The following is a 131,146-nucleotide window of genomic DNA, read 5'->3' on the forward strand; positions in this document are numbered from 1 at the left end:
TAACTATTTCCAATAATATTTTTTAGAGGTTTGAGAGTCACAATATCTAGCATTGTTCGATCACTTTGCAGAAGTTTTCCTGAGATAGTTAAGGGCACACATTTGTAATTGGAGATCCTTGGGCACAAGAATCTGTTGTGAGAGTTTTGTCTATTGTTGTAATGTATATGTATGTATTTCAATCAATCTTAGCAATGAATTTAATTCGGATTAAAATTGCTTAATACTAAACATTTTAGTTGTTTTATTAGAAAAATCTTCAAATTTCCCTCTCTCTTCCTGAGATTAAATAAAAAACACTAAAGTTAGAGGTATTTTTAAAAGTACCGGTTTTAATTCTGAAAATAAAAATTCACCAGACTGTATTAATAAAATAATTTTAATTATCTTGAGACTCTCCACCATGAAAAATAAAATTGTTTAATCCAGGACGCAGCCAAAGGTCAAATCAGTTAAACAAATTATACATTACACCATTATATTAGTGTGGAGTTAATAATATCCATTTCATTCCCATTTCTATATATAAATCTTCAATCTCTCACAAATTAAAGAAAGTCAGCTAATTTTATTTTTATCTTACCAAGATCCATTCAGAAATAGCTATATATAATTTACTTCTTTAGGATTCACCTCACTTACTACAAAAACTTAAAATGCTCCAAGAATTTTTGGTTCTTTGTATACCTGTATTTAAGGTTTTCTGTATGGTTTGAATTAAAGATTGGGTGCTTTTAGCTTGTCAATAGACTATTTATTTTGAAGATTGTGTTTATCAATCAAGATGAAATTCTAAATAATAGAACACAATTCTTAAAAATTGTAATCTTTATTCAGCATTGAAGGTTCTTTGAGAAAAAGAAACCATCTCAGCTTTTAAAAATTTGATTTATTTAGACACCAATCAACACAATCCAATATGCTGAAATTGTTGGAGCAAAAACTTAAGTTTGGAGTCATGATTTTAATATTTTCCTTCAAGAGTAAATGAATTAAATATACTTTGTACTGACAAATCTAACCTATAGACCTACAACTAAAAATGGCCCTTTTGTCAAAATATTGTGACAAATTTGATCCAATGAGATGGGGTTATTTTTTACAAGTCCAACCAACCGAGACAGTGTGATCAACAAAACACGGGAATAAGCTCAAATGTTCAACCAGAGAGTAGTGACTCCAGTTATAATCTATTCATCTCAATGCATTTAACCTACCGTCAATTAAGATTTCCATCACTTATCCTTTCTTTTGGCAAGTCAATAAATACACCAATAAATTTTGGAATGATAACCAACTCTAACTGAATTTTAAATCCTTTACCTACGACCATTGTTCAAACTAGCTGTTTAAGTTCAGTTCTTGGAATTAAAAATATTCACTTAACAGCATTGTTTTACCTAACAACACGAGTAACGGACCAATGAGATTCATGGACAGAGAAAAAATAAGTAAACTTGTAATGCTTCGATCTTCAACGGCTGTTGAGACCAATTGAATTGTTAATGAGAGGTGCAGTGGCAATAAGAGGTTACAAAAGAAAACATAACTCCTCTCAGAAGTTATGAGTAGTGATTGTTAGTAATAAAAATAAAAAAACGGTCGTAGGTAAAGTAGTGTATGCAACTCGCTTTCACAGAAGTTTTTAAGGCACTCGCCGACTCACCAAGTCTCGTACCTTAAAATTTCCACTTGTTTTGTTAACAACTATCTTTACGTGATCTTGCATAAACTATTATAATCAAAACTCTCTTCCCTTCCTGTAATGTCTCATCCATTGCCTTACTGGTAAAGTTCTGGACACAAACGTAAAGATGACTGTTGTCCCTCAATAGTCAATACATAACCAGGAATCAATACTTCTTAAGTTTGTGATGTTCCCTTGTTTTGGCAAGGAAAATTTAAAGGTTGTTATAAAAAATAGTAGGCCCTAGACCCTGTTATGGTTGCTGTTATCAACTAGTACAAAGTTGATCTGGAGAATAGTTTTGTTACAGTACCAGACCATTTTATCAGTATATGCAAGTGTCGTTCTAAAGCAGCAATTTACCAAATATTCATCACTAAGCATTTTTATAAATGTGCTTAATACTTCATGCTCATTTTAAAACTAACCCTTGAAAATCAATTAAAATCTTATACTGACAATTTTCTAAAAGCTAATCCATAACTGGTTAAGAATCAAATATTTTAAAAGTGTATCACACTGTCTTTAAATGCAATTCACATATCTCTATGTCTTGTATGGACATCCCTGCTGTCGTGGAAATGCTAGGTTATACTATCAATTACCTCATTGATCTCCTTTTAATCCATCAAAAAAGTTATAATTTTAAGCTGTTGGTATTAGTGAAGGAGCATTGAATTGTTCAGAACACAGTGCCATTCAAAGTGTGACTCATAAACAATAATTAAAAAAAGGTATAAAATAAATTAATAAACCCAAGCAAACAAAAATATATATCATGCTCACAGCAGAAATACTCATTTCATTGGTCATGTAACAAATACCAATAATCAATTATTTAAAAAGTTTAAACTTACTCAAGTTTTTGGGAATGCATTTTTTGTGTGTGAAGTGGAAAACGTTGGCCATTAGCAAGAAGTTACTTCATAAAAAAAGTTTTTTATGTAATGTCCTGATTCAGTGAAATTAACACTTAAAATTAAGATTTCACTAAATTAGCAATAATAGCGCTTTGTGTCAAATAACTGTAAAAAGATAATTAATTTAGCCCCTAAGCACACTTTTTGGGTACAGTCACATTCCTTTACATGGAACCTAAATGAATTGTCATTTACTTTCACAGCTTGCAATTCTTTAATAAAAAGACATCTTGTAGAAACATTTACAAAAACTACTTGTGCAATTGAAAATTAATATTTTTACATTTGAACTGTTTCAATTAAAAACTTGTAACGTGAGTTTTCTTAAGGTTAAACAGTTTTCCTGTTTAATTGATTGTTTGTGTTTTGCTATTGAGCCTTTCAAAGTATATATCACCATGACAATTTTATGAATAAGTGTATCATGAATAAGTACTTTTACGCAATCAATGAATTAGTTTGTTTAGAAGTGGGTAACTACAGTAGAACCTCTTTAATCCGAACCCCTGTAATCCGAACGTCCACTAATCCGAACGCCTCATTGCTGTACTCTATACACAGAACAGTAGTTTTTTATTGAATACTGTATTTATTGATATACGCACCGTAATTATTTCAATTGTAATCTACAGTACTCTTTATTCCCTATGTTTACTACTGTATTAAATAAACACTGTATTTTACTTTATAAAGCATTTTTCCCTAGCTATTGTTATGTAAAAACAACAATATGTTCTATAATCCGAACTATTCAATAGTCCGAACTACCCCCGGTCCCAATTAGTTCGGATTAAAGAGGTTCTACTGTAGCTGCAATAATTCAATCGTTATATTTTTCAGTGTTGGTATTCATAAATTATTCTCCCTTTCAAAACTTTTAAGTACAGTGATTTAAAAAAACCAATCAGCTATTAATTGAAGACTGTTGTTGACCTTAAGATTACCTTACCCAGATCTTAAATGTAAATTCGACCTTAGGCTTTGCCTGAGCAATAATCTTGATTTTATTTATCTTTGGCTTTGGAAACTACTACTGTCAACATGGCAAAGCAAGTGTGGCGTGTCTTATATTGGTCATAAGATGAGAATAGGGAAAATAATAGTTATCAGATTGTAAAAGAAACTGCTAAGGGTTTGATTTTGACTTTACAGAATCAGAGAGAGCGAGTTCCATTCAAACTTGACTAGCCTTAAGATGTATTTTTATAGTTATGAAAGTACAGTTCCAATATAATTAGAAAAAAATGGTTTTATCAGGCAAAAAAGCAACTTGAACTTCCATTCAGTACATCGAGACATTTTCATCGTTTAATATCTTTAGATCTTAAAAAAAGAAACAGGAAATTTAAATAACATCACTCTTTATGATTATATCACACCATACAATGTTAATCTGTACAATCGATTTGACATACAATAGACCTGGGTGTTAACATACAAGCTAATACAACGCAAACAGATCAATGGACTATTGCTTAAACGTGAAGATGAGGTAGAATAGTCGGGCACCTAAACCGGAACAGAGATTCTAACTCGGGAACAACATGTATAACAATTACAGGAAACATTCAGATGCCCCATACAAAAGATAGTCCATTTATACAGATCAACTAAACTCACATATAAAATATTTTATACGGTTCGCTTCATAAAAAGTCATCGATAGTACACTCACACTCACACATATCACTCATACCCTTAAATGCTTGTGGAACATTACAAACAAATTATCAGGCTTGGGATTGAAGAATTATAAGATGTATGTGACAGACACAGCTTTATCTTTGGTAAGGGAGTAAGTGTAAACAAACAAACAAACATTGCACATTTACTGTCCTCAGCCTGATTAGCTCCACTCGGATGTCTGTGTTTCCCAGAGTTAAAATGTTTCCCTTTGGCATTTAAAAGTGTCTATCGATAGGAAATTATGTATGGTGTAACTTAGACCGGTATAGAAAATGATATCGTGTCTTACACGAAAAAATTTGTACATAAAAGTTGTACGGTGAGAGTAGCGATCACATCGTCATCAGATAAACTAAATAAATGATAACAAGATCAAATATAATAACAAAATCACATATGAGAATCATTAATCTCCTACTTTAATGTGATGGTAACAACTCAAGGGGAATTGATAACAAAGAATATGATAAAATTTAAACAAAATATGCATAACTAAAACTAGGCGATATTCTAAATAAATATTGTCACACCTAAAACAGAACTTTAAATATAACACTAAATAAAATTATCTCGCACATATTCCTGTAAACAATTACTATTACATAATTGTGAGTGTAACATGAATTCCTTTACAGATTCTGAAGAAGACCGACTGCTTTGAATCCAACAGCCAATTCGTCATGATCTTTTAAAAAAATGTTTATTCGGTTTAGTTTTTAATCAAGTCAGATATAAAATCGAAACACTTTACTTCAATTCAAATCATTAACTCCCCAAATAACAATGTGAAGTAGAACTGACTTTTAGAAACTGATAACAAAATGTGTGTTGAAAGCTATCCAAAGCAGCCAGTCCGACAAGCTAACATCAAGATAGAAATATTGCACTCTTACCACTTTCTAACTCAGCAGAAACTGCACTACACAAATATGTAATCAACAAGTGTTATGTTATGACTAGATGAGGCCTATCTGCAGAAGTAACTTCTCCATACATACAAACTCTACTGTTTCAAACAATATTACTATGTTCTTCAACAACTGGTTGTACTATGTCACCATCGTTAAAAAGTTTTATGCGAAGGGAAATTATCAAGTGCATGAAACTGCGACAACTTTGTACTCAGAAAAGAATATACAAAGTCTGTCACATGACTCGTATGTCAGAGATGATACGGGTTTTATCAGGAACTTAGGGTTATTCAACTTAAAGGCTATGAACACGTAAGGTATTAACTATCGTACGACTAAAGAATGTTATTGCCCTCACTGAGCTAACGACTGTCGACTGTCCCTACAGCGTACAGCCTCCTAACAATAATTAACTGCAACCAACAACCAGTCACTGCTTTATATGAGCAATCTACAAATGGGACGAGACAATCTATAATCCTACAAATGAACAGAAAGTATGTATGCAAACTATACAGGTCTAACAACACCTTCACAAACAACTATACATAATCCAACATATATCTACAAATAATTTCAACTTAAAAACCATACACTTCGGCTTATAAAGCTCTTTTATATATAAATATATATATTTAAAAATTGGAATATAACTAAATCAATTACCATAAAAACCATAAACGCTACAAATTAAAACAAATTACATTCCCAGTAACTGGAAAACACTGACATAATCTAGTTTTAAAATATCAGACATGCAGGGACACATGGTTAATTTTATTATGAATAGTAGGGTTTAAAAATGTGAAAAATCAATAAAGCAATGGAAGACAAGTTGTACAATGTAAGGTATTTACAAGTATAACCAGAAAAACAGACTCTTCAAAATACACAGTTGATTTACGAGTCATGTGAGATGGTTTGAACCTCAAATACTTCGGACCGGCCCCCGAGTCTAATGAAAACCAACAAGTTCACACTTTGAACATGAATTTCCTTCTGAAGGAAAGGAAATTCAAACAATCATTCAGTCATTAAATGATTGTTAAAGTGGTAAAAATTCAAAGCTTGTACAACCAGCTTTGAGAATGAATTATGTTGGCCTATTATTTGTAGGAAAATATATAACAAAACGTTATTAAATAATTCAGTATTCACTACTTTATACAATGGATGAAAAACTCTTTCAAAAGTTATTCTCTTCATAATACTATTATACATTTAATTTATATATAATTGGGCTACGATTCGATAATTCGAAAAACTTTTGTACTCTGTGATGATGTGGCAATGGCTATGTAGATGTGCAAAGTCAACACATTTGAGTAAAAATAACAAATATAAATGGTACAATAATATAACTTAAGACCGAGAGCAGAAAAATTATCGATCATAGGTATAAGGCTAGATGTTAACAATAAATTTAAAATTGTTAAACAATCGTAACATAAACATTTCTGATGCATATATTTGCCTAAGAGCAACTTAGTGAAGCCAAAGTCCCATATTACTCAGACCTTTCTCCATTAACACTCTATTATTTATCTTTTTGTAGTAATGAGTTTTTTTATAAAGATTGATATTATTATAAGTTCTACCCTACCTATGTTTAGAACATGGAAACACATTTTTCATACGTGTAATGATGACTAAACAAGAGAATGATTACTACTCAAATAGAGATTTAGCAGGTGGCATATAAAATAACCTATATTTGACATACTTTTCATAAGTTTCTTTTAACGACATGAATAGTATATATTTTGGAATTTATAGCTAAATTAATTTTATAGAATATGAAAAGAAGGATAGTTAAATTACAGAAACAAAGTGTTTGATATAAAGGGATTAAATATTACTGTGCTAATATTTTTATTTAAAGAGGCACACATTACTTTGAACTTTAATTTCCTGAATTAATGTGAAGTCATCGATAGAGAAATAAGTTTAATAATGCATAGGACTTTAGCTTCACTATATGCCTGATGTAAACTTGTTTAAAGAAATCCACTCACATCACATAACAAGAAAATCAATTACTAAACAATTAAACAAGATATAACAAAATATTAAGCAGTCTTAGTAATGACAGGGTCTTGTTGAAACTACAGGCAGGCGAATCAGAAACCTCCGAATCCAATATCCATTCTTTCATTTTTTATTCTATCAAAAACGTGACTTTGCAAGTAACTGGATTGTGGATAACCGGAATTGGAATAGGGGGAGGGATATGGGAAATTGGGACTAGGTACATGGATGTTGTGTGAAGGGGAGTAAGGGAAACCCGCAGGGGGGCCTCCTGGATATGGGCTGGAATACTGATTATAGGGGTAGGGCAGCCCAGAACCCGACATGTTGACTCCACTCATGTTAGGCAGAGGTTCCATGGGTGAACCTATCCTGCAAGTGCGGTCGACCAACCCACTGCCAAACGAGTCTATCACATGATGGGACCCCATCGGATGGGGTGGACCCATCAGGTTAGGGTAGGAGGAAGTGACAGTGTGGCTAGAGTTGTAGTTTGAGGCCAAGCTTGTGACAGAGAAGGAGCCAGGAGTCTCATTGCTACTCGTCGCGCTGCTGTTGGCTAGTGACGTCACTGAGAAGTTCATACTGGGAGAGGGAGAAGTGTACGTGTTAGAGGTTGTAGGAACTGCAGACGGGTATTGTGGACTGTAATGAGATACTCTGGGATAGTCTGATAGGTAGGCAGAATCGTCACTGTATTGCCCAGTGCCCGATGAGGAGGCACTCTCCATGGGTTCCCCACTCACGACTGTGTGAGGGGCATCTCCATCACCTATGTTCGGAATCTGGTCCACTAGTGACTCCAGCCCTGATAAGCTCTTTGATGCTACATCCTGGTTTAACGTGGGTTTCGGGGCGAATCCAGAGGATGGCCTCTGAGGGTATCTTACGGCGCCGCTAGTTTCTGAATCTCCAGAATACTCGTCATAGTTCTGGTAGTTCATTTCTGGGGATTTCTTTTTAGATGGTGCAGGACTCGGAAAGTGACAATCCATGTGGTTATCCGGATTGTCATCTTTGACGTCCAAGGAACTTTTACTGTTATCTTCTTGCATAGCGGTGGAGGGTTCAAATTCTGGTGGACCTCCTAAACTGGATGAATTCGGTGACCTCGATGCGATGTTCTGCTCAGAAGATATTGCAGCACTGATTTCAGAGGACAGATCGGAGTGAGAGTATGACGGAGGCTGAGGAGACTGGTTGTACCCGTGACTTTGCATGGGAGATTGATGGAAGTTGTGATTTGACAATGGCGACTGTGAAGCATTCTGGTTGTACGTATGTGACTGATTATTGTACATTTGTGAAAACCCCTGCTGACACAAGTTAATAGGAGACTGAATTGGGGGAGAAAAACAATTTGGAGTGGGGGTAACTGCCTGGGAGGTCGTCACTGCTGGAGTTGTGGTGTTGCTTTGCGTCTGTTGCTGCTGCGGCTGTTGTGGTTGTTGCTGCTGTTGTTGAGAAGCTGTAGGAGTCGATGGTTGTGTTTGTTGTTGTGGCTGCTGCTGCTGTTGTTGTTGTTGCTGCTGCTGCTGCTGCTGCTGTTGCTGTTGTTGTTGCTGCTGCTGCTGCTGCTCTGTATTTGTATTAGCAACCATTTCAGGTTTAATTTTCTTAGGGCGACCTCTTTTCTTCTTGGGAATAACATTTCCATCTTTATCGAGAACCTCCTTGGGAGGTTTTTCTTTTTTCTCTGGTGGCGCTTCTCCCTCTACCTTTATCTTCTTTGGTCGACCTCGTTTCTTCTTTGGTGGTCCAGCCGGCTGATCTTCACTGTTCTCTTTCTTGATCACAGTGTCGGTCAAATCCGTTAACCCATCACCCATGTGTCCGTTATACCCTCTATACTTACACAGCTGTCCATCTTTTCCTTCTTCCTTCACTTCAGGCTCAAAAAAGTTTTTGAGTTTGGAATAAGTAAACACAATTTCTTTCTCATCCAACTCTGGCACTAGTCCATTCAAATAATCACGAAACTTTTTCAATGCAGCGTAGAAAGGTACTTTGTCAGCTGCTCGAGGAAGTTGGGCGCAGCGAGCACTTGATGACGGCATCACCCACATGTACTGCAGCAAAGAATGTCAAATTAAACTGATGAATTGTGTGCATAAACCTTACAGCCTACAACCCCATGGACACAGTTTGGACAATGATCCTTCATGGAGCTACTGTAATACCTAGTTCTAAGGTTCGGTCACAAGGTATTTTGTTATTTACTTCTAAGAAAAGTTACCCTTTTACACTCACCCCTTAGCCAAGAAATTCACGGTAAAGATTTATTAAGAAACTACCGGTAAAATTTTGACTTCTTTATATAGGCCTAGTAGACTTCCTAATAGCCACAAGTGGATTAACTATGTTGTGGATTAACCTAAACTGCAAAAAATAAAACTAAACATATATTAAGCAAGTTAAATGACCAACATGTTTAGCGTGAGGAGGCCTATAATCTCGCGGGCAGACTATAGAGTGGCCGTTGTTTACTTCACGGACCAAGGCTGAGTCACCGATTACAACCAATGTGTAGAAAAGTTACATTTTGACATTACTAGGCCTATACATCGGCCCTACAATATTTTTTGTTTTATAAATAGACTTGTGTGAAACAAAATTAAAAGTTATTTACACTGCATTAAAACTGTATTAAAGCTTGACTATGCATTTAAAGTCAATGTTAGTAATATCCTGGGAATTTTAGGTTAGGTTTACATTATCCAAGATTTCAATTAATCACTCAGCCACTGATTATAGTGGATGATCGGGAGTCTACTGTAATTATTTTAATCATCAAAGTTCAACAAGATTATTATTTTAATCATCAAAGTTCAACAAGATTGGTGGTTTCACTTAGAGCACATTGCACTAATGAGTAACAAAATGGTAACATTTTTCCATCATTCTGTACAGAATGTGTTAATTCTGCATGGGTTAATTTTTACCTCATATTGAAAAGTATTGTCAATTAATCTAATCATTCTCGTAATTGGCTTCCTATCGTACGTGAAACTCACTGTAAAAATGCTCGGCCTAACACATGAAATTTGAGAATGTACTGGAAAATGTGAGTTTCATTACTTATAATGAAATATACTAGCTATTACAAAGTAATACAAATCTAGAGAAAATTTTCTTGTGTCAAAAATGATCATGATTCCTGATTGTCATAATAAAATATGAATCAATAGCATAAAAACTTGAATTTTTTACGTAAAAATATAATTTAACATCGTCTGTTACCAAAATATGCTTTATCTAGTTCTTGATGTATAGTTCTAAATAAGAGATAGGCCCCTAACTAGGATGGATATTGTAATATAACTTTAATGTTGCTTTGATATTCATTTAGGTAACTTATTAAGCATTGAATTTGAGACGTTTTTATACATTTGTAACTATATATTTTTTTGTTTTGTAGATAGGTGAACCTACTGCTCAGGATGGGCTACAAAACCACCAGGTCAGTGTTATGATTATCTCATTGTATGTACATAATAACTAGGGGTCTGCGGTACAGAAAATTTAAGGCCGGTTTGTTTCGGTACGGTACAATATTCTGTACCTCGGTTCTCGGTACAAAATCGGTACGGTATGCGGCTACCAGTAATTTTGCGGTTTTTTCCTATGAATCATATTAAAACCATTATTTTAAATTTTAATACATTGACATTATTATGAAAATGGATAGTAACCTACATTTATGGTATTCTAACAACAATTGCTGTCCTACACATTATTAAAACCTTTTACTTCTAACAGGAGTGTGTCAAGAAATCAACTAAGTTAAGATGAACCTTCACCTATTTTACACCCAAGTTAAGTCCTTGCCTTGATAATAGGGGTCTGCGGGTGAAACTTTTTTATGTTCGTGTCGGGCCAAAAATCGTTAGGTAATTAACGGATTTATTTTGTTTGAACTTCTATCTGTGTTTATAAGGTTACTTGATAATAAAATATGAAAAGAAACTGAATTTTTGTATATTATTTCATTATCATATCTTATTTACAGCTTGGGAATTGCCTCAACTGCAAGTAAGAAGTAAGTAATTTTTTTTATCAAGACATTCTTTCCCATGTTTCTAACTGTTGAAATAACTAAAAAGTAGGGGTGTGCGAGTACTCGAATCTTCGAGCTTTTTGGTCGAGCTTTTCATTATTCGGCTCTGCTCGAGGCATTTTGAAAAAGCTCGAAGTTCGAGCCGAGCTTTTAATACTAAGTCAAAACTAAAAAAACACTTAATTTGGATCGTAATTGAAAACAATGTTATCACAATTCTACGTTGTTCATGCATTCGAGGTTTGATAAGCACGAACACGAACCTCAGCTCAGTCAAGACGCAATGATTATCGATCGTAATTTTGAGGAGATACAGTAGTAAAGAGACAATCTACCACCTATCCTATCGCGTTGTCTTTCTAACACAGCTATTCGTATCGTAATACACAACGCAGTGCGAGTGCGTGATTGGCTCGTCGCTATGACGACACATGGTTGCCGTGGCAACCTACAGTGCGCACTGAGCACTGCGCCTTGTGTGGGAGGGGAGATTATACCAACAAACTATTTCAGGAATTCTATTTTGGGACCGATGGAAGATAAGGAAGAAACTAAAAGTGGTCACGTGTGCAAATGTAGTGGGCGACACAATAAGGCTGTAAACGAGTATCGTCATGCCGTTGTTCCTTGTTTGTTTACTTTTTCAGATTCCTTATCAAACGCCCCTATCTGCTATCTCTCTTTCTCTCTCTCTCTCTCTCTCTCTCTCTAACAGTGTACTGATTAAACAGATTGTGGTTGACGACTTTTCTACTTATAAGATTCCCTGCGGTTATTTTAGTTCAATCAAACCCATAACCTTTCTAATGTTTATCAAAATAATTAATTAATCTGTTTTGTATTTTATTCCCTTTAAACCAACCCCTATTTACCATCTATATTTTATAGAATAAAATGTTTGTTTATAAAGTTTGACTGGTCACACAATTTTGTACCTATTTTATTTTGTTTAAAAGTAGGGGTGTGCGGATATCTGAAAAATCGGGTAACCGGGCCCAAATTCGATATCCGACACTATCCGTTATATATCCGGCTTTTCGGATAGACAATATATTTTGACGTTTTGGACAAAAAACTAAATCTCCATAGCCACCATTAGTTTCCCAGGACAAAATTACAGCAATACGTTTCCAACGACCTAACAGCAAACGGCAAAGAAGCCTTGTATGATGCAATACTGATAACTAGTTTAGTCGTTATCGGCTGTTTTGCTTTACGATTAGATTCGTCTGGAACGAACAGACATAAAGCAGAAAAGAACTACCATGGTCAAATGAAAGTCAACTCGTGCTTGTCTCCCTCCTGATACTAGGGGCGCTGCGTAATAGTTTTTTTACAGTACTGTTTCAAATTCAAAGTAGAAAAATCTAGCCTACTACTGTGAAGTTACGTAAACAATAGATTTAATGTTTCCCAAAAAAAAGTCAGAATAGAAACAATAGAAAGGCAACACAATAGAAGGGTGGGAGGGGTTGGGCAATGACCTTGAAAGGAGCGCGGGTATAGTGAGTCAAGTATGACCGGAGGGGGAAGGGGTGGGTAAGACCTTGAAGCTATATATAGACTTGCACTACTTCCCTAAACCTAAAGGACTGGCCGGCAAGTGGTATTCCAATCACAGGACAAGATACGTTGTGTTTTAGGTATTCATTGCCCGGGTTGACTTTGGATTGTCTTACTGTGTAGAAACTTTGAATAATAAAAAATAAAGTTAGAACTAACCACGATTATTTAGCATTGATTGTGTACATATTAAATGATTAAACTATAGGGACCATGGATATATACAAACTTTTGTCGTGATTTTAATTTCAACATCAAAATACAATATTGCACAATCGTGATATTTTAGGTCATCGACCTTTATTATGCATCCGGTATTGCTGTTTCGGAAGAGAAGCACGTTGATAAATTATAAATTGATATTCCCGTAGTTAAAAAGAATTATTTTATAAATCTATAAAACAAAATCATAAAATCTTACATAAAGATAACAATAACGGAAATTGTAAAAAAGGTATAAAGATAACACGTTATTCTTTCTCTTTGTTCTTCTATTTCTTGGGTTTCCCTTCATCACGCATTCAACAAGTTGCCATGGTTACTAATCACCCATGTCGTTATCAGCTTTTGTGACATAACGCACAGCAGGGGGGTAAAACTTGACGAAAATCGGTTAATTTTTACCTATTATTTAATTACCAATGAATGTACTACTTTATTGGTATTTGGTACTGTATTAATAATCGGTCAAAATGGGCGATTTTTGTCAAATTTTACACCAAATTTATTGAAATTTCAAGGTGAATATTAATAAAACAATTATTACCAAATATTTGTATTAATTTAAAAGATTGATTTGTGGTATTGGGTTCCCCACTGAGTGCAGCCGAGCGGCACTAATGAGGGTCGGACCTTCTTGGGGGTGAACAATAGACGGCTTATCAGACCCTCCCCTCCCCCGTGGTCTGGAGAAAGCTTGTAAACAAACTATTGCACAAGCGACTTGACATTTGGCTGCTCCAACTATAATTTTGTCAAATGAACTGTGATGTTTCAAAATCAAAAACAATAATTTGGGACCATACTGCTTAACAATAATGGACTGCAATTATTGTTAAACATACAATCCATTTTTAACAAACTAAGATTATACGATTCAAATAGAATTGTAAAAATTATCTTGGTATTATACTTGGGGTAATGAAGTTATGTAGGCTAGTGTAATTCTCAGTTCATCAAGGTTCTACTGAATAATGTTTGGCAGTGAATAAGTGTAGAATGCAATTTATAAATTCAGGGATACACACCTTTTACACAGTTATAAAGTCGTTAATTAATAGAAATAGTTAATTCTGGAAAATTAAAAATAGTGATCGCATTCATAAACCTGTTGTCAAAACAGCAACACGGGTGTAAGGGTTTATTGTTTTAGATGCAAGGGTGTTTCAAGGACAAAGTACAGTGTTGGGCCTCCCGGCTTAGGGGGGGAGGGGGGCGGTGAGACTGTGTGAAGGGGAGGAAACTGGTTTTGGCTATTTATTGATTAGTTCCCTGACCCTTCTAGATAACAAAATTGAGTGACAGTATTAAATCATCGTGTACTTTATTTCATTTCTTGTTTACTTTGTGTGTTATTCTATTAATTTTAGTGTTTTGGTCTATTTCCTCTATGTCAATTATATCTTTTTTAATATATAAGTTTACTTTTTACTTGTCTCTCCACCTTTTTGGATCCAAACCAACCATGTTCTTTTTTTGATTAATACGATTCATAAAACAAAAATATTTTGTGCATGGAAAACAAAAAGAATAATCACGTGTTTTAAAATTTATTTTGTATTTATTTATACAAAATAGAATTAAATATTCATAGTAGTTACAATATACATTATGTAATCGAGTTGCTAGTTGTTTTGTCGTCATTCAATGTCGCGATGCTGTTCTGTTCAAGAATCAAGAATATTTATTTGCCATTAAATAACAGAACGTTACTGTTATGAAAGACAATCTGATTGTCTCAGTCTGCACTGCATATCTCGTCAGGCCTTCAATCAATATCCTTTTATTTCTTGCATCTTAATTTAGTTCAGTTCAGTTCTTATCGTGATTATCTACTATTTGATGTCTTGACAATTCTCAACGTTTTTAAACATATTAAAATAACATTGTGTTTATTTAAAAATTGACAGAACATTATTATTATTATGCACTTTTTTAAGAAAAAAAAAGTTTAATAACTTAGATAAGGTGACGCTAGGAAAAGCTCGGCTCGAAAAAGCTCGAGCTCGAAAATTTTTTAAAAAGCTCGGCTCGGCTCGGCTCGAGGTTGAAAATCACTATTCGCACACCCCTACTAAAAAGCTAAATTGCAATAAATGTATTGTGAATAAATGTTTTAAAATGTGTTGGTACACCTGCGAGTGTACAGCTTTTGATCTTCTTCACATTATCCGCTCTCTGTAGAAACTTGGCTCTCCTTGTATGTAACTTCTAATGTACGTTCTTAAAATACAATAAATCTTAAAATGAGTGAAGTCAAGTATTTTATTTATTAAAGACCTCTTCCACAAATTAGAACAGGCTGTACCGAACCGAATTTGTACCACGTAAAATGTTGTACCGAAACGATGACAGTAATTAAGCTAGAACCGTATTTAACCGACTTATTTGATGCACCACAGACCCCTGATAATAACTAAAATTACTCCAGTTACCGTACATAACTAACAAACATAAACTTACAGTGTTGGTTCCATCCACTAGCTCAGGCTGCCTTCCAAAGCTGAAGTCTTTCTTTCCCGAAAATACCTCAAAAATCAGCTTGCCATTAAACACAGCTATTTTTGGTTTGAACTTTCTCAGCTTTTCAAGTAGAATCTGGCTACCTGGAATTTTACAATCTTGATTTATAAAACTATCCAGCTTAATTGACTTAACTGTAATGATTAAACTTAGTCATATTGTGGTTTTATCACAGGAGAAAGCCATATATTACTCATCCTTGGACACAAGTTTAGTTAGCCTAAATAATGATTTAGGCTAAATATAACAAAATTTCTATATACAGTAGAACCTCACTAACTCGGCAGTCTGTGTAATTCGACACTAACTGGAAGATGGTAAATATGCTATGATGGTTTCAATTCAATTATAAGTAATTTGACTTCAATGGATGGCCAAAATGCATTTAAGGCGGGAAGAGGGTCAGTGTCTCAGCCGGGAATTTAAAAGACTTGGAAATTCCAAGTCAGGGAATTTATCCAAAATGTTCAACTTTAACTTATAACAAATTAATCTATTTTAAGAATATCCTGTACTACATTGTCAACTTATATAAATAATAAATTTAAACATGTTATATACTAGTCCTGGTGTCTTATTTTCTGATATCCATTTAATTTGTATTGTTCTGAGTGGCTCGACAACCCTCAAACTCTAGAACTATGGGTCTACAAAATGTCAAGTGTACATAAAATGTTTTATGTGCTAACCAAAACTATAGTTGGTACATACAGGGAGCGGCAAAATGATCTGACGGTTTTCTTTGCCGCCCTGTTGAGCGAGTGAGTGGCGGAGGGTGGTGGGAATAGGGGCGTTACAAAGCCTACGTGCGAACATTTTTAGTAGCCATGGACCTAGGGACAGCTGAGCACCACGCATTTGTAGTGGAAGTGTTTTTTAAAGTGACAATTCCTGTGTGGCTGTTCAGCTGCAGTTCCGTAGACGTTTCAATGTGGGCCCAAGGGGAAAAGTCCCAACTCGAAACACCATTTTGCTGTGGGTGGGTAACTTCAGAGCTACTAGTTCAAAATTGAAAAAAGTCCAACAGGTCCAAGGTTAGCCTGGACGCCAGAGAACATCGAGAGAGTGAGAGAAGCTGTGGAAGCAAGCCCTCAGCGGCCTGCACGTAAATGAGCTGCAGCTCTGCACATGTCTGGTCGCTCGGTATGAGTATTACGGCACGACCCGCACTTTCATTCGTACAAAATGGCAATAGTGCAGCAGTTGAAGCACAGTGGTTACATAAAGCGCATCTCATTTTCAGAACAAGTGATTTAATTTCTTACACGTGACAAAATAATCATTATGAGCGACGAATCGCACTTTCAACCACACCACACAGTCTTCCTCACTCTCTTGACGTTCTCTGGCGTCTGGACTGACCTTGGATGGCCTGTTGTTTTAGTTTCAATGCTGAACTAGTAGCTCTAAAGCTACCCACCCACAGCAAAATGGTGTTTCGAGTTGGGACTTTTCTTCTTTGACCCACATTGAAATGCCTACTGAACAACTACACAAGAATTGTCACTTTTAAAAAACACTTCCACTACAAATCCATGACGCTCAGCTGTCCCTAGGTTCATGGCTACTAAAAATGTTCGCTTGTAGGCTTTGTAACGCCCCTATTCCCACCACCCTCCACCACTCACTCGCTCAACAGGACGGCAAAGAAAACCATCAGATCATTTTGCCCCTCCCTGTATAATTAGTTGTTCGAGTCATTGTTGATTCTGTAATAATTTTAACAGTTTGTTCCTGAAGGCACTGGTCCTGGCGTTACTTATCACCCAATCATAGCCTACTAAAGTTGCCATGGTTACAGATCACTCAATCACGTGCAGCTAAGTGTTATGTTGTCATCAGTTTTTGTGACACAGCAGACAGATATGTAAGGAGCAGACGGTTTTCAGCGCAAGCGTGACGTCACCTGGGAGCTTGCAATCAATATTTCTTTGTTCTGCTTCTTGTTTATTTAATTTTTGTCAAATGAAATGTAATATTTCAAAAACAATAATGTGGGAGCTACTGTATACCAATAATAGACCAAAATAGTTTAATATACAATGCATTTATTTTAATACACTAGAATTATGAAATGCATTTTTTTTATGCATAATTTTTAATATTTTCAACACAAAGCTTTCTCCAGACTGACTACATATTTTTTACTTGCCTTCTTTGATTTCCTTTCTGGTGAGATCTGCGCTACCTTTGGTGGCTCTCTCAACCATGTTAGTGAATCCAATGCCGACCTTCAGTAACTTGTAGTCGTCATCTGCTGTCATCGGCTCTGGGGTCAGCCCTGAGAGGTACAGACACTTCCCTGGAATCAGCATTTGTTGTCAAAAAGCAGCAAAACAGCTATTACCAATCGATGCATTCAATGCTAAAGTAGTTATTATTTACACAATCAATAACGTCAATAATAATAATAATTTGTCGGATGGAAGTCCTAAAACCAAAGAAGAGGTCCAAAGTCATTAGCTGTTAGAGCTGCAACACTGTGTATGCAAACTGTAAAAACCTTGTTTGTACCTTCACTGAGTAGGAAAAGTTCATTTGACAAGACAGGAGGGAGAAGATACACAATCAGTCTTTTTTTTACAAACAAGAGGTCTTTGAAGACTTTGTTGGGAGATCCCTTTCCTCAGACAGCATAATGGGGAAGATATCACAAAATCGTGGCATCTAGAGCTGGAATGCCATGGCTAATTTTTTCTTTTCATACTGCTTTTAAAAAATTAGCGACAGTTTTCTGGATTAACCCAAAAGAATTAATGAACAGTGCCAGTGAAAACTAAATAGCTTTATCCCTTGTGATAGCTTCTTATGACTTCATGCTATGTTGCAATGAGCATAAATTTTAACCTGACCACTTTGGATTATATTACATTTTTTATGTTCCATTGTTTTCGTATAAATATTTTAACATTGTCAAAATCGGGCATTTTTCTTACTGGGGAAACTTTGAGTAATTAAAAGATTTGGTTCTAGCTAAAAGAGAAGAGAGTAGGCTCATTTTTCCTTAAGAGCAAGAATATAACTACAGCATATTCTACATAACTACAACGCAACCCAATTAGTAGACAACCCAAAGTTTCCTCACAAGATAAAAACTGTTTTTTTTTTTTTATTATTTACAAATGTACAACTAAACAGTATACCTTATCACATAACAATTTGTTGTGATAGTATTTGTTAGCACAAAAAATTCTTATGATGATTCTTATGATGTGGTGTTTATCAATTAACAAATAATTGAGGAGTAATTATTCAATATTTCTAGAACAGCTGTTTGGAGCACACACATGTTAGAGGCTACATAGCAAACAAACATCTGATGGTAACCAGTTCTGTAAATTGACTATCAAAATAATTAGTGATTTATGTTAAAAAATTATCACATAGTCTAAATGGGGTTTCTCATTCCATACTTATTTTCCGACCTCATTTACGCTCTTGCTGTTACACTTGGGTTCATATAAAATAACCTTCTCCTTTGGTCCAAGATATGAAATTAGGTCCTAGATTAAAATGAGGTTAGGTTGAAGTGGCACCTTCCAGATGGCACCTTCTCAGAAATAATAATATTGTTTTAGGCTACTTTGAGATCATTAGTTTCCTGGTTTATTAAGAGTACTGTTAAGTGTACAGCTTGTTTGCGCGTGCTCCCTCCTCGGCCAGGAGGGGCCTCCACCACAGCCCGGCGCTTGGCGATCTGCTACTAGTCGCCCTAAAAATATTGTCTATACTACTTCTAGTTCTACTCCCAGCGGATGAGTAACACCAACACACGGCGCCTGTTGGTCTTATAATTTCCCTCGCTTCACTGTGAATGGTTTTCCCTTTTATAAGGGCGGTTGCCATGATATTAATCTAAGTTAGCCTAACACTTTTTTAACCAACGGCTTAACGGTCACTCAATAATTATTACTCAACCGCACAACTTAACTCCACAACACAGTCCAATAAACTGACAGTCGATAGAATACAATACTCTTCCGGTCACAAAATATTGTCATAAAATACTTAACGACATTAAGAGACCAACTTTCCTTTTATTAACTTAAGGATATAAAATAAATAACTGCCTGCCATTAACCTTTTTACAAAGTGTTTGGAAAACCCGTCTGATATTTTAATGTGTTATTTATTGTACATGATATGAAAATAAGCAAAAAGTTTCCATAATTATATGTACTAAGCCTTATGTTTTTTTGTTTATAGGTATATCTGTATGTCTTTTTACATAAAATACTATAGGCTATCCTAAGATATCACCTATAAACTCAGTTAATTGGTTACACCTAATTAGTCAAACTTTACAAATAAATTGGAATATACTATGATTTTACCGTTTGGTGTACATTATAAGTAAAAACATAGTTATATCAAAATTAATTACTCTACTACAGTACCAAAACAATTATATGTCTGAAAAAAATGTGATTTGATCCTACCAACTACAAAGTATACAAGTAAGCCTAAGATTACAAGTTAACTTATATAGGTTTGATTACCTAACAGATGAATTGATGTAGCCAATTTTGACTACATGTAAATCAAGGTAATTTTGGTTAAATCTGCCGACCATTGGATTAATATTTTAATACTATTGGAACATTATAGACACTTAAATGTGTTCTAAAGTATGGTAAATGCATGGAAATTGCATAAGGTACTTACAGAAATGGTTTCCTGGGCCAGCATAATGATGACCTTTGTATGCTGCAAAGAGTCCCGGATTGATTCCAATCTGAAAGAACCAAATACTTTTAAAACCTAAAAGGCATATTCTAGAAATATTTCAAAATAAGAAAAGTGTTACAAGTGTAAAATAATTACAAGTGCTAAACTGCTTATTTACCAAGATTTACACTAGTTAAGTAGCATGAAACAGTGATGCCCTGTTGTAGAGGGCTCTAATTATCAAACACTGGCCCCCATCTTATGACTTAATTCACATGCACACAATTCCAAAACTACAACATAATACCCTGGGCTAAACACTATTCTCAATTTGTCTGATTGGATTTTTACTAAAATATTTCCGTACCAAGACATATTTGATCCCCATTTAAATGACATTAGATTTAATGAGTACTTAGGTTTGCTGCTACGGGGAAGGTAAAAAGTGTATTTTGACCAAATGTATAGTATAGGATAAAATAAATAAATTTGAAAAATTTAATCAACATAAATAAACAAGCAAACTAATACAGTTTTCTTAAGAATTACATGGGAATTTTAAATTTAGAGTTTTTTTTCAATTTTCTCCGTAACCTTTAATTTTATAACAACCCTTCAATATAACTTACAGTACAACCCCGCTAATCCGTCCCCTACATGACCGGGACCATGGTCACAAAAATGAAAAGGTCGTATTATCCAAGGGGCATATCAAATGTTCTTTGATTAACTGACATTTATTGATCATGGGCGATAATATTTTTTTATATAATGTTCTCATGACCCTAAGAGACGTTTAATATTTTCCAGGATCACGGCAGATGATGATGATCCTTCTGTGTTCTCAGAAAACATTCAACAGTTTGCGATGATCGTGTGAGACGACGATGATATTGCTTTTAACGCAGGAGATGTTCAAGAGTATGCCGCGATCGCAGATAACAACAATAGTTTTCGTGATTGCGGGAAACAATAATGATGTTTCCTTTACAGCAGGAGATGATTAGAATTTTGCCAGGATCGCAGATAGTCCCCAAACAATTAAGTTTCTATGATTGCTCTAGGTGATGATGATTATGTCCCCACGAGTTCAGATGTTTAATGTTTTTCCACGATCACAGGAGACAATGATAATGTCAACACGATCGCGGGGGATGTTCAGGTTTTTGCCACTATCACTGAGGAGTGAGGATGGAAATGATTTTTCCGTGGCCGTGGGATTTGTCTAGGGGTCCCCTATCTTGGGAGACGATGATAATAGTCCTGTGACCGTGAGAGACGTTTGATAAATGTTTCCGTGAGAGGGTGATTATCTCCATGGCAAATAGTCACAAAAATACTGCGATAACATTGTCACTCATAGGTGATTTTTTTATTATTTTAAAACCCCAAAACATCCCGTTCCCATGACCCGATATCCCTGTGTTGCAAACTAATTCAAGTTCATCTTATCCTACACCGTCAAGCCTAATTCCATCCGAATCGGACCAAAACTACCTGAGTTATCGCGTTCATAGACAAATACGTATTTAAATCTATATATGCATATAAAACAATTTGAGTTTGAACAATTTGAATTTGAGAGTGTTTTAGCCTCTGGGGACATCAAAATGAAAAAGTAGATTGGTCCCGGGCCTAGGTCTTACTGTGCCACCTTCCGTAAAAGCTACTTCCCGATAGGGAAATTGGCTATTATTGATAATTTAAACCAGAGTCCCGCTAATCCCAACTCATTGGGACCCAGCCCTGTTCATATTACCAAACAGCAGATAAGCCTAAAAAGCAGAAATGTTTCAACAAAAATAAAACAATGTATTTTTATGGCTGTAAAATAACCATTTATTGATCCAGTGATCCTGAAAACACCGCGATTGTCTCAATTAAATTACTTTTTATTTCCGTCAATGCCCCTATATTTTAAAGGGAAATTGCAGATAAGTAATTTTGAAGCTTTTTATTGCATGACGGTTTCAGCTGCTACCGTTCCAAACACGGGGTAAAATTTGTTAAGTGCCCTATACTTCTGATCTTTTTAAGAAATTTTAATACTTTTCAGAAACCTATGTTGCTCTACGTCTTTATAAGATGTAGTACTTAAAGACATTACAAAATTGACTAAATAATGCTAAAAAAAAAGAAAGTGAAAATGAAGTTAACACTTACAAATCTGTTTTATAATAAAACTAGCCGCTATACCCGTGCCTTGCAAAGGGGTCAGTATGCAAAAGAGAATTTGGTTCAGGTGAAAATATAATCAGGCAAATGGAAATTCGCTTAGTCTGCAGGTTTGCTGTGGCTGGGGTATTTTATAACTGTTTCCACAAAAATATATCTAAAAAATAATTCTTATAAAACTCAAGATAAAAGCCAAGGTTGATACGGCGACGGTTATAGAATTTAAATTAATTCACCAATGAATAATTTCTTTTATCAATGACTTATTCCATATGAAATATAATTTTAGTATTAAATTTGTTTTATTCACATGGGTGTAATTGTGAGATCAAGTGCATTTGACAGTTCTCCTTGTTTAAATTTAAAGGTTATTAGTTTGTTCTTTGTTGCCATAGATGCCAATCAATATTTATTTTTAAAACTCTCACCTCTGAACTTTGAAAGCCCACGGAGCAGGAGAGTCCTTGGATCTATATAGTTCTATATGTATTATCGGAGCTGTAGCTTTATTTTGTCCAATTTGAGCCCAGTCGGTTCAGTAGTTTTTGTGTTTCACTTTAGCTCATACAAACACACAGACAGACCCCCTTCTTTATAATAGTTTAAGGTTCTTCAGTCATTGAGATGAAAACACACTAAGTTTTTGCATTGTTACAACGCAGAACCCAACACCGTATAACAAATAGGCTACTAATTAGCTATCATTGATATAACCCAGATAGAATTGTATTCATCAATTTGTTCATCTATTGTTGTTGTCGACGGTCACGTGTTCTGCAGTGGCCGTTGCGAGCCCCAAAACCTAAATTCCCCGCAATTCCCTGACCATCTAACCACGCTGCGACTTAGTCCCGATTATACTAGCTCTACGACTATTACAACTTAGGCGCGAGCTCCCAAGCCTGGTTTTTAATCCGCGTACTAAAGATATGGGGCATCTATAAAGTTAGGCACGTCTAACACTGGGCGCATTTCTACAGTATTAGGCGGTATTTATGGATTCGTAATATATGTTTATTCTTATGTCATGTTGGATTATCTGTGGTCCCCCCCCCCCCTCATTAACCCTGGCTCTGCTGTAAATGTGTGTTCTTGATGAATGATTTTACCACTGCCAAAATACAAAACCCAAAGGGTTTAGCCAAATAAGTAAGTTAATTTAATTCAAAAACAGCAAAACAATTTGAAAATGTAATGTTTTAGGGAGAGGAAGGAAAATGCTTGTATGCACATAGGTGGCCAGCCTGTAGTGTGAGACTCGTGAATTGATCAGACTACGCTCTAAAAAACCTTTCTGTTGGACACAGATCTGGGATTGTTTGTCACTTTTCTTCAAGTCAGGCCAACACGTGGCCCTCAAGGCTTGCAGCATTTCCGGCATTCAGTTCAGTGTTTTTTTTTTTTTTTTTTTTGTAATAGAAACACCCGCAATAAAACATTCAGCTATGTAACAATTATGTTGAGACAATTTATCATAATATGTTTCCCTAGAAAGAAAACGGATAGCCTAACGTCTAGAGTGAGTCATATAGTACGGACGTTTCAATTGTTTTATCTAGATGCACTTAATACACTCTTGAGTTCCTCATGAATTCATCAAGCTGCATATGATCCAAACCCAAAAGATAGAAGCTTATAGAGACGTAGAAGGCCAGTAAAAAACCAACTTGATCAGCATTGCACATGTTATTAAATGTACAGCAAGTAAATAAAATATGTCTAATAACACTCTTGAAACATATATTTAGACATACTGTACATGTACTGTGGAAAGACTCTTTTAAGCAAATTTGCTTATTGGGTCTGATGATGATTGGAGTATCCAATCGAAACCGATCACCACTAACCATCTTTTTTATGTATTTACCGTCTTGTGAGATAACACTAACAGTATGGGTAAATATATGTTTCAAGAGTGTTATTAGACATATTTTTATTTACTTGCTGTGGATTTTTCACTGTCAACTAAAGATCATAGTGTTGAGTTTCAGTTAAATAATCAACCCTTTGAGGTTGATTTTTTTTGTTTTGTTTTTTTTTCAGTATAGGTTGCCATTTTTAAGCAGTCAGGAAAATAGGGGGCGGCGACCTATACTCACCATTCAACCGCAAAGGGTTAAGTAGATACGATGATCTAAACATGTTTTGTCTAAAATACTCAGATTGTACACATGGTCTACAAAACTATGCACAACCATGGTGTAATGTATTAAGAAATTTAAACTTAATGCAGTGATATATCTTAAACATTTTAACCAAATCAAATGGAGGTGTTTGTTATGTACTTACAATAACAATGTCCAGATTTGTAGTCAGATGATCTGGCAATGTTCTTTTAGATACTTCCTCTTCAGGCATACCGTTGAATCTATCATGCTTCTTACGTTCCTTGAATACTTTCACATTTGGATCTTTAAGCGGCTTCATCGATAAAGGATTCATCATACCGTCAGGGTATACCATTCTGAAAAAGTAGCAGGACATGTCAAATAAATAAAAAATATTACTTTTTAACATAATATTCTATGTTTAACCTTTGTCATTCTTTATGTCATCAATGGATAACGATGATAGAGTTACGTACAGTAGACCCTCTCTTAACCGAACCTAATGGGATCTGACTTATTGTCGGGTCAAAAAGTATAGATACTCGAGTTTGAGCTTTTATTGCAACGTAACCAGTAGACGTAGAAAAATACAAGTTACATCATAATTTTACGAATTTATTTCTTCGTTTATGTGTGTTGGTTTCAAATTTTGTATGCAGTTTCAACTCAGCCTTTCAGTGGGTTGAATGAAATAAGTACAGGTTTTTCGGCACTTTACCAACAACGGGCGACTTAAACATTTTATAAAAAAAAAAACTACTGATCTAATCGTCATGAAATTTTTATAGCTTTTGTAAAGGCATTTGATTTCAGGGACGGAACAAGTTAAAAACTCCAATGAAAGCTTAAAATAAATCTCTTAAAAAAAAACAAATGAAAGGTTATGTTGCACGTTAGCTAAGTGGTCTTAAAAAAACATAACATGATGAAGTGCTATTCATTTGGAATTATATAATCATTGTTTTGAAGTTGTAATTGCATTATTTATAAAATAAACTACACCTATCTTCTTTTTTTCATTGATTAAAATGTCACAAATAAACACAGAACACGTGTAAGTAAAATAATTTCACTGGAATAAATTATAGTTGTAGACAAGAACCATTTTGTTGCGAGACTGGATTTTTATTTATAGCCTCTCACTGGGGGCTCGAGTCACAAAAACTATCTTGACCTTGGAGTCGTTAACCCCAATCCCCTGCCCTCCCTACAAGTTGCATTGTTTACTCTAGCGATCCGCACAGATAACAAATCAGATGTGCTCACGCTAGCACAATGATGACAAACTGGCAATATGCAATATTTTTAGAGATGAATACAAAATAATTTATTCTTAGTCCCATCCTGTGGAGATAAGCGTATGGTTCCCATCGCTGAGAGTGGGAGCGGAAATGCTGAGATTCCTAGAAGGCGGCGGTTAAACCAAATTGCTCTCAAAGCAAGGTCGGTTAAAACAAACTATATTATATTATATTTTACCATCGAGGGTGGATAATCCAATTATCGGTTAATGCGAGGTAGGTTAAGAGGGGGTCTACTGTAGATAGGAATCATTATTTCTTTATTTACACTACAATTGAGAATGGTATTGGCGTCAGTCACCTTGATTACCATCGATTAGACAAATTGTTAACTAAAATTTGTATTTGAATGTTTTCACCACTTAACCGCTTTTACCTACGACCGTTTTTTAAAGTAGCCGTTTTAGTACAGTTCTTAGAATTGAAAAATATCTCATAACAGCATTGTTTACTTTCATAACAGCATAGTTTTACTCATAACAACATGGGTAACGGACCAATGAGGTTCAAGGATTGAGAGAGGAGAAGCAAAATTGTAATGATTCATAATTCAACTAATCAGCTGTTCAGGCCAATTTAATTGTTGATTGGTGCAATCAGTATTTGATACAATGTTTCATTGCATCACTGTCAGTGGTAATTAGAGGTTATAAACAAAAACATAACCTCTCTTAGAAGTTATGAGTAGTGATTTTTAGTAATTAAAACACCGTCGTAGGTAAAGTAGTGTACGCAACTCGCTTAAATAGTGTTAACAACACTCATAGAAGTTCTTAAATTTCCTACTCGTGTCGTTAACACTATCTTTACGCAATCGTTGCGTAAACTAATAAACTATTTTTTTTGGAAAATCTGGCCTTAAAATTGTGGTTACTAAATATAATAACTTTTGTTGTTTCACCAGTTTTTTCAACCATTATATTCAGTAACAAAATCCCTACCATAATACAATAATTAGTCGTACTCTTCACAAATTATATTATTTTTATTTTAGAAAACAAGTAGCATATCTAGGCTGTTTTTGTTTTTTAAACCTAAATAACTATTACAACATGTTAATTAATTACAATAGGTAATAAAAATATAATTACCCTCCATGCATTTGTTGAAGCTGTTGATCTTCAGGTTTAATCTTTTTCTTCCTCCCACGCTTCTTTGGTACTTGCTGCATTACCAGAGGAGGGCACTGCATGGACTGCATCGCCATTCTATCTTCCTCAACGAAGCTGTAAGGATCCTCCTGCATCTCATACTTGATGATGCTGCCTCCTTGCATGACGTGGGGATGGTGATGCATGTGAGGGTGAGCGTGAGGATGAGAATGCGGGTGAGCATGTGGCACGTGTGGATGTCCATGAGGATGTGCGTGTGGATGGTGATGGGAGTGTGGATGTTGATGGGCCAGAGGATGTTGAGGATGTTGAGCCATAGGATGTTGAGGGATCGGTTGTTGAGGATGGTGAGGATGAGGGGGCAAGTTCTGCTGATGGTGGGGAAGTGGTTGATGAGGTTGTTGATGAGCCATCTGCGGATGTTGATGCTGCGCCATCTGTTGATGTAAAGAGTTACCCATCATCTTGCTCACTTCGTTATGACCTCTCATATCCAGATCTCCACTGGTTTCATAACCGTCATCAAGCGGTTCTTGTTTCATTGACACCGAAGAATCTGAATAATGTGGGGGCTCCTGTTTCATCATCGGAGGACCATCGCTGTAATGCTGAGGCTCTTGTTTCATAATGGGTGATACTATCGGCGTTCCATCCGAGTAGTGCTGTGGTTCCTGCTGTTTCATTATAGGTGTTCCGATTCGAGGTCCTTCCGAGTAATGAGCTTCTTGATAATGTTGCTGTTCTTGTTGCTTCATCATTGGTGTTCCATCTGGAAAATGACTTTCTTGGGGTTTCATCATCTGTGTTCCATCCGGGAAGTGTTGGGGTTCCGGTTGCTTCATGACTGGTGTTCCAATTGGTGTCCCGTCAGAATAATGCTGCTCTTGATGCTTCATCAGTGGTGACCCGGCAGAGTAATGGGGCTCTTGCTGTTTTATGATGCTCCCATCGGAGTAATGTTGTGGATCTTGTTGTTTCATGACTGGTGTTCCGATGGACGCACCGTCTGAATAATGAGGCTCTTGCTTCATTATGGGAGTCCCATCAGAATAGTGTTGTGGTTCTTGTTTCATTAATGGTGCGTTTTCTGAGTACCCAGGCCTAAAATCAAGAAAGTGGGTTCAAATTAGTAAAATGAAAGTTTCTGCCGGATTTTCTCTGCTTTTTTAACTATGTGCCACTGCCAGTGACATGAAAGTCTCTGGGAGTTAGGTACTTCTTTATCATAAACAAACGTTTTTGTCAGCTTACATTACAAATTGTAACATTTTTGTATGTAACCAGTTAACCTTCAATAATTATAACCTCAATAGCAGGAGTTAATAATAAAAAAATAAAAAATGTGTACATGTTAATGAATAAAAATAACAATCAGAGTAGCTTGTTAAATAGTGAATACGGCCATAGAAGATTAAAAAATAACTGCCAAGGCTTCCATAAATGATAAGGTAGTTTTGATATACATTAAAACTTGTGGCCAATTAACAGCAAATTTATATGGCTAAAATTAGGCTATGTTAGTAATGACACTTAACAATTAAGTCAGGTTACTGCACACCGACAAAGTAAGTAGACCTAATTGCTTTATTAGTAGGAATTGTTATGGTACGAGAGGGTTAAAACATTATGACCTTATCACTAATATAATAGAACACTGGTCAGACCTTAATAATTTTTTTTTATATTAAGTTGAAACGGGTGCATGCAACTACTACATTGGCATTACAACATTACTGTCATATATTTACTTTTAACTGGTTCCATTCCTATAGGTAATTGCGTAGTGATGGTCTAAAACCAGTTGACTTACAAATTATAAGGCCTACTTAAAACACAAGCTAGGCAGCACAAAAATAATCTAATAGCCAGAATAGCCTACATATTTACTTGACCTAAAATTTAGTAGGCTACAGTAAACCCATGAAATTGTTGCAGTTCGGTTTTGAAGTATCTAGGTAACACCAAATAATTATTGGTGCTTATTATCATAGATAAAACATACTCCCTTGGTAGATTTGTCTACTAAGGGACAAACAGCTGAAGCCAATTTGTATTGCAAATTCTGTACGACCAACTGTAGGGATCGTGTTTTGTTTACAGTTTATTTCTTGTTATTTTAGTCATTTAAAACCGCATTTAACCAAATAATTATATAATCATAAACAATAACTGGTCTCCTAGTTATATAACCAAATAAGCACAAATCATGAAAATAACTCTAAAATAATAGAAGGAAAATTTTGTCTACCCAGCGATCAGTGTGGACGTAGGCCTACAAGTGTTGCTTAGTCTATGTTATTATCAAAAGGATAAGGATGCTGTGTTAAAATTTATATTTAACTAACATTTAGTCACCTGGATAGATATTATACCAGTGTATATTTAAGTATTGTACCAATCATTAGTTCCTTACCATGTTTTAAGTACACATCACTACCTAGCTAATGAGGTGATGTAGATGTAGATGTACCGGTACCTATGCTTGGTAAAACTAAAGATAAATTGTTCATTGCCAATATCTAAATTGTCTAAGGCAATCCTTAATATTACATGAAAAAGAGAACTGGACTTTGTTGTATTACAGTTCTCTAAATTTCCTCTAGAATGCAGGACAATTCATTTTTTGGACTTAAGTCTGTTTACAAAGTGAATATTACAAATGGGACCTCTTGTAGTTATGGCGAAATAACATTGAGCGACAAGAGGTACCTTTTCTCAGACCGTTTAGAAGCTAACAAAATGATTTATTTTGACCTTATACGTCTTCAATTCGATATTTTAACCGATACTGTCATGTTCTTTGATAAATGAGGTATAACAATCGATAAAAAACCGAAGTTTGATATTTTCAACCTTAATTACGGTACTTATATTGGCCGTACTGAAAATTGTACATCGCCGACAAGAGGTCCCTTTTCCACATCACATTTATTACTGTATCTACTATATCAGTGGTTCCCAAACTATGGTTCGCGGGAAGAGACCAAACATGTATGTTTTTTATTGGGACTCGTAATGTTTCAATACCGTAAAGGATTTGCTGAGCACCAGAATAGTACTGAGTGGATAAGAAGGGAGAGGTCTGTAGGCCTACATTAAAAGATTTTCAAAATATTAAGGTACTTAGTTATATATTTATAGATATATTTAGATATATTTCTTAGATATATTTATTTAGTTGTTTTAAGACTAGGAATTTCAAATATTGATTTTTTTGTTTAAGTGTTTGGGTAGGCCTACCTACTTCGGAAATGTTTAATCCCAATTTTTACGTGAGAATTTGAATAGTTTGGGGACTTTTGTGCCTGATATTATTCTAATACTGCGATTAAGCAAAATGTCTTCAAAATTTTTACAGCCAAAAATTTACAATATTGTCACAATATGCAAAGGGCTAAACCTAGCCCCGAATCTAAGACGTGTATGAAGATTATCATTATATTACTACAAACGCGCAAGACAATTACGACGGCACTGTAATTGTTGGGATGATAATGTGTTAGCTATGATGACAGATTCTTCAATTATCATTAACGTATCTTTTGTAAATACTAGATAGATACCTATAGATTTTGTTTATTTTGAACCTGGCCCAAAGTAGTCTACATTTATAATAGTACCATATTTTAAAACTCACCGATCCCTACTTTGCTGGAACCCAAGGAAAATGTAACATGATTACAGATAGTCTCTTTTAAATGATATCTTTCATTTCTAAATAGGCCTAATTTAAAATGTCTCAAACAATAGTGTTTTGGACTAGATATTGAATTTTCGATAACATCAGTCCTCACAACTTTCATTCAGTTGTGTGTTTCTCAATATACAGGACAGTACAAATAAATTAATGAGAAGAAATAACTATAGCCTGTTACAAATGTTTAGGGTTGGTCGCGAGAATAAATCCCAAGGTTGTGGTAGGTCTCCAAAACCAAACAGTTTGGGAACCATTGTACTATAGGCCTACAATAATTTTGTAAATTAGATAAATAAATTAAACTCAACACTGACTGGCTATTACTACAGTATGCCAAAGGCAATGAATGGATCAGGGGATGAAAGGAATGAAATACAGACATCACATACAAACTAACCACCGCTCACAACAAAATCATTCCAAGGTCATTGCCATTTACACACTACCTAGTTCACTATTTTAAATTGTCCCTCGATTTTGAGTAGCCTAGCCTATTTGAGATATTAAATGGGAAAAGGGCAACTCTTTTGCTATTCAGCCCAGACTAATTTTGCAGCACATTGTCACTGATACCTAAATTATCACTATGCCTAGATGCATTTTTTGAGTATCACTACTTTAGTGATACAATAAAAACTTATCCATGGGTAAATTGGAATAAGTAAATTGAGTGCCAATTTAGGTTAATTATTCTGATATAGGCATATAGGGTATGATATATTGATGATTATATTGATAAGAAACCATGAATGGTAGCCTAGGCCAAACTTACCTTTTGAAATTCAAACTAGGGGTTTCCTTAACTAGTAATATCCTGTTTTGGTCTAAAACCGACAATTTTAGGGTAAAAATATTTCCAAAAGAGGACTAAAGTAATTTTCCTCTTTATGGAAGTAAATGTTAGGCTATGCATACAACGTGATGGGTCTGTAAAAACATGTTTTAATGTTATGTGAACCACTAGTTGAGAAGACCTATTAAGTAACTACCGGTGCCTGAAATTAAACAATCTATTACGCATATGGACCACAAAATAACTTTAGAAGCTGATTCGGCTTATTTTAAAAGAATCTATTCTTAAGATTTAGGGGGTCACTGAGAGAATTGTAGAGAATTTTTACATCAGTTTAACTGACATAGGTACCCTAACATAACAAAATTATGTCCTACAACTGTAGGCCTAACATTATCAAAATTTCATGGATGGCTAAATGTAATCCTCTAGGGAATTCACTTGATCATTATTGTTCAGAGCTTGATCACGAGGGGTCAAGTAGTCTAAGGTGGTGTCTCCCTAATCAGGTTATATGGCCAAAAAACTAGAGGGAATTTTGTTGAATTTTGTCTTGATTATTAGTTCTGATAAGCAACTCGTAGACAGTTCATTTATCAAGGGAGGCAGGGTTGGGGGTTTGAGAACACATCTCAAAACTAGACAGTGGGTGGCTCCTACGCAAGTTGACAGGAAATTGTTTTTTGATTGTTGCATTTTGGATCTGATATTTTGCAATTTTACTTAGCCTATTGGCCTATTTAAATTATTTCGGCTATGCGCAAAAATTGATAGATGTTTCTGGAAATTGTCAGTAATATTATGTTTAAAAAGTTAGGTATATATGCTAAAGTGCTTTACAATAGGCTAATAATAAATTAGGCCTACTGTTGGATGACCATTATCTCTAATCTAAAAATTATTATCCAAAGGTACCGGAAATTTTGAAGTAGCCAACTGATATCAAGTTACCGGTACTGTAGAATTCTGGAATTCAAAATCAATAGAAATGTGGAATTAACTTACTGAAGATGTCGCTTTGCATTCTGGTCACAAGCTGACACATTCATAGGTACCTTTTAAACATATATACCTATATTACTTTGCATCTAGGCTAGCTATTTCATTGTATATATTTGATCTTTGTTATATCAAAGATTCAAAAACTATAGGCCATTATCCGATAAAGATGGAGATTTTGTAGGATATTAAAAATTGTAGTCATTCCACATCATTAGTATTTGTAAATGTGCCGGTACCTAATAACTTATTCGATTAGGCCTATTTGAAACCCTACATTGTTGTTCTTGGAATCAGATAGGCTACACTGGTAACAGCAATTCTAAAACCACTAGGTAGGTCTAGTAAAAGTTTCTATGCGTCCAAATATACCTGTGTGCTTCTTGAATGTCAACATTTAACATGGTCACTGCTGAAAATGGTTAGCCCTGAGCTATTAAGATGTTAAAAAAAAAGTTACACACAACAAATTGGTCGACCGCTATGAGTGCAACGATGCAGGAGTTGCAGACATTCTCAGTTAACATATATAGATAGGCCTAAATAATATTATTCTAAGTTACAAGTGTACAGTTTAAGTGTTTTCTAAGCTTAGTTTTATATGATATAAGTTATCTATACCTTAACCAACTCACTAATTTAAAACTACCGTACCGGTACTTTACTCAAATATTTATCACACCTCAACATCTATTTAACTTACATAAACTTCTAGAATATGCTTGGTGCATTTCAATAGCTAGGCCTACTTCAATTAATTTACAAAATGTTACTGTTTTTAAGTATTAGGTACCGGTACCTAAATAACTACATACCGTAGCCTAGAAAGAAACTGGTGCAATCAAACTGATAACTACTGCATGCACTTTGGTATGTTCACTCAACTTATTAACATAAAATAAATAAATAACGTCTTTATTTATCCAGCGTACATCAGATACAAAGTTCTGTTTTACATGCAAACTTTTGTCAGGGCTGAGCTACCGTATCAATTTGTTAGACAAAACATAATAAGCCAACTTATGTTGATAACTTGATTTAAAATTGTTCTTTGTTTTTGTAAAATCTAAATTTTTACATTCAACCGTCTTATTTATTACTTTTAGTTTAGCGCAACTAGCCATAGGTCTAAATCTAGAACAATTCACTTTTAGTAACATATTAAGATTGATAAACATAAAAAAAAATTAATAACATTTATAATTTAAACTTCATGACACTTAACCTTATTAAAAGTGCAAGATTTTTGATTTTTTGTTGGATTGAGAGGCATTTGACATAATCTACCCTGTCAAACATACACAGTAGGCCTAGGTAATAATTTATCTGTTATGATTGATTGAGGGGGGGGGGCTTATTGAACTATGGGAACTATGGCTAAAGTTGAATAGGCTAGGTCTAAGATTACTTAGGCTTGTGCTTTTGGCAAGGCCAACAGTAGGCCTACCTAAGTTATAATGGAGGCTACCCTTCATGGATATAGTAAAACTGTAAATTCAGTATCCGATTCAATGACTTGACTTATTTAGGTCTTAATGTGCAAATGATTTGAGTAAGCTTAGCTTAAGGAAATATTTGTTTTGCTGTTTGAAAACAAATTATAAGCCTAGGTGAACTTAAGTAAAATAACCAAATTACCTACCTTCATTGGATAGATTAAAAGAATTTAGTTAATTTACTCAATTTACCTTTTGTGTGTACCTACACTTATCGTAAATTTAATGTCACCGTAAATAAACAAATAAATGCACTTTTGACCATTTAAATATTAATCCCTAGGTCTAGGCCTAAGTAATCTTATCTACTATGACCTATGACTTCACCAGCCTAAGTTAAAGTTTGTGTTTAGGCTAAGTTTAATGTTTTCAAAACAGAAAGGATTAAGTAAATGAGAAGTATTACGAAATAAAACTATAGTGAAATCATAAATAAATAATAGGCGAATAATAGAAATGGCATGAAAAGGGTGTATGGAGAGAACCATTGATCCATTACATGATCAATGTTTGTTTACAAAATGTCACAATGGCTGATTGTATAACTAATGGGAGTTTGTTGATAATAATCAAACTAAATAACGAAAATTATACTAAACAACATGCAAAAAGAATAGTAAACATACACATAAAACTTCATTATGAGATGAGACAGCAGCAGTAGTTCACTATACGAGCTTCAGCTTAGTTTTGTCCAATTTATTCTTTTTGGGGAAGTTTGCCAGACGACAGTGTTTCACTCGTTTAAGAAGTCCCACCAAAAATATAGGAAACGACAAGCGTAACAGAAGTTTTGAACGATGATTAGAGTTAAAGCTAACTTTTATAGCACAATAAATCAATACAGGTCAAAGTTTGGGCCACTCACATTTTGAGGCCAGGCCCTTCAGGTGCTTCCATTGTAGCTCCAAGAAGCGTGGCAGCTTCTCTGAACAGAGTAGCGACCTGCATTTATAACAACAACACTCAACAACTTAGAACTACATTCACCAACTACTTAACTAATGCCTAGAACTTGAGTTCACTTTCAGATAATTTATAATATACATAGTAAACTTATACTAGACATTAAAAAACCTCACTCTACTGGAAAAATCAAGCTACTTGTGATTGGTTGCCAAGAATACGTTTCAGAAAAATCAATAAGGACAACCACAGCTCTCTAGATAAAAAGTAACAGCATAAACAAAACTTTACCGTAAAAACTCCAGCGATTTTTACGATACTCCAAAACTTGATTATAATACATAGGTGTTTAGGTTAATTGTATAGGATATCACAGAACTTCAAAGCTCTCTAACCGAAGTAAGAGCCCATAATTTACAACCCCCTCCGCTGGCGGATTAGTCAAAACTACAAAAGAAAAATTACTCTCAACAAACTTTGAAACTTTGCCTATTAAACGTTTATTACTGCACTTCCCCTTTAAGAGAAAGTTATTGCTTTAGAACGAGAAATTAAATTGAGATAAAGGGAGTCTTATTTTCAACGAATATTTTGTAAATTTATTATGTTACATTTATTTATTTTAGAAGGTAACTGTAAGCACTTTTTTTATTTGTAAAATGTATGTGCCCACTTGTAGCGTTTTTATTTTATACAAAAGTCTGTTTAAAAGCACTCAAAAAACTATTTCTGAATTTTGTTTATTCATGATAATATTTTTGTTATTTGATATATATGTTTTAGTTCTTTTTTCATCTAAATTATAAAAGTTTGTTATTGTTTTAAATTAGTTGCGAAATGTGGGGAGAAAGATTCAGTTATTATTTATTAATAACTAATCAAGTACTGGTTGTTAGTGTTCATTATTTTATGACCTATATAAAATATTATGAACTGAAAATAATATATGTAAAAAATAAACTAAATTCGAAACTATATTTTTTAACATTGCATATTTTACTAAACACCGATTGTTATGTGTTTAATGCCCTTGGATTTTAACCCTTTAAAAATATATAGTTATACATAACTAACAATTAATTTTTTCGAGTACAAATTAATTTCTTACAATCACAATCGGTTCGATATAAAAATTGTACATACATGTACGAATACATTTGTAATAATCAGTTAGGATAAATGTTTATTTCACAAGAAACTAATCAGTCAAAAAGACAAACAATGTTCAACTACTTTAAATTGGGGGGGAGGGTTTGAATATTAATGTTTATAAATTTAACTAATGTCAATAGTTAAGTGCGTAATTTACGCACTACTAAACATTTCTGAAAGTTTAAATTGTTTTTTATATATGTGGTATACTGTTTTCTATGGTTATATTTGTTACTCTTAGCATAAATAAAATCACAAACGATATTGTAATGGCTTTGGCTTTTCAGCTGACTAGCAAAAAGGCTGTTCAATACTTTCAACTACACTACTCAAGTAAAGTGTAAACATAGAAGCTTCTCGACCATGCAACAATATTGACTTGAGCGGGTGTGTATGTTTCTTTTCCTTTGTAATAGTAATAAAATTATTATTATTTAGTTATTTTGGTGGAATTTGCATATTTCCCTAAAAGTATTTCGGCGAGCTGCATTTTGACCTCGTCAGCCATTTATGACATAAACAGATCCCCTACTACGAACTGCACTCAATCCCAATACGTTGTTTACCTATGCCTGCATAATACAATACTACTGCAATTATAGTTTCTATACTATATGATATGCATAACAGATAAGACTAAATGGCCTTGGTGACATATGATGCAAATGTTTACTGTAATTTACTGTTTTCAATGCTTTCATCCTTCAATTTATCGTGTCGTCAATGATACTTAATTGAAATAATAACAAGGATAATAGTAACAGTGAAAAGTTATGATTACTAAACGGATGTATTGGCTGCTTTCAGTGCATTGATTGTTCAATATGGATATTCTGAGAAAATTTTTCACCCCTACTATTTCCAATTTGAGGAGGGGAGGGAGAGAAACCAGCAAAATTGTTACACTCAACGTTTTTACTTTAGTTTCAAAAGAGTTTTATTTTTAAGATAATAATATATTTATAACTACTTCTCCCAGGGGCATATATTTATCACCCTATATGTATTTTTCTAGGGAATATGGCACTCTCAATATCTGAGCTATACCATTGACTCTAGTGTTATATAGTCAATGGCTATACCATACATTATTTTTCTCCACTACTACTCTTCCTAACAACTCTAATCCAAAAGTGGTTTTTGTATTTTTGTGTTAGTTATAAATATGATAAAATTGAAAATCTGAAATCTTGGTTGAACATTTTCAATCTCAGACATTTCAAAATCCCTCGCAAATATTAAAATTAATGTTGATGATATTGGTTGTGTGGATTCTAAAAGTGAAAATAAATTTTAAAAAGTTCCATTACTTGTTGCCAAGCCAAGGTTATAGCTATATCTAAAAGCTCTATTGATTTAAGTGTTTTTTGTTTTCTTTTGTGGGTGTTTTTTTTTTTTGTCGCAAGTAGTGTTGTTTAGCACCTGACGTCCCATAGGATAACATGGCAGACAGGTGACATCAGCGTACATTTAAATTTAAATGTAAGAACATAAATTTATTAAAAGATTGAAAATAAAACATATAGAATTTAAAACCAAAAAAATAAATTGAAAATATATTTCTGTACATTTAACGTGGAGTCAATATTTTCATAGCCCAGTAATCAAGCTTTTGTATTCTTAAGATGAACACAAAAATACCATCAGCTGCATCCAAACAAAACAGCTGTTATAACACTACTTGCGACGTTGCCACTTCAAAAGCCGCGGTCTGGAGTTGAAGGTGGCCGTAGCTTGGCTCTCAGAGTAATGTGCCAACGGTGGTAATGGTGGTCAAAGGTTGTTCGCACTAGCGTTACACATTATATTTTACTACAGTTACTATGAAGCATATACTATAAATAATTAGTCTTTTAAACACTGTTTTTAGTTTAGGTTACATCCAAACATTGAACGAAATGGGAAACAAACGCTGCACCAGCTGATTGTAGTCGTAGTATCTTTAAGTGTTGCCAACCTATTTCCAAGCGTACACGGATTACACGCATAATAAAAGCACGCTGTTTTGTGTTGTTCGGTTGGAATAGTGGTGTGCGGCAAAAAAAGTGAGGGGCAAAAGTAAGTAAACACAGCAATTATAGCAGCTTTCTGTACTATAATCAGTGCAAGGAAGCCCAATTTGTCGGGTGACTATAGGAAAAATTAATTTTGCCCCAATTTTACAATTGGGTCATATGAATGAAAATGTTCCATACAGGGGGGTGCAATAGATAACACATATTTGCAAGGTCGGGGGGGGGGGGCGTAAATTTCTGAAAATATGGTGTTTTAAATCTTATATTTAAAATAATTTTTTTGCTATTTGATAACTCATAGAAGCTACCATATAAAAAGAGTATATTGTGCATCAAGAAGGGTTAGCCATCGGTTTTTATGTCAACGTTAAAAATTAATAAGGTTATAAAAAGTTAAGTATAGTTTAGTCTAGTATGTAGCCTACCATATAGTTTATATGGTTAAACCCATGAGCTAAACAAAATATAAAAGGAACATCAATTTACAGTTTATTAAAGTATTAAACAGCAAAATAGCCAAGAAAATGTATGTTTTGTTTTCTGAATCGTGTTGTTAAAGAATAAGAATGGTAAATGGTAAATATGTAGGTTAACTACCTATTTGATTTAAATATTTTGTAATGATTACAATATTATGAAACATACTTTTAAACATTGTCAATTAATAAAAGTAATCACAGAACATTTCAGGTATTTAATTGATTTCCTTTTTTAGCCAGGGGGTGCACTTGCACCCCCCTGTGGGCACCCATGGATCAAATCCACATTGACGAGATCACCATTTCACACTTTGACCATTCTCTTGAATGGCAGTTGAAAGATACACTGCAGTCTATCCTATAGGTGTTTGGTCAAGACAGTATAAATCAGTCATACACACACCCTAGCCATTCTATGCCAAATTTAATCAACATATATCATATCCATAAGCAAGCAAACTACAGCAGTTTTCTTATTCTCGACAAGAATAACATGGGGGTTTTAAATGTTCAGTTCTTATAAAATTTCCATGTCCACAAAGGCCAAAAACACTATTTGTCAAATTTTTATAAATGTATATATATTATATGTGTATCGGTGAACGCGAGAACTCGAGTAATTTTGGTACAATTTTGATGAATTGGGCTTGAAGGTGAAGGGCAAGATACAATTGAATAAGTTTGCGAACCAGCAAGATTGGGTTATGGGAAAGGGGTACTTTGGGGTTTAGAAATGATCAAAAATTGTTTTTTAAATTTTTACCCTTAAAACATGAAAATGTCAAATTTTCATCAAGACCATGTAGAGCTCAAAAACAAATAATTTTGTTTATTGAAGTGTTGTACAATTAAAGGTTGCAGAGAAAATTAAAATACAACTGTACATTTAAAATTCCTATGTTATTCTTATGGAGAAAAAGAAAACTGTTGCAGTTTGCTTGTTTATGGATATGTTGATCCGATTTGAAAATGTATTTATTTCATCCTTTACTATTACTGTTTGGTCAAAATGACTATTTTAAACCTCCCTGTAGCAGCAACCTAAGTAATTGTTAAATCTAATTTTATATAAATGGGGAATAAATATATGTCTTGTTTATGGACATTTTTCATAAAACCAATCAGAACGATTGGAATTTGCTTAGTCTGCAGGTTTGCTATGGCAGGGGTATTTAAAACCGGGTTTGTGGTACTGTATTGTGTTTGTAACGTGAACACCTTCAAAATTAGCTATAACTTTACATTTAAAATTGTTGAAACGTTCCCCACTGGCTGTTCCCCTTGGTAAAATGCTGCTCAATTAATATGTGTAGTACATAACTATAAAGGAATAACAGCTATTAAGATATAATCCTTACATTAATGTTCCACAGTTGTACATTATTGTATGAAAATTGTATTAAGTGGCATCCTTAGTTTTTGGACACTTATAATTTGTCATGCAACCTTTCTAAAATAATTTATTGATCATGGAAATAAGAGCTAAAACCCTGTCCTACATTGGACCCTGGAAATATGAACTTAAACATACATCTTGTCATAAAAAATATGATGGATGTTTTTGGACACAGTTCTAGTAAAAACAGCTTTAAAAAGTCACCAAATGGCTTATATGGCAAGTTTTATGGGGGAGGTCCCCCCTTCCTGGTGTGGAGCACCCCCTGTTAGCCCCCCTTGACCAGGTCCTAGAGCCGCCGCAATAATGCATTTAAGCAACCCACACACTACACGTGGATGGTAGGCCGTGCCATTTTATATATTGGCATGCCGTGCACACTTGATCTTCAGTGTAGCCTGCAACGTGACAAATTACATCGTCTGTTTGTACAAATTAAATGCAGAACACACACATATGGCATATTTTAAGGACATACTTAATTAATTATTACAAAATATTAAATAGACAGCACTGAACCGTCGTAGGTTAGTCCAAACCTTGCAACTCTGCCAAACAGATATACACTGGCAGGGCTCTTGGTTCACAGGACTATGGTGGAGGATGTATGTTCTATAGTATTATAGTATTACTGATACATGAATGCGTCTCGGCTCACGCACAACATACGGCGCACAATCCATTCTGTTATAATATCATTGATTGTCGTGCCAAGGACAAAATGCGTTGATTCACTAATAAGAAAGAACTATTATGGGGTCAAACCCTGTCAAAAGCTGTTGAACCAACACATGGCACGTGACTGCCTACACACTTGCATGTTTTGTCCGTTTTTGTGCAATGCACGTGTAGTGTGTGGGCCGCTTTAAACTGATCCATAATGAAGTAAAGAAATTACGGCTGCCAATTTATGAGCTTGTTTCATCTCTTAACAGCAACTCTGTAAATTTGTGATTTGGGTTGTGTTAAAATATAATATGTGTATTCCGTATGAATAAAATTTGAATGTCAAACAACTGTTGCAAACTGGTTGAAACTATTTGCAGGGACAACAACAGTTCATCAAGTGACAAAGAAAACACAGCTATAAAGGGACTTTTGGTAATAATAAGTATAATGGCATCATATGTATAGATTTTTAGCTGTGTTCAAAAACAAATCAAGCAATAATAATTCATATGACTTAATGTTAAACATTACCAGGTGCATATATAAACACAACAATTAATTGAAAAGAATTGGTTTATTTAGAAAAAAAATTGTTTATAAAATAGTTTAACAATGATACGTAACCAAAAATAAACTTAGGACGTTTCGTACAAAATAAAACTTAAATAAATAAGTATTTCTATGAGAAAAGAAAAAACATACAAATTTGAAATACCAATTTATTGATCAAATATCATAATTTTTTTAAAAACAATAAATGGTAAGTTATATTACAGTCTTTTATATTTTTCTTCCAAATAACAATGTTCTTTTTTACCCAATTCTTTGGACACTCTTTACCTATAATTACACCATAGTTACTTCCCTTAAAATATCAGTATTTGATTTCAGTTTTTACTCCCCAAGAAATGGCATGGGCATATTAAACTTGGTGTCTCTTTATATGCACCAGAAGACAACCTATTATACCGACCACTTCTTTGACTGTTTCCCACTTTTTAATAGTTTCTCTAAACCTATTGTAAGTATAAGATAATATCCTATATTATAGTATATGAACAGGTTTGTAAAAAGTGGTGACTTATGGTCATTTTTGTTCCAAACAGTTGTAAAGCAGTTTAAACTAAAAGTATAAAAGTTCCTTGAATATATTAGATGGCCTAGTCCTGGTCCAAAGTTAAAAATAGATTTTGAACCCATTAGTACCACTTTCAGAGAATAAATAATGAATATCAGAATTAAAGGTATAGCTCTATTGTTTCCATTTTAACTAATCATTATTGTGAGTGTAAATTGTTGGTTTGAAAATGTGATGTGATGAACAGTACACATATATGAAATTATGTGTTGCTGTAACACATTCATTGATTTTTCTTTGTAAACAAAAAAAATTGTAATATTGTTATATGCTTCAATGTCAACCAATATTTTAAAATTGTTGATCAATTATTTTAAAACAAGGAAAAGACAGGCTTAAAACACCAATAAACTTACAAAAACAATTTCTATTAGTTAAAAACTGTAACTGAGCCACACTCTCAGCACTGATATTCCTTTCAAAAGTGGTCAAGAATATATTGGAAAACCAGCTTCTCTGGCAACCCTGGTGTTTGCAAACAAAGGAACTTTTAAACTTTATCTTGAAGCGATTAGATGATTATGATTTAACGAATTGAGTTAAAACCTTTACACTAATCATAAAACTTAAAAAGCAAACAAAAGAGTTAAATTTTAAATTCAATATCTTAAAGAGAAAATATTTGTTCAAGCTGACTAGTATAAAACAAATACTACTTTGATTCCATGTTTGTTTCTAAATTTCATGAAACTTATTATTTACTAAGTAAAGCATGAAGTCAGCAACATTCCTAAATAGTTATTTAAAAAAGTCCCTGTCACATGAACTGTCAAACTTAGTTAGTGACAAAAAAATGCACAAGATTGTCAATTATAATTCGTTGGTGATCTGAGCAAAACTGAGATGTTGCGATAACATCTAAAATTTGTTGTAACTAAAATTCTATTTATTTGATAACGATGCATTTTACAATTTGTATAAAAACAAAGTTGACAAAATATTTTGATTTTTATAGTCATTTTTATGTTCTAGCAGTTAAGATTCTGATTCCAAGCATTAACAAAATCCATTAACACTTAAAGTGCCGTTGACATGTTTGAACATGAAAATTGCATTTATTTCAATGTTAAGCAAAGGCGGGAATTCCCGTCATCATCACCCAACGTGTTAAAAGAGCATCAAGCAAAACAATTAGGAAACCTCATATGGAAACATCCGTGGTGTCAGGTGAAAATTTTCCAGCGTGGAGACTATCAACAAGGTCACTGAAAAATATGGGTCTGTTACCTATATATAGGTTGTCTGGAAAAATAAGCAGAGTGGGGACGGACACTGTTCTCACCCCACTACACCACTGGGAAACATGTTTTAAAGTTCTAAAAAAAATCTATGGAACTTTGAAATATAATGGAAAGTATCTGCTAAACAAAGATGTCCTAATTTCTTCTTAGGAAGGATATTTGCTTCACAACTTGAACAAAGGAAATTACTTTTAAAATTCTGTTAGTGAATGTTCAAATTTAATTAATATTCAATTTTATCATTTCCCAGAATAGGGAATTTGGATATCCAAAATTTACGAAGTCTACTGTTCCATGCAATATGAGACTTGTTTTTAAAATGTTTCCAATAATTTCTCAAAGAAACAATACATATGGACATTAAAGTATCATTGTAAATTATTTTACGCCACACTACATTATTTTGACGAACTTCCCACGCAAGGATTTAGTCCAGAAAACAGCTTTTTGCGGTCAGATTATTCAAATGGGGTTTCATTGCGTACTACTGTACTGCAATGAGTTTTACCGGACACCAATCAGCTGATTATACTGTATTTAGGTGGCAATCAATGGTTATAAACAAAAACATAACCTCTCTTAGAGGTTATGACTAGTGATTTTTAGTCCTTGAGTTGGTGGAAATATATAAGGATTTGTACAGATTTAGTAGCATGGCGTAAACTATCGTACGTAACTCGTCCAAAATGTATGTACCGGACTCGTATGGTAATCCCATAATCGACTTTGTCTCGCACGGGAACGACCACACTCGTCCAGTACACACTTATTTTCAGGACTAGTAACGTAATATACTATTTCGCCATACTACACTGTTTTAATAGACTTTCCACGCATAAAATTAGTCCGTACAGCTGTTTGCCTGCTTAATCGAATGTGGTTTCATTACGTACTACTGTACTTTAATGAGTTTTTACCGGACACCAGCTTATTATAATTGACAATAAGTCATCAAATCAATAATCAAAAACATAACCTCTCTTAGAAGTTATGAGATGTGACTGTTAAGTCCATTAGTCGGTGGAAATATATAACAGATTTGTGCAGTTATTTATTGTTAGGCTAGTTTAGAGTAGTACGGTGAAAAATATTGTACGTCACTTTTCCAAAATGTATTTACCGTATTTGTGAGGTGGTATTCAAGTGGCACTCGACTTTGTATCTAGTGGGAACAACCATACTTGTCCGGTAAACACCTATTTTCCGGACTAGTAACGTAATATACTATTCTTTTACTTTAATATAATTTGTAATTTGTTTGGCAAAATAAATTATTTCCCACACTGCTTGAAATTAAATTTACTACTAAAATGAATTATTTTTGACAAGCAGTGGCGGATTCAGAGGGGGGGCGAAATGCGCGACCGCCCCCTCTCGAGCATACATATACATATATTTTTACTGCATGTAATACAGTAGTGCATACACATTGCGTAAAATAATTTGTCACACTAACTTTGGACAAAGAAATGGTATAAAACTGCCATTTTGGAGACAACTGGTATTGAGTCATAGACAAGCACACAATATATCATTTTAGGGTAAGATTTTTATGGCTTTAAGATTTTTCACTAAACATGATTTTGGTTCTACAAAATCAATCACCTACTATACTACTTATACTAAATTCAAGTACCGTACAAGCAAATTGAATCTAAATACTTTAATGAACTCGACTTTTGATAATTGAGTGAAAATTTAAAAACGTACGTTTTCAGGAAAAGCACTTTGCAAATTTTTTTCCCCTTTTTGAAAACTTTTATTATTATTTTTATTTTATTAACATTTGAAGTTTCATAAAACGTCCATGGTAACGCATTATATTTGGTATTTTTTTTTAAAGAGCATCTTTAGTGGAAAAACACAAAATCCTGTCACGACCATAACAGACGTTTAAATGAATATTAAAAATAGTTAATATTATTTTTATAACTATGTTTTGCTATAAACTAATTTACTTTTATGACCACTATACAACAAAAAGGTCACTGAGCTTTTGGTATATTTGGTCTTTCTAGAAAAAAATAAAAAAACTCAAAAAATTGAAAAAAAACCAATAAAATCTTTTTAAGTTTGTATAACTCCGAAAAAAACTTACCTGAGACCCGAAAAATCGTTATGTTTGTATAGAGGCGTGCTTCTTTTGTGTATCAAACATTGAAATATGACAATATTTTAATTTTTGAAATTTTTATGATAGAAATCATAAACGTGATGGTCAGGGACAAGCGGTACGGTCGTGAATTTTCTGAAATAATCTAAATCTTTCTAAACAATCATCAATTATACTGTTAATTATAATAAAAATAAGTGTTTCAATTGAACTAAACTGTTCAAATTACAATTATATTAAAGTTATTGTCACGACCAAACACACTATAATCCATAAGGCTGGATTGGTCGTGATAAAACCCGCGATGGTCGTGAAACTTTGGTCGTGAAATTACGTGTTATTTGGCTCTGTTCTGGCGGTAGCCCTGCACCTCATGTTTGAGGATACAAAGTGGACTTCTAGGTTAATCTAGCAATTGAAATATCTTATAAACAAAAATTAACACCATGTCTACTTCATCGAATGACTACGTAAGGTCATGGACACACCAAAATTACAAAAAACACAATCTTTCCTTTATTAATCTTGTAATTCCTCCTTTCTACTCGAAACGACCACACTAAAATCCTGACGTACACCCCAAACTAGTCTCTAAAACCAACTGACTCCATCGACGCCAGGCTTGCCACTGTCGTGCTCCAAAGTTGAAAATTTTTCCCAAATGGTCGTGACGCCAAATCGAGGGACAGACTTATTTTGTCATGGTAGTCAGTTTGCAATGACAATAAAATTATAATATGCTCCTTTTTTGTAAGTTTAATAACCATTGATGACATAAAAATATGGCTTTATATATTTCGGCATGAATAATTAGTCTAAAAACAGCGTGAAAGTTGGAAAATGTACCCTAGGGACACGTCATGGTCGTGAATTTCGAGACTGTAAAAATACGTAAAAAATGCCTAGAACCTATTTAAAACGAAATAAATGTGTGTAACATGTTGCCCCCGTCCCAAAAAATATTAAAACACATAATAATAAACTACAAATCCAGTATCTACGAAGTAAAAGGCCAGGGACATGAAAACGTACGTTTTTAAATTTTCACTCAATTATGTGGTATTTTTAGCTTGAATGTAAGGTAACATTACGTTTAAAAACTAGTCCCCCAAATACTTGCACCAACGAAAAATAGGCACTACAATTCAACTTTGTATCCAGTAAAACAAACACTCCAATCAACTGAATAAATAATTTTTGGACTATGTAAAATGTTTATCGATTTAAAGTCAATGCGATTTTAGAGCTGGTTTATCTTTCATTAAGCATGTTTCCAGCTACAGAAATTGTAAGATAGTATATTCAATATAATAATCAACACCTAACTACTTGGCAATCAGAAATCTACTTAGTAGACTAAACTGGACTGGTCAATGTGTTGAGCTTAAGACAGTTGCATACAAAGTTCACAGCACTCACAGTTAAATCACTTAGCCATCACAGTCATGGTTGAGATATATAAATTTCTACAAAAATTGTCAGTAAGAGATTGAATAGGTAAGGTTAAACCATATTCAACTATATATACATAATTACTTAGATGGCTTACATACTGGCGTTGGTAATACAATGTGATGTTTAGTGTTTTAGCTTTATCAGACAGAATAATCAAGTCAGAGCTTTTCCATAAATGACTAGCCCATTATTGATTGCAGCAAACCTGCTTACGGGACAGAATTTCTAGTCATCTAACTTTATTTTTATTGGAACACATAACTAATAAGGAAAATTATAATTGCTTTCATAGGCTGAATCAGTGCTTTAGATACTTGAAGATAATGAAAATATAAGCATGTATTAATTTGGAACCAAGCATTAAAAGATTACTGTGAAAAGCAATCCACCTAATCTTATCAGTATTAATAGCAGACCACAAGGATATTATTAGAAAGATAATACAATAAGCTTGACTCTGAAATGTGCATAGAGCAAATGCATTGTATATATTTGTCTTTTTTAAGCAAAATCGAATGATAACAATTTTTCAAAATTCTATTGCCATTAATAAACCACATTAAGTACAACAAGATTATTTCTCAAAAATATTTAAATAAGGAATAAATCTCAAACGTTTAAGGAAATATTTTAGTAAAAATTCAATCAAGTGTGTGGAAATTCATTTAGTCAGTAGGTTTGCTACGGCAGGGGTAGAAATTTTTGAGATACAAAAATCTTGGGAAAATTATAAGGATACTAATTAAATTATGTGTAAACATTTAATAGGATTGTGCTGTCGTTCCAATAATACTAAGTTATGATGGTTCCAACTCTTGTGATTGTTTTGTGTGTTTTAAATAACAATTGTCTCTCCATATAAGATAGATTCTGGAAACTAAATGATAATTAAAGCTGATTACATGGTTCATGAACTAATATGCGTTGTCTTTCCTTTGACTTGTTAACAGCATGACGCTGCAGTAAGAAATTCACACTGCATTAAACAAACTGTTCTTATTCAAACACTATGTAAGCCACCTAGTAATAAACACAAATGTGGTAAGATAAGTCTTATTGCATTTACTATTAAATCATTAACAAATTGAATGTTTCTAAATATAACAGATAACTTAGTAAAAAGAAGAGTACAACAATAAAACATGAAACTATTGTTAAAACAGGAACTGTTATGGATATTGGTACAGTACCTCCTTAGTTGCGCCCCCTCCCATTTGCTAAGTAGATGTTACAAAACTGAATTGCCAGTTGTTTTACGTTGATCAAGTTTATGCAACTTTCATAATCAAATTCCAAATTGATTGATAGTTGGTAACATGTGTTTTCTGCAGACTGTTTGAATAAATTTAGCAGATAGAGGGATTACTAACTAACTAAAATGATTCATTAGTTTTTTTTATTTGTTTCATCAGTGAAATAAATAGATTTGTTATGCCATCATTTGAATTAAAGTCTGGTGTTTTAATTTGTATATAATTTGATAAAAACGTAAAACTTTCATTTCACTATGTGTGGTACCTCACTCAGATTCCTTGATTGAAAATTAATCATAACTTTATCTACAGCTGTTTACATTGAGATACCTTATAGGGACCGACATATAACCTTTTATGATGTCACAAAAATTCAACAAACAACAAATTAACGGTACAGGACTTGAAACTGAAAATTGCAAGGTAGTCAGTGAAAATATCAAGAGTAGATCATCAACGTGTAATGGTTAAAAAACGTTAAGCTTGAAATTAGAAAGGAGAGCAAGTAAAATGTTATGGATAGGTGCATTGTCTATAAAGGTCTTGAGGAAAAGTGATCACATAGAACTCAAACTTATTGTACTTTAAAATAACCCAAGGTATGGGTGTAGCATAGGTAACTTGCTACTTGTAGCATGATGTATAGCAAGTACAAAAGACATATTTTACCACACCAAGTATCAGTCATCAGCTAAGCTGTTAAATATTAACAAACTGCACTATATGAATACATAACAAATATAAACTCTGCAATATTATTAACATTGTGTGTTGTTATCACATTTATACAACCTACAATAGTACAAAGTCCCAAAAGAAGATTCACAAAATTACACCTTTTGAAATATAACTTTAAAGTTTGTCTTTGGCAAGTTCAATATCTCTCAAAGTATCTGAAGGTTCATTAAATGATTCCTCCCAACAAAGCTTCCGAGTGTATTTTCTATTGAAAACCACACAAGCTAGAGTAGTGATCAATAAAAATACAGAACTCAGAATGTAAATCAAATGAAACTTTTTAAAAATAACAATAGATTTTGACATGTCAGTAACATCATTATCACTAAACTGATTCAAAGTCAAACTGATACATGTGAAAATGTTCATCGGCACTCGAAACCAGTTGGCGATGCTCGCACGGTGTTCTTCAGGAATCACTCTACTTTTGAGATAGCTGATGACAGGAACATAAAGGCCGACACTAAACTCATACAAAATAAAGCAAACAAAGCAGACCTGAGTAAGAATTAATCTAGAGTCTGTGCTGATTTGTGTAGAATACAAAGAGTAAGTGATCACCAGAGATACTATACAGAGGTTAGCAAATGAGAAACTAGAAGTAAGCACTAAAATGTACTGAGGCTGGCGTGTATCTGAAAGCGACATACTGTACACTTTAGATCCGATCATGAAAGCTAGCATAAAACTAGCAAATACTATTCCCAAGGGAGGATTCAAATCAGAAATAATGGGTGTCCATGAAAAAATAAATGTATACATGACAGATTCAAACAGGGACTGAATCAAGCCTAAAACTAAAAGAATAGGGTCTTTCACGAATATATGATACAACGGAGCGATACAACTTTGGTGACTGCAATTGTTGGCGTACGAATGTTCCTTCCAATTCTTGGCTATGAGATAGCTGGAGGTAAACAGAAATGGGATGGCTAACAAAAATGGGGACACAGGGCCAAAACCAAGAGTTTCAGCACAAATCTGTGACAGAATGCCTGCTACGATGGCGAGAAATCCGGTAACGGAACCTGCCTTACTAAAAGTGTTATTGAGCCACTCAGGGGGCAGATTGTGATGGTTGATGTGCTCGTTGATGTACCAAGCTTCAAATGTAGAGAAGAGAATGGAAGTGGAAATCCCACCGAAAACTCGACCCAACAAAAGAATGTAAAAGTTTGAGAAAATTTTAGTTAGGTTACAGATACTATAAAAAAATCCAAATGACATGCACAGTTTTTTTCTGCCATATTTGTCTGCAATATGACCGATGAGAGCTCCAAAAATAGAGCTGGATCCAAATCCTGCTATGTAAAGAAAAGCAATCTCCTCTTCTTTATAGCCATAATCGCTATACAGCTTGTAGACATAGGGTCCTTGAAGCCAGTCAGAAAATGTCGCTAAGTAATATACAGTCAGATAACTTTTCTGAAGTCTTTCAAATTGCAAACTTTTTGGAGAGGAATGTGTCTTCTTATTCCTATTGAAAAGTAGTGCAGCAGTCAATCCAAGGCCACACAATACAACTATAAATATCATTTTGGTTAACCGCTACCGTATCTCCTGGGGGTAAAGCTCACTAAGAGTTAATATTAAGGCAGTTTCTGGCACTAAGTTGTACAGGAACAAACAATACTTATCTAAATTACATACAAAGCCTCATTAGAGATATCATCGTTTGGTGAGTTACGTGGCACATTACTTAACTGTTTGTCACATCATAAAAAGGAATGATACTGTCTAAAGTTTCTTCATAGACACTCATATGTACATTCATTTTCCTCACTGACATAACACTCGTTTTCTTGTCAAACATTCTGGAAAAACAGTAGAATTCAGTTTTTATAGTGTATAAACAATATGAACACAAAAAAAAACACACACCCTTATATTTAGAAAATGGCGTATAAGAGTTCATATTTATAAATAATAAATAGGTTATTCAGTTAGGTGGTTTGCCAAAGTATTAGGATATGTAAACACTGACCTTAAATGTGAAAAATTGTTTTATATGGGTCTTAGACAAAAAGAAATTGTGTATTTGTGTGGTATCCCAAGTTTCAAGAACAAATAATTGTTAATTATGTAGGTTTACCTTATGATTGCCAGGTTCTTGAAGAAGCATATATAAATAATAATGTATGAATAAATAGCGTATGTTTCTGGATTTTTCATTTACCTGATTTTCTAAAAATGAAATCTCAAGAAGTAACATAATTTAAAGCTAGATAACAGTGTAACATTTATTTTACTTTAACATTTAATCCGCGATTATTGCCACGGACCAAGGTATACAATTTAATCTTAGGCCTACACATAGACCGGCTGTCACTTGGTTAACTTATTGGTTAGGTACTTTTAGTAGGCTAATATTAATTTATGCTTTCCAAATCTATCGTATTACAGTGCAGAACTTTTTTTTGAAATTAAAGAAACAAGATGCAGTATTTTTAGGATAAATACAAAATAACTTATTCTTGGTAACATGCTACCGGTATGGAGTTTAAGGTATAGATCCCATTGCTGAGCGTGGGAGCAGAAATGCCAAGATTCCTAGAAAGCAGCAGTTAAACTGAACTTCTCTCAAAACAAAGTCGGTTAAAACAAACTGTAATATTTTACGAGCGAGGTTGGATAGTACGATTATCAGTTAATGCGAGGTTGGTTAAGAGGGGGTCTACTGTATGTAATTTGAAACAGGTGATGATCGAGTGCTTAAAATAACCGAGTACAATAGCTGAAGTTATTAGATTATTTTATAAATTCTAAATAACTAGAATTGGGCTTGTTCAATTCCCCAATTAAAATGCTAAGAGACGTAAATTAAAACATACTTATTTATAACTACACCGAGGCACTTAAGATTTTGAATCCCGTCTCAGTCAGGTCTTATGTGCAACTCATGAGGAGTTAAAACCCTATCTTGGCTGAGCTTGGTGAGAGAGATCCATCTAAATAAACGGCGGAGACCTCTGGCCTCTGGAGCAAGTTGATGAGAAGGAAGGATTCTCTTTCTACGCGTTGCATCTTAAATCAGGCATTTTGCTATTATTTTTTTTTTGCATATCCTAGCTAAGGTGGATGTATGTGTGTCCACTGAACATTTCTTTTAAAATAGGTAATTTGAGGTTTAAGTTTATATTAATAGGGGAAATCAGTTGGAATAGGAATAATTAAATCACTGAATCTTTGGATTTTGTTATTAAGTTATTGTTAATATTACATTAGGCCAACTTAAGTCTTAAATCACGAAGAAAATGTAGAATTTGGCTTTTGCCGTTAAGTACCTAATAAATAAATAAGATTAAGGTCAACTTTAATTTTATTTTATCTTTAGTTTCTCATACATGCTTGAACGTTGATTCCAGTTGTCCCAAAGCCTACCCTCAGACATGCGTAAATTATAAAAATTCTGATCGTGTATGGACATAGCCTATTTTGGTCAAGTGACGAGTACCGTATATTGAACTCACGTTTGAAGCCTCAGCGGTGTACATCGTTAAGCACAAAACAGTGATCGTAAACTTCTACAGACCACCCTCAGGTAATGTTTATTTATTTCTGGATAAACTGCATGATGTCTTCTCAACTATGCATGGTGTGAAACTTGACTTCTTTTGCACAGGTGATTTTAACATAGACTTTCTGTCTGACAGCATTGAAGTCCGGGAACTTAAAAACCTAATATCTAGTTTTGGTCTTCACACTGCAATTAATGAAATCACTAGGCCTAATGTCGCAGCTGGAAGTGTAAACAAAGGTACCTGCTTGGACAATATTGTGACCTCAGTACACCCAGATAGATGGGAAGCCTCAGTTATACACACTCCTGTCTCAGATCATAATGCGGCCTTTCTGTCAATGAACATCGAGTCATATTCTAAATCTAATCCAATTTCTTTACCGAGAAAAGTTACTAGGAAATTAAATCCTCAGAATTCCTTAAAATTCTTATCCAACCTTAGTCAGTTGAATTGGTTTGAATTATATGACCATAGCCTAGACTTAAATGCTAAATTCAAAGTGTTTTTTGACAAACTGTTGTGGGCCTTAAATGGTTCGATTCCCTTGAAAACTACTGTCGGTTTTAACAACAAACCTAACAAAAGGTGGTATCATCAAGGACTTGTAAATATGAAAAATGAGCTGGACCGGCTATATTTTTTGTTTTGTAATGCAGGGACTGCTGAAGTTAAAACTAAGTACAACTCATTAAAGTTGCAGTACCGCAAAGAAATCAAGAAAGCCAAACTTGACCATAACAACAGTTTACTGCTAAACTCTAGTAATATTTCTAAAACATCCTGGTCAATCATTAATGAAATAAGCAACTGTAATAGTAAGCCTTTGTCTATTCCTGACTGCCTAACTGCTGATGGACTGAACTCCTACTTTGTCGACTGTGTTGAAAACCTGAGAAGTAATGTTCCCACCTCTTCAAATGGTCCTGAGCAATATCTTAGAAATTTGACCTCTTGCAACGCTCTTCCGACTATTGAGGACAACAATGCTTTTAGGATTGGACTATTTACTGTAGAAGAGGTGTATGCAGCCATCAACAGTCTTAACAATAGCTCTTGTTTAGATATTTACGGAATTAATGTCCCCATCTTGAAGTTAGCTTCTAGTTACATAAGTGAAGTTTTGACTTACCTATTTAATCTTTGTATAACACAAGGCTGCTACCCAAACAAGTTCAAGATTTCTAAGGTTATACCAGTCCATAAAAAAGGGCCTAAAAATGTCATTGCTAACTATAGGCCTATATCTATTATCCCTGCAGTGTCGAAGGTCTTGGAACATCTCGTACATCGTAGATTTTCTCAGTATCTTGAGGATAGTAACCTTTTAGCAAGTAGTCAGTTTGGCTTTAGGCCCAAACACAGCACTGTCCAAGCAACCCAGGCACTGATATCAAATTGCTTTCAAAGTTTAGAGGCCAAAAGTGGTATAGTGTTCAGATCGTACGACATGTCTAAGGCCTTTGACACAGTGGCTCATGATCTCCTTGTGAATAAGCTTTCTTGCTATAACCTTGATGATGTTTTGGTTAGGTTTTTTCAATCTTATCTTAGTGACAGATGGCAAAAAGTCTATCTAAATGGCACTTATTCTAGTCCTGTTCGAGTGCCCCACGGAGTGCCCCAAGGCTCTATATTGGGCCCTACCCTGTTTATACTGTATATAAATGACTTACCTTGTAATATTAATGACTTATCTGTAAAAAGCTTTCTTTTTGCTGATGACTTGGCCTTGTGTGTACGGGGTAACTCTTTGAATGATGTTACAGACACATTGGACACAAAATCTGCTGTTATTAACGACTGGTGTAATGCAAACAAGTTATGTCTTAATGCTGATAAGACTCAGGACCTGACTATTAGTCTAAGCAGTAATGGTAATGATGTAAACACTCTGAAGTTTTTGGGTTTTCATTTGCAGTCAAACTTGAAGTGGTTTTCACATGTAGATTTTGTAGCATCTAAAATTGTAAAAGGCATATTTATGATAAGAGCACTTAGGTCCACTGTTTCAGATGATGTCCTTATTTGTATATATTATGGCCACATTCATAGCTATTTGTCCTATGGTACCTCACTGTGGGCCAACAGTTTTTATGCTAACAGGCTGCTTTTTACTTTACAAAAGAAGGCGGTGAGGTTAATTTGTAGTGTGAATAGAAGAACACATTGTAAGCCCCTTTTCGTGAGTCTTAACATTCTCTCATTTCCATCCTTGTATGTTTTGGCAAGTTTGTTGTATGTAAAAGAAAACATTTCTCACTTTGAAAAGATATCTGATGTTCACAACTATTGTACTAGATCTAAAGATAATCTGTCTACACTAAGGCATAAGTATACAGCCACTCAAAATAGTTTTGAGTACCAAGGTGTTAAAATGTACAATTTCTTGCCTGCATCCATCAAAAACCTGTGTGTTTCAAAATTTAAACATGTTTTAAAAACTACTCTAACCCAGGCTTGCCTGTATAAACATGAAGAGTACTTTGGTTTAGAGTTTTAGTTTTAGTTGCCATCTTGATTGTTTTCTTTTTCTTTTGACGATTGTCATGAACTTTGTACTCAGTTTTAACGACAATAAAGCATTTCATTTCATTTCATTTCATTTCATTTCATTTATTGATTGTGTGGTTTTCAAACCTACTTCACCTTGACGATATAATTCTGCACTCAACCTTGAATTCTATTTCATCTTAATAGGCTCATAAAGAGAACTCCTCGGTGTGTTGTGATCTTAAAAGAATTAATTGATTGAATTGAACATTTTACAACAATACCACAAACGACAATAGGCCTACCTTCGTTCAAATAAAAAATACCACAAAAACCAGGTGCTTCCAGATAAACTTGTTGGTTTATTAAGTGCTCTACTACTGAATTAAAATTGTTGCAAAATTAAACTATTGCCCATACCATAAGCCTACCATGAATTCACATGTTTATATTTGTGTATTCCTAATTTACTCTTCGATGTCAGCATTATCAAATTGATGGTTCCTAAATTTTAATTTATTCAAATATAGCATAGGTACTGAGAGTATAACTACCAAGAAAACTTAGCCTAGTGTAAAATCCTCCTTTCTTATTTGGAATTAAGTTACTTACTGACAACGGCAGAGTAAATGGTAATTTCCATGTTCTTTATCATATTAAAATTTAGGAGGGTCAATAACTTTTTTGTTATTTCAAGATAAGAGACCAAAATAAGAAGTTATCGGAAATATAGGTTAAGCTTACAAAAGTGTTAATCATTACTAAAAAAAGCAATTAGCTTAGTAAATAAATATTCTTACATTACTAGCTGAGCAGTTCTAGAGATCCAAAATAATCATTTCAACCTCAAGCCTCAAGAAAATGAGAATATATGTTATTTTAGGTGACAAAACTGCTGTACGGTAAATAAATAAACAATCACATGGAAAGTAGTGCAGGCAGAAGTGCTAGTGCACTCAAACACAGCAGACGGCAGTTTGGCAGACAAAGACAGCCGAGTGACAGGAGAAAAGAAAACACATGAGAGTCAGTGTTGCCACAGCAAAACTGACTACTGTAACGCGATAATACTCCACTAAGAGGTGGCGGACTAAAAAGTCCATATTTACCTAAACTCTGATTTTTACTTTTCTTTGAATTTGTTCTGTGTTTTACTATTTCTTTAACTAACTCAGTGTAGATGCTGGAGCAAACGAGTGCATTCATATTTCATACTTACTTCGTTTTATACTTATTTTCTAAAGCTAAAAGTTAAGTTGTTTTATGTTTGACGGAAGCATTTGTTGATCCATTTTTTATATAAGTCGTGGTCCTTTATATACGTATGGAAATAAATTGCTCGTACAGTGTATGAAAAATCTAGTAATGATGAGATCTTTCAGTTACTGTATTGGGAAACAGTCCTATGAATTGTCCGAAATACGTGACTCTCAATCTCCGAACTCAATATAGAATAGTTATCCAAGTTAAATCCATTGGGCTTGCATTGTTCTCAAAAAGGACGTAAGTGTGGCATAAGAGTATATTTCTGTAATTTATTTGCCATGAATATTCCAGATTCCAACAAAAAGAAATTCATTGGTACAGTCCGTAAGCAGAATGAAAAAGTGCACAAATACATATCATCAATCGGCAGGAAGATCTAAATCAGACTACTTTAACTACATCTTTAACTACTCCTTGTTCAGATTGGTGTACAGTAGTTTGTGGTATTTTGGCCGGATGGAACAACACATAGCTTATTCAATACATTTATGGGGTGATTGTCCAGATTTTTACCAAGCAAATAAACGGTATCAGCATTCTGACACATACTTTCTCCCATAAGTGTGTCAACAACTTTTATCATGTGTAAGCGGTGAGAGTAAATACACGGAAATGGGATTTGTACAATTTTGTTCATAATTTAAAGTACTATAACATACTAAATTGTTTAGGCCTATTCAAATTTAACATAAAAATTTTTGGAGGGAAAATCAGATTTTTCCGTTATTTTATGGGGTTTTTATGGGAAAATAACATAATTTACAATAACTTTTGAACCATAATTTTTACAGAACAGGGATTTGTACCATTTTGTTCAGAATTTATAGGGCTACAACATACTAAATTTTTATCAAAATCGTCCGGGCCATTTTTGAGACAATCCGATTTTTCCGGTTTTTGATGGGGTTTTATGGGAAAATCCCCATTAAAAATCAAAATTTCAAAAAAATTTAAAAACACCTGGAGATACCATGGATTAGAACCTACATACCAAATTTCATTGAAATCGGACCACAGGTCCGAATATATCTACTCAAAACTCAAACTCGAAAATTTTGACGAAAACAATACTTTATCCATATACTATGTATAGGGGGAGTAAGTAAAAAGCAATAAGAATGGCCCTTTGCTTGGAATATAGTTTTTAAACGGTTTAAAAGAAAACAAACATAAACATGGCGAAACCTCAAACCAATATTCACAGGGCATCGCTATAATACCCTACCTAAAAAGACACACATATTATGCAGTTTTAAGTTCAACATAGATTAACTTCAATTTGAGCAATGACCATAATCGTATTGGGATGTAGTTCTGCCTGCACTCACCCTTGCATTCTTTTTCATCTTAATAGGTCCATAAAGAGCACTCCTCTGTGCGTTTGTGATCTTAAAAGAATTAATTGATGGAATTGAACAATTTACAACAATACCACAAACAACATTACCTTCGTTCGAATAAAAAATTCCACAAAAACCAGGTGCTAACATTAAACTTGTTGGTTTAATGTATATTAAGTGCTCTACTACTCAATTAATTGTTAAATTTAAATTCACGTGCCTGTAACATTTCCTCTTTAAAATAATTCATGATTTAATTCGGGTAGTAGGCATTTGCTTTGTATAACTGAAGTTTCCACCGAGACTTCTTCCTTTTAGATCTATGGCCTAGCTAGTCATTTGTTTATGTTCCTTTGAAGTAGTTCTTCATGCTTGAGTGTGTATAGTTAGGTGGTATATTGAAGAATCTTCAAAAATTTGTGCAGCGATAACATACAGGGTCCTTTAATGCAAAGAAATTGGGCAGGCCAGGAACGACCTAGGGTTAATCTAGGAGCTTGAATTATTTAGTTTTGTTGTCGAAAATTGACTTCAACAGATTCTCTTCGACTTCTGTCTTAAAATGTTTAGGGTAATTTGGTACTATACGGAGGCCACCCTTATACAGCGCGCTGCGCCTGTTGTTAGGTTGGGTTATCATAAATAGAAAGTATCTGGTATCGTTAAATTTATAACGAAGCGAGGAAAGTACATATATTTATGATAACCCAGCCCAACATAGCCCCCTCAGCGCGCTGTAAAATAAGTGACCTCCGTATAGTACCAAAGTACCAAGTAATGTTTTATTCAATTTACATGTTTCGTTTGAACAAGTTTAGCTGATAGCCCCTAGTTAGCTAGTTAATATAAAATTTCAATTTCATTCAAATTGTCATGTTCAGGTTGTAATTTACCATACTTTCAGAAACAGCCACAATTAACGAGTTTGAAGGTATACCTTGATACGTAACTATCTAAATTAGATCTTGTATAATCCTGAGATCTGCAACTAACATACAGTCTTATTCTATAACGATGAGTATGGCCTTTCAGATTAAAAAAAGTATTTTCGTGTCCTATTGTCTTTAAACTCTCAAGTTAAAACGCCCACTTACTACTTACTACTAATCATTTATGTGACTCTACTGACACTATATATGGTTGAATCAAAACTCGCATTTTTTACTTTAAGAATGTAGATTTGTGATACTTACTTTTTAGTTTTTTTACAATTTAATAATTATTTTGTAGTTACAGTTCGCGACTCGCGAGCTAATTAGATTGCGATTGTAAAGGTCTCTAACCTACGGCCATGACTATGAAGCTGAGTTGTTAATAGTTTGTGATCAATGTAATGTGTTCAGTCAGACACTCGGTCGGCGAAAGGATAAATCGAATTGTGGTAGAGAAGGACTTAGTGACAATTGTATGAGTGATGGTTCGAGATGGGAATCGATTGCTGTGACAGTACTGCCTGGCATTGGATCGTAGCAAGTGGCAAGCGCTCACTACGGGCTCTTCGCCGCTTAGGTACGTACCTCCGACTCTCTCCTCTCTCTCACACACTCTTACTCTCTCTCCCTCTCACACCCCCTCTGTCACTCTTGTAGACTTGACACTTAACAATCTCATTTACAAACTACAGTATATGATTATTTAAATGTGAGGCCTAATTAAATGTGTGTTAAATGTGTGTTATTGATTGATAGAATCAGTTTGGTTTTGTAGTACAGTAGTGGGTTATAAATCAGTTACTCTATTTATAGATAAACATAACCGGAAATGGTTTGAAAGCTGAGTAGTATAGTGTGTGTTCCTTACGACATTATAAAATACAACTTCGATAATTTTCTTATTTGAATTGATTATCTAGCCGCCAAAAATTGAGGTTGTAGACCATAAATCTGTAAAATATAAATATTCAATAATATATCTAAAACTGATGACTTATACAAAATGCCCCAACTTTTGTTTTTATAGTTTAGTCGGAGTTCGTCATACAAATTTGATTTTGTCTGAAATTAAAGCTTAAATTATAAAATTATTACTATCATAGTATACTAGAGATACTTTTTCAAATTGATAAATCCTGTGGTAAAGTAAGTAAGAAATTAAATACTACATATTATTCGACGAAATCTTTTTTAAACCCCTCTCATTGGAAGTTTTATTTATTGGTGTATATAAATAGCCTATATTAAATTTAAAATAAAATTGTGTATAATTTATCCCTAAAAATGATAATATTCCGGTGATTTTATAGTCAAATTAACATGTTTTCACTTTAAAATAAAGTCAACAAGTTACACCTTTTATGTGCAAACAGTTACTTGAAATAAAAATTAATAAAATAATAAGGATATGTTTATTTTTGTACAAATGTAGATGCAAGAAAAAGTCCACCACGACAAGAAATGTAAACACATATAAACTGTTTTAAAATAGTGTGGTATGTTTTGCCTGTAATCATGTTGGTCGTAATCTATTTCAATCCCTAAAGTTAAATAGGCCTACAGTATATATACTGTATTTGTCTATTCATATTTATGTACAAATAATGTTGATTAGATGTGAGTTTATAGTAAATAAGTTGATGTGTTTATACATATATTTTTTATCTTAGTTGAGGAACTTAAATTTTATTGATCTTATTTTACTAATTTACAACACAACAACACACTTGATTGCAACTAACGCTACGACGTTTCGAGAGCTATCATATTCGTTTGTCCGTACCACAACTTTGCAGCATCTTGTTAACAATTTGTTAGTAAATTTATTATGTTTGTTGTTGTTCGAAGTTTTTTATAAAGAGAATTTTTAGACTTGTTGGAAGCAAGTAATACTAATTAAAACGCATTTCATTACGATCACTGCAACATAAACATCCTCCACAGCGGGGATCCTTTGTATATCTAATATTTTCTAGTACAAAGAATCCTTTGACATGACGCACATGGTTCTATTAACATTTGAAAATCATAAACATCATGACACCGAGTGGCATTTAACATTTAAAGTAGTCTGTGTTGAAATTTTTCCAACTTCATGTTACAGTATTGGGCGATTCTGTACTGTTTATTTGATTGATTTTTCATTCCAACAATCATGGCCATTACATGATTGCTACATGCATTACAATCTTATGTAACTTATACAAACATTAGCTGAACGGTATTTTTTTGTATCGTAAAAACCGCTGCAAAACTGATTCAACCCCAAATTAAAATTGTCCTAATTATTCCGATCTCCGTCTTGTGTTGGGCCCAATGGCGTTAAATGTTTGTGAACCACTTTTGAGTAAGTATGAAGTCTTCATGGGGTCGCTAAACCAAAACACGTAATTCGTTTGAACCACTATTGCTACCCCCAATGAAGATCAAGAAATCTGATGATCAAATATTTCAATATTTTACTTTCCATCAAGATATTAATTAATCTTAAAGGTATGAAAAATCTTCTTTGAAATCAGATAGTTTTGTGAGTCTCACATTTTATCGTCATTTATCAGACTTGGCGGGTGTGTTTACTGTTTACCTACAAAGGATGCAGAGTTTTAAGGCTGATACCCACTTGGCCTCTCTTATTTTATTTTTTGTGTATTGAAATATCAGTAACACGTGCAAAATAGTATTTAGTTTATAAGGAGTCGTGTTATTAATTAAAGTAGTAATAAGGTTCACTTCACACCAACCATAAGGAACTGAAAGAAAACATGGAAGTTTTTCTCATGGGTAAGAACATGGAAACTCAACACTGAAAAGCCTTTTCACGCGGTTTTGGTGGCGCCTTTTTCTACACTGTTTGCTTACTGCGGTAGCTTAATTTATGTTTACCTTAATCGGGTCGTACAGTAAAAGAAAATTACAATAGCATAACAAAAATGATATATTTCCTAAGTTTGAGCCTATCGCTCGTTCAATTTTTAAAATATTTAAAGTTTGTTTGAGACATGTTTACTTTTAAAATAATAGTTCATATAATTTCAGCAATAATTTGGGTACGTAAATACTGTATCATACACGCTCTCGACAAAGATAAAAAATAATCAATGCTAAGTGTGTTATTGCAGTGTGCATTTTTCAATATATTTTGCATAACGGCACGATATAGATATAATCATAATGTACCAGGACATTGGTGTTCTGCAAATATAAATTTTGTGGTTTAATTTTTAAATGTCGATGAAAGCCAAAATGTCAATAGTTTATCTAGATTTGTCTAATTTCAACCCGCAATGTTGTTAATACATGTTCTGGATGCGTGGCTACTTTAAACGTTTCAGGTACTTAAACTTCAGAGATGCCAAAACTTTTAAAGTTATTCTTTTCCCTGCCTCTGAAATAACAGATTTAATTAGGAAGGGAACAGTCACGAAGGTTAACCCGCTACCTCCATTGTTGGATGAACGAAAAACGCGTTTTTTGTTGGTTTGTAATCCCAAATCCCGGATTCGATTGATAAAATGTGACAAAATAATTAATCAACAAATGATGTAGGGCCTACACTTAAATAAATGAAAATGTATTTTCGTGGTTTCTGTCTGAGTCAGTAACATTTTCTATATAGGAATCACAAACGAAGCTATGGGAAAGCGACACAAACCCACAACCCCAATGTTTTTTTTTTATAAGATTTTAGTGGATTTAATTCATAAGCATAATTTTGTTTTCCCATTACAGTGTTACATGAAACCTTTCAATAGTTTATGACTAATGTTCAAAGTTTCAAAGTGACATTGTACACAATCTCAACGGCCATATAATCACTAACTACTAAAGTGTATTATAGCTGGAGCGCAATACTGAAGTATTTTCAACCAAAGAGCATGCAACTGTTTCTTGACATAATGACGTAAATGGCACTCTCAGTGACTTTACAGTGAATGGAACTACGAATCTGCACAGGATGAAGAGTAGATACTCTATTGTGATATCTAGATAATAAATGTATTTTTATGCTTGTACTCTGGGAGTTATTATACATCGATGGTACGAACTAAAATATCTACCAAAATAATAAGACAATTAATCATGTCACAGGGCTTTAGAACATGTTATGTGTTACAAATATAAGTACCAGATGAAGTAATAATTATTAAATGTTCAAAGATTTGTCTTATCAAAACTCCAAAATATTGTCATATGCTTATAACTTGCTCAATATTTGTGGTACAGTACTGTAAAAAGTTGTTAAATCTATCGTTAGATTTGGACGGTGGGTTGAAAGGTTGTGAAAACGTGCTCAAGTTTAATTAATCCTACAAATATATGTACAGATGTAACCTTTGAAGTTTTTAAAATAGTATTTTAACATTATCAAGCATAATTTGTTACATTATTTTAATTGTATACTGTAACTGTTGGAATTGAACAACATTCGATTTCCAAAAAAGTTGTTTTACACTTCCCTTCTATTAGTGTTGGTGTTATAATCCAAATTAGTTTTGATTTTTCCCTATACCTATACACGTTTTCGACTTAGCTTGATAGTCATGTGAATTTGAAAATGGCCATTTAACTCTTGTACAAAAATGTCTTTTGTTGGGAATTCCCCTATAGGGAAGTAGCTATTACCGTCGGTGGCACGGTAATAGGTCCGGGACAGATTTTCTTTTTCATTTTGATGTCCCCAGAGATAAAAAACGCCAACCGTTCAAAATGTTATATACAGTATATAGCTTTATATATGTGTCCGCGAACGCTAAAACTTGGAGTTTTAGTCAGATTTTGATAAAACTTACCTTGAAGGTGTAAGGCGGGATGGTAAAAATTGGGTTTTCTCATTGTTATCCCTCAAAAAAAAAAATCCAATTTCTCTCTAGACCAAAATAAAGAGCTTAAAAAACAATTAATTATTATATTAAAGAGTGTTTGTACGGTTATTGGTTACTTAGAATTAAAAAAAAAAAAAAAAAAAAAAAAACTGTAAATTTAAAATGCTCATGTTATTCTTATGAAGAATATTGTAAAATGTTGTATTTTGTTTGTTTATAGGTGTATTTTGATCAAACTTGGCAAATTTATTTATTTTATTCCAAGCTATTGATATTTAAAAAAAACACACTTATTAGTCTCCCTGTAGCAGCAAACCTAGGTACTCGTTAAGACTGGTGTTATTTGAATAGATTTAATTTAAAATCAATTCAGGCAAATAGAAATTCGCTTAGTATGCAGGTTTGCTGCGGCCGGGTTATATTTCATATTTAACTGTTGTTGTATTTATATTTGCATTACGTAACGCTATCGAGGAAAGCAAGATTTGTTTGATAAGTTATATATCAATTACATATATGGGGGGTTTTATGGGGTAAAAATAGGTTTGTCCCATGTTTGACCCTACAAACATAAAATTTCACAATTTCTTTCCAAACCATTTCGTAGAGCTTAAAAACAAATAATTTAGTATATTGAAGCGTTATTATGCGCCTAATGGTTACGGAGAAAATTCCAAAAAAAATTTAAAGTAAAATTCCCATGTTATTCTTATGGAGAATAAGTCAACTGTTGTAGTTTGCTTGTCTATGAACATATTTTGATCAAATGTAGAAAATACTTTCATTTCTTACAAAACTACAGTATTAAAATGTTATAACAAGAAACGATTTTTTACCCTCCCTGTTGCAGCAAACCTAAGTACTCGTTAAACTAATTCTATTTAAATAGGGAATAAATGTGATATTTTTAAGGATAAATTTTAGTGTAAATCCAATCAAGCAAAAGGAAGTTCGCTAAGTCAGCAGGTTTGCTGTGGCGGGGTATTTTATACATATTTACCGTCTTGTAAATGTTTAAACAGTATAAGTGAAGATACTTCGAAAGGTTTTTTTATATTATTATGTACGTACGATGGTGCCAAAACTTACAATGCTGATCCAAAAATTACATTCAAAAAGTCAAAATAGAATTTCTGGTAAAAACATTATGAGAGACTTCAAAAACAACGGGTAATCACAAATGGTTGCAAAGTTTGACACATCAAGACCGTGTATTTAGTAAAAGTAACTATAGCAAAACAGAACATACGAAACAAAATATGCATGACCTACAAGTTTCCCTTGTAACATCTTTAATTTTCCACAGGAAAGTTGAGATACAATGAACACTGTGTCAGTTGACGTAAAAGACGTAGGAAAGTTGGCGTGTCGGCCAGCCCCCTGTTACGGCGCTCTACTTTAATAAATTTATTCGATTTTTAGTACCAGCCAAAGCATTATTGCGTTTGCAGTGTTAATTTTGTTATCGCTCACGCTTTGGGTGCCTACCATCTCGCAACCCTTTAAATGAATCACGCGAAAGGAAGAGCTAACGTCCCGTACGTTGTGGATGTGTAGGTATGATGCGTAACATTTCGATCACTATTCAACTGACCAAAGGAAACCGATCATCTTTGTGTCCTCGAGTTCGAAAAATATCTTCCAAGCCGAAGGTTGGTGATTTAAGTTCCTTAAGAAGTATTTATGATCGTTTATCTTTAGGAAGAAATATTAGAGTGTGCTTACCTGTCTTCACTAGACGTTTTACATCCTATAAAAATGGGACCATAGCGGCCATAGATTTTAAAACTGGATTTTAAAATCTTGTTTTCGTAAGATTTTTATATGGACTTGTAGTATACAATTATTTAGATGATTTAAAATTTCCGTAAATAGGTTACAAGTTACAGAAAAATCACTTTATTTTATACTTCAGCCCTTGAAAATGAATTTACTGTTTCCGGACATTTTTCTGTTGGACTTTAAGTGTCTATTAAAACATAATTTTACAGGTGATTTTGGATTATTGACACACTTTTCTCGATTATATATACTTCAATTTACGAGCCTAGATATTTTTAGATTCTTTGACTAATTTTTAAAAGGCATTATAATAACGTAAAAGGAGAAGATTTTGATGACATAAACCTCTAAAGTTGACTAACAACTCCATAAACTTAATAGTCCATTCACAAAACATTTTCGATAGCTGTTTGAGATAAAAATATTCAGAATGAGCATTGATTTTATAAACTCTCTAGAACTGTGTGTAACTGTTTATTAACCTCAGCTGAGTGAACTGGCGTTTAAGTGGTCAAAGTTATGAGGTCCTCATTAATATTATGAATGACCAAAGAGAAACGCAAACTAAAACATTAACGTAATATAAGAAAAATGTAATCAGAATCAGCGCTCTCAAATGAAACAGGAGATTTCACAACGGACTAGACATCCACTTACAGTCTCCTAAGTCAATGATTTATATTGATCAACAATATGGTGAAATAATTTATGTGATTACATTCTGACAGATCGAATAAACATAATCATAAATAAATCATAAATCTTTATTGGTCATTAAATAACAGGTGTTACAATAGACCTCGTTAACAAAAAAAGGTGCCAAAAAGGGCCATAGATTCTAGATAGTATAACATGGTCATGGTCTCACTACTATTAAATATAATAAAGACAACAAGAAAATAAATAGTTAAAAATCATTTTAAAAACACAGAACTATATACAGAAACAAAAAGTGAGGTACTTAAACAAAGTGTTTGAAAGACTAGGTAACAGTTGACTAGGGACTAAGTAAGAACTAGATAACAATTTTACCATTAAAATTGTGTTCTGCAAAAAAATCATCCAAACTGTAAAAAGGATGGTCAGCAAGCCAAACCATCAACTTTTGATTTAGCCGAGTATCAGGTCACAGTTTCCTGATGATTTGATATAACTCTCTTGAAAGAATTGATTTTAACACATACCACCAGACTTCAATATTAGCTGTTGTTTTAACGCAGTGCCAAATATAGCAAAAATCGTAAATCTATCATGCTTTGATTTTTCTAGAACAGACTGAATATTATAAATGATGTGCGTGTCTACCGCCAATACTATATTCCAATAGCATCGATCCAGACGGAAGCTTAAGTGCAAGTTGCAGAAATACGTCTTACATTTTAAGTCCAATATATACCAGCCCTGTCTTAAAACCTGGTGATATATAATATTATAATACAAACAATTTATGGAAGTGTTTTAGATTAACAAGACTATCACAGTTGGATTTCAAATAACCTTGATTGTTAGTGTACGGTCATCCACAGTTAAACTTGACAATAATGGTAACTCTAATTACACACTTTTATACAGGTTAATTATACATTGCAAAGCTAGTTTGTTTTGACGATACATGAATAATAAGTTGTAGTTTGCATTAATTTTGCACTAATTGTAGTTGCTGGTGGGGTTTTGATTTTTATAATACCCCTATTTGGGGGTGAATGAGGAAATAAAAAATCACGTTAAAAAGTGTGTGACATCAACCCTGGTCACGTGTACTGAAGGTTATTTGAAAATTTACAGCCATGAAAAAAATAAAAGTGGTGGAATGGAAAGTTCCAGTTAAATTAACGTCTAACATTTCTTGCCATAACATTTTGAAAATTCGTCGTATCAAAGTCATATTTGAGGCATTAATTTACTTTTTTACAGCTCTTTAAAATGATGTGCTACTTGATAGGTGATGTAATGTAAAAATTCAAAGGTACCCCCCCCCCCAACCCCTATTTGGTGGTGGGGGGTGAATTTCAAAATACCACCAAAAAGTACTTTACATTACCACAGTTACAAATATTGAACCTCGTTTGAGTATATGCAGCCGTTCAAAAATTAACTAGGGGGGAGTATTATGGGACACCCGGTATATATTACTTTACAAGTTAATAAAACAGATTTATAACTAAAACAAGTATGCAGGGTTAAAACATGTTAAAGTTGATACTGTACCGTTTACTGGTGTTCCGAAGCTCCGTTCATTGAGATTCCATCAATGAAAATTAACGACTATCCTTGGTAACAAAGCCATAAGAAACACCTCACTCCATTCTACACTCGTATTTACTCATATTCAGGGTACAAAATACAGTGTTTTGTCCCTGTCTCTACATAATAATAATGTAAACAAGTTTTTGATTAACATTTTACGTCGCATACAAGACTACTTTACAAATAAAAAAAATTCTTCCAACACTTTTCGATATAAATAAACTTATAATATAAAAATTTACAGCATATCAGAATTGTGGAATGGTCTCCCATTGGACATATGATGACCGGTGTAACATATATCACACCATATTTACCGGCTTGTAGATGTTAACGTTTACGTATAGGCCTACATGTAGACATCTCAAAACGTATTGACAGAGGTATATTATTATATTCGTATAAGTCGGAAATGTTTTAAACAAGATATAAGGTAGTGAATGTGATACAAAAACAAAGAAAGCTATAATTATGCCTTCGGTGTGTACTGCATAGCTTTTGTTTAGGATTTCAGAGTATTTTGACTAGTTTCCAACAATCCTGCTTTTGAAAATACTCGGAACATAACCCAACATTCATGTTGCGTTTATATAAAAGGCTCAGAGATAAATTTCCTCTAATACTAGGAACGTGCGGAAACGTAGAAGGTCGAATATAACAGGATTTAGCGTCGGTGCGCATATAGTTGTCGTGCCTTGTCGGATGTCCCAAGAAAAACATTGAGACCTGGACACGCTATCGGAACCGGGTCAAAGGGCGCTGCGCAGGTCTCGGACCAGTCCTTCATATTATATTCAGATTAAAAAGAATAATTTATTCATAGCACTGAAGTTGGTTTAACGAAATACTTAACATTTTCCAGACACAAGAGTAGGAAGGTGGTTACTAGCATTTTGAAACTTTAGAAAACTCGATTTAAATAAAAAAAATTCAGGGGGGAAATAAAAATATGTTCCAACTTTTGAAACTTGTTTACCCGAAATTAAATAACGTTTATTCTACAAAGTACTAAATTAAGTAGACCTGACGCACCTTGTAATTTTTATTGTTTATCACTCTCTTATCCTCCTTTGGATGTACAAATACGTAAAATGAAAAGTTTACAGAAAGCATTAAAATCACGGGTTAGTAGGCAAATTCTCGATTATTGTGATATAATAAATTTTTAGGTCCGTGATAATATAGTAAAAGACACTTTTCGATCCATCTAAACTTATCTGTACACATTATTTACAAGACGGCAAATACAACAAACGATGTTACAATGGGTATTGATTACGACAGTTATTGTCAGGTCTGGGATGGTAAAAAAATTATGTTTACATTATGGGTGTGGATATATTGATAAGTGTAGTTGGCCGTATTATATTGTGTTCGTATTACACAGAACCGACACTTAAAGCACCAATTAAGAATGTTCTTTAGGCCTCGTCGTAGGGATATACTGTATAGGAGTCAGTTATTCAAAGTGAAATTAATTCCCCCCACAACTGCAGTTTTAATACATTGCCATTTTACAATTTCAGGATTCAGTAAAATCAGTACATCGTTCATGTCAAATTCGTGTTCACAAAAATGTATTTTCTCTAAAGATTCCATAAACAAACAAATTCTTTCACACTTAAAGCCCTTGTTGGGTTTTTAAGCTATCATTTTTTCTTATTTCAGAACAAGACTTTTTAACTCAGTTCAAAATAATAATATGTATTTGCGATAGTACATTCGCTCATCTCCCATACCTCCGGTCCTTCCGAGCCGGTCCGTTTTTCTATTTTCTATTTTAAGTAAATTAGCCCAAATGTAAATAGTCATCGTAAGTATCTTTGCAATAGTAAGTGCTATACTACTACTATACTCGTATACTACTACAAGGGCTATACTACTACTATACTACTACAAGGGCTATAGCCTACTACTCCGCCCTTCCATCGTAAAATATAACGTGTCAAGTAAATCTATTTTCTGATATGTTAGGTGTTGAGCTTCTATAACATATTGTTGAGGTCACGAATGCGAGGTTTCATGTCAACAATAAGATTTATTGGTAAATCTATTTCTATATTCGTATAAGTGTAAATACCCTTTATCGTATATATAATCTTTTGTTTCCTGAAAATGTTCGCAATTCGCCCAACCTATCGAGCACAACAAAAAACTCTGACCTATTTCAGGATACGTTTGTGGTTGTGGAAATATGGGCCTGGAAACGGACAGGATATGAAAGTGCTTAAACAAAATTGCTGTTCCGTATTGAGTTCAAATTCGAGTTTCTAAAATCAATTACTGAGGAAATCATCAGGTTTAATCTAAAAAATTGTTATGTATATGGCAATTAGTTTTAATTTTAATGCATACGGTTATTGAAAGACACGTTTTTAATGGTTTCGTAAACAGCTAAATAAAATATAATAAAAATTACTTTCATTTAGTCACTTGAAGTTTAACGGCCTACCTACGAAAATCAAACTTTGTGATGACAAAGGTCTAAAATGGTTACTGTGCAAAGGGTTATTTATCTTATTATGGTTATTTATCTCCTTTTTGTTTGTTGTTTAGAACATCTTATTATTCATATCTGAGTTTAGTATGAGTTTGTTTAAAGATGTTGGCAAATGACAATGTTCCGTTCTGTATTAAGAATACGCAACCATTATGTTAAATCTATTTCTCTACGGGACAGCAACACTACGTTAAAGTGGTTTTGTTTCCATCCATGGTACCCGCGGCTTAGACCTGTTAGTTGATTTATAACCCACATATTCTTCTGGAGTCAGTATTAATTCTAAACTATATCCATACCTAATAAATTTCTTTATTTAAATTACATCGATTTGATCCACCATTCACAGTCATCAATCGATATTTTGTGGCAACCTACTTGAAGCACATGCATTTCTTGCCTTATTTTATGTTTTAGTATTAAAATATTTTGTATGTTATTTTATTTATCTAGTTCTATATTTTGAAAAATTTTGTAGCAATCTTGTCGGAATGGACGTAATTATTCGAGCATTGACAACGGTTGAAAACAAGAATACGGTTAGTTTGGGCTGTGTAAAATACCAAGACCAAGTTATATCTTTAACTAATTTACCACGAGAATGTATAAAAGCAAACGTGTTACACATTTAGAAATATTTGTATACAACAAGACCTTCAAAGTAAACGCTTAGCAGCTATAGCGTGAAAGAAAGCAAAAGTTATGTTTATGACAAGTTGATAGCAAGGATAGTTGAACTCTGAAGGATAACTGTGACACTTAGTAAGTTCCGGTCCTAAACTAAGTTTCCCTAACTCAGTGTTACATTAAGCTAAATGATGATGCTCTTTTATTGATTCCAAACCAACACGCCATCCTCGTATTTCAACTTCAACACTAATGAGACTTGTGGCATACTTTGTGTTGTTTACTTTTACTGAAGATGCCAGTTGATTCTTCAGAGATGGACTTGACTGATGTGCTCTAGAGGACATTAATTTCGTCAATCGCCAACGTCATTGTTTCATGATAACATTGGTGTTGAATACTGGAAGTATAATAATCATATTGTTATCAAATTATACACCGATTTTGAAATGTGTTCATGGTTACGCTTAAACGTACACTGGTGTAAATTTAATAATCATCTCTTATTTTACGGGTTTAAATTACCTTACTCTTTGGTTATACTGTAATACAGCTAGAGGACAAGTAATTACGAATATATAGTTCTACTAAGATAAAGTTGTTGTCCTCTACACAAACTGGGCAAAGCTAACCTTAAAATTGTCTTCTGCTGATCCATAAAAATGACAAATCTAAGAAAATGTTTAATTAACTTATGGTGGTGGCCGTGACCTGGTGTTCATATTAAGCCGACAATACACCTTTCTATACAATTAACATAACCCCTCCGCAGAAAACAAGTCGACTAAGGGAATTTGCTTATTGAGATTTTTCCTGAAATATTTCCTTGTTGTAAGATTAATTCCCTATTTAAGTTCAAAGTTACCGCAGATTTACTATGGTTATCTAATTACTGATTTATGATACAGTATACTGTTTACTATTATAAGTCAGTGAACCTACTATTATACACACTCAAACTTCGGAGTATATTACATTCTACGAAAAAAAAACCCTTTTTAATCGTTCCTCTGCTTATTTGGTACACTCTCTGGTCCCCTGAAAATAGAGAGTAACATAGGAAAATGTAGACATTGTTAGAAAAGTTAACCTTTTATTTTACAATTTTAAAGTTTGATATCATTTTTATTCGTACATTGTAACAGTATAAAACTAAAATATCTATTTATTTTATCTAAATATCACTTACTCTTATTATACTTAGTTAAAAAATTCTTTCTATCTAAATATATTCATTTCAATTATTATTATGGATGCTATAAAGTTTTTTTAAGGAGGAGGGGTTGCCATGTGTCGTTAGCTTCCAAAGACTGAGTATCTTTTATTTGCTCACAATTCCACATAGATTAAAACATTTTAGGGATACATCACATAAATAACTTTTATATGCAGAAAGGCTTTGATTTTTTAAATATTCAATATTCCAAACGATTAGCTCTTATTTTGATAAGGTGCACATAAAGGTATCTAGGCAAGTTTACAGTAAACAATAATAGTGATCATAAAAACATACAACCCTGTAACCTTTCGGTATCTGAATAACCTATATTCAGGATACAAAAAAATTGAACAAACGCGTAGCGTGATCCATCAAAACTTTATACAAAAATAGTGCGTATCTCGCATTTTAGTTTAAAATACTCTTAACCTACAGACTCAGTGATGTATTACATTGCAAGATATTTGTAAGTTGAGCGAAGCTATGCAGTCCTTCGAACCTCCCATTGTTACTAAACACGCGACCGCAAATCTTCCACCGTCTCACTCAATCCCTATCCGTCCAAAATATTATAGCTAATTGTTTAACTCAACAAACAAATTACGATTGATTGCAGTTGTTGTTTGCTTTAGTTTTTCGACTTAAAGATATTAACTGGATTTGTTTTTACAGCTGGCTTGTAAAACGTTTTTGTTGAATTTTCATTTTAGCTTTTGGTACATCTTTAGTTATTTGGGGATGGGCAGAAATATATTTTGTATCTGACGAAATTAGCCAATATCGAGGTGACAGTTTCAATCAAACCTATACCGGCATTGTTGTTGAAAATGAAACAAAGATGCAAAATACATGATTTGAAAATTCGTATACTGTAACCCTACATGTATAAGATTATGATTGTATCGTTTAACAGTTGGAATGAGTAAGCCTACTTAAGTTTGGTATTTTAAATTGTTTTTAACCCTATTGAAGTTGTGTTGAAATCAAATTAGCTCATTATAGCTTTAGGTACACTATACGATCCAAAATTGAATATATATATGTAAATAGTAACCACACATTTATATTACAATGGTTTATTTTGTTTACTTTAATATTTTTGTATATGTGCTCAATCCACGACTGTCGTCAGGGGTACAGTGCAATGACAATAAGCAAGTGATAACAGTTTGCTGCAGATAGTTTATTTATTTATTTATTCACGCCAAATCACTATTTTTACAATCAATTACATGCATAACAATATGTGAATTTATAGTACAGGTAAAATTATACTAAAAAACCAGTAGAAAACATAAAAATTAGTCCATTCATGAAACTTGCAGGAAACGTAGTAATTACCATTAGGTTTTGAAATCTGAAGAGTCCCTAGTGATTGTGGGGGTGGAAGTACCATTTTATGGGGGTTAAAGTTTACGGGGGTAGTGATTTTGAGAAAATTTTTATTTATGGGATCCAAGCAAGTGAGGTGTCGTTTTCTATGTTTCTTAGGATGCAGAATCGAAAAAGAACAAAATAAAAGCAATACAACCAACAGTTTATTAGAAAAAGACTAATTTATTAATGAAAAACTAAATTTGACAAATTAATTAAGGTAAAATAATCCAGTTAATATAAATTATTACAAAACTGATCATGAGTCTGTGTCACATGTTAAAGTTGTGAGGAAAATTAACCAAGAAACTGGTAGTTTCGCCTCTTTAACCACCACGTGTCATATTGTTCATCAGCTACTGATGCATCATCACCATCCATGGAATGGTGAGGGTCTCTAACTCGTTCTTCTCCATCGTTGTCTTGACTTAACACTGACGGCTAAGTATGGGTAGCAAAAATATTTCAGTTCTGGCGGTGATCCTGCAACTTAGGGTGAAGATAATATATAAGACCAAGAACGTAAAACCACTCGGACCCCAATTTTAAGGACCTTGGTCGCCCGTAATGACGTCATCAATATGGCGCTCTTAAGAGGATGCTGGGTCGCTATGAATTAATAAATGCCTGAACCGATTTTAATGAAATTTGGCATACAAGTGCCTGAATACAATATCTAATCCCAGTTTGTCAATGGTCGAGTTTGATTAGGCCATTTCAAAATGGCGGCCGTTAATCACTAAAATAATTAAAAATTGTTTAGTGTTTAGTTTTATCAACTCTCTCCAGAAATCTGCAGCAATTTTTCATTTTCCTTGCAATGACAGGTTGTGATGCCGTTTTTGAATTTTATGGAATAGATAAAATACCCCCACCGCAGCAAACCTGCAGATTAAGTGAGTTTCCATTTGCCTGATTTGATTTTCAATTAAATCTATTTCAATAACCTAAAGTTTAATTAGTGTTAACTAGGTTTGCTGCTACGGGGAGGGTAATAAAATGTGTTATTAATTAAAGTATGAATAGGTTAAAATAAATAAATTGTCCAAGTTTTATCAAAATATAACCATAAACCAGCAAAATATCCAATCATGGTAGTCAAAATGGCTTAGAGAGAAATTCGAAAATTTTACGTTTAGAGGGGCAAACATGACAATACCCAATTTTTATCCCATAAATCCCCCAGAAAACCCTGTTCTCATGGTTTGATCATGCTGGTTCGCAAACTCGTTGGAGTAAACGTAGGTTTACACGTTTTTACCAAATTTCGTCAACCTTAGGTCATTTTTGCTTGAGTTATCGTGCTAACGTTCTTTAAAAAGTGCAGTACACGTCTACAGTCATTAACGCTGATAAAGTTTGATGTTAGGTCATATAGAAAAGTACAAAACATCTTTAGATTGATTTGACTGAGTTCGCAATCCTGCATGATCAGACCATGAGAACGGGGTTTTGGGGGGATTTATGGGGTCAAAATTGGGTTTTGTCATAATTAACCCTCTACACATAACATTTTCCAATTTCTCTCTAAACAATTTTGGATACCATGATGATTTTGAATACCTTAAAAACCCAATAATTTTGTTTATTGAAGTGTTTTTGTACGAATATTGGTTACCTATCGAGAAAATTCAAAAACTGTAAATTTATCATTCTCATTTTATTCTTATAGAGAATAAGTAAACTGTTGTAGTTTGTTCGTTTGAGGATATATTTTGATAAAACTTAGAAAATTTATTTATTTTGACCTTGGCTATTAATATTTTAATAAAAAAAACACACTTTATTATCCTCTCCTAAGCAGCAAACCTAGGTACTAATTAAACTCAATTAAAATATATTTAATTGAAAATCAAATCAAGCAAATGGAAACTCACTTAATCTGCAGGTTTGCTGCAGTGGGAGTATTTTGCCTATTCCAGGAAATACAGAGACGGCATCACGACCTATGATTGCAAGGAAAATTAAAGATTGCTGCAGATTTCTGGAGAGTGTTGATAAAACTAAACACTAAACAATTTTTAATTATTTTAGTGATTATTGGCCGCCATTTTGAAATGATCTAATCAAACTCGACCATTGACAAACTGGGATTGTATATCGTATTCAAGCACTTGTAAGCCAAATTTCATTAAAATCGGTTTAGGCGTTTTGGTATTACAGTATAACCAATTCATAGCGACCCAGCACCCTCTTAAGAGCGCCATATTGATGACGTCATTACGGGCGACCAAGGTCCTTAAACATTGGGGTCCGAGCGGTTTTACGTTCTTGGTCTCATATATTATCTTCACCCTAAGTCGCAGGATCACCGCCAGAACTGAAATATTTTTCTGCTACCCATACTCACTTAGCTTTCAGTGTCAAGTCAAGACGACGATGGAGAAGAACGAGTTAGAGACCCTCACCATTCCGTGGATGGTGATGATGCATCAGTAGCTGATGAACAATATGACACGTGGTGGTTAAAGAGGCGAAACTACCAGTTTCTTGGTTAATTTTCCTCACAACTTTAACATGTGACACAGACTCATGATCAGTTTTGCAATAATTGATATTAACTTGATTATTTTATCTTAATTAATTTGTCATATTTAGTTTTTCATTAAAAAATTAGTCTTTTTCTAATAAACTGTTGGTTGTATTGCTTTTATTTTGTTCTTTTTCGATTCTGCATCCTAAGAAACATAGAAAACGACACCTCACTTGCTTGGATCCCATAAATAAAAATTTTCTCAAAATACTACCCCCATAAACTTTAACCCCCATAAAATGGTACTTCCACCCCCACAATCACTAGGGACTCTTCAGATTTCAAAACCTAATGGTAATTACTACGTTTCCTGCAAGTTTCATGAATGGACTAATTTTTATGTTTTCTTAGGTGAGTTTTACCTGTACTATTAATACTATTGCTATGCAGTGAGTTTTACATCGTGCTCTGGGGCCTATTGCATAAAACTACAAGTACACAAGTTTACATATTAAAAGTTGACAGGTCCCTGTAATTACAATTTAACAATTACAGGTGTTGCTAGAATAATTTGTATACTTGTAAGAACAAGTAAAAAAATTGTAAACAGTTGATTACAATATTACAATAAAATTACACATAGGCCTACGTCATTCGTTTTTTTTTCAAATATTGGATTTTCTAAAGGAGAGCACTCACACTTGGTAAAGTTAATAATAAAATTAGGAAGGGAGCGAGAATCTTCACTTACTATAACGTTATGAAAATAATAGAGTTTTAAGTTTCAGTTTAAGTTCTAAAGTTTTTCGAAGTTAGGTTTTATTGATGTCAAAATGAAAATCCATACTATTCTTTTAGTCCAGTAAAATAAGACATTTTGGTATGCAAAAGGTCGGGTAGTTCTGATTTTTGGATATGTTGTTAGTATTGGGCCCATAACATAAAATCCAAGTTATCCACCTCGAGATACTGCCGCTCGCCGCGGGGCGCGCCACTTGTTATCGAAATATCAAAAATATGGCAATTCTTATTGTTTTTCAATCAATCTCGCGAACCGTTAATTTTACCGAAAATTTTAGATTATTACATTAAAGAAGAATAAATTTGTGACAGTTTAAGCCCAACAGCATGTATGTAGCGTAAATAATGGTCAAAATACAGACCATCAAAATAAATAAATTTTCCAAAGACGTATAAAAATTGTGTTTTTTTCAATATTTCCACAATATAGTTGTTTGAAGCAAACGCCGTATTGATTTAGAGAGTATACCAGTTTATTTGCTATTAATAGAAAATAAATGAAATTGTATCATTAAAGAATTTTGTAGAGCTTAAAAACAAATAATTTATTACATTAAAATGTGTTTTACAGTTATTGGTTACGGAGAAAGTTAAAAAATGTAAATTAAAAACCTGAAGTTATTCCAATAGCAAAGATTTTTAATTATTGTTTTTTCCTTATTTATAGACACATTTTTATAAAATTGGGTAAATTTATTTATTTATTGTCATACTATTATTATTTTATATAATATATTAATCTCCCTGTAGCAGCTAACTTAGGTACCAGTTAAACCTAATGTTATTTAAGGTTTGTGAAAATCAAATCAAGCAAATGGAAATTCGCTTAGTCTGCAGGTTTGCTGAGGTGGGGGTATTTTTATTCATACTTTCATTTATTTTCGATTAATAGCAAATAAACTGGTATACTCTCTAAATCAATACGGTGTTTGCTTCAAACAACTATATTGTGGAAATATTGAAAAAAAAACACAATTCTTATACGTCTTTGAAAAATTTATTTATTTTGATGGTCTGTATTTTGACCATTATTTACGCAACATACGGTTGGGCTTAAACGGTCACAAATTTATTCTTCTTTAATGTAATAATCTAAAGTTTTCGGTAAAATCAACGGTTCGCGAGATTGAGTGAAAAACAATAGGAATTGCCATATTTTTGATATTTCGATAACAAGTGGCGCGCCCCGCAGCAAGCGGCAGTATCTCGAGGTGGATAACTTGGATTTTATGTTATGGGCCCAATACTAACATCATATCCAAAAATCAGAACTACCCGACCTTTTGCACAGCAACCCCATTTTATCTGACAGATTTACTGGACTATTTGTATTCTGCCAATATTCGTAGACTAATACAACCATCTAATCAATTAATAAACAAATTCATACAAAATTGACAAATTAGTTTTATTTCACAATACAGAAAACAAGCTTCAATTTTAATAACGTGGAAACAGTCAAACATTGGAAATTAAACTTAGAGGCAGTGTTCAGACTATTGTCAAAGTCTGAAGTGGTTGATCATTTCCTGCAACCTTACGGTCCCATCTCTGTTAAATTGTTCTTCATTCACATTCTGTTCTTCAACATCATCTTCGACTTCGTTCTCATTGTCAGCCACCTCAATCAAACCTGCACGCCGAGCGTAGTTGAAAACTTAACAATAACAAGCCAACGGTATAAAAGGTGATGGTTTGACTATGCTTGGATTAAAATAAAATAAAATTTATGAATAAAATTATGGCTTAAATAATGAAACTAGGAGAAGAAGCAATGGAGGAAAAACAAGTTGTTAAAGAGCACAACACTATCCCCAATACTCTGCTTTCACCCCCCCCTCACACACAATACAGAAACAAGAAGAAGAACAGGAAGCCATCCTCAGTTGGAGAAGATCCTCTTCAGTGCACTGCAGCATCACTCACTGTCATAATCATGATGCTGAGTTAGAGTATTCCCCTGAGGATGAAGTCTTGGAACAGGACTGTGATATCTGTAGCTGGTTGAACACCGATATCGGTGGAACAACTCCTGGGTCCGAGTAGCCTATCGTGTAGTTAGTTCAAGCTCTTGTCTCAGACTAAGGGCTGGTGTTAATGTGTGTTATTTCCTAGTGTTGCCTGCCCTTGGCTCCGTAATGTATCACTCAAATCCCTGGCTAATACTCGTGAACAAATCTTACTTCGTAAGATGAGTGTGTTCCTGGCCATAAACACAGTGCTGACCGTTTAGTCAGTTTCAACCATTAACATTTAGAAACTATGTAGGCCTACCACATTTATTTGGCTAAGACGTGTTCTAAGTGATCATCCCATCCATATGACCAGCTGTAGCCATTTTTTATTGTGATACAACATAGTTGATTGAGCCACTCACAGATTGGGCTGCTATCAACTATGTTGACCTCCAAGCTCATTCTTTTACCACAATCAAATATCTAGCCTATATCCTTTCATGGTAAATATGTCAGAATATGTTTAGTAATTGTTTGCATTGTTGTTGCAGAGGGGTTGCCTGACCCGCACACTGGGCCATCATGAGATGGAGATGTCCAGGAAGGAGCTGGAAGCTCAAGAGAGGCTTTTGGAAAACAACTTGAGTACGTACTACACCTAGCCTATTTATTAGCCTATTTATTAGCCTATTTAGATTTTTCTGTTTGTTTTGTCAACGCCAATGTAATTTGGTATTTGGTAATCACAAACTATTTTAATCACCACATATTTTAATTGTCAGTGGTGACACCTCCAAACCTCTCAAATTGTTGTGAAGATACAAAAGTATCAAACCCGTTCCTATCACAGCAGAGTCAGAGGCCCTAACCACTATATAGGCTAGCAACACACTCTATCAATTGTTTGTTAGTTTGTAGGTATAAATTCGATAAATTTTATCTTTGTAGTAGGAGCTTTCATTATGTTTATATTTGTGACTTCAAAATTTGCTAACATGAACATTGAGTTACATTTAAGTGTTTATTGTTTTATCCATGTATTCTGGAGGGTGAACATTGAACTAATTTGTGTTTATCATTATGCATACTCAGAAGAAATTTAATATATTTTATCACCATCATTTCCTCCTCAATGGATAATATTCAAACAATATACACTTTTTAAACCCTGAATGCGACAGCAGGGGTAGGTAAATTTATGGATAGTTTTTTTATAATGCATCATAATCATAATTTTTCCTTCATCATTGACAATACTTTACCCAAATGCTGTAAACAAAATCTGAGCACGACATTTGTAAAGTTTGTCAACACTTACCATGAAAGAGTTTTGTAGAGTTTATCCAGATGATGCAAGGTAAACAGTGTTTACTCTGTATACATTTTTAAGTGAACTTGGAACAACCAAATCCTTTCCTCCAAACCTGTTCTATCTACTTATGTTCATAGTAATGACACATTTACTCTGCAGTTTCACACAATAAGAACTGTTTTTGGCACAACAAAAAGCAAAATCATTGTAAAGGCTATTGTTGGCTGGTAACATCATTTAACTTTCAATTTATTTGCAGAGATTTCCCTTTTGGTGGAAATCAACGAAGTTCTCCAACAACGCCAAGAGGTTGTTCAGAGACACAACCTTTTGCTGAAGAATATAAGCGATTTACAAAACCAGGTACAGGACACAACCAAGTGGGTAAGCAGACATAAAAAATGGAAAATAGTCATTCCGCAATCCTGCACCAATGCAATCCTGATTGCTTCTCATGGTTCCTTCTTAATTGATACTACAGTAAAGTCTTGGTTATCTGACCTGGACCTGCTGAGTCAATATGATCAGATACCAAAAAATTATAAAAAGAAACCCCATAAAATTTAACATAAACCTTTGAAATTAAAGATCATTTAAATTAATAAAGGTTTATATGTGGACCCTCAACTCTTGTTTGGAGCTAAGAAATTACATAAAAATTACCAAAAATGTACTAAAGTAAATGATGGGATCCTAGTATTTTTAGCCAATGGTTCACTCAGAGACATTCACTCTGAGACCAAGTGTGTAGAGGAGAAGAAGTATGGATACAGGTATGAGGAGTTTTTGATGCATTGCGCTAAAACAATAAGAGGTTGTACAGCCATGTGAATGAAGGTGTCTAAAACACCATGAAAAAATGCCAAGAGCACTTTTTTATTATACCAATTTTATTTATATAGAATTTTTAATACCCTATCAAATGATACCAAGTTCAAAAAGATCGAATAAGAAATAGCTGAAATATTACGATTTTTAGTTGTAACATGGGGTAGAATAAGGCAGAAGCTAGTCGGTTTGCCCCATTTTACATCTAAAAATCGTAATATTTCTGCCATTTCTTATTCAATCTTTTTGAACTTGAAGTTGTGTGAAAGGGAATTAAAACTGCTAAATAAAAGTCTTCTTGACATTTTTTCCTAAAACTTGCCGTTTTTGAGTAATTTAAGTTTAAAAAATTAAAATGGCCGTCATTTTGAAATTGTATGTTGGATCAAGATGAACTTTTTTTCTAACATGGGTCCCTTTTACCTTAACCTACACATACCAAGTTTTATGAAGATCAGTTGAAAAAATCCAAAAATACAAATGTTTATGTAAAACATACAAAATGGCCGATATCTCGTTAACAAATTTATTTTAGAAAAACATGTTATTCTTGATTTTCTCTTTATTTTGACCCATAGAACCGTTTTCCAGAGTTTGGCTGTTTACTTACGGGACACCCTGTGTATAAGTATCAATAAAAATATTTCAAACTTGTATGGAACAGAGTCCTGGCTTTTAGACAACCTAATAACAGGTTCTTATTACAGTATAGACTCCCTCTCATCCGGACACCTTTTAACCGGACATCAATTTAACCAGACTACACTCGCCAGAAATGAAATCTCTTAAACCGGACAATTTTTATCAGCACATTGGTTTAACCGGACTAGATCTGAAGGAAGTGGGCGGTACTGAAACGACTGTTCTTGTGGGAAAGATTTGAAACCAGTGTTCACGTGTCTAAATACAATGCTCTCCTAAATTTAAGTCAAATACTGATACAGATACATACTGTATACAGTATTTATACAGTATGCATCTAAACGGTCTGTTTAAACGAGTTTTTGGGGACGTCGGTTTAACCGGAAAAACCGTTATCTGGTCTGGCCTCGGGTCCCGAGGAGTCCAGATAAGAGGGGGTCTACTTTAGTGTCTTTTTCTTTAAAACCTGTCAGAGTAGGGCCCAAATATCTTTCATGTTGGGACAAGATCCTTACTGTATGACCCCCTTGCACACATCCAACTTGATCCTAAGCTGCCATGCTGAATCCATGCACTTATTCCATTTCCATACACTAAAAACTTTCCTATAAACCTCGTGCTTCTGCTTTGGTAAGACAGTACTTACTACCTTATTTATGTATACTGAAAATTGCCATCTGTACAGAGAACTACACATTTTTATTAATTTAATTAGTTACATAACATCATTACAGTGCATGACATAAAATTGGATGTAATAAAGTGCATAGCATTACTTAATATTCAACCATTCAACCTATTTTTATGCATACAGATATCCAAATACTATTTTTTTCTTCCTTCAGAAGTTTTTTTGGTCAGTATATCACGCATATTTCATATAAATGAAGAACTGTCTTCATCACATGTAGCATTGACAATAGTCAATGTTCCATTGCCATAACCAGGACAACTTATTTTTCCCAACACACTGAGTTTTCAAAAAATCAGAGTGCTATTGAAGAAATCCCATTTATTTAAGTTCATCTGTAATATTGATGAATGTATAACTTCCTAGAGTAGGCTTGGGTCTGTGTACAAAGAAGAGTTCATAAGCAGTCAACAAGCGCAAGAGTATGAATACAAACCACTTTTCAGCTGTGTTTGGATGAGGCCAGTAGAGGAGTAGGTTACTTTCCTCCAGTAGCTTGAAATACTCTAGATGCAAGTAACTTGCCCCGTTACCTGCTTGCTCTACTGGACTCCTGTAAACCCGGCTTATATATTAAACAAACAATTTTATGCTTAATGGTTGCGCAGATCCTACTACGTAGCTTATAGCATGGGAGACCAAAAGAGACCTTGGCACAAGTGGTGTGGTAATAACATCGAGTAGAACTTGGAGAGTTAGTACACATTTTAGATTTACCTGTAAAAGGTTATTCTTGCTAAACATTAAATGTGGTGGTGGCCCTCAAATCATTAATGCCTCCATTAGTTATCCTTGCAAACAAACAAACTGGATGCAGCATGCAGATCATGGGGAATACCTGTAACTTTTTGAATGAGGTTGTCATGATAAGCCTTGCATTTGCCAGTTCACATGAGCTTCATGTCTGTAGTGGAAAGTATCAACCAAAGCAAGGGTGGGCTGGTACAGTAGAGAATAAACTGTATTGTTAAATACTAGTGGTAATACCGATACATAAACTAATGACATCGTAGTGTGGCGCAAAACCGACTGAGCCATCGACTCACATCTTAGCCTTCATGATGAGGTGGTGAAGCATCATGTTTTACTAACATATATAAGATTTTTTGTCATCTAATGTAGTAGACTTAGGTTAATTGATGGAATAGACTTAATTGTGTTACTGCTGAATGTTTGTGTGTATATGTGTAGATAGAGAGTCTTTGGGACGCAAAAGTGTCTGAGGCCAAGCAGCAGGGAGCTAAGCTAGAGGCAGATGTCTCAGCATTGAGGTTGCAGATCACAGCTCTACAGAAGGCTTCTGGAGGATCCCAACCTGTCAAGTTGTCTGACCTCTCGCCTCAGGATGGCCCTAAGAGTGCTGGCAAGGAGCTTCCTTCTAGAAAAGTGAGAATTAAAAGTAGAGATGTCACTTTACTGACCAGAGAAATATCTTGTAGAGATGATGTAAGAACAATGAGACTCTACGAATAGTAGAAACAGTCTACTTTCTAACCCTACAAAAAAGCTCTCATGATACTACAATTAGTATAATTGGCTACTATCAGTACACTGACTCTGGAGAATTGTAAGTACTTAAACAACATTCCACATCTTCATGATTACCAATTTTTACATTTCCAAATTTATTTTTAGCTTCAAGGAAAGTTTTATGAAATGACTAGAGTTTAATAAAACAGTATGACACTAGAAATAATTCCAATCCTGATTTTCTGGGTGCAGGCTGTCAAAGTCATTAAACTGTCTCCCACTGACCACTGACCAGTTTGAGATAAGGAAAAGGTAAGAGAGCTCAAAAATTAGTAAAATGCAATTAAATATGTCAAAAATCGTGAAATTAATAAGTTTTTGTTGTTGTTTAAACCTACTCATGGCTTAAAGTTTGGATTCTAATTAAAACTACTAACTTCTCTCTGTTTTGAAGCTATCATCACAATTACATAAAAAAATAACGAACAATGTAAACTCCACTGTTGTAACAGTACACTGCAAGATAAACTGTGCATCCGTCCATCACTCAGCCACAAGATATTTGCATTGTACCTAAGATATTTGGGGTGAAATCAGTGAGTATGTAGGTAAGATAAAAGGAGTTTTGTTCAACTGTGTGGTATTCAGCAAGCTAAAATAATAAAAGTACAGTCAAGTTCAGGAGCTTAAAGCCTAAAGTACAGTCAGGGGTGGCAAGAGGGGGTCTCTCAATGCACCCACTTACTGTGTAAAGTCATACCACACGTCACTTGCAAGCGATTTCATGGTACATACTTAATTGATTGTCCACAGCAGTGGGATAACACAGAAAGTTAGATGACCAAAGATCAGATGATCAAGACGCTGCCTTTCCAGGCCTGGAGTTTACTTAAACATAACCCGTGTTTCAGGCCAACTACAAGATAACAGCCACTCGATTACAGAGTGACATCAAATCATTACGTCACAGGATCAATGGCACCAAACTGAGATTGCTCAATGAAATCAAGGTACCATAACTTGAAACCAAATTAAGGGATTGGATAGCCAAATATTTAAGTTGGTTAACAGCATAAAAACTCTGTCAGATTTTTGTTGATTCTTTCCGTGGGATGGTAAAATCTGTGATTTACTATGATACGATCTACGCATTGTAAATATACTTTCACTGTACTTTGGGTTTCTTTACTATAATGAATATAAAACAATAGAGCGTTTATAGACACTCAATATTATAGACTTTATAGTATTACATTGGACTTGTTTCAGACTGCTTTTCCATGTAAAATGCCAGTTGTATTGCAAATATGTTCCACAAGAATTTTTGCTGTCACATCTTTAATACTTGGTTATCTAAATAGTTTTGTGTACCTTAATATCAGCATGAGTTGATAGCAGGCATAGTTTGTTAATCCTCTTGAGTTTACAATATCAGTCAATGTCTAAACATTATAGACCACAGGTATTGTAGCAAAAGTAGGTATTTGTAGTACAAGTAGTCATTATTTTACATTTTTAAGATCAGAATCATATATAAGCAGATATTTTGCTATGTGTTTTCTTTTATTAGAACTAAAGTTCTAGACAGCATTTTTCTTCAGTGTCAAATAAGTGTAAAACAAACCACACTAAAAACATACACACTAGGGTAGATTGTGAAAGAGTGTTGCTCGCTAAAGATTTTAAACTAAGGTATTTTCTATTGTATGAGGATTTTCTCTAAATTAAGGTCTCCATCTAGCTCCATTTGCGGTTCAGCGAGTCAACTCAAATCTGAGATCAGTGCCGTGTTTTTAACTTCGTCATTTGGTACAATTGATCTAAACAATCTCCACACTTATGTGACAATTAGTTTCCTCGTGGTAGCTAAAAACTATGTGAACGAAGATCTTTGTTGCAGCCAAGTATATGAATTGTACTCCCTGATAATACTTCCGTAATCTAAGGTTTCAACCGCTTCTGAAGTCCACCGGCAGTTGAAGGACGTGATTGGAGTAAAGTGTTCATACATAGAACATGGTAAAAGAGGTGGAAGGAGTCTGGTGGTACAGTAAACATTTATACAAGGTTCACAATGTTTTTCATGGTGTATATTAGTCTTGATTCAGCCTGTAGCCAAAACTAGAGGGATTATGCATTTTGATCTTAATGTGATTGAACCAGAGACTCCTGAACTGATAGGGGATCTGTATTGTATTATAATAATAATACTATCAACAACTGTATATGGTAGTTGTAAACAAGAATATCAGCAATTGAAGATTCCTCAACTTAAATTACTTTCCTAATATAAACTGAAACGCCCCCTGCTGGCCTTTTTGTAAAAACAAGTGCGACCTTTAATAAATTACACAAAACCTTCATGCAAAATTTCCTACGTGAACAAATTTACTGTCTCAACAGGAGTAGACCCCCTTTCTATCGATTATCAATTTTATCATTGAAAATTTGATATGGGAACGCCACCTACTGTGTATTTTTAACCCAAAAAGTATGAGTGAAGGATGAGTGTAGAATGGAGTGATATGATCAGTTGTTCCAGTAGCTAGGATCATTTATTTAAAGAATGATCCTATAGGAACCTTATTACGGAAGACGATTTAAACTTGACAAGAGCATTTTTTTTTAAAGAGGTTGGTGGCCTTTTTTTACCTTTTTACTAGCACATCCACATAGGTTACAGATCTGTGAGTGGAATATGTCCAGAAAAAGCAAGGAATGAGCAGGTTAACTTTACTGATAAAAAAGAGTGACAGGTACGACATCGCTGCCTTGGGCCCGAAGTCCGCGGCGCTACCGACTGAGCCACCCACTCACCAATTGGTCAACTATCTTGCACACAACTAATCTGCAACTAATCTTGCAGATCTGATTGGCTGCAGATTTTTGTTTACATCATTTTCAGCTTCTATGACAAGATGAATCATTGTAGTTGGAACCGGCTAAAATTGTAGTAGAAGAACTAGAAGAAGTAAAGAATACAGGGGTTGTCTGAGATTTGAGCTAGTTTACTTCACCAAGTGATGAGCTCGATGGAGACCTTAGTTATAAAACAACCCTCGTAACAATGTTTTGGTTATAACTTCAGGTTATTTTCAACAAGTTTATCTGCTTGATGTAAGTTTAGGTACTGGAAATGATTGGAAATGGAGGACTTTAAATGTGGATTATTGGGTTTGATTCCCTATATTATTTTACCATTGGCTTTGTTATAAGTTACTTTGTCATAGTCGGTGTTTTGACAGTCCATTTTTCTTAGAAACAACAAAGAACAGGTTTCTTGGATAAAAAGCAACTGAATTGGAGGTCTTCGCCAACTACGTTTATAAAAACAAACCGACTAAAATTATTCTATATATCATCCACCGACTATATACAATTTTATATAGAATGATGACTGCTCTGAATTTTTATTCTTTCCTCCTCATTCGTAGACCAAAGAGACCAGGTTGACCTATAAACCAAAATATGAGAATTGGCTGAGTTAAGGTCTCCAACAATCCCCCATCACGAACAAGCAAACTAGTTAAAATCTCACACCAGAGAGCCATTTTAGTTTAGGTACTTCATCCACTTGACCTAGTTGTGAACATGTCTGCATGGCCCTCTGTGAACTCCCCAAGCCATTTATGCTCTTTTTTTGTAGTACCTATAATAAATTTTCTGGATGCACACATTCATCAACTGGCAAAATATTTCAATAGGAGTTTACCCCCTTCCAGAAACTCAATCAAAGAACACAATTTGTATTTGGTGGGAGCATCAATTTTCCTTCACGTCGTTTTCAGTGACAAGACTAATTTTCAGAATTTATGTGGTATTCCCAGATTTAAGAACAAATAATTAATTAAGTTGTTTACCTTTTGATTACCAGGTTCTTGATGAATTAAGAAGTTTACGCTCTATGTACATTTCGCCACCAGTGTGGCATCATCAGGAGCTGTTTCTTGTTTCTTCTCACATCACTTAGTCACTAAAAAACGCAATCGAACGCAATGAATCGTCCGTGAATGTAAATAAGTGTGTGCGTTTTTTAGTGACTAAGTGATAAATCAGAAACAGCTCCTGATGATGCCACACTGGTGGCGAAATGTACATAGAGCGTAAACTTCTTAATTCATCAAGAACCTGGTAATCAAAAGGTAAACAACATAACTAATTTTCACGTACTGGCTGGACTAGAAGTGGATGGTGTTAGAAGATTTTCACGTTGGTGTTTGATTTAAACTAGCTTACTTTGTCTCAACAAGAGATCGTTACCTTAATCACATTTGTTCATTTTTTATATATAAACAAATTTTGAAAATAATATTGATATAATGTCATTTGCCAATAAAAGCTGCTGAGGTTATATATTATTGTATAGTAGGCATGATTAACACAACTTTTTAAATGTTGCCGATTTAAAAGCATTACCAGTATTTTAAACAATAACAATTTATCCATTTAATGGTTTTAAAACTATGAAATTCTTAGGATAAAATGTAAATATGATAATATTAAACATTATAATGTTTCACATGAAACCATACTGGTTAGTAAAACATGAGACTTTTGATATCAAACCTCGTGGGTAACTGGATTACCGTGTTCTAGGTACAGTCTCTACGTCTAGAAGTGTGTTCTCTTCAAAACGAAGCTTGGATCTCTCGACCCTACCATGCTGTTAGTAATTTTCAGTTTTGACTAAAGTAATTCTCTCAAAATACCACAATTAACATTCTTATTTCAGAGACCTTTGTTTAATGTAATGTTCTGCCTACACTCCAAAAGCATGTCACCAATCCAATAAAACCACACTAAAATCTTATCATATTTTAAGACATAAAAATGTAAATACGATAAATTAAAAAAATTAATCTCATTACTGAATGAGCTGAGCACCTTCACAAATTTAATCAAAAAGTTCACAGCTATCTCCGTTTTTGTTCACACTATACCACATTTAAATTCTCTTACACAACTATATTTACAGCTGAAGAGATCTGAGTGCAAGTGTTTAATTCAAACGTGTCAGTAGAGTATGTGAAAATCCTAGCAAATACTTGAGACTAATAACAACACTAACTTCAAACAAACAATAAAGAGTCATTAGAATAGCCAGTACAATTTTCGAGGGGGGAGTCAAACTGGGAGGTGTGGCCCATGCAGATTTCTTCCCACAAGTAGCTTTCCCTTTCCAGACTAAGTTTTAAATTTTAATGTTTGCTTCGCATTTTTCTAAATTATTTTTAATCAATCACATAGTATTCCCAATTAAATTAAACATTTTACTGCTGTAAAACTATGCTGGCAAATCTTTAAACACTAAAGTGCAAAATAATACTCTTCATTTGGGTCAACACCATTCTGTTTCTTTAAATTGTTTTTTGACATTTCTATAACCTCTACTCTAATGACATGACTCCAGCTGAGTGATAAATTCTAGCTAATCAAATACTAAACCAGATTTTTCTGAGAAGGACTCTACTAAAAAATCAGAAAAAAATATTTCAGCAAGAAGCAAAAGCTCAGAACAACTGGGTGTGCTTAGGGTTACTGGTTCAATCTTATTTCCAAGCACCAAGACAGGACCCTGCTGTTCTGTACCATTTTGTGTTTAAAATAATTCTGGACCAAGAATTGTTTTAAAGTTTTCTTAATCTTTTACAAAGCTTCATATATATCTCTACTATCCCACTTGTATGAATTTCATTCAGTCGGAGCTTAAAATAATCCTTTCAACTATTTCAGTAAAGTGATACACTATGAAATACCATTGGCTTTTAGATATTGAAGTTGACACTTCAATCTCTATGGATAAACTGTAACCAACTTTCTACTCATAATGAACATATAGTTCAATTTTTTTAAATTTCATTCATAGTTGATGCTATCAAAGTTAAAATACATCCCTTAGTTTTTGACAATATAATATGTTAAATTACATAAAAGATGCTATAGTTTACAATACGTTCTCCTTCAAATGTGGCTCGGTTAAAAGTATATATTTATTTTTTCTTCTTCCGCAGCTCTTCAGGCCTTGATGGACTTTGGCTTGCGCTACAACTCAACTCTAAATCAATATATACCTCCAGTTGTGTACTTTTAAAGACCTCATATCATCCTATACTTTGTGAATGGATCTACCTTCTTCTTGGCCTGCCTCTTCTTCTTCTGGTCCCTTCAATGTTCTGCTACAACAATCCTACCGGCTGTCTACCTCAGGGAATTCTCTCCACATCATGAACAATAACCAACTAATCCTTCTTGCTTTGATGAAGCATACAATATCCTTCCCTTGCACTTTTTCATCCACTTCCACATTCCTCAGAGCTAGGTATTTTTTCATCACTGCTCCCTGTAAGGCCAAGCTGGAGTCGAAGGTTAAAGTTTATCTATTCAACAAAAGTCTGTAATTTACATCAGACCTCTTTGTCGGTGCCTCAAGTCTACTATGTCCATTTATATCCTAAAACTGGCTATAGCTTCCACATGGGAATGTAATATCTATTTCTGTCAAAATACAAAGGTAATATCCAACTGAGTACATAGATAACCAAAAATTAATTTGTTGCAGAACAAGCAGCAGGCAGAGGCCGAAGTGAGGCAGTTGAGAAGCAACATATCTTCGAGTAAACACAACAGCAAAGCAACAACTCCTCTGCCAGGGTACAGTGACAGTCCATGCCCAGAGCCTCCCATCCTCTAGTAAATACCTGCCTGCTCGACAAGTGTAGTTGTAGCGAATTTGAATGAGTGGAAAATGTAAGACGAGTGAAAGGTCAAATTACTAATTACGACTTAGTATTTAAAGCTGTTACAACAACACTGGGAGTTGAAATAGTTACTTGGTCCCTGATAGTTACCTATATCACTCTCATTGACTGGTTTCAAAGATAGACTGTTTCACTGACACTATTTTAAAGTTACTTTTCACACAATGCTTTTACGTTTTTGGCAGATGTCAGCAAAGTGTTTAAGACATTACACTTGTATGATTCAGCGTACTCAAACCCAGAGTAAAAAAGGCTTTCAGTGGCTCTCACTTTAACTTAGTTTCAAATTGTTTTTTAGAAAGTTGTCAAGAGCTCAAATTTTGACCACTTTAGCACCCAGAAATTAGAGACTGTCCCTTTTATTCCTCTGATCAATCAATGGACATGATGAACATACAAGCAGTGGAGGCTGCTCAATCGAATTGGTTTTGCACTCATCTCAGTGGGTATAACTAGTTCAAGTTGAAATTATGAGTGACTGACGGCTCGCCATGTAACTGTGGTGCAGAGTTTTTGGATGTTCTGACCTCTCATGTCAGATGGTTAGATTATGACTGACTTTTTATTGTCGATGAGTTCTCTTCTAAGTCTGGTCTGGGGAGTTTATGGTGCTTAATTGTGGATATTTATAGGCTTGCACTGTGGATGTGATACTCCCTGGTGTGGATTAACGTCCGCACTAGTGAGTAGCCTACTATGACTGATCCGCAGTACTATTCTGATAATTAGAACAATTTGTTAATTACAAGAAAAAAATGTGGTTCCGATTCCACTATGAACTGTAGGTCCTTCAGTTGCAATTGTCTGTATGGGCTAACAGCAGTGTCTAAAGAAAAATGTCGGCCTCAGTCACTAACAAGACTACAAGATCTCATACTACAGTCATCTCCATTCATACTTGGCTTAAAATACCTACATTAGTATGGTCACCACACCATTTCTGATTAAAGTATTAAAGAGTTATTTCTAAGTACCTACACATAAAAAAAACTAACAATAAGAACCTTGACTGCCTTTATTTCATTACTTGATGAATCTGTATCATTAAATGTCAAAATATAATATGTGTTCCTACTTACACATATAGAGAAATACATGTATGAATCATTTACATGTACAGTACATAAATAAAATAATCGAACAAAATTTGTGTATCTTCTGCTGCTTCATACATCTAGTGGCCATAGGAGAATTTTTAACCTCTCCCACAGTTTGCATTCAATAAAATCAGATGTAAAAACCTCTCAATCAGACCTGGTGGTTTATTTCATGGAAACTTTTAATATGTAAGAAACAATGTTGTTTATAATGTTAATCATGTACTTTTTCAGGCCTGTCCTCTGCTATTTTGGCGATTCTGCAAAGATACGACCTACCATCACAGCTGGTCGTAGACTGGTCCAGTAACTTCCGTCTTCGTTCCTCTTAGTCTTAGGAATTTTAGAGTGTAGAAAATTCTTTTAGTAAAATAAACAAACACTCATAACATTACATATCGGACCATACACTGATTCATTGTAAATAACTTTGTAGCAAAACACTGTGATATTTTAAGCTCAATTTTGCAATAACCAAGAGAGTCTCTTATTCTTCAGAAAATATTAATTTTGAAACTATAGTAATCAGTTTGCACTTTTATATTACACTTTAGTAGAAAGCTATTTTTTTATTTAAAGCATTGTCATAGTAAGGTTTTGTCAAATGAAAACTTGTTGTTCCTATTTTTTTGGCTCTTGCATGCATGTTAAAGTAAATCGAGAGAAAATCAATAAGATCTTCATTGTTTCAGTATTTAAGAACAAAATGTTGAGTTCCATATTCAACAAAAGGAAACAGTACTTTTGGACTACAAATTGTTTTTAGTTTAATATTCCAAAAGTATTGTGATCACTTAATATTTAATATGAAATTTACCTTATCTGTATTTTATATTTATACAATACAGTAGAGTCTCATTTATGCAACCTTCCAGGTTATACAACCGTTTCTGTGAAATCAAGTACTAAAATAACATACTAAGTTAACTAGTACTATTACATATTAATAGTACTAACTATTAACTTTCCTCACTGCATACAAGGAGCAGTTCATCAGCCCCATAGCTGCTTACATCTCTGATGCCCTTCGCATCTTAGTCGGGGTGCATTGGAGACCGATGGACGAGTTTCTTTTCATCTAATTTTTTACATTTGCAGTAAAGATAATTTTACTTTTTTTACTTTTGGTTATTTTTTGCATTATTTGTTATGGTGGATTCCAAACAGAAAGTTAGTGGTGTCAATGAAAGACAAATTTAAAACCTTGAATAAGTTTGAAAATAGATGAAGAATTAGTTAAATGTTATGTGGCGCGTTTACAATGATTCTATACACCTATCTGTGTTATCCAACCCTTTTGTTTATCCGATCTTATCATGCCTCGTTAAGTACTCTACTGTATTCCACTCTTCTACATTCTTACTTAGTGTTGAGTACATGGTGGCCAAGCTTTGCTTACATACATTTAATATGACACACCTTTGTACCCAAGTACCAAGAACCAAGATCTTTTCTCCTACCTTTAGACTTAGAAAAACACTTTTTAGATAAATAATTGGCCAGCTTATATCAGCTAATATTGCTAGTTTTGTTTTTATTTTATATCCTAATGGGCAATGTCAAAAATTGTCTTATAAATTTTATAAATATATTAGATATTACTTATTTTTAGCATAGGGTAAGTTTTCCTGGTTTTATAGAAAAATTATATTTGATTTATCCATAAATCCTACTTACTACCAGCATATAAAAGAAATCATACTTAATTCCAACATATGAAAGAAGGTTAGTTTTTCTTTCAAGACAAATTTTCATACTCGCAAGGACAGTACTTAGATTGTATAGTAAAGGCTATGTTTGAGCTATACATAATTTGTCCTCACAAGCACAAATTTTTGATTGAGTACATTTACATTATAAAAACTAGTTAATGCAAATAACATGTTTCTATGACTTGGAGATAAACTATCTTAGTATGCTTTATACAAAGGGATGGTAATTATCTCTTTAAAAAATCTATTATATGTATACCTTTAAAGTTGTATGGTAAATTTTGGTGTTTTTCTTTGAAAAAATCTTGCACTAGACAAGTTGATTTAGAGACTTTAATTTTTAATAATAGCCACACTAACCTAAATCATCTCCTACCCTAAAGGGGATATGTTCTTTTACTGATTACTTTAAAATTATGTTTATACATCAACACATTAACAATAAATTGATACTACGAAATGACTTTCAAATCCTTGGCTTTGAGTTCAGATACCTTATTGTATTATGTTATCATTGCTCAGTCATTTTTAAGTTATCCCTGGTGTATCCTGGACTGGACATATCTTTACCAAAACCACCCAAACAACCTCAATCAAACCACATCTTGGATTCAATCTGCATATAAAAGTTGAAGCATGGTGTTAAGTAGCCTTTATCCCTTTTCCGGTTTGTCCCTCATCAAAGAGTTTCACTGTCAGCTATGTACTAGGCATTTTACTTTGGAACAAAATGTATAGATAATGATCCAATGTATTATACAATAATTCTAATACAACATTCAAATATACACAGTAAATTTTCATACATTTGAGTGGTTTTTGTGAATTGTATGCCCCTATTTAAACTCAAAATGCTGATAGAGATAATCACACTTCTAAATTTTTTTTGCATTGTCAAAAAGATTTATCATGCTGTATGGAACTATACAAGCCCTGGATGGATGGTTGTAGTTTGAAAGTTCTATATTCTAAGGCAAGGATTAGATTAGATTATTCTACATTTTTTTCTCTTTAGAACCCACTGTACTTCCAAAACTTAATTTGCTATTAGAGAGAATCATATATAACCTAATGTAAGGTACTTGAATGATGTAAGTTAATTTGTGTCTTTTTTGCGTCATTTCCAATTTCAATTTATCCTTTGCAATGGCGTTTGAGAGATTATTGTGGAGATATTACATCAAATTAGTAAAAAAACAACAAACATCCATTGTAATGTTTGTTCTGACCCTCATACTATAGGGGCATTGCTTAAATAAAGACAATTAAACATTTCTTATCAAACTATTGGAGTGACATAGTATTTACTATAGTATTAAAATCCGAATTGTAAACTCACTCATCATAATAGAACGTTCTTTAAGTAAAAAACAAACTTTATAGAGGTAAGTGAATGACATTGTAAATAATTATTCTTGAAACTACAACATTTTAGTATCAATACTCATATTGTGTAAAATATAACCATATAAAATAGAACTAATTATCAAACAAAATCAAAATATTTATTTCAATGATATATCCTTTTATTAAAGCATTCTTTATTTACTAAACCTTTAAAATATGAAGTGTGTTCTTCAGCATAATATTGCTTATTATTTATCACCTGCATAGGCAAGAAAACATTGAGATTTTAAAATAAAATATTCATTTTTACAGAATGAATCCATTCTCTTTTAATTTTAATTTTTTTAATTTTTTTTGTTATTTTAAGTCATTAACACAGTCAATCTTCTTTTATACAGGGTGTTTCGAAACTCTGTCTCGAAAATCCATGGGCATGTTCTTTAGGTCAAAATGGACAAAAAATGTTATATATGTCATGTCTACCTCGCTCTATTTCCGTATGTGATTCAGCAGTCTGTGATTTTTAATTAAAACTCTATAACTTTTAAACAGCTCAAGGTAAATTATTGAAACTTGGTAAGTAAACTATAATTATAATGATCTAAACTATCACTAATTTTCAAATTTACATTTTATGTTCCTTCAAAATGGCGGTGTTTTAAAAGTTAAAAATATATCAATATCTAAACAAGTTGATATAATGACAAAAAATATCTTTAAATGCAAATTGTATAAACATTTAGTTAGAAACTCAAGGACACCTTATTTAATCAAATCAGATGAAAAAAAGCAAGCGATTTTAGTAAAACATGTCCTGGCATATTCCGTGACTTGTCGAGAGGCTGGCATAATGTTGGCATAATGGCATAATGGCATAACTATGAGAAGATGGTTAATAATATAATATCTCCATTTATATTATTTGGTTCGTCTTCTAGTACCTTTTTCACAACTTTCTTTGAACTATTTACAAAATCGTGTGATCGTTGTCAATGTTTTAGGTAAGTAAACAGCAGCTAAACATGTGACCCATTGATGTGGCAAGGAATGGAACATGCCAAGACATTATGTACTAAAATCGCTGTAACTTGCTTGTTTTTCATATAATTTTAATGAATAAGATGACGTTGAGTTTTTAATTAAATCGTTGATAAAATTTGTATTGAAAATATTTTTTTCGTTACATCAACTTTTATTAGATATTAGTAAATTTACCCTTGAAAATGCAGAATTTTTTTAATACCACCTACTTATATACAGCCTAATTCAGTTTTAAACATCTTTGTACAACTAAATCTAGAGTTCTAGAGGACCAATTTTATTAATTAATAAAAAAAGCTATTTTTTGTTTGTTGGAAAGCTTAATTAGTTTAGATTTGCAAATAACTATGAAAGTTTGTTTTTGTTATAATTTATGGTGACGAATAAAAAAAAACATGTTTTCCATAAGAAATACATTGAAAAAGGGGGTTTCCTCATTTTTATTTCAATGCAACTTTCGTCTTCCTTTTTGAGTATTTTCAAGAAATGCATGGTATACAATTAAATTTTACTCTCTTTCAGAACTTTGGCCGACTTCCTCACAAAAAAAGTTATTTGGAAAAAAGCTAAGCTACTTCCAAATTTATAAAATACTGAGATAGTGATATTTTTGTTAAACTTTGTACAACTAAATCTAGACTTTCACTTGAAAGATTTTGTTGATTAATGGGTCATTGGAAAACCCAATTCATGTAGATTTCCAAATAATTATGAAAGTGTGATTTTATTTAATATTTGGGGTGAAAAAATAAAATACATTAAAAACTGCTTTTTTAAAGTATCTGTTTTTAAGTTTCTATTTGTAGCCAGCTTTTCGCTGCCTTTATTAAGTATTTTTAAGAAATGCATTGCAGTTATTTGTAGTAAATTTTATAATTTTTCAGAATATCACATCCACTTTGGTAGATTTTCCATACATTTAAAAGTTATTGGTAACAAGCTAAGTGACCTCTTAATTAATATAGTAGTGAGAAAATACTGAATTAGATATATTTTTGTTAAAATTTGTACAACTAAATCTAGACTTCTACCAGACCGATTTTGTTAATTAATGGGTCGTTGGAAAGCCTAATTAATTATTGTAGATTTGCAAATAATTATGAAAGTTTGATTTCATTACATATTTGAGGTGAACAAAATACAAGAATACATTTAAAACGGGGTTTTCCAAGTTTATATTTGTAGCCAACTTTAGGCTGCCTTTATTGAGTATTTTCAAGAAATACACAATAGTAATTTGTACTACATTTTACTCTCTATCCGAATATCAGCTTCCACTTTGGTCGATTTCCTCTCCATTTCAAAGTTTTTTTTTGCAAAAAAGTTAAGTAACCTCCCAATTTATAGTGGTGAGAAAATTTAAGAAAACCCTCCAAAGTCGACAGTTACTGTTGAGGTTTCATGAAATATTGTTTGACTATAAATTGATGATAAATAGCTCCATTTTTGGACAATTTTGGTTGTTCATGTTAAGCAGTGTCCTTTAGGTACGTCCGATATTAATACAAATGGAAGCTTGTATTTCACTGAAGGTTCTTACGTCAAAAAATAGGATAACATAATTAGAATTGAGTAAATATATCTCAAATTAAACTCCAAATTCGAGATATAATCAAATTTATTTTTTATTATTGAGCATACAGTATTTTGAACTTAAATGATTCAAACTATCAATATCTCAAATGAAAGCCTTTATTTATAGGAGTATTTTAAGACCAAGACATATAAAATAGCTTAAATAAAAATAGAGTTACGTATCATTGATTGCAGATAAGTCCAAAAACAATTATAATTATTGTTGATTCGTGATTCAGCCGTTTGCCTTAGGTACGTCAGATCTTAATAATCAATAGCTAAAATGAAAGGTGGTATTTCACTAACGGTTCTTAGGACAAAACATATTGGATAATGTAATTAGAACTGCTGGAATGCATCTTTAATTGAAGTACAAATTCGAAAAGTCTCATTTATATTTTTCGTTGAGTAATACATTAGATAAATAAATGATGATGCTTGATGAAAAATCTGTGCTTGCATAGCTTTATTTTAAGACCAATATTAAGAAAATCGGTTGGGTAGAAGAGCCAAACAGACTCGGAAAAGAAAAGAAAATTTAAGTACATTTTTTGTACATTGGGAGCAAAAGAAATGTACAGAGAGGAAGTTTGTGCATAGCTCGAAATATACGTCAGATAAATGAATGCTGATGCTTGATGACAAATCTGTGGTGCGTCCATACCATTAAAGACCAAAATTATGAAAATCGTCGGGTAGAAGAGCTAACCCGACTCGGAAAAGAAAAGCCTATCATTTTTATAGATTGCAATAATTGGTTTACCAGTATGCATAATCTAATCATACGAAACATGTGTTAATAATTTAACTGTGATGTGCCTACCATCTGTAGTGCTTTATATGAACCAAGCCCTGCATTACCTACATCCTATCCCTAATACAAACTAAGCTATTTAGTGAGCAAAAATGCAAAAAGTGTTTCAGATTTTTTTTATTCTGCGTATATGTATAATGTTGGTTTGGATCTTATTATTTTATAGTATATGATTATATTTTTAATTTATTGTGTGTTTTTGGTATTTATAGGATATATAGATTCTTCCGGGTTCATTAATTTGCCATATTGTGTTGACATTCCAAACTTTTTACTTCAGGGGCTGTTTAAAATGAAGAAATTCCTTTGAAATCCACCAGGAAAAATAATAAAGAGCAAAAGGTCTAAGAGATGATAGTGATTTTTACATTTTTGGGCATTTATTTTTCACCAGATTGAAACCAAACCATTTACGATAGAAAAATTGAATCTTAATTCCAAAATAAAACACATTTTAGATTATAAGTTTTTGTTAAAATCTCTAAGTCATTTGGTTTTCAAATACAGTACCTGCAATCTGATATTACAATTAATTTGAAATAGGGCTTGGATATAATTAGCCTATAAATGCAGTTGAGCAGCTAAGCACAAGAAACTAAGTAGAAGTAAGAAAATTTAGCTTCAACTAAATTTACATTTTGCTCTTTTACCTTAATAATAAGTGTCAACTGATAACTGGAACTCTTAACAAATGTTAACACAGCTTGTTTGAAGATTTTTTCTTAGAGGTAGACACCAGTCAAATAGGCTATAATATTGTTGAACCATGATGTATCACTAAAACCAGATTGAACCTTTTTATCTGCAATATTATGTACTTATTTAAATTGCACAACGTGGTTTAAAGCAGCTAAAAACAATCTGGAATTGTCACATGCTTAATTACTGTTAACACTTTTGTAGAGATAATGGAGAGTTTTGGATTTACTAAGAAGTGATAAACACCCCAGAGAAACCCAAGGAGACAAAGAGGTTAAAGATTTGGTACATTGTTTAACAAAATTGGCATTAAAAAGTATTGATGTGTGAATATAACATATCACTATTGTATATCTATAAAAAAGAGAAACTCTAAATACAATTTTAAATAATCAACAATTAGCAAAGGTTCAAAAATTGGTTGAGGTTGACAATGCAAACCCTACTCATCATGAGTCTTTGAGGGAGTGGTCAATTCATCACGACCTTACTGAAAACATCAAATGAACATTTGATTCGCTTAGGTTATAAAATTCAATATTAAAAAGGTTTAAATACCTGCTATCAAGCAATCCATTTAATTGCAGTTGCAACTAGTTTCGACTCCTATGTGGAGTCATCATCAGGCGGTACAAGGACTTCTTCTTTCTTCATATGAAGAGCGTCATGAAACACGTAAAAATAAATATACATTTACACACGACACAAAACACGTTACGGACACGAAACATTTACTGATACCCCAGTTACTAGATACCCTAGTTACTGATCAGTAAATGTTTCGTGTCCGTAACGTGTTTTGTGTCGTGTGTAAATGTATATTTATTTTTACGTGTTTAACATGACGCTCTTCATATGAAGAAAGAAGAAGTCCTTGTACCGCCTGATGATGACTCCACATAGGAGTCGAAACTAGTTGCAACTGCAATTAAATGGATTGCTTGATAGCAGGTATTTAAACCTTTTTAATATTATTTGGCAATCCGGAGGCTACATCCACAATGAATATAAAATTCAAGTGTATCTTCAATCAATTTGTAGACTAATAACATGATTAAATTACATTTAAACTTGTATTTTACCCCAAAATTTATTGTTTATTGGTAAACAATTTTATGTTCGTTTCTTTCCCAAATTAAGGGGTATTGAATAACATTGAAACAAATTTTTATATGAAATATTAGTAAGTATTATTTAGAAGTAAATTGTATCAACATTTACAACAAAAAAAAAACAAGCTGATCACACTTACAAGGCAATAAATTACACAAATAGGTTTCAACAGTGCCATTTTGTTTTAAAGCCTGAATATTTTTTGGAATTCCTTGATCTTCTTCAGCTGTGGGGTATTTCATTCCTCTGGAGCTAAAGGTTTATTGACTCCCGGGCCAACAGGGGACACTGAAATAATTGCCACTGCGTTTTTTTTTTAAACATAATCCATAGTGAAGATGTCACAACAATTAGGAAGGCTTATAAGGTTGTTTTTCGAGCGGGGCAGAGATACTGAAGTTGCTACAACTGAACTTGAACTTTATGAACCGACGCTACACTCCACCACCAAGCTAGTGTTTTGTTTTGTTTGTGTTTAGTTGTATAAGTTGTGAGTATAGTGTAGTGTACTAACCAATTCTCTTTTTAGCATTATCATATTTTTCAGTCTAGTTTTAACTTTTGTCTCATTATGTCATTATTATTATCTTTTTATTTTTGTAAGATATCATTAATTACGGTACATGTAAACAGTAGTTTTCAATAAGCAGTGTTTTGACTGGCCACCTTTTGAGGGCTAATTAAGATTAATGTAGTAATTGGTAATTCCACTTGAAAACAGGAGGAGCTGATCGACCTCCAGAAACGTTGTTTAGTTTAAACACAAGACACGTTGGAAAAGTCCAAATAATAATAGTAACCTTTATAACCAACGTCATAACGAATTTTAAATACTCTGCATTGGTACTTAATATAAATTGGAAGTTAACATAACCTCGAAAATAGCAAGTTATTACTCTAAAGCATTAAACTAAGTAATGCGCAATGATATATTTCAAAATCGTCATCAGGTAAGGTGGTAAAGAAAATAAGGGATTTTCTCATTCCCGTTTTCCCTGATTGTTGCCAAACTGGACTGAGGAATCCGATGTGGCGATTTCAGTATTTCTGCCCTGCTTGAAATCACCCTTACAATCCTTCCTAATTGCTGTAGTATTTTCAGTATGGATTATGATCGTATAACCTCGTGGCATATTCTGTACTCCCCGGCCTACGTGCCTACACGAATTTCGTATCTTTTTTAAACTCAGTTACTACATAAATATTTCTTACCAATATGTAACATGATAGATATAGCTAACGCTAAAACTAACCAATCACAACACAACAACTATATATATAACAACATTGATCTATATAAAATAAAATACGGAACAGTTTAAGGAGCTGTTCAAATTCTTAAATTTTTGTGATGCTGGAATTGAACATGTCACTCTCACAACAAAGTCTACGATGCTAATTTACTAAGCTATAGTAACACAATACTGGATTGTTTGTATTTTCTATCCTTATTTTTGGATATTACTATTACCAAAATGTAATACAATTATTACAAAATAAAATGTTTAAAAAAAACCTTTTTGATTTTATTTCACAAAAATCTATCAAAACAATATATAACGTTACTAGCCCGGTAAGTGGAGTTTTACCGTGCGAGCACGACAGTTCCCGTGCGAGGCGTGCGAGTACGTTAAAAGGTATATATAGTCAATGGTTAAAGCCATCGAAGTATATAACACAACTTGTTATAACGAAGTTGTGTTATATACTTCGATGGTTACAGCTTACCAGGCGAGTAACGTACGATACTTTACATCATACTACACAGATTAATTAGTACATTTTAAACGCATAACACAATTTATTTAGGACATAACATAAATTACAATATTTGTTTATTACAGAAAATAAAACAGGCCATTGCAGTTAGCTGTTTATTTCATCAGCTAAGTGCACGGTAAAAGTACATAACGTTACTTTTCCGTGTTTACTGTTTAGGCACGGTAAAAGACAACTTTCCAGCCTTTCAATACGGATGAAAAGTACCTGTTTCTCTGTAGTATGATGTAAACAGATATACATACATTACATCACTATGAATAGATGTATATCACCTCAAATGCAAGAATAACATATGGTATGCTTAATCCGCGGTCAGACAATTCATTTGGTGATTACAATAACAATACTTAATTGAAATACACTAAGGATATTACTGTAAACTAGTATCATGTGTACGTTGATAATAGATCCTAGAGGTGGAATGGAACAGGAACGCAACTGCAACTGTAACGGGTGGGTAGATGCTGAAGAAACAACCTTCAACATTGCCATGGCTAGAATTGCCATACCAAAAAATAGTAGAACTTGCGAGGAATAAAGTTGTTGAAAGGTGGAAGAGCCGGAACCTGGGAACTCTTGAGATGATAACGCGAGGCAAGATCTATGTGATGACACATCCACACATCAGGGATGAAACTCTGCAATGAAATAACGAAGGTGGAACTCTGCGATGGATTTGATTATTGCTGAGAAGCCAATAATAAACACGGCTTTCTGAGCAACAATCAAAAGCATTCAGAGTCATGGTGTTTTGTTCATCCTTTCAAGATCTGAAACGACAAAAACATTAATTAATGTCACGGAAACGTCATTACATAGAATCTCGGTCACAAAAACATATCAATACATAATACATGCGACTTGCATAGACATCACTCAATATAAAATATACGTATTGCTTATTAAATACGTTTTTAAGTTTAAAGAAATATCAAGTTCCTCTGTCTTTCACATTCATACTACTGTAACGTAAAATAGACCATGGCCTTTACTGAAATAAAAATAAAAATTTCTATAAATTAACGAAACTTATAAAAAAAAAAAAATCATGGTCGTAACTGCATGCATTTGGCCAAGAAGTTTCGACGAACAAGCAGAACGGTTATATTTTTAGCAATATCCACCACACAAAAAGCATTTTCTTGCTCTGTAGTATAGTAGCCATTGTTTAAAAGTCTGTTTTAGTTGATCAAGTACGGTAGGTAGCCAAGACTTAACATAACCAAATCAAAACAAACTTATAAACATGGTCTTAGTATTTATGGTATTAACGGCTGTTTTATTCAAAGCAAACACAAAATAGGCTACACCTCTTTAGTTTTACACCATTGTATAGCAGTTTCACAGCTCAAAGATGGCAGTAGTTTTTAGGTACTTGTTATTTGTTCCCTACCACCACGAGTCACCTGTTACAGTAGTTTTTCAGCTGGGCAGCAGTTTCTAGGAACCTGTTATTTGTTCCCTATCACCACGAGTCACCTGTGGCAGAAGGTTCACAGCTAGGTAGTAGTTTTAGGTAGGCCTACCTGTTATTTGTTCCCTACCACCACGAGTCACCTGTTACAGTAGTTTTTCAGCTGGGCAGCAGTTTCTAGAAACATGTTATTTGCTCCCTGCCACCACGAGTCACCTGTTACAGTAGTTTTCTGCTGGGCAGCAGTTACTAGGTACCTGTTATTTATTCCCTGCCACCACGAGTCACCTGTGACAGCAGGCTCGCAGCTAGTGAACAGTTTCTAGGAACCTGTTATTTGTTTCTCTTCACCACGACGAGTCACCTGTTACAGCAGGTTCACAGCTACCCAGCATGGTCCGTCGTCCGCCACGCTACCTCCTCTCACAATAGCTCTGTGACAAATCGCTTTTGATTGGATCTTTTGATATGGTCTGCCATGCATGACTTCCCATGCATGGAAAGGAGCAGTGCTAGCCCTTAATTTTAAGTTCTATGTGGTACTTTTTGATTAATTTTGCTTTTGTATTATTATTAGAAAAATTACCCTGATATATTTTGATTTTTGTTATGAGATATAGATTGTCCAATATTTCGTTCTGAAGTATCAAATGAATTATTTTATGTAGCCAACCTATAAAGTCTTTTGGTAAATTGATTGTTAATGGTTATTAAAATTATATTTAATAGATATGGCTACGACTCACGCTACCTTTATGTACCTTTAAATATGTTAGTTTCCACCAAACTTATAGCCTTTTGAGTTTTTAAGTTGCTTCTTTCGTAATGCAATGCATTTTACTAAAGAAGCTATAATTTTAAACCAAACCATAGAATATAAGCCTACCTGCCTTAGTGGTGTTTGGTGATGACATATTCTAAAACAATTAAGTACAGTTACAGAGTAGAGCTATAGAGACAATGATGTTGCTTTAGTGTGTGCAAATTCAATACTTGACGACCGAAGTATTGAGTTCAATAAAACATTGACTTCTCAGTTTAAACCATATGTTTTGTACCCCAGTCAGAGACCTGTTAAAGAGTCAGTTCTCTCCAAATAAGACAGTTCAATATTTTGTCATACAATGTGGTTTCCGAGTCCCTGGACTGTAGCATATAATACTACGAAACGTAGCTATCAGGTGTGTGGTGCGGAACAAGGACCGATCCCCCGCCCCGGTGTCGTGCTGGATGCGACCCAGCAATTTACAACCGTGCCAATAGCGACCTAAATATTTGGACTGGGAAGTCAGGGATGTAAATTTCCCCCCTGATATAGTTGGCCTTCTTCTTAAACAAAAAAAAAAAACAAGATATAGTCCACTCCAAGAAACAAAAAGGTCATATGAAATATTCATCAAAATGACGAGGAAAAATGGAACAAAAAGGAGAAAGGTATGCTAAAAAGCTCGACTAAAGAATAACACATTTTCGAAGAATTAAAAGTAGAGGAGTCACTTAAAGAAATGTTATTGCGCAATAAACTATGTAATTAAGTGGGGATAAGTCACGACAGGCTAAAAAACGATTGTACAAATAAATAGCTATTTTAAGTTATTACAAAACTATACTTTCAATGTTTTGACAAACTTAAAGTTCAATATAGGCTTTAATAGACGTAACATATTACTGACTTAGATTATAATGTAGACGTCCCTGTATGCGAACAAGCCGTAGACAATTAATCTAATTGAAAATGAACAAAGTTAAATAAGCCAACCATAGTGACGTGTCCATAGAGTTGTCCATAGTGACGTATCCTTGGAATGAAATGTCTATCTCCATCCATAGTCAAAGATTATTACCTAACGTACATTGGTTTTGTTAATAAACTAGGATTAATGACCAGTCAAATAAAGGTCTTGCTTGTCTAACTTCCAACTTGTTTGACTCCGTATCTAACTTGCTTGTCTTTGACAAGAATACATTAACTTTGGTTGACACAATTCGTCTTAAAAATTAATCATCTAACAATGGGTCGCATGTGACCAAAAGCTAATACTGTAGCAGGATCGCATCCGGCACGTAATCCCTGTCCCAGGTCGCACCCCTAATAAAATATTTAAAACGTCGACGTTCAAACGTCAAAATACTTAACATACGTAAAATATTTAGAACGTCAAATGTGATATGGGGGAGTAACGTTACTTAATTATTCTTCAATAATTGTTAAAAAGCTTGAAATGGAGCTTGATCCTTTGTGACTTTAAAACTTACATTGCACGATGTTTTCATACACAGACCATATAGTATTTAAGTTAAGTTATATGTGAATAAGATTTGTAAACTAAAATGTCATTTTATACAGGTTTTCCCTGAACACTCTACCGATCTTTAAAGGTATCATCCCTTAACAAAATACGGACTACAATATCACGTAAAAAATTTCCCAAACTCAATAATTATTCGTACAGCTGCCATATTAAAGCGATTTGTTAAAATAACGGCTTTTAAGTGAATTGAACAGTGTTTTTTTTTACAAAGAATACTGTGTACAATCAATAATTACGCTCATTGGGTGACCAACAATTAAAACAGCTGATTGTTTTTAGCCAACTCCAACTAGCAATGATTTAATCTAAAGGGCACATATATTGTTTGGTACACAGTATCATTGCTTTAAAATACGACACAGAATAGACCCCTCATGTAATATAAAAATTGGAAGCCAAGAAAATAGATGAAGTTCACGGCCATCTCACCAGAGGGTACTAGTGTATTGGGTTAAATATTAATTAAAACCAATGCAGTATCATAGTAAACAGCTGATTGATTTATCACTTGACACAGAATATTGTCATTAACCATCTCAACAGATTGCACCACGTTTTTTTGGCTTAAAATGTTAACATTACATGGGAAGCCTATTCTGTGTATAGTAAATGATAGTATCTTAAAATGAGTTTCCTCCCTTATTTATGAACTAATTATTTTAAATTTGGAAGGTTAAAATTGTAAAAAGTTGTCAAAATAAAACATTACCGCAGAAGTTTTGTTTACCAACGAAGTTTTTTCAATGATTTTTATGACCGCCATTTTGAAACTACTATTAAACTACTATTAAACTACTATTAACTACTATTATTTGGAAACTATTTAAAAAATAGTGTATTTTCTTTAAATAGGTCTTGTATTATTCATCTAGGCGCCACATTAATATTCACTACAAAACCCATTATCGATAAACAAATTACTACAGTAAGTTCAAACAAACAAAATGGCGGCTGTACAGATAATTTTTTATTTTTCGAATTTTTTATGTGATATTTTAGTTTGTCTTTGGTCCATAAATAATGCCTTAAAAGGCCGGTAGAGAGTCCAGGGACACTCTGTATACTATAGACTGTTATGGACTATAAAGCGTTTCAGATTTACAACCATTTCAACCTATTTGTAGCTAAATATTTTTTAATGTAAATGTTATTTATTGTTTTGGACAGGAGCTAGGTTTAGCAGACAGATCAAAACTGTGATAAATATAGGTACTATTCTTGAAGGACTCTAAAAAGTATATAAATTAAAAAAAAACACTACTTATCACTATGTACTTATTTTTAAATGTCGATTTGTAATAAATATTCGAGTACACAATAAAGCAATAAACAAAGCAGAACAACGCCACCACAAATGTATGATTCGAACAAAATATCGTTGATTGAAATGGTAAGTTATAATTATATTGCATAGCTAAATTATAAAATGAACTTCCACAAAGAAATACGGTATTGTAAGTTGTATTTCAAAATTTGTTATATCGGCCCTCTAGTGATTTCAACATACGATATATTAATTAGCCTGGTAAAATAATTTATGGATTTATTTGGGATCAAGTTTCGTAAGGGAAAACAATAGTGAACAATCTTAGACAAAAGGAGAAATTTAAAATAAATAATGTATAAGGCAATAAATCATATTTAGAGACCACTAGATTACGAAAAGCTCACGGAATTGATTTTGTTCCAAATTCCTGGTGAGGTGTCAGTGACTCAGTCAGTCGAAGGTTTAGGGGGGGGTTGGAATTAACATATAGTTTTAGTATTACTGTTGATGCATGAAAATGCAGAATTAAAAACAAACAACTGTGTTGTACAGATACGGATGTTAACAACTTCAAACAGTTTAAAAACAAGTTTTTTCTATAAAATAAATAAATTATTTTTATCGTTTTTGATAAATACATTTAGACGTGTATATACATTGGCGAGAAATAAATATTGAATCTTTACAACTTAATTTTAATGGGATCGAACATTTTTAAAACCTTATTTGGTTATGTATAAGTGTGTCTAAAGGTACCAAAGCACAACTTATTATGAAAAACTAATCTCCAAACGAAGATGGTGTGATGGGTTGAATAGCTTGTTGTGAAGAGAAACGTATAAACTATAGTAAAAAAAAAACTTAGGTTAGGATAAAACCCAAAAATCAAACAATCATAAATCATTAAGTATGGTATACTAGTAATTATACAGAGTGTTTCCAAATTGTCTGGACATATTTTGTGAACTTGTTCCTTGGGCTTAGTTTTTACATCGTTGGCTAAGACAAGCATAAAATACCATATAAGTTTGTGTCTAAAATGCCTAGATTTATGTTTGTCGGTCTGTTTGTGATTTTTTAGAACTATTTTATATCTTGGGCATTTTTCAAAATATAATTTCAAAATTGATATATATGTGTATTTTAGTAGGTAAAAAGAGCTTACAAAGTTAAGTTCCAATAGCTCAAGCCGTTTCAATATGGCGACCATTTAATATCTTTAATGCCAAATTTAATGAAAACCGTAAATATTAAGAAATTTTTTTTTTAGAGAAAAATATAGATAATTTAAATACAAATCAAATGAGACCTTAATTGTTAAAATCGGATAACAAACAACCAGGTTATCAGTTTTCTTCTACATTCGGTTACGAAATTTAATAGGACTTCCATTTTCTTTATTATTATTTGTTATTTTACAGAGCAGTATGATAGGTAGTCCTATTAAATTGCGTAACCGAATGTAGAAGAAAACTGAAAACCTGGTTGCTTGTTATCCGATTTTAACAAACAAGGTCTCATTTGATTTGGATTTAAATCGTCTATCTTTTTAATCTGAAAAACAATTTTCTGAATATTTACGGTTTTATGAAATTTGGCACTTAAGATTTTAAATGGCCGCCATGTTGAAATAGCTTGAGGTATTGAAACGAAACTTTGTAAGCTCTTTTTACCTACTAAAATACACATTTATACCAATATTAAAATTTCTATCATGAAAAATGCCCAAGACATAAAATAATTCTTAAAAAACACAAACAGGCCGGCAAACAGAAATCTAGGCATTTTAGACCCATACTTATATAGCATTTTATGTTTGTCTTAGCTCAAGGAACAAATCCACAAAATAATATGTCCAGACAATTTAGAACACCCGGTATACTTTAATTTAATATTGTTGTCTGATATTTAAGACACAATGTTAACATGTTAAGGTATTTTTATTATTTGACGTTTTTCATAAACATTACGAAGATATCAGCGATGTAGCTCACTTTCCCCCCAAGGAAATTTATGGACCAAATGTTGAACAGCTAATATAGATTGTTCGTTTTATTACAATTTATCTTGTTTTCTGTTTAATACTCTTGAATCATTAGTTTAAGTTACACTGGTATTTTGACTTTGTTTAGGGATTAAAACATCATTGAATTTATTATGAATATTGTTATCAACTTTTGTAGAAGTTTTGTTTTTCAGAGTATTGTTGTATAAGTACTCTAGAAATTTGAAACCATTGCTCGCGCACGCACACAACGCACACACATACATCACTCTGAAACTGAGGCCATTGATATACAAGCTACTAAACTGTTCCGAAAACAATGCTTCCTCTTGTCACTAACAGTGGTGGTTCCAAAGGGGGATATAGGGTATAAAGCACCCCTTATTGGAGCCTGGAAAAATAAATGAAAACATACATTTTGACCTAAAGACCTAACGGAGGTTTTTTGACACAGTTCTAGATTTTAAAAATGGCTTTATACATACACAAAATGGATTTAATAATAGCTAAATTTCCAGGGGAGGGCTCATGGACCCCCCTTCTCTGTGGAAATCCCCCCCTGACAAGTTCCTTGATTTGTTGTTGACTTGTGTTAGGGTAGTACTAGTGTACAGTTCCTCTAGTACACTTGACTTGTGTTGGTGTTGTACTAGTGTACAGTTCCTCTAGTACACTTGACTTGTGTTAGTGTAGTACTAGTGTACAGTTTCTCTAGTACACTACCCTTGACTTGTGTTAGTGTAGTACTAGTGTATGGCCCCCCTACTACCCTTGACTTGTGTTAGTGTAGTACTAGTGTACAGCTCCTCTAGTACACTTGTGTTGTGTTAGTGTACTAGTGTACAGCTCCTATAGTACACTTGTGTTGTGTTAGTGTACTAGTGTACAGCTCCTCTAGTACACCTGACTTGTGTTAGTGTAGTACTAGAGTACAGCTCCTCTAGTACACTTGACTTGTGTTAGTGTAGTAATAGAGTACAGCTCCTCTAGTACACGTGTGTTATTGTAGAACTAGCATTGACTATACAAAGAATAGACTTCCTATGCAATGTAAAGATTTAAAGCAAAAAACGTGGTGCAATCTGTTGAGATCGTCTACCAATATTAATGATAACATTCTGTGTCAAGTGATAAATCAATCAGCTGTTTTCTGATGCTGTACGATACTGCATTGATTTTAATTCATATTTAAGCCAATTCATTAGTACCCTCTGGTGAGATGGTCCTGAAATTCATCTATTACCTTGGATTTAAAATGTTTCCATTACATGTGAAGTATATTCTGTGTACAGTCAATAGTAGTGTACAGCTCATTTAGTACACTTTTGTTGGTGTAGTACTAGTGTAGAGCTCATCTAGTACACTTGTGTTAGTGTAGTACGTACTAGTGCACAGTTCCTCTAGTACACTTGTGTTAGTTACTACTAGTGTACACTCGGCAGACACATAGCCGCCGCGCGTCTGGTGCTATGACTGATGAACCCGCACCCGGTGCTTTGTACTTGTACCTAAGGGGAGCTCGGAATGGGTTGTGTGAATGCCGGCTAATCGACCCTCCTGATAAAAAACGAGCCCGGTGACCGAAACACAATGCTTCCACTTTTTTTGCTGAATTAGACACAGATTAGCAACCGGGTCCCTTCACTAAATATATCTATATTCTTTAGAAATCACACCGCCATGCCGGAAGAGGTAACGACACTCTTTTATTCCGGAAGAATTTGAGTTAAACCGCGTTGTTCTGCGTGTACACCGGGCCTAGTTTCCTGCAACCCGGAAACCGTTAGGGCATGGTGCAGGGGAGCATTGTTCTAGGCTGGGGTTGTGCGATGAGGAAGTAGGTCGTGCGAAACCGGGGTGGAAGGTCAGAGCAGTCTGCGGTAGGTTCAAAGTTGGAGTGTGTTTGCTGAATTCAAGTCGAGTCACTGATAATAATCAATATGAACATTGATAGGTTAATCAGAAATGCAGAAAAAACAGTTCTACCAAGGTATAAAGTAGGAATCAGAGAGGAGGCTGGAAAAGGGGGAAATGGGCACGACCCCTAAAGGGCACATGTTTGGGACACTAAGCTACAAAATTGAGGAGGATTATATTAAAATACTACCAATGGCGCAAGGTGTTGTGCATTTTTTTAAATTACATTTTTACAAAGCAAGGTAGCTGAGTGTGGGTCTTAATCCCGAGGAAATTCAACATAAAAAACCAAAAGAACAAGTGGGCTTAATCAATATAACTAAGCTACCATATGATCCATTCAACACCGATCCTTCACTCTTCTCTCCATTAAAAACCTACCCTCATGTGTTGGCGTCTTAAAATTATATTTAGTTAATCTCCCAGATCCAAAAGACAACTATTATTTTTATCGTTTTTGATAAATACATTTAGACGTGTATATACATTGGCGAGAAATAAATATTGAATCTTTACAACTTAATTTTAATGGGATCGAACATTTTTAAAACCTTATTTGGTTATGTATAAGTGTGTCTAAAGGTACCTAAGCACAACTTATTATGAAAAACTAATCTCCAAACGAAGATGGTGTGATGGGTTGAATAGCTTGTTGTGAAGAGAAACGTATAAACTATAGTAAAAAAAAAACTTAGGTTAGGATAAAACCCAAAAATCAAACAATCATAAATCATTAAGTATGGTATACTAGTAATTATACAGAGTGTTTCCAAATTGTCTGGACATATTTTGTGAACTTGTTCCTTGGGCTTAGTTTTTACATCGTTGGCTAAGACAAGCATAAAATACCATATAAGTTTGTGTCTAAAATGCCTAGATTTATGTTTGTCGGTCTGTTTGTGATTTTTTAGAACTATTTTATATCTTGGGCATTTTTCAAAATATAATTTCAAAATTGATATATATGTGTATTTTAGTAGGTAAAAAGAGCTTACAAAGTTAAGTTCCAATAGCTCAAGCCGTTTCAATATGGCGACCATTTAATATCTTTAATGCCAAATTTAATGAAAACCGTAAATATTAAGAAATTTTTTTTTAGAGAAAAATATAGATAATTTAAATACAAATCAAATGAGACCTTAATTGTTAAAATCGGATAACAAACAACCAGGTTATCAGTTTTCTTCTACATTCGGTTACGAAATTTAATAGGACTTCCATTTTCTTTATTATTATTTGTTATTTTACAGAGCAGTATGATAGTCCTATTAAATTGCGTAACCGAATGTAGAAGAAAACTGAAAACCTGGTTGCTTGTTATCCGATTTTAACAAACAAGGTCTCATTTGATTTGGATTTAAATCGTCTATCTTTTTAATCTGAAAAACAATTTTCTGAATATTTACGGTTTTATGAAATTTGGCACTTAAGATTTTAAATGGCCGCCATGTTGAAATAGCTTGAGGTATTGAAACGAAACTTTGTAAGCTCTTTTTACCTACTAAAATACACATTTATACCAATATTAAAATTTCTATCATGAAAAATGCCCAAGACATAAAATAATTCTTAAAAAACACAAACAGACCGGCAAACAGAAATCTAGGCATTTTAGACCCATACTTATATAGCATTTTATGTTTGTCTTAGCTCAAGGAACAAATCCACAAAATAATATGTCCAGACAATTTAGAACACCCGGTATACTTTAATTTAATATTGTTGTCTGATATTTAAGACACAATGTTAACATGTTAAGGTATTTTTATTATTTGACGTTTTTCATAAACATTACGAAGATATCAGCGATGTAGCTCACTTTCCCCCCAAGGAAATTTATGGACCAAATGTTGAACAGCTAATATAGATTGTTCGTTTTATTACAATTTATCTTGTTTTCTGTTTAATACTCTTGAATCATTAGTTTAAGTTACACTGGTATTTTGACTTTGTTTAGGGATTAAAACATCATTGAATTTATTATGAATATTGTTATCAACTTTTGTAGAAGTTTTGTTTTTCAGAGTATTGTTGTATAAGTACTCTAGAAATTTGAAACCATTGCTCGCGCACGCACACAACGCACACACATACATCACTCTGAAACTGAGGCCATTGATATACAAGCTACTAAACTGTTCCGAAAACAATGCTTCCTCTTGTCACTAACAGTGGTGGTTCCAAAGGGGGATATAGGGTATAAAGCACCCCTTATTGGAGCCTGGAAAAATAAATGAAAACATACATTTTGACCTAAAGACCTAACGGAGGTTTTTTGACACAGTTCTAGATTTTAAAAATGGCTTTATACATACACAAAATGGATTTAATAATAGCTAAATTTCCAGGGGAGGGCTCATGGACCCCCCTTCTCTGTGGAAATCCCCCCCTGACAAGTTCCTTGATTTGTTGTTGACTTGTGTTAGGGTAGTACTAGTGTACAGTTCCTCTAGTACACTTGACTTGTGTTGGTGTTGTACTAGTGTACAGTTCCTCTAGTACACTTGACTTGTGTTAGTGTAGTACTAGTGTACAGTTTCTCTAGTACACTACCCTTGACTTGTGTTAGTGTAGTACTAGTGTATGGCCCCCCTACTACCCTTGACTTGTGTTAGTGTAGTACTAGTGTACAGCTCCTCTAGTACACTTGTGTTGTGTTAGTGTACTAGTGTACAGCTCCTATAGTACACTTGTGTTGTGTTAGTGTACTAGTGTACAGCTCCTCTAGTACACCTGACTTGTGTTAGTGTAGTACTAGAGTACAGCTCCTCTAGTACACTTGACTTGTGTTAGTGTAGTAATAGAGTACAGCTCCTCTAGTACACGTGTGTTATTGTAGAACTAGCATTGACTATACAAAGAATAGACTTCCTATGCAATGTAAAGATTTAAAGCAAAAAACGTGGTGCAATCTGTTGAGATCGTCTACCAATATTAATGATAACATTCTGTGTCAAGTGATAAATCAATCAGCTGTTTTCTGATGCTGTACGATACTGCATTGATTTTAATTCATATTTAAGCCAATTCATTAGTACCCTCTGGTGAGATGGTCCTGAAATTCATCTATTACCTTGGATTTAAAATGTTTCCATTACATGTGAAGTATATTCTGTGTACAGTCAATAGTAGTGTACAGCTCATTTAGTACACTTTTGTTGGTGTAGTACTAGTGTAGAGCTCATCTAGTACACTTGTGTTAGTGTAGTACGTACTAGTGCACAGTTCCTCTAGTACACTTGTGTTAGTTACTACTAGTGTACACTCGGCAGACACATAGCCGCCGCGCGTCTGGTGCTATGACTGATGAACCCGCACCCGGTGCTTTGTACTTGTACCTAAGGGGAGCTCGGAATGGGTTGTGTGAATGCCGGCTAATCGACCCTCCTGATAAAAAACGAGCCCGGTGACCGAAACACAATGCTTCCACTTTTTTTGCTGAATTAGACACAGATTAGCAACCGGGTCCCTTCACTAAATATATCTATATTCTTTAGAAATCACACCGCCATGCCGGAAGAGGTAACGACACTCTTTTATTCCGGAAGAATTTGAGTTAAACCGCGTTGTTCTGCGTGTACACCGGGCCTAGTTTCCTGCAACCCGGAAACCGTTAGGGCATGGTGCAGGGGAGCATTGTTCTAGGCTGGGGTTGTGCGATGAGGAAGTAGGTCGTGCGAAACCGGGGTGGAAGGTCAGAGCAGTCTGCGGTAGGTTCAAAGTTGGAGTGTGTTTGCTGAATTCAAGTAGAGTCACTGATAATAATCAATATGAACATTGACAGGTTCATCCGAAATGCAGAAAAATACAGTTCTACCAAGGTATAAAGTAGGAATAAGAGAGGAGGCTGGAAAAGGGGGAAATGGGCACGACCCCTAGAGGGCACATCTTTGGGACACTAAGCTACAAAATTGAGGGGGGTTATATTAAAATACTACCAATGGTGCAAGGTGTTGTGCATTTTTTTTATTGCAATCTTACAAAGCAAGGTAGCTGAGTGTGGGTACCTTAATCCCGACAAAATTCAATATCCATCGAACCACATAAAAGGTTTGATGGTAAAAACCCAAAAGAACAAGTGGACATAATCAATATAACTAAGCTACCATATGATCCATTCAACACCCAGCCTTCACTCTTCTCTCCATTAAAAACCTACCCTCATGTGTTGGCGTCTTAAAATCATATTTAGTTAATTTCCCAGATCCAAAAGACAAAGAGGCAAACAAAGTAGGGAGATACTCCTATTCTATACAAACACTTCTTTTGTTACAGTTCCAATATTTTTTTAACAGCATAAATAGATATACGTAGAACCTTGATAACAAGACTGTTATGGGGATTATTAAATAAGACTTGTTATCAAGGTCGACTTCTTATCGAGGTTTGTAATAACATATGATTAGGGCTGGAATAAAATTCAAGGGGATTAGAAAATGGTATTTGTTATAAAGGGTGACTTGTTATCAAGGGTCTTGTTATCAATCTTCCATCATCGTGTGAAATTACTTAATTTGTAAAATGTTACTTATTCATCTAAGCGGGGTGAAATTTGAATCGGAAAATTATGTATCACTATTCATTGAATTCAGTCATAAGTTATTATTGAAACAAGTTCAATACACTTTGAACTATAGTGGTGACCTGGAGACACAGAAAATCCACCATGTGCTTAGGACATAATACGTCTAGGAGGTCTCCAGTGACCATCATCAAAATGCTGATTGACTACCCCCCAGTACATAATTATCAGATCTGGTTTTCAATGGCGATATTGCTGTGAGGTAAGAGGGGGTTTAGGGGCTGCCCATCCTCACTACTTACAATGTGGGAATATATGTCTGGTATTCTTTTAAAACTTTTTTTAATTAGTAGAGAAAATTCAGACCATTAGGTCTTAACCTTTCTAGACGCTTAAGTTGAGACTACTATAACTCGATACCCTATGTTCATCCTGATAGTTTCACCTATCGTTCTCAGTTTCGATTGTAGCCAAAGTCATGATGTACAGTTACAAGTGGTGTAGTGGAGTGGGAACTCGTGAAGCAATCAGATTTTTCCAAAAATCCTAAATATCAGTAAGTGATCGGTGTTTTTTTCGAAGATGGTCGAGAGGGTTCCCATACTGGAAAATGTCCAACTACGCCACTGACCAAGGCTAAACGACTGAGGACAAGTGTATAATGCAGGTAAATCAGTACCCAACGATCCTGCACTTTCTAAACGGAGAAAAAAAACCTTAGAAGACGATTCAATAAAGTGATAACGACAAGTCACGTTTAAATAAAAAGTGGTTGGTCAAGAATTAATTGACTGAGCGAGCTTCTAAACGCGAACACATAGATCTGAGTAACATGTTTGTTTTTCTTAAAGCTTTTGTAGACATGGCTAAAATATGTTTACATTTGACAAACTATATTTTCATTTTGATTGGATACGAATAAGTTGAAATCCCAACTAAACTTATTGTGATTTGGTCATCTAAATGCGTTATCATACACGAGATTCATTTACTGAAGGTTTTTACGTTAACTTAACCATTAAGCTATTCGGTGACAACGCGAAATCATTTTGATAAGTTATGCGAAATTCATTATTTCACCACTACAATACTAATGAAAATATAGGTACACTATTACTATTTTAGTATTATCATTCATGTGAAATTATTTTGAGCCATAAGATATTATTTTTGTATTGCAGTTCTATAGTGAAATCATTTGCTTTTTGCAAATGTCTCATTGACAGTGACTTTTATTTAATATCAGTGTTATTAGTATTAATTATACAATAAAGCTTTATTTTTACCCTTATTTGAGAGAAAAGTGCAATGCTGAAAACGGAGGTAGGTTTAATATTCTTCAATATGTTTTACGATGTAAAATATGTGTTAACAATCGTTATTGACGCTCAAAATTGTTAATGTATATGTATTTTTTCATATTCTAGTTCGGTTAAACGAGGTAGATTTTTGAGAACCTGAAATAAATAATATCTATGCAATGTCATTTAATTATTATAATAATTAAATTAGTAAATAATAATACTGTTACTGAAGTTACAGTTCAATTTAATTTCCTTATGTGATTTGTTTTTGTATTATTGTTTATGTAAAAACATTATTCATGTAAAGTATAATTTATTTATTTATTCCAACGGTTGAAGTTGAAGATAAAAAGATATCACATGTTTCACAAAGAATGCATTACGTAAATTAAAGTTCATGCTGCGATGTAAATCATTGTAAGTCTGTATTGTATCATTTGAATAATTTAAAAAAGTATCTTCACCTCTTTTCAATTAGCTGTAGTAAGTGTACCTGAAATTTATAAATTTAAAACGAAATATATTTAAGATAGGTAATTAATTACATTTTTATAAATACAACTTAAAATCACTTTTAAATCCTTGCAAAGACCAGAATTCATCATCAAAATTTCAGATTCAAACTCGAGCATGTTGCAAATTTTGAACAATGAGTTCAACATGGTCAACAGTAGGTCACCATGTTGTTTGGGCGTTCAGGGGGAGGGTCAGGGGGTCACAATCAAGGGGGAGGGGCGTGTATCTTTATCGTTGTTTCACAGTCATGTGATGGGAAATGAATGAGTAAAAATCAATATGATTGTTTCAGGGGGCAAGCACAGTCAGGAAGGGTGACCGTTAGAGTGATCACTCGACTGCGCATATTCTCTCATCACTACACGAGTGAAATGAGGTGCATTGAATGACTTCCACCTGATTGAATGTCTCGTCCTGCTGCCTAAATATCTCACTTAACGAAACAACATAGAGTGAAATTATTTAGATGTAAAACAGTCTGACACGAAGTGACTAGTTGTCTAGGGTATATAGTAGGGAAAAGAACCTGGACCCAGCTGTCCTTGATCATTGTACCTTTAAAAAAGATCTTGGCTAAAGAACAGATTATTCAGTAACACACTATCTTACTCTTTCCACACTCATTCTCCATTAATATTTCAATTAAAATAGGCCTTAGTAGAGCACCTCTCGAGATAGTAATAGAGAATTGCCTTAGTAGAGCCTTATCTGGTGTCAGTGTTAGAGAATTGCCTTAGTAGAGCCATATCTCTTGACAGTGATAGAGAATTGCCTTAGTAGAACCTTATCTCGTGCCAGTGATAGAGAATTTCCTTAGTTGAGCCCCATCTTGTGACAGTGATAGAGAATTGCCTTAGTAGAGCCATATCTCTTGACAGTGATAGAGAATTGCCTTAGTAGAACCTTATCTCGTGCCAGTGATAGAGAATTTCCTTAGTTGAGCCCCATCTTGTGACAGTGATAGAGAATTGCCTTAGTAGAGCCATATCTCTTGACAGTGATAGAGAATTGCCTTAGTAGAACCTTATCTCGTGCCAGTGATAGAGAATTTCCTTAGTTGAGCCCCATCTTGTGACAGTGATAGAGAATTGCCTTAGTAGAGCCCTGTATCACGACAGTTATAGAGAATTTCCTTAGTAGAGCCTTATCTCATGACAGTGATAGAGAATTGCCTAAGTAGAGTCCCATCTTGTGACAGTGATAGAGAATTGCCTTAGTAGAGCCTTATCTTGTGACAGTGATAGAGAATTGCCTTAGTTGAGCCCGATCTCATGACAGTGATAGAGAATTGCCTTAGTAGAGCCCCATCTTGTGACAGTGATAGAGAATTGCCTTAGTAGAACCTTATCTCTTGCCAGTGATAGAGCATTGCCTTAGTAGTAGATTTATAAATAGAAAAGTAGCATAAAAATATAAAGGTCCGTGGATAGTTTACTAATATTCCAAATGGGATAAACTGACATTAATAACTAATTAGCTAATTTGCTAAGGCTCAAGGTAAGATGAAGATGAGCTGTCTCGAGAAAGTGGAATAGTGGATTTCTTGGATAAAACTGAGTATGAATCAGAATGGATGGAAATAATTAAATAGTTATAAGCCTATAAACCTCAGAGTTTGATGAATTGTCAAGAAGAAGTGACTAGTTAATATATTCTGAGATTATGATGAATTTTACTATATACAGGGTGTCCCGGAACTCTCTACCAATATTTTAGGGCATTGATCTTGGGTAAGAAACGTACCTAAATAGCATATTTAAATTGTCCGGAAGTCCTTAGTTACTCACACAGCCGCCATTTGGTTTTTTACAGTTATTAATTTTCTTCTAAAGAATGGTTAAACATACGAAATGGAAACTTTGCACAAACATTTATGACAACTAGACAAAGCTACAAAGAAATTATGATGATTTTTATAATTCATTAAACAAATTGGCGGCCATTTAAATCTTTCTTTCTTAAATAACTCAAAAACCATTGATTTTACAAAAATTTTAAATGGCCACCATTTTGTTTTATGAATTTGAAAAATCGTGATAATTTTTTGGTAGCTTTGTCTAGTTGTCATAAATGTTTGTGCAAAGTTTCCATTTCGTATGTTTAACCATTCTTTAGAAAAAATTAATAACTGAAAAAAACAAAATGGCGGCTGTGTGAGTAACTAAGGACTTCCGGACAGTTTAAATATGATATTTAGTTATGTTTCTTACCCAGGAGCAATGACCTAAAATATTGGTAGAGAGTTCCGGGACACCCTGTATAGTTGGATGAATCTCAGAGTAAGAATTGACATTAAGTATTGACTAGTTAGTTGAATCTTAGACTTAGAGCAGGGTAGTTAACAAGAAATGACTAAATGGATAAAGCATAGGAGGATTAAGTAACAGGAATAAGTCACTATAATAGTTGTCTAAATCTCAGAGAAGGATGGCTTGACGCAGAAGGAGACATGTTAGATTAAGATTATATGACACGAGCTCCAGGATTTGAGCATAGTGATATACCGTAGAGTAAAATTTTGCATTTTAATTGTTAAACAATGATTACGATCTTAATAAAGGACATGGCGAAGCGAAAGTGAATAGGATAGCTTTTAAAATCTACTAAACTGACATGAACTCCCTTAACTAATAAATTTTTCATCGTAGAAAAGTAGTACAAATACATAGTCGGGCGACGAACGCCATTAATGTCAAACAAGGCACATCGAACTTCTACATTGTTTTTAATCGATATTTGTGAAATAAAAGCAAGCTATCCCTTTTCCAACAGGTTATCCGAAATAGATTATGAAACCACTAAATTGATAAAACATCATTCGAGCATAAAATGTATTTAGTAACTAAAGATTAAGTAACTCCATCAATTAAGTAGGTAATCTAGTTAAATTTTGTTGTAGCTAAAACAATGCACTTTGTGTTCTATTGAACGCACAGTTTGTAGATAGAGTTTGTCTCAATACACAGTTTTTAACTACGCCCCCAAAGGGAAGAAAGCGTTAACTAGTTATGTAAAAATATTGTTTTAAAACCATTTTACAAAGAAAATCTAAACGTGATAGAATAGATAGAACGTATCACATACATATATTGTAAAGTGACAGATTTTAAAATAAGTTACTGTATTAGTATAAACTTATATTTGTGTAATTGTTTTTAAATATAACTATCCTAACTTATAAAGCAATAAGGTACATAGCCTTACATTATTAATACACGATTGATAGCAATGTTTGAAGTGCAATTTTCAGGCCTGAAATTTGCACCTGCAGAGGAATTTACAAGAGTCAAAATACAGCATAGTCCAAAACAAAATTTTCGACTTGGCGATGGTCAAAAACAAAATTGCAATGTCTAATAAAAGGCTCGTTAAAAATAGAGTATGGTCTCTTAAGTAAGATTAATCAACAAATAACTATGATCTTCATAGAAATAGCTCGATAAATACACATGCCACGAAATTTATACCGATACAAAAGTAGCCATTCCCGCAAAATACATAAAACCTGATGACTTGCACTATCGGGTTATTACCTTCTAAGTTGTCTAAATAAACTCACATATGTTTTAAAACTAAAGTAAAACTAGGTAAACCTCAATGTTAAACCAAGGTTTAGTTTTAATTTTGTCCAATATCTTAAATAGGCTACAAGAAACTGGTTCGTCATGTTATACGATTACGTCAAGCATCAACTTCACTGTGAGTAATTCGTTATCAAACAAGAATACACAAATTCAGTTACGTACCGAGTGGCTCAGATAGATCTGTATTGTATTTTCAACCCCCTTCTCCCTTCCACTCTCGAGGCGTTTGATAATTCATGAAAGTATCTTCAGTGACAACTTTAATTGTTACTGTAATTGTCAGTTTGCTTTTGCAAGCTTAATCGAAGACTCGGAAAAAGCTTGATTCAAATGCTCGAGCTACTAGATTAAGAAACAAAATGTACAAATTTGTGATAGATTTATCATAATTAATATATTTAATTTAAAATACCCCCCCCGCAGCAAACCTGCCGACTAAGCGAATTTCCATTTGTCTGAATTGATTTTCAGTTAAATATATTTTAATAACATTAGGTTTAACGAGTACCTAGGTTTGCTGCTACAAGGAAACTAATAAAGTGTGTTTTTGAGTAAAATATTGATAGCTTAGTACAAAATAAATAATTTTGCCAAGTTTGATCAAAATATATTCATAAACAAGCAAACTACAACATTTGACAATATTCTCCATAAGAATAACATGGGAATTTTAAATTTACAATTTTTTTAATTTTCTCCGTTACTAATAATCGAACAAAAATACTTTTATATACTAAATTATTTGTTTTTTTAAGCTCTTTAAAAAGGTCTAAAGAGAAATTGGGAAATTTTGTGTTTTGAGGGTCAAAAGTGAGAAAAACCAATTTTTACCCCATAAAACCCCCCGTAAAGCCCCGTTCCCATGGTCCGATCGTGCTGGTTCGCGAACTCATTCAAGTTTATCCCGCTTTACACCTTTAAACCAAATTTCATCAAAATCGGACAAAAATTACTCAAGTTATCGCGTTCACGGACGTATATATATATATATATATATATATATATATATATACATATATAAAAATTTGAATGAATAGTGTTTTTGGCCTCTGGGGACATCAAAATGAAAAAGTTAATCGGTCCCGGGTCTAGGTCTTACCGTGCCACCTACGGTAATAGCTACTTCCCTATAGGGAAATTCGCTAATAATCGGTCCCGGGTCTAGGTCTTACCGTGCCACCTACGGTAATAGCTACTTCCCTATAGGGAAATTCGCTAAAACAGAATGTTATAATAACAACTTACAACAAATAATGTGGATCTTGGATCAGCTGTTTTCGTTGTTGCATTGTTGTCATTCACATTTTAATACAATGTAGCTCATTTGATATTTTTTCAATGATGCAATCTTTATCTCAAAATGTTCATGAAAGATGCAGACTTATGAATGCATTTTGAATTAGTTTAATTTCATGCTCAAGACAATATTCTGTGCTAAGAAATAGTATGCAGAAATTAGTCATAAGTTTCTTTAAACATATTTATACTATTTAAAATATAAAGTATGAGAATTCAAAACTATAATTTAAACTCGTTAAGAATGTCTATATATTAGTAGTGGATTTAAATAACTCCATTATAATACTAAATAGTTTCTATTAAAGATTACATGTATATGCTATAAAGAAGTAATTCTAATTTATGTTTCATCATAGTATACGTTTTATACTGGCGTCGGATTAATAATTTACAATAAAGTCAATTAAAAAAATAACCAGTGTATTAAGTAAAATAATAATTGTCTTATATTTTTTTTTAATATTTCCGATACATTTTCTGGTCTTTTGTCATAATTGAAGAGCAATAAAATTCCGACAACACATAGGTAAGTTTAAAAATATCTCTTAAATGTATTCTCTTCCGTATTTTTTAAGTTGAAGACTCGCATGATAATTCTCTAGCAAATTCCACTTCGTTCACCAGGGAAGCATTCTAAATAGGTTTTAGTCTAAAACAAATACTGTATTTATTTCTCTATCAATTGCAATTTAAAGTGGAAAACTATTACATTTGGTTGAGTTAACTTTTTAAACAATTACATAAACATTGAAAGCGAAATCAACAATTATATTATTTAAATATACAGTAATCTATTATATTACTAATATTAGACTGAGCAACTTTATTAGTTGTTGTATAGACCGGTAATTAATATGCACCGGGGTTCGGTAAGGGTTTGAACCGTTCCCAAGCAAAAACCGTTAAAATGCTAATGGCTTAAATTAACTCAAAACATAGGCTAAATTAAATAGTAACATATAAAATTAAATTTTAACCGAGGATATGAATTCATTGTTATTTACTTCTGTACTCGTCTAATATTTCGTTGAGGTTTTATTAGTTAGATGCCATTTTAAATTTAGTCAAGATCTTAAATTATATCTTTTATAAACAGACGTCATGTTGGTATATCCAAACTTAAAACTGATGTTACTAGAACATCCAACTATTGTAACTAAACCAATATATATATTTTAATTTTTACCAAGCAATTATACTGGTTTGTGGTTTTAAAGAGTTATTAAACTGTACTATACTGTGAACGTTTTGACTAATTCAATATAGTATAGGCCTAACATCTGAAATAACCTATAAAATCGTATTAATTATCAAAAACGAGAACTACAAACAATGAAACGAATACAGCATACTATTTTATAAGGTAGTTCACAATTTAACGGGACATATTAGACTTGATATGCTACCAATGTTAATATTTTAAGTATTATACTATACAGGTCAACTTTGGATAGTGAAAAGGGTTTTGGAACAGGCATGGTTTCTCGAACACGTAAACAACAAAACTCTAAACAAAATAAAACTGGATAGTAACGCATTGTTATTTGTCTTTGATATGTTACATGCCAATTTATATTGTTTCTTAGAGATATCTCCTTAGTTAGCCAGAACACCATAGTTCAGTGGTTGCTGACAAGCGGAGGCTGCACTCCTGTCATCATTGACTTATCTATTGTATTAACGGTACTAAAAGACAAAAAAATTGTTTAATTCATTATGACATTGGTTCTGATATGTTACTAAGATTATTGTAGGACTTTTACACCTTTTGAGGGCTAATTAAAATAGTGTAAAATAACAATTTAACTTGAAAACTGGAGGAGTTGATCCACCTCCAGAAACGTTGTGTAGTTTAACGCAAGGAACGTTGTAAAAGTCTAAATAATATAGTAACAAAAGAGTCTTCTTCTTTTAGTAGAAAGGGTATTATTCCCTTGTGAGCCTACATATCAGCTGGCCCATGGTTATCGGCATTTGACGTTTTTATACAATAAAAATTAATAGATTCTTCATTAATCATCGTCGCTGTACTCGCAAGTTAGAACAATAACCAAAGAATGTGACTAAGACCATCTACTTTTTTACGAGTAACTACACCTACCTAGTTGTGGTGTTAATTATGAGTACAACACCTAACGTAACGTAATTGCAGTAATACATGTCCAGAGCCAAACAATAAAACAACAAAGTGCATTATCAGCAATAGAATGATATAATATGAACCTTGTGTAGAGGAGTGGAGCGGCCCAACGACCGGTGGCTATGAGGCTAGCGGCCACAACAGGTGTAACACCGGTTACCATAGCTTGTACAGCCAGTGTACACAAAATCGGGCGACTGGCTCCATCGGGTACCGATCCATCCATCAACAGGGACTCCATTAATATAGGAAATTCCCTTGTCAGGACACAATAGCCATTGTCGGCCGGTGCATGTACAATGTACGTATCGAGCCCCACTTATCACCACGGTCTTACCTATAATCATTTATTTAGGGGTTGGAACACCCTTGATGACTCGATACTTTAACGGTCTCAAGGGAGTTTGGACGTTTGAAGTTGTGTAACAAAGACGTTGAGTTAAATGCGTCGAAACCGGTAATTTGGCGTCAGTGATTCATAGTTTATTGAAACAAAGTATAAACGTCAACTACTGTACTGTACACCGATCAAACTTGACGGTAAACATATCAAATATAAAGTTAAAATCCCGAAATGGTTACTTTCAAGGGAATTTATTCCATACGGATTTTGTGAGCTTGTACAACAAATAATACCTTGTTTAAGTCAATGTTTGCTTATGGTGAGGCCACGTTATTATCGCAGACGTTTTCTATCCTCCACTCAAGCACGTGTAATACTTGTATTCAAGGGTTGTGGTTTTTGTTTTCATTTGTGTATGACTTAACTACACTGTTAAGTAGGTTGCTTTATTGGCAATTCCAGCTGCGGCTGGGGTTGTATACTATTCTTGTTAAGTTATAAATCCTCTCTCACCGGACGATAGGATCAGATTCGAGATCCCGAAACGTTTTATAAACTTTGTTTTACAAACCATGATGGAAACTTTCTACAATTATCTCTTAACTAAATAATACTAGATTTAAATACTGAAACCAATTGCTTTGGCCTCATTGATCCATATTTATCAATGTGACCACGGTATAGGGTCTAGAGGTTAAAATTTGCATTAACTTCTGCTCGAAATTTACGGTAAATATGTATTATATTGAAGACTATTCACTATTGACTATTGACTATTCAGTTATGGTATTTGTAGTGATTTAACATCAAATGTAATTATTTTTAAGTGGGTTGGTTAATTTCATACAAGTTTAAATACTAAAATAGAGAATACCTGTTAGTATCTTTTTGGTGTGAATACGGGATACCGTTAGTTTGATAACAGCATTTCAACTTAATTTACAGGCAATCCTAAAATGTAATTATTTCATAAGAAAATATATTGAATGCAACTGAGTTCTACTAAATAATCTTCAGTCACCCGTAGGGTATAGAGATCTAACACAACGTTATTTGCCTTCTCCCAACCTAATTTATAATCATCCTTTCTATAAAGATTTTACGTGATTGATAACATTTTATCTTGAATATCAAGGTACTGTAGTTACTACACTTGGGATGTTTTGTATTATTTTTCAAAATACTAGGAACTGAAACATCTAAACATCTGTTCATGCTAATAGTTAGTTACCTGTGGCAATATCAAACAACTTGAATAACACGTTAATCATATGTTGGACAACAATCATATATAGATATAATATACGGCTCAAAATTAACATAATGAGTTTCTACACAATAGATAACTTTTTGTTCATTGCAAGCTTAAACAGTTCTCTCACTGTTACTAACACAGAGTGTTTTAATTTTTCTTTCTTGCTCTCTATAAACATTCCTTTGACGGTTGAATTGATGTGCAGTAAGAAAATTTAATTAGATCTGTAAAATTCCAAATCAGGATATGTATATTTTATTTAATAGAATAACCTATGGCAGATCTATTAGTAAGTGATTTCTTTTTTGATAGGCTATGTAATTTTATCGTGGTTACTAAAATTAGTCCACCACTGTGCACTAAATTGTAATTTTACAATTCACCCTACATTACTCAACTAGTATTAACCAATTATAAAACGTGTTGAAGACTACAAGAAATGCACTCAAATATAATTATCAGTCGATTATTATATAATAATAATAAATATAATAATCGGCTTGAACTAGTGTAAACAACAACAATACCGAAATAATGTTTTTCCACCTTACACATTTAAGTATTTTATGATTGCTCATGAATCCCGGAGTAGATCAAAAGACAACTTTAATTATGACTCATCCACATTCGGCTAGAACATGATATGAGTTGATTGGGACGTTGCAGTGGCTGGTGAACCCTTGGGCCCTCTTCGGCCTTTGAACATTGAACCCAACGTGAGGTTGGAAGAACAAAGAAGCCTGCACAGGAAGCTAGCGACCACGAAACTCTTTTTACGCGTTTCCTCTACTGTGGAAAGTGGAGAGAATCGGAAAAGTCCGGAGCCTGAACCGGAGCCAAAGCGAATCCGTAATTGGTGGAAAGCGGAGCTAACATGGGCGCCATCGCTATAGCTCAAAACGTGAATAAGTGGCTTTCGACGAGGCTTTTCAAGCTTAAGAGAGCTAGTGATCCAGGATTGATAGTTTATGTATACTTTCTATGTATAGGTAACATTTAACGTTTAGCACAATAAAAAAAGGATGAAATTGTCATTAATGTTTTAATTGGTAATTTTCATGAAATATGTTGATTGGTGATAGTTTTAACTGTTATTAGTGCCCTTTGTTGCTCTAGGATTATCTTATTGTGTACCAAAATGTTATTTTCACCTCATTTTGAAAATTTTCCCCAGGTACATACTTAAAATATAACCAATGTATTACCTTTAAGTTAAGTTTTCTTCAAATTTTTGAAAACATTATGGTTTTGATCAATCTATTTGGTAAATGAGAGAATTATTGAGCTTAATCACTGACATTGGAATAAGTATTAAGCCTCAGTAAACGTATTCCCTTGTCTGTGGCCTTATACTTTTCCCTGTACGCTTAAGTAAAGACATTTCCTTGATCCAATACTCAATTAAGTTACCTCAAGCCACAAACACAAACCATTCGCTATTTTTACCTTAAGTTGCGCAAGAAAATTAGTTTTAACTATGTTATTAAAATATTAAGATAGTGAACAAGAGCTAGTAGTTCTGATCACGAATAACATAAGGTCTTTTACAGAACAAACTAGTGATTTATGTAATATTTATGTGATAGTATGTCTGATGTAGCTTCTTATTATGCCTAGGTAGGACATTAATTACCTAACTTAACAACTCTTTTTTTTAATATAAACTAGATGTCGTATTTTTTATATTTTACCAATGTTTTTATCAATATTTACATTAACTCTGGCTGTTACATGTAATATTATTACACAGAGTGCAGTCAAATAGGAAAAAATCATCCCACTTGTCATTTCATGCTCGATTTGACACTGGCATGTCCTCTATGTGGGACGAAAAAAACAGTGAAGAGTGCTTCGTTTTTTTTGCAATTATCAAGAATATATAATGAACAAAAGTAAAAACAACAAGGAAAGGTTTTCGACAAGTTTCCAATCTGTTTAGCTTGTACCTGAACTTCCACCCACCTCACCATTTACTCTACAACTTGAGTACTCTGCAATGCATTTTATTGAGTTTGATATTTCAAATATATACTTTTAAAATTAGTAAAAACATAACATCAGGATCCAGAATCGCCAGAATTATTATTCAACCAATGAAAATGCGAGATAAAACGTATAAGCAAAAAAAAACACGTTCTGGTAAATGAAAAATACTGTTGGTAAAAAACTCATTTAAACATCAACAAAGAAATTTGATGGTTTTAATTATTGTCAATTTGAGAAAATTATTCATGGTTTTCAATAAATACTGAAAGAAGAGGAGTTAGGCCTAACATCCACGTGAATGACGAAATTAAAACTAGTAATAAAGGAAAATATTCTGGTTTATAAATTCAATTGTTGGTTTTATATTTATCGTAACAAGAAAGTACAAACGCACGGCAATTGAATCAGAGTTAACTCAAACAACCCCTTATTTGTCTGCAACAAAAACATGTTACGGTTATTCATTACCACATTGAACATTTCCAGAAGGTCCAAGCTCCCCAATATAAGGAATTTGTAAAATTTGTTTGGTTATAAAACGACGAAAATGGAAAGTTTCAATCAAAAGAAGGTCAAACAAGAAACCATGATGGAAGATTAGGAAGAAAACTAAACTAACTAAACGTTTTCATAAGAGAACTGTATTCAAAATACTATGCAAAAAGATTATGCAACCGTAATGTGTTAAAACCAGGCTGTTTAATATTGTGTATAACACGTTGTTTGATTTTGTAGTCAAGCGTTAAATCATGATCATATAGTTTGTGAAAAAGTTGTTATGTGTAATAAACTTATTTCATTTCTAAGACTTGGACTACGAAATAAGTTAAACTGCCTTTTTAAAATTACGTAAATTAAAAAGTAGCAAAACTGCACACATTATGTAATAGTTTAAAGGGACCATTAGTTCTTTAAAACTATATACACTGACTTTTTGAACTGGTTGTCAAAACCCTGTGGTGTCATACCTACTAAATAGTGTTTTAAATAGAACTATAGAATACGATATTTAAAAATGTTTGAGAAATATCTTCACGTATAAATATGTTCTATAAAGGTGGGTTATTTAATGAATTTTGGGTGTCAATGTTCCGTCGAGAAATAACAACTATTCATTCTTTGATTTTGCAGCATTCAAATAATTTGAATGAACTGTAATGTTCCGTTGAGGAAAGTGAAATTCCACAAAAATCGTACAGTGGATGCTCAAGAAACTACGGTTTTTAGTTTGAGGTTTTTACCAAAATATATAAAGAGAATAATACGAAAGCATTCATATAAAAGCCACTGAAAATAATGTTGTCTGTAGTTTATTATTACTTAATAATAAACTACAAAATGAAAAGGAATAGTTCATATATGACTTGCGCAAAACTTCCAATTATAGAACTAAAACTTATATGATATTAAATCTATATTCAGTATAAGTTGGTGTTCAATGGTTTTAAAAGATTGATTGTAAATTTTGGATGGAAAAAGTTTATATGTGTATTGAATTATTCACGTGCTTAGCATTTAAAAGATTGCGCACTACATCATATACATCTGCCTGAACTTTAATGATTCGGTATTTTCGATTATACTATTATATTTAAAACATTTCTGTTTGCCAACTATTATTTTATGTTGATTTGTGTGTTTTTTTGGTTTTAATTTTTCATATTACTTAATAAAAATGTTAAAAAATAATGAAGAAATAAAACAGAGAGTCGATAGCTCATTCACTAGTGTGAATAATTCCAAATGAATTAAAATCATTATTAACATATGAATTATTATAATTCATAAAGGGAGTCAAATATGAAATATTTATACATTCGTATATACTCGAGTTGATATTGGTATTGCGTTAATTTTATTATTACTTTAGACAATTTGTAAAATTAAATATGTTGTATAACGATTGATGACAACAACCCTGCATAATTAGGCACCTGTCTGCCTAATTACGCTACAAAACCGATAATTTTACATATTTAAACAAGATAGGCTATCCCATTATAGACAAACATTTGACCCTGTAAAACGAAGAGTAGCAAAGCTCACACAAAACACACAAACACACACATAAAGTTACACATTTTATCAAATAAGCTGTTACCGTACTGTTTACCAATATTGTCAACAGCTTATAATTGATTAAAAAATAATACAATAATAGTTTAAATATGCTTTTAAATAGTTATATTATTTATTAGTTATACATTTATTATTAGTTATATAAATTATGTGATGGCTAAATGACGAAACGAATTAAACTTAACAGCCGATCCAACCATTAGTATAAAATGCTATTCTTTGCTAACAATTATATTGTTACTCAATTTAAATTTTATTATTGTTATTCACTGTTCAAGCATACAGTAGTCTATATTGGATTTGTTTTATTGTAATTATTTTGCTTCTCACTCGTTTTGTTACTTGCACCTGTCATGTTTGCCATCTTGTTGCCGTTACCTTATTATTGTTGTTTTGTTATACTAACTAATTTATTTACAACTATCAACCATTGTATCACTAGCTATAAGTAAGTCTTGATCAAAAGTTTGTACCAATATCAAAATGGAACTGTCCGCTGAAATGTAAAATAAATAAACTCGTTTATGCACCGCCTTAACTAAGTAAACTTTATTTTAGAAAAATAATTATCCTATTTGTGCTACTGAATCCCTAACCCTAACAAACTAAATTAATTTTAACAGTAAATACAGTATGTTAACTATTTATTTAACAACGTTATGTCTTATCAGCCAATAATTATGGCTACTTGTCTATTTCACAGGTAAACTGTAAACCAATGGGAACGTTTATTTTACGTGTTGTAAAAATATTGTGGTACAGTATAACAAACCGAATAAGTTGTAGATTGAATCTCAAGTGTATACACGAAGTTTTCAAAACTATGAACATAAATATTAACAAAACAATATGAATATGATATCCTTCAAACATCCTTACGAAGATTAAAATAGGAGGTTATGTATGTTTCTTGAAATGTATTGCATAATTGCTACTTTATTCTTGTATTGTATATTAAATATAAACCATATTATAGACACACAAAATTAAAACTACTAACTAAACAAATTAACCTCTCGCAAACTAAAGTACGGAAGTATATTTATAACATAATTCTGCCGTTGTTTATTTGCATATGTCAAGAAAAAGATTATCTAATAAAAAATGAAAACTTGAAGAGCAAATATTGTTTAACGAAACAAAAAATATTAATTCGATAAACGTAAACACAGAGACAAATTTGCACGCACCATTGACGAAACACAAATTGTACGACTTTTTATTAGGCTTTTATTAACTCAACTTTGAAACAAGTTTGCTCATATTTATCAGAAAGCTTTATAACAAATAAAGATAATCATTCGAGAAATACTCTTATAGGCCTATATGAGAAATTTGTTCACAAAAGAAGGTATTAAAAGCAAAACAAATCCATCCACTCCACTTCCCTTACGTGAAATGTAATTTGTCAATAACTTATGTATTATAAAGTATCACAAATTTATCGATACATTAATCTAAATTTACACTTATCAAATTACACGAAACACAACCACAATTTCACTTGTAAAACTTTCAAAACGTATGATTCCATATTTATTTGTTTAAACGAGTTCTACGAGAAAATCGAATAACACTTTAAGAAGCTGATATATTTAATTCACTTAAAATGAAACATTACACATCACTTTATAAAGTATTGCACTATAACAGAAAAAAATTAATAAAACTGTAATACGCTGATAACATGTACGCAACTAATTGGAATTTATACAATAAGTAACTTGGCACTATTATCAAATACAACGCGGATAATAATCACAACATTCACTTGTCAAGACGTATTACTTTCTTATTTAGAAATAGATGTAAAGAAGTTTTACTGCAATAGAGGAAATGATTACATTGATAAGTGTTAACAGATTCACACACTCGACGTTAGAAGTTTAGTGCAGCAACACGTGTCTATCACTAACGGTGTAACGGTGTAGGGGTAGAAGCAGAGGCCAGGTGATGAGGGACAGGGTGGTAAGGAGGCAAGGGGAGGTGCGAGGAGCGCCCTTACAGCACAAGATGCGGTCCTGACTAAGTGTCCGCAGTCTTTGCCGGTCAAGTAAAGTATAGGACTCACCTCAGGCCGGAGCGGTCCAGTGGTCGCTGACGAACGACAAACTGGTCTAGTCTTTGAAACACCCTCCGAGCCCCGCCCCACTCCCTTACACCCCCACTCGCAAAATGGCGGCGACTCGTCGCTCGTCGCGCATGACTCGCCACCGGACATGCTAGCGGCCATGGTGGGACCTGGACTGGACTGAGGGGAGGTTCAAGGGCAATATATTCTACTCAAGAATTTATACTTTCTCAAAGTTTGTTTCAACGTATGAAAAAATCCATGCGTTGAACATTGTTAAATTAAAACTGCACTTGCGAACAACACATAATTTATACATTTTATAAAATACCGCCGCCGCAGCAAACCTGCAGACTTAGCGAATTTCCATTTACCTGATTGGATTTACACTAAAATGTCTCCT

General features: G+C 33.6%; 3 protein-coding genes across 8 annotated transcripts; 1 reads left to right on the forward strand and 2 right to left on the reverse strand.

The window, feature by feature from the left end:
• Positions 1-3,883: 3,883 nt before the first annotated feature.
• On the reverse strand, positions 3,884-35,218 carry LOC128997950 (uncharacterized). Of its 3 annotated transcripts, none has more exons than XM_054423804.1 (7): positions 35,141-35,218; positions 26,938-28,059; positions 24,727-24,901; positions 20,260-20,329; positions 17,747-17,896; positions 15,535-15,677; positions 3,884-9,301 (listed from the first exon to the last, which is right to left on the reverse strand). In XM_054423804.1, the coding sequence occupies exons 2-7, from the start codon at positions 28,029-28,031 to the stop codon at positions 7,325-7,327; spliced, it is 3,609 nt and encodes a 1,202-aa protein (XP_054279779.1). In that variant the 5' UTR covers positions 28,032-28,059; positions 35,141-35,218; the 3' UTR covers positions 3,884-7,324. The 3 variants fall into 3 exon arrangements, with proteins under 3 accessions (XP_054279779.1, XP_054279777.1, XP_054279778.1); XM_054423802.1 differs by lacking the exon at positions 35,141-35,218 and adding an exon at positions 34,812-35,017; XM_054423803.1 differs by lacking the exon at positions 35,141-35,218 and adding an exon at positions 34,570-35,017.
• Positions 35,219-48,232: 13,014 nt separating this feature from the next.
• On the reverse strand, positions 48,233-55,448 carry LOC128998525 (molybdate-anion transporter-like). The gene is made up of 2 exons (XM_054424696.1): positions 55,310-55,448; positions 48,233-50,312 (listed from the first exon to the last, which is right to left on the reverse strand). The coding sequence occupies exon 2, from the start codon at positions 50,032-50,034 to the stop codon at positions 48,613-48,615; it is 1,422 nt and encodes a 473-aa protein (XP_054280671.1). The 5' UTR covers positions 50,035-50,312; positions 55,310-55,448; the 3' UTR covers positions 48,233-48,612.
• Positions 55,449-78,411: 22,963 nt separating this feature from the next.
• LOC128997812 (uncharacterized) lies at positions 78,412-90,995 on the forward strand. Of its 4 annotated transcripts, none has more exons than XR_008491153.1 (6): positions 78,412-78,493; positions 79,420-79,544; positions 82,513-82,707; positions 83,703-83,801; positions 89,351-89,538; positions 90,881-90,983. XR_008491153.1 is itself a non-coding variant. In XM_054423548.1 (6 exons), exons 1-6 carry the CDS (start codon positions 78,436-78,438, stop codon positions 90,954-90,956), a joined length of 645 nt encoding a protein of 214 aa, XP_054279523.1. In that variant the 5' UTR covers positions 78,412-78,435; the 3' UTR covers positions 90,957-90,995. The 4 variants fall into 4 exon arrangements, 3 of the variants coding, with proteins under 3 accessions (XP_054279523.1, XP_054279524.1, XP_054279525.1); XM_054423548.1 differs by having other exon boundaries at positions 89,351-89,442; positions 90,881-90,995; XM_054423549.1 differs by having other exon boundaries at positions 79,420-79,523; positions 89,351-89,442; positions 90,881-90,995.
• Positions 90,996-131,146: the final 40,151 nt, after the last annotated feature.

Source organism: Macrosteles quadrilineatus, unplaced genomic scaffold (assembly GCF_028750875.1).
Source record: "Macrosteles quadrilineatus isolate MER2022 unplaced genomic scaffold, UCM_ALF_1.0 Scaffold_7__1_contigs__length_78375512, whole genome shotgun sequence".
Taxonomy (NCBI): Eukaryota; Metazoa; Arthropoda; class Insecta; order Hemiptera; family Cicadellidae; genus Macrosteles; species Macrosteles quadrilineatus.

Excerpts from the sequence above, each read along its gene's own strand:
- LOC128997950 (XM_054423802.1), bottom strand. The coding sequence starts at position 34,894 with ATGCAGGTCGCTACTCTGTTCAGAGAAGCTGCCACGCTTCTTGGAGCT. Across the intron at positions 20,330-24,726 it reads CAAATCTGGACATTGTTATT|ATTGGAATCAATCCGGGACT; the intron begins GTAAGTACATAA and ends TGGTTCTTTCAG. Across the intron at positions 17,897-20,259 it reads TGGCCCAGGAAACCATTTCT|GGAAGTGTCTGTACCTCTCA; the intron begins GTAAGTACCTTA and ends TGCTGATTCCAG.
- LOC128997812 (XM_054423548.1), top strand. The coding sequence starts at position 78,436 with ATGGAGATGTCCAGGAAGGAGCTGGAAGCTCAAGAGAGGCTTTTGGAA. Across the intron at positions 78,494-79,419 it reads GCTTTTGGAAAACAACTTGA|AGATTTCCCTTTTGGTGGAA; the intron begins GTACGTACTACA and ends ATTTATTTGCAG. Across the intron at positions 79,545-82,512 it reads TACAGGACACAACCAAGTGG|ATAGAGAGTCTTTGGGACGC; the intron begins GTAAGCAGACAT and ends GTATATGTGTAG.
- LOC128998525 (XM_054424696.1), bottom strand. The coding sequence starts at position 50,034 with ATGATATTTATAGTTGTATTGTGTGGCCTTGGATTGACTGCTGCACTA.